The 123,882-nt window shown below is 39.9% G+C and overlaps 2 protein-coding genes across 5 annotated transcripts; both read right to left on the reverse strand.

Annotated features, from left to right (window-relative positions):
- Positions 1 to 1,919: 1,919 nt before the first annotated feature.
- ctsla (cathepsin La) lies at positions 1,920 to 9,425 on the reverse strand. Its single transcript, XM_022195048.2, has 8 exons — positions 9,283 to 9,425; positions 7,583 to 7,720; positions 7,368 to 7,490; positions 6,856 to 7,008; positions 4,738 to 4,962; positions 3,830 to 3,998; positions 2,929 to 3,046; positions 1,920 to 2,337 (listed from the first exon to the last, which is right to left on the reverse strand). The coding sequence occupies exons 2-8, from the start codon at positions 7,703 to 7,705 to the stop codon at positions 2,238 to 2,240; spliced, it is 1,011 nt and encodes a 336-aa protein (XP_022050740.1). The 5' UTR covers positions 7,706 to 7,720; positions 9,283 to 9,425; the 3' UTR covers positions 1,920 to 2,237.
- Positions 9,426 to 16,989: 7,564 nt separating this feature from the next.
- dapk1 (death-associated protein kinase 1) lies at positions 16,990 to 118,699 on the reverse strand. Of its 4 annotated transcripts, none has more exons than XM_022195051.2 (26): positions 118,502 to 118,699; positions 117,666 to 117,862; positions 81,346 to 81,567; positions 73,520 to 73,658; positions 69,448 to 69,577; positions 66,647 to 66,695; positions 66,432 to 66,458; positions 62,440 to 62,592; positions 59,051 to 59,096; positions 58,815 to 58,904; positions 56,179 to 56,271; positions 52,388 to 52,507; positions 50,587 to 50,685; positions 48,192 to 48,290; positions 47,044 to 47,142; positions 46,768 to 46,965; positions 45,595 to 45,792; positions 40,661 to 40,759; positions 33,921 to 33,998; positions 29,896 to 30,112; positions 25,692 to 25,847; positions 25,374 to 25,571; positions 23,586 to 23,724; positions 22,776 to 22,896; positions 22,328 to 22,516; positions 16,990 to 21,844 (listed from the first exon to the last, which is right to left on the reverse strand). In XM_022195051.2, exons 2-26 carry the CDS (start codon positions 117,725 to 117,727, stop codon positions 20,549 to 20,551), a joined length of 4,317 nt encoding a protein of 1,438 aa, XP_022050743.1. In that variant the 5' UTR covers positions 117,728 to 117,862; positions 118,502 to 118,699; the 3' UTR covers positions 16,990 to 20,548. The 4 variants fall into 4 exon arrangements, with proteins under 4 accessions (XP_022050743.1, XP_022050741.1, XP_022050742.1 ...); XM_022195049.2 differs by having other exon boundaries at positions 25,692 to 25,877; positions 118,502 to 118,698; XM_022195050.2 differs by having other exon boundaries at positions 25,692 to 25,877; positions 117,666 to 117,927; positions 118,502 to 118,698.
- Between the last annotated feature and the right edge of the window lie 5,183 nt (positions 118,700 to 123,882).

Raw genomic sequence — 123,882 nt, forward strand, 5'->3', positions numbered from 1 at the left:
TTGAGCTGAACGTGGCCCCTGAACTAAAATGAATTAGACACCCCTGTTCTAAAGTTTCTGCTCTCTCTCTCTCTCTCTCTGATGGACCTTTTTTGCATTTTCTGCCCCCTTTACTTCCACTGAACCCTCCTTTGGCTGCACATTGAGGCAAACTGAACACCTGAGCCTCCAGACCTTTTATCTCCTTAATTTGTCATGAAATAATGAGGAAACAGGCAACACCTGGACATGAAGCAGCGAACCAGTCGCCCATCCAATCACTTTCCAAATAGCTTTAATTCCATCCATCCATCCATTCTCTATACACCACTTTATCCTCACTAGGGTTGCGGGGGGTGCTGGAGTCTATCCCAGCTGACTCGGGTGAAGGCAGGGAGCTTTAATTCCTCACCAGTTAATGCAACATGGTTACAGCTGAAAGTCTGAATGTTAGTTACAGCCAGGGGTGGACTGGCCATCTGGCATACCGGGCACCGTCCCGGTGGGCCGGTGTCTAGTGGTTCCCTCGGACCTGTAATCAGCAAATTGTAATGACATGTTAAATTTCACGGGTCGCTTCTATTATCCCAGCGCAGCTTTTCCAGTGTTTACGTCGTTGGTTATCAGCTCAGAAAACACACAGAATTCAGGCAGTCCCACAGAATAAAGTTTGTCAACAAAAACTAAATCTGCTGCTGGATTCCATTAAAGTCCTAATAAATGATAATAAAGTGTGATACTAAAGGTTTGTGGTGCTAAAAATCTCAACGTAAAGATATCAAGTTTAACATCTGGATGGAGGCTGATAAAAGTTGACCTCCCTTCATTTCTCTGGAGCGACTCCATGGATTTTAGGGATGCTGGTTAAAGACCTGGGGCCTCATTTATAAAACATTGCTACACAGATCTATTGCTCCATATCTCATTTAAAAAGTCTGATGCTGTCCTATGTTTTGATGTTAAGACTTGTATATTGACTAATCAAACAAAATAAATCAATAATTTCATGCATATTGAGCAAAAATGCAGATTACACATTGATTATCTGTAGATTTTAAACATTTTCTTCCATCTTATATACAGTAAATGATGCTTTTTGAATGCAGCTCTATTTAAATCATGTGATAGTTTCTAGTATTTATAGTTCAACTCGTATCTTCAGGACTTCAAGCCTCTGAAGAGACCTTCAGGGTGTTACATACAGATTTATAGAGCCCTAAAGAGGCAACTGTGTCCCAATGAATCAGCACCATTGTTAAACATCAATAATCCTCTGAGATCTCAGTCAGTACCAGATTTCACAGAGCTCAGCTGGTCCTACATGAAGTCATGAGACTCAGTGCCCTACATGTCCAACAAACATGTAGGATTAACTCAGGTATGGAGCCTTGTATGTTAGACTGAGTAACCAATGGTCATTTAGTTGCAAAAGTGACTTCCAGGACAATTAAGTTGAATTTATGGATGTTAAGTGACATTTAAGTGCTTTGTCTTGAAAAGATCCAAGAAAGTCTCATTTTCCTTTAATTATCCAATTTCTTTGAGTCCATTTCCAATATGTAGGTTAACTTTGGCTTCGTTTTGATGGCAAAAAGTGCAATTCTATGTATGAATATCAGTTTAAAGCATGCGTTTGTGAATCTACACTACCCTTAGAAATGTTGAAAAGCTGCTTTTTTCTTCTTGAAGGTAACATCAAGTTAATCAGAAATACAGTCTAGACAGTGTTAATGTGGTAAATAACTGAAGGAATATCCAAATAGGGGTACAGAGGAACATTTCCAGCAACCATCACTCCTGTGTTCTAATGCTACATTGTGTTAGCTAATGGTGCTGAAAGGCTCATTGATGATTAGAAAACTCTGTGAGCGTTGGTCCCACAGAGCTGGAAATCAATCAGGAGACACAACAAAACAATACAAGACTCCAAACACCCAAACTAGTGTTTCACAATTTTAATTGATCACAGTAAAAGTACAAAAAAAACATGTAAGTGTTGCTGTGTCACTTACCAAGTAGCATACACATATTTACAAAGGATAAAACGCTAAGAGTAAAATTTCTCCAGACAAAATAAAGTGGCGTTAAAACCAGCCAAAACAAAATGGCGCCATTTCCCTAAAAATCAGTGTTTCTCCTCGTGAAACATTCGCAGAATCTCCTGCCAACGACCGAAGCCTCGTCCGTCCGTCCGTCCTCTCCAGCCAAACTATTGCAATAAAAACTAACGGTGCCACAGAGTGAAGCCAAAGTGCACTTCAGACCAGAGGGTAGCTGGCCGCCGTCGCGATGCCACAGTGGTTCTTCCTGTCTTTGGCCATCAGGATGTAGCCCTTATCACCCCACTTTTCACTCCAGCTGCAAGAAAACAGACAGGAAAGGACTTTAGTGGACTTGTTTTGCTTGTCTTAATGCAAGAGTTCCACGCTTTACAGACTCTGAAGCCACTGACCCAGTTTCTGCTTTTAATTTAGAGTTCAGCTTAACATCTGTTGAACCACTTTGTCTCATCAGAAAAGTATCTAACAGCCAACGGCACAGTGTTGACTTCAGACTGAAGTTTGTCACGTCTGAGGAGTTTATTAATGCTAACTAGAGCTAAAATAAAGTCTATTTTGATGAGCAGATTTTTGTTAAGTGAATTTTACACATTTAAATCAAAACAATTCTTTATAAATAACCTTTAAACATACATAAAAGAGCAGTGGCAACCGTAGTTCTATGAGCTGGAAATTTAACAAAACAAGCCAGGAAGTTCTGCCTAATTTAAACGGAATTCTGACAACAAACTACCATCTGCTCTGTTCTGTGTTTTGTTCTGAGATGTTCTGTAATGTCCTTTGGGATTATCCATCCATCCATCCATGCATCCATCCATGCATCCATCCATGCATCCATCCATCCTGTGGTTCTGAATGTCAAACAGAGCACCTCTAAGACTCCACTGACCTGTTCTTGACGATCCAGTATTTCTTGCCGTCCACATCTTCTCCCTCGAAGCCGTAGCCGACCACCAGCACGCCGTGGTCCAGCTCCTCACTGCTGCACTCCTTCTCGTAGTAGATTCCTGAAAACGCAGCAAAAAAACCCCAAAACAAAACAAATCAAGTCAGGCACAAGATAGAACAAGGCAGAGCACCTTTAAGATGAATAAAACTGCATTTGGAGTCATTAAATTCCATTTTGCTGCTCTTTTATCTCCAGTTTTGGTCTCTACCAACCCCTTGGAGAAACATTTGACTCGTTTTCTTCTAAATACTTCACTCCGCGTCAACACAGACGAGCATTTTAGCATCATTTCTGAACTAATCTCCATCTATAATATGTAAAGCATGTTAAAATGCAGGATTTAAAGGCCTGACAGCTGTTAGCGTCGACAACAAGGCCAGTAATTCTTTATCTATGTTGAATGAACTGCTGGCAGTCAAAGCTCAGGTCTTGTTTTCTTCCAATTCAGGAGAGATGTGGAATGAGACCAAATCAGAAAACAAGTTTCTGGAGTTTTTAAATGAAAACAGGGTCAGCAACCTTCAATCAGTACTCTAAAGTAGTGAGGACAGCATGTAAGTGAAGCAGAAGTTACGCATTTTAAATTAAAACTCATTAGTGAGGATGTAGCCTGAGAGCTTTAGCATTAAAATCAGTCACCTGCTGCACTGAAACTCAACTGTAAAAGCTCTAAAAGCGAAACAATGAACTGAAACTTTCTACCAAACTCAGTGGGAAGCTGCGGATTGAGGCGATAATTCATCACCATCGATCTGCTTTACTAAACTAAAAAGCAACAGCTGTGAGTTTCTTCTGTTTTCCCCTCCAAGTAAAGTGCATTCTCACAAAATCAAATACTGACCTGACTGGTAGAACTGGAAGGACTCGTGTCCGGCGTCGATAGCGACCGAAACCGGCCCCACGGCGGCGACGGCCTTCATCAGAGCTCGCTCCTTACCGGTGGGGACGTCCACGAACCCGGTGTCGTTGGCCGAGTTGAATTTGGGGTCGTAGTGACACGGCTGGTCATCCTGGAAGACAAGAAGAAGGTTCAGCTCAGAGGCCGCAATATTCTGCTTTTGCTGTTTAAAAAAACTCCACAGAGCAATGAGATCAATGTCGGTCATTTAACCCTCGCGTCGTCCTGAGGGTCAAAAATGACCCGTTTAAAGTTTGGAAACGTGAAAAAAAGAAATGTTAAAAATGTTTAAGAACATTCACATAAAATTCAACCAAAATCCAGCAAAATTTGCTGGATTTTGGTTGAATTTTATGTGAATGTTCTTAAAGAAAATATTAGAAGTTTTACTGATATAAATGTAATCACTTTAGATATTTTTGGAGATTCTTTTGGAAGAGCTTTACTCATTTTTTTGAAAATATTTACAATAATTTTCTTGACAAATTTGGGGGATCTTTTTAAAATAAATCTTTTAAGGGAAACTTAAGGAATTACTGGAATTTCTTCTCGAAGGTTTCGCATTTAAAACAGGGCCTGGAGATGCAAAAAATACAAAATAAATGAATTAAACTTCTTCAGGTGTCATTTAACCGAAATATTCAGCATTTTGGATGTTTCCTGAATGTGTAACCTGGAGATCTGAGCCACTTTTGATCAAAGGTTTCTATTATTTGAACATTTTTAATCAGATTTCAAGCCAGGAAAACAAGTGGCAGACTTATAAACACTCAGTTTCTTACTTAATGAATCCAAAGTTCCCCTAAAACCACCTGTAGGACCATAAACCAGTAGACTGGTGAGCTACGTACCGTTCCCAGGTAGGGGTAGGCGTCCTCAGAGTCCAGGCCCTGGTTGTCCTTGATGTACTGGAAGGCCTGGTCCATCAGGCCGCCGTTGCAGCCCTCGTTGCCTTCGGGTCGGGAGCAGTCCACCAGGTTCTGCTCGCTCAGAGACACCATCTTGCCGGTCTTCCTGAAGTGCTGACCCTCCAGGGCTCCGGTGGTGCTGAAGGCCCAGCAGGAGCCACACTGACCCTGAACAGAGCGGAGGGAGGCGGTGGTTAGGACGGCTGGGACGAGGGGACATCAGCTGGGAACGTTTGTGACAAAGAACAGGGTTTTTTTTCTGGCTGGAGATGAACGAGAGGTGAAGCACTGGATTGGAGGAGTTTCGATTATTTTTGTGCATTTTTTTTTGCCATTTTTGTCTCTTTTTGTGCAGTTTCCAGTCAGAAGACACCTGTTGAATTCACTATAAATCTAAATTAGTTTCTTCTCAAATGTAGTTTAACCCCAAATTATTCATTTTCATGACTAACAGGTTTATTCTTGATGGAGGCGACATAAACAAGAGCTGAAACATGGAATTGAAGGTGTTAATGATGGATTTTGGCTATTTTTATGTATTTATTTGACATTTTTGTCTCTTGTTCATGTCGTTTGCAGCCAGAATAAACCTGCTGGTTGAGGAGAGATTCACTCTGGAACCGGATTTGGTTTGTCTGGTGGTTTCATTTTCACACCAAGTTTCTTCTGACTGGAAGTGACATAAAAAGTGACAAAAGTGTTGAAAGAAATGCAGAAAAATAGTTCAAGCTCATCATTAATTTAATATTTTATCTTGTTTGTGTCATTTCCAGTCAGAAGAAACTTGATAGTCAAATAAAAATTCACTATTTAAAAAAAAAATCTCTGCAACTTTACCAGAATGTTGAGTCAACTTCAATGATTAAACCTTGTAGTTTTTAATCTGCAGTGAATCATTTGTGGGTGTAATCTTATTTTGTGTGATCCAGAAACACTTTAAACAAACTTTCTGATAGTTAACTCTTAAAAAGAAAGGTAATGTTTGCCATTTATTAGTCTTCTGTATCTCAAAACATCATCTGTTATTTAAATAACAGCCCACAATGTGGAAAACTGATCAATTAATAATGAAAATGATTACACTAAAATCACAAAACACTGTATTTAAATCATTAGGAGATGCAGGACATTCTCAGGGTAGATTTGGGTTCTTAAATGCAGATATTTAGAAGTTTCGAGGGCGAGAAAAAGCTTCAGCTGTTTGAGAATCCAGAATAAAACTGATGAAATGTGCTCTGAGCTCCTCCTGTTTTGGTTCACCTTTAAAGAATCTTACATTCAGTATTCTGGAAGCTGCATTTCTCATTTTTTAAATACTTTCCAAATGGAGAGGCATTCTGCTGTCTGTGTAGTAGTATTTAGTTTATTTTTATGCTTAAATACTGATTCTGGTGCCCCGTATTCTTATTTTGCAGAGCAGCTTTTCTTCCAGTAAACAAACTTTTACTGGACTCAATGTACATGACGGCGTTTGCTTCCAGTGAGCCGGTAGGACTGGTTTCAGCTTACGGGGTGTTAATGTATGCCGAGAGGGGCGGAGGGAGCAGCCTGTGGCGTCAGGGTGCAGCAGGCAGATAATCCAAACAACCCCGAGTGGCCATCTTATCTTCCTGCACGAGCAAAACATTTACTTCACCGAGACACGGCCGCCATGTTCTTTAAACAGGCACATCTGTGACGCAAACTACACCACTGTGATTCTGCAGCAGCTGATGTTAGCCTGTGCATTTCCTGTAATGGGATATTAAATTAAAGTGTCTCCATCAGTCGAGGGCCTTTTATCGTAGCAAATAAGCCGCTGAAGTGACTCAGCAAGAACCGCAGGCCGTTAAATAAGCTCACTAATGTTCATTTTTGTAGCTGTAAATGACACCGATTGTGAAATTTAGAAAACAGTTATGCTCATGTAACTATAAGGTATTAGATTATACGACAGACGGGAATGTTTAGTCATCATTTCCGCTTCTCTCCAGCTCTGCCAAACCTCAGCCGCTTCTTAAGAACATGACTACATGGACAACAAGCAGAGCCACACCTCGACGGCCTCGAGCAAATCCTTACCTGGTCCTTAACAGGGGTGACGTAGCCCTTATCCCTCCAGTCCAGAGCGCGGGGAGCCTCCAGGAAGTTGGGCTCCATGAACAGGGATCCCTTCGCCTTCCTCTCAGGTTTGCGCTTGAAGCCGTTCATGAGCTGCCTGAACTCCTCGTGAGTCTGCGGGAAGAAAGACAGAGTGAGAAAATGACGTTTGTGTGCAATTTTTAGCTCATCTAAGCCAATTTTTTAGCTTTTTTCTTGCACTACATGTCACCCCTGGTTGTATTTTATCTTTATTTTTCAGCTTCACATAACCCTACCCTTACAAATGTTATGTTTTTAACATCAAAACACACTCAGATAAATCACCTGTTACTCAATATTGCTTTTCCTTTTCTTAACTGTCACATTTTTTAGGGTACGCCTCTAATCACCGTCATCTTCTTGGTTCTCTGTGGTTTCTCGACCTTTTTAGGAACCCTGATAAGCCGTTCCAGATGAGATACGGTCTGCGGGTGTTGAAATCTCAGCCTTACCATGTCTCCAAAGTGGTTCATGCCCAGGCGGTAGGAGTGTTTGCCCATGGAGTGGTCCAGGTTGTGCAGCTCGATCTTCTTCAGGTTCTTCTCCCAAACCATCCTCCTCCATCCCTCCTCTCTCTGCCAAAAAACAGCAACTTCACAATCAGACTTTCCTGCAGGAGCACAGCAGCTAGATTTAAAGGGAAGATAAGTTAAAAAAAACGCATCACCTCGTGGTATTTTTTACTGTGCCAGCTCTTCCACAGGTCCCAGTGGTCGTCCAGCTGTGGGTCCAGACTGGGGGCCGACAGCGCCGAGCTCAAGCAGACCGCCAACACGACAACAGGCAGCATTGTTGTGGGTTCCTACTGCAGAAGAAACAAGAAGAAGACACGTGAGGGCTCAGATTTCACAGACGGAAGGCGGATAAGTGGCGGAAGAAAGGACGGAACATTATGAATCCACTAAAGGGGAAAAATTAAGGCTCGAAAATAACATGTGAAGCTTAATTTAACATAGAAGAGAGGAAAATGGAGGAAGAAAGCAGTGAGCTTTAAGAATGAACTATGGGGGCAAAATTTAGGCTGTAAAACAACATGTGAGAGTTATAATTCCACAGAAAAAGAGTGGAAAAAGTACAGGAACAAAACTCTAAACACGATTAATCAACAACAGGGGCAAATTTCAGGCTCAAAAACACCAAGTGAGGGTCTGAATTTAACAGAAAAAGAGCTCTAAACATGATTAATCCAATGCAAGGGCAAAATTCAGGCTGTAAAATAACAGGAGGGGCTATAATGTAACAGAAGAAGAGTGGAAAAGAAGAGAACTCTAAACATGATTAATCGACAATGGGGGCAAAGTTCGGCCTCGAAAACAACAAGCCAGGGTTATAAATTCCACAGGAGAACAGTGGAGCATGCAGGAACAAAGCATTGAGCATGATTAATTCACTGTAAGGGCAAAATTCAGGCTTAAAAATAACATTCAGGGCTATAATTTAACAGAATATGGGTTGAAAATGCAGAAAAAGAAGCTCTAAACATGATAAGTCCACTATAGGCTTTCGAAAACAACATGTCAGGGTTTAAATCTCACAGAATAAGCCTGGAAAAATGCAAGAACAGGAGCTCCAAACAGGTTAATCCACTACAGATGCAATATTCAGGTTAGAAACCGTTAATTACATGAATCTGTTTTAGCACACTTTGTTCACTTCCATGTTCTATCCGCATTAAAGCTGCAGCGCATTCCCAACAGTGCAGTCATTTCCCGATACTAAATGGGCCAAAAACACAACATAACCCCCGAAAATCCTCACTTTTAATTCCCCGTTAGCTGTTTGTGACACAATAACGACGCTTTTGGCTATTTTCTGGCCGTTTTCGTGCCGGTTTAAGGAGCGGAAACTTGGCCTGGATCCCAGCAATAAACCGATCCTTGTTTTTGTTCTGGCCTCAGTCACGGGATCCGCTGCTGCTGCTGCTTCGGGATCTCAGCCAAAGGAAAAATCAGGCCGGCATCGAAACTACAACCAGGAAAACGAAAAGAAAACCAAAACTCGAACCGGTAAAGAGGCTGTTTTTCCTCCTCAGCTGATGGAGCTTCGTCCTGTTGGATTTAAACCCAAAACGGGGGGAAAAAAACAAAAATAATGGCTGCTGCTTTAGCAAACAGACGACGACAAAGGCAGCCGAATGAAACAAGATGGCTAAAGACGTCGAATAACAACAAAAAAATATAAAAATACTTGAGTAAAAAGCGCAAAAAGAAGCATTTTCGAAACGAAATCTGGTATGTTGTTTAAGCTAGATACGAAATACACTTAAAAAAAACACAATTAATCCGTATTTTTCGGCTCTATTCGTTGGATTTAGCCTCCAAACTTGATTGTTAAGGCACACAAGTCGAGTAAAATGTCCAAACTTACTGTAAACCTTTTCTTGTTGGAGATGAACGGGCAGAAAACACTGGTCTTCGGCGGAGAAACACAAAGTTTATAAAGGTCTGAATGGCAGCTGAATAACGGCCCACCGAGCGCCCTGATTGGTCCGCCGGTTGTTTGTTGCCGAAGGAGCCCCGCCCAGCCTCTGACGTCACCGCGAAGCATGTGACTTCCAGCCCTCCTATGCAGAGAAGCGCAGTGTGGATTGTTTCGGGTTTAAAGCTTTTTAATCAAAACTGAGCCGTTTGATTTCATCTGATACTGATTAACAATGACCCTCAGTGCTCATGATTAAAGGAGCGGTGAGAAAAAGACGGCTTTTTGGGGAATTAAGCCTTTAGAGGCGCAAACTACAGCCAAAAAAGCACATCTGCACTGCAAAGTGGCAATGAGTAACAGCATTAAGGAAATATGAGTTGGACATTCTTGGAATAGTTCCGGTGGTTTGTTGTTACTGGAAATATGGAGGTGATTTGGCTTCTGCGGTAATGGACTTTGTGGAGAAACAGAAAAGTCCGTTTCTCAGAGTGCAATCCTGGAAGCAGAACTCATATTTTGCTAAAATAATATCACAGAACAGATGTATAATACTCTATTACATTCAGATTAAACATAAAAAGTCAAAATATACCACAAATAGAAGCACTAACGATCCAGAGCAGCCTATTTTCACTGCCGAATAATCTGCTAGTTATTTGACCGATTAATTGATTAGTTCTTTGGTTTACAAAATGTCAGAAAATTGGGGAAAAACAATCAATTAATGCTTAAATGAAGTCCAAAACAAAGTGGTCAGATGTCTTGTTTTGTTCACAACCCAAATATATTCAGTTTACTGACAAAAAGAGGAAAGAAAATGCAAATCCTCACATTTAAGAAGCTGCAAATAGAGGATTTAGACTTTTTCATTGAAAAAATATTGAAAATGCTTATTCAACTATCAAAACAGCTGGCTATTTCAGAATAATGTGTGTTATATTGCTGAATTATAATTACTGATGGGTGGTGAAGCTGATTTTAGTGACTTTATTTGTAGCTGTTTGTAAATTTTCTGTCTGGAAATAGTCAAGTTTTGTTTTAATCCTATAAAAAGGTGTGACTTTCCTACAAAAATCAATACATCATTTATTTATTGATTATACTTTGTATTATCAATCTGATCATGCAAAGTAGCTAAATGTAGTGGAGTAAAATGTACAATATTTGTCTATTTTGTAGTAAAGTCAAAGGATAACGTAGAAGAAATGGAAATTTTGAAGTACAAGTAGCCCAAAGTTGTACTTAAATACGATATTTGAGTAAATGTATTTAGTTACTTTGCATTAATGTAAAAGTGATGGTGAAATTTGAAAAAAATACGTACAAATTAAGTGAATCTTCAGTTCAAACACACACATGAAGGAGCCTCTAGACGTGTAAATAAGCTGATTAAAATCTTACACTCACTGTTTACGTGGAAGCAGATTTCCAGGAGCTGTCAACTGTTTTCTTTGTGTCACCTGGTTTCTGTCTGCATGTAAATGTACCAATTATCTGCACCAACAGCTTAAGTACTGAAAAGTTACACAACAAACAAGATATGCAGGTCGGCCACTTTGAGCTGCTGTTTGTTCCCATTTTCTGTTTTACAGCAGCTTTAACACACAGTAAGAAATAAAGATAAGATGTCTAATGTAATCAGTGATGGAGGGAGCCCATGAATATGCATCACAGCTGGACTTTAAAGAGCAAAAACAGTCTGAGTCAATCAGGATCGATACTCACGTGATTGATAAGACTGAGGAACTCTGATCAGGGCTTGTTGTTGTTCCTGTTATTCCTGTTAATCTGACATCTGAGGGGTAAAATAGACAAATATGAAAACAAAAGACTCCACATAAGTACAATTTCACCTTCTCTATATGTCATTTGTTTTACTTTATTACATTTATTTAACAGCTTTAGATTTTACACACAAATAACAAATAAAACATGATACACTTTTATAACATTTAACCACCTGAAACATTAAAAAAAACAGCTGAAATGAGCCCCTTCTCGACCTGCGGGACCCTTAAGATGTTAATGCATCAGTAATAATAGTCTAATAATGTCAGATATGTAATAAAATAACACTGTAAACTGAGCTTTTTTGGCATTATGATTGAATTTGATCTGAATTTTATATTTATTTTGCAGACTGTCCCTTTATGCGCAGTGCACAGACTAAGTCAGACCTTGACCTCAGTATTTTGACAGTTTTTTACCTCACAGGCCCAGAATGTTCCTATTGCATGAAGCTGAAACCTTATTTCACCTGGTAATAGAAGATTCCTAACTAAGCAGTAGTACATTATTCCTTGCATAAAAAATAACCCAAACCCAAAAAGTTTGATTATTCTAATCTGCAACTTGTCGTTTCTTCTCTTGGTTATTGCACAAATTAAACAAACAAGATGTGACACGTTAGTGAGCCTTAGAGGAGGATTTTGTTGCTATTGTGGGTAGCGAAGCTAGTTTTCCCTTCATTTTCAGTCTTCACGCTATGCCTAAGTTAGCTGGCTGTAGTCTTCGTATTACTTACACAGACAGAATATGATTAATTTTACTGCAATAACCCATTTAGTATCCACCGTATGTGCATTTTTAAAAGCAGGATATGCACTTTATTATTAAACATCGTCATAGCAACAGCAGACACAGTCACCAGTTCATACACCAGACATGATTCATGAAAAGCCATCTGTGTAGTGGCATCATGTTCTGTCACACGCAGGAAGAATGACAGTGCGGTTATGTGACATGGCATCATGCTCGATGTTGGAACTAAAAATATGCATTTCCTTGCATCTGCATCGTCCAGCAGATGTGTGACTGGATGGAGTTGCTCAGAGGAGCGACACATGACAATGATTGACGGGAGCAGCTTCTGTCTGCCGGCCTAAAAATCCATGTCTGGGAGAATCTGAAACAAGATAAGTGCAGTTGATTTGGAGTGAAAATTATCAGCAGGGCTGGTAGAAGTATTTACATAAAAGTTTAGCAGCAAAAATGCACTTAAGTCTTCAGAACAGCCCCCGAAAGAGCGTCATATACCTGTATATGTTGCATTATTAGAGCATTTACTGTTGAAGTTAGAATAGAATCACTTCATTCATCCCCAACGGGAATTCAGTAGAAGTTGTCTATTTAAAACCCAAATTAATAAGCAGTTATATGTGTAAAATTATAATCTGCACATTAATAATGGGAATTATATGAACATAACAGAGTAAAATCAGCAATATTTCGACTGAAATGTGGTGGTGGCATATGCAAATTCGGTTTAGTGCCATTTATTTTATTAGGTCTTTAAATCAACTTTGAAATAAAATTAAGCATGGGATTTACAGTTTGAATGCATGTAGTTCTACTTTAAAATACCCAAGTGATATGAAGTTAACATTAAAATAACACGAATAACAGTCTGTGTTGTCTTAACTTTTAGCTTTTCGTGTACGAAATGACGGCACCAACAGCTAGTTAATTTTAGCAGCAGTGGCTGAAAAAAGAAAGGAAAGTAAACCCACTTGGTTCTTCAATTCAAATGTAGTAAAATCTAATACAAGAAATTCTAACGTTAATGAATCAACATGTTATATTTTGTTAGTTTAAGATGTATAAAAAAATGAAGTGGAGCGGTGACAATCCACCATTTTACAAAGGGTTATATGCTGTAACGTTTCTCAGCTCAGAATTTTCACTTTTACCCTTCAGTTAACAAGCAGAATTTATCAAAATAATTATTGAGTTTCAGAGCAGCTGGAAGGGTCACAAAACTCTCACAATGTTGATAGAATCCCATTAAGGCCATATGCAGCATGTAAAATTAAAACTAAGATGCATTCTTGCAATCAAAGTCACTTCCCCTTCACACTGAGCTGTGCTTTCATGATTCTGTCTTTTATCTTCAGGCTGTTGTTGAAGCCTGCTGGACTACTTTGAGCACCGCAAACACTTCATTTATGAAGTCTCCATTCTTTAGATTATTTTAGGTTATCAGCTGATCAGGTTTTCTCGTCCTGACACGAAGATTAACTGACCTGAAGTGATGAACGTGTCTCCATAAAGGGGTCACTATCACTTCTACCGTGTTGATTTTTTCTTTTTAAATAACTGTGTCAGTTAAGCAGTTTGTTACCAGATAAATCCAGAAGGTATTTGGTTTGATAATGGACTGAAGGTACACAGTAACGTAAACAGTTCAACAAGGCCGTAGTACCCTATTATTTAAGTAAAAGTACAACTATTATGTAAATATCAGTCCTGCAAATTCTACTTGAGTAAAATGTACATAAATATGATCAAGAAAATGCACTTAAAAAGACAAAAAGGCTCTGCCATTACGACAAAAAGCTTGAAAACAGTTATTAAATGGATCTAATGGTGTTTTCTTAACATCTTAAATTCAGTTTGTGAGGCTCAGATACAAATTTATGTTTTAATCTCTACAAGATTAACGGACTTTGGTAGCTGGAGTTAACATAATTTATTTACAACTGCTAATGCTAACACTTGCAACATTAGCACCATGCCCAGCTACAGTAAAACATTAAAATGCTGTGGCAATCTTATATGAAGCTAAGCTAGCTGGCTTGTGCTAGCTATTAGCATGTTAACATTGTGTTTCATACATTAAATATTTACAACCATGGTGTGAACTAAAGTCTAGAATAAGACATTTAGCATCTTAGCATTTAATCATGCTATTGTTAGAATGTAATAATGATAATCTTTCATATGCTAACATGCTAGCTTGCTAAAGTTAGCCTGCTAATATGCTAGCATGCCAGTCTAATAAATTTGCTATTTGTACAGCTTTGTTGCCTTTAAGTAGCAAGAAATGTTTATCTGCACTTTATTACGTGTTTATTTATGAAAGCTAGTATGTTGTTACAGTATTTATCTGAATATATTGACGGTTAACATGTATCATTTAGCATTTGAGCATGTGTTCACCACCGTGTTTGGAAGCTACCTTTTTGTGGAAACATTCATGAAATTTCTTAGCTAGCATGTTAGTATGCCAGTCTGATAAGCTGGTCATTATCATAACAGCTCTGTTGCTAATAAGTAAACAAGTACAGAAGTGTACATTAGCATGCTAACATCATTCTCTCACAAGTAGGATGGTAACATGTGGATGTGACACGCATTATTAGCATTTTAGCATGTAAGCGTGCTACAATGCTAATATCTAACCTGTTAGCAAGCTAAATTTATATTAGCATTCATAAAATGAGTTTGCTAAGATGCTTGTCCAACACTTCTATTTATGTTATGAAGCCTGTATTGTAACAAGGCGATGGAAATTAAGTTTGTTATATGTACTAATTATAGATATTACACTTGAATATGAAACTGAAAATGAGTTGACATATTGCTCACTATAAACATTATTACATTTAAAATAGAGTTCTGAATTTGCTGCTATGATTAACATGGTACATTTAGCATTTTGCTCTGTGATGATTAGAAGTGAAACAGTTAAAAGAACGAAGGTATAATTATATAAAATAATTTGATTAATGTTCAATTTAGAATAAAGAAATGGAGTCTTGTTGACAGAGAAATGTTTCTTAAAGACAGCGATTTCCTGTACTCTGAAGTTGTGTACTTTATGAATAGCTCAATTCTACGTAAAAGGTCAAGTTTACTGGCAAAGAATAGATTGAGACATCGTTTCCTATCACCTCCTGGTATGACAAGTTTCAGCACAGACATGGATGTTGTGTACTTGGAAGTTTCCCATGTAGTTTCTACCACAGCTTATATGAAGCTATGAATCAGATTCATTATTATTAATATTTATGTTCCATTTTACAGATTTGTTGTAACAATCAAGACATAACGTACATTTAAGCAATTCAAATTATGCTCAGAAAGGTAATATGTTCGTTTGTTGCTGCATGTGTGACTAATTCAGACTCATGTAGTCGAACCAACATGCCTTCTGCTCCAATAATCTCCCTCAGTCAGGGACAATATTTCTGGGGGGACACTCAACACCGTCAGCAGTTGGGGGCAAGTAAAGACAAACAGAGGAGCTTGAGGCGGCCGACGGTCATGTGCGTGTGTGGGAGGATGATGACGTTTTGCAGCTGAAGCTCCACAATGAGCCCAGAGGAGTGTAAATAACATCGGGTGCAAACTGGAAGAAAACACGACCCCACAGTCCTGATTTACATCAACTTATCTGGTCTTGGTTTGCTTTCATGAAGGTGTTTTCATCAACAACTTCTGCAGGCACCATGTCACAAACTCTGAGATGTCGTGTCAAATGCAAAGCTAAATCTGCATATAAAAACGTGTTTTAAAAATGGTTTTTTTTTGTGATTTTTGCCCATATTCTATTTAATTTGTGTGTGAACTTTGTTGTAAACGTCATAATTTTGATGAATCTTGGCATGAAAAATAGAAAATATTAAACAAGAAGAAATATTTAAGAATTTGGCCAATTTGTTTGCATTTGAGATAAAAGCCTAAGACATTTTGCAATAATTCCAATATGAAAATACACAAAAAAAATGCAAGAAGTGATTTTATGCGCTTTTTTGATCAGAAATACAGCTTAACAAGTAACTAAATATGAGAACCACAACCTTTGATATTATTTCATACAAATAATTTCGTATTTCTTAAATTAAGTCCAAGCTCAATGTGAATTAAATTACATTTTATGACTTAAATGATCATTTTCCTCTTGTTTTTTTATTGTCAGTTTACCTCTGTGTTGCAATATAGCCGCATTCATTTATACACAGTAATCATATCTAACAGCACATATAGTGTCTTTTACACTTCATACATCAGTGTTTATTGACAACATAACCTTCCACCTGTAAATCCTATTTATTATAATACGGGCATACCTGCTGTGTATTTTTCATATATAACAGACATTCTTGCATTTATACACAATCCTACTGGTCGATTACTTACTCAGAACATTAGTTTATCTCCGCATGTCTCGATATTCTTGTTGTATCGTTGATAAATGACAGCAAAGGAGAATCTAATCTTGACTTCTACTGTAGAGCTGCTTCATGAGCTCGTGTTACAAAAAATCTAAACCACATTTACCCAAATATATTTGATAGCAAAAGCAGGATGTGTTTTCATTTCCTCTCCTCTGTTGCATTCTCATCTAAGAGAAACTTTCAAAAATGAGCAAAAATCTTCCCAAAAAAAAATCCCCAAATATTAAAGTATTACATATTTATCAGTAAAACTTCTAATATTATCTTTAAAAAATATTAACACCCCAACAAAAAAAAATCATGGTTAATTTTTGGTGAATGCTCTTAAAAATATTTTAACATTTCTTTTTTTTCCACCAAGAAAAGTTCAAAAATTTCCCTCAAAATGTTGAAAATGTGGACATCAGAAGTTTCACTGTGAAAATAGATATTTTTTCTCCCACATTTCAAACTTTAAAACAGGTCAAATTTGACCCGCAGGACACACAAGGGTTATACGCAAAAAAGTCATATTGGGAATTTTTTTTAGAACAGATATTGTAAAGACAGTTCAAATTTTAGAGGGACTTGGTCATTTTTTTGGTCAGACAAAAACAAAAACATGCATTTCTGCTGTTCCAACAAGCCCGCGTTCCCTCACATGTGGAAAACTGGAAGTCAGCTGCACATCTTCAATTAGACGGAGACGGTGGCGTTAAGTAAAGAATTTATTATAAAATGTATTACACTATAAAGTGCAGAAGTACTAAGAACATGGCATTCCAAGACATGCTAAAAGAATGGAACATAAATAGCGACAAAAAGACTTGTGCAATGCGGCGAGGGGGAAATTCACTCCAAAGTAAAAACTCCTCGTCTTTACCTCACCTTCAGATCCACCGTTTTGGTTGGACTCTCTTCGGAGGGAAATGGAGACAGAGTTGATAATATTATTCTCAGCTTTTACAAAATAATGTGCCTGAAACAAGAGAAACAGACATGATATTCAGCTCCCTTTGTGACACTTCTCAGCTTGTAATCTGTACAAGGCGATAATAATATGAGAGGAGTGCGTTTTAGGCACACGACATTGGCAATGAGAATACACGACTTCAATGAAAGCAAGAAAAAAACCATTAAATTCAGTTTGGGACGTTTCATTTCATGGTGTTTTTGTACAGCTCTCACCTCCACATACCTTGTTGTGAAATACATTCATTTTGCCTGAACATGTCTGGGCAAAAAAAACCCAAACAAACTGAGCATGAAGTCGTGAAAACAGGCCTCGAGTATTTACATCACAGCTGCAGGTTGCTGTGTCGATTGGCAAGTTCAGGCCGAGACGAAAATAGTGAGAGAAGTACAGCATTGGAAACAGATGGTAACACTGGAGGAAGTGAAGCAGACAGCGAATACTGCACTCTGGCACGGAGCTCATCTTCTGAAAAAAAAAGGCCTTTTGCATCCATAAAATCTAACTTTTATTATATTATGAATCTTCCCAACATCAACACGTAGATGCACTGAAAGGTTTCTCTGGTTCCAAGTGAAGGGCACAAACATTAGAAAACACCAGCGTACACAAAAAGTGAAAATGCTTCTTCTGGGACATTTCTGTCATCAGCAGCCTTTGGCCTTTATTTTTCTCCCATAAATCAGCTAACAATACTAAGTTGATGCCGTCTCTTCCCTGCTTTTCGCTGAGCTGCAGCTTCAGGTTATAAAAAGACAAAGTGAAAGGAGATGTGAAGCCACGCGTGGCCGGCCAACACTGACAGCGATACCGAGAGGAGCTCAGATTTAGCTTGACGGAGGTGGCGTCGATGCCACTGTGCAAAGAATCTGACACTATGGACGGTAAGTTGATTGTTGTCGCCCCCGCGTTGGTTCGCTGTCGAGGAAGCCTTAAAGATGTGCCAGGACGGTTTACTGTAACGAGCTGGGTACATCTCAGCTTAGTGGAAAGGTTAGAAATGAACCCAATTACAAAAATCACCTTTCTAAATATTACTTTTATAGCATTTTGGTGGCATTTTCTGATCAAAGTTGATAGTTTGGGTTCTCAGTTGGACCCTGGAGCTCTGCAGCGTTAAACTCCACCCTGTCTGCCACCATGATTTCTAACATTAGTGCTTTCTGCAGATATTTGTCCCCCACTGCAGCAAAGACTCTTTAATAAGACACTATAGAAAAAAACTCTCCTTCTTCTGTAAAAATGGCTACAGTTCCCTTTGCGTGAATGGAAATAGATGAAGTGAAAACATTTATAGAGACGCATTAGTTTACAGGCCCCACAGTTTCCTCATAATTATATACCAGAACATTTAGAAAGTGTTTAATCTATTGACTGTATATAAAGATGGACGGAATGGCTGTAAACACGTTTCTGTCTGCTGTAAAGTCGGACATTTTAGCGTAAGAGGCCACAACAGAACGGTCCGATTGCACCCGCTATCATCCCACTGTAACACTAAGGCTTATTTTTATGGAAGTCATCGCTGGTGCCCCTTCTTTTGGTGTAACATTTAAAAGCAGCGAGGCGAGCGCTGTCAGTAAAATTCACCTGCTCTGATCTAAAACTTTGTATTTTCAGCATTCAGGTAGCTGCTCAGAGGTTGCTGCAGTTGTTTGAAGGTAATTTTGAATGCAGATAGTGAAAGGGGAGGAGAAATCCACGTGAAATGTCCCAACAGTCAACATCCGATGTGTCAGACGAATGGAGATCGACTCCTATTTAGAATCAGCCTGTTGTAGTGTAGTAAGTTGAGGATGACAGTAAATGTCCGAGCAGACTTATGACTGAGAACTACTAAAACAGTCCTGATTAAATATTGTAATGTAACGCATTATTCCTCTATAAGATGCTTTGATTTTTAAAAGTTTGAGATGTGACAGTAACGGAGGAAAATTTCATTTCATTTGCTAGGAAATCCTCACATATAATGACCAAACTACAGACATTTTTTAAGACATTTGAGCATAAAAATGTCCGTCCAAACTGACGATGCTTGTTTGCTACAAGACAAAGACACTGTAGAGATAACAAATGAGAATTTAGTCTCTTTTTGAGAAAATGAACTGAAAGGTTTAAGACTGTAACAGGCCAGAGAGACATTAGTGAAAATGGAGAAAACCAGAAAACTTTAGGGTCCGACTCGAGACAGAAGCTGGATTAGTTTGACGTTACGGAGTTTGATAAACAGCCAACTTTAAAGGAAATTATAAGGAACTTCTGGGACCTGTAAATTAAGAATTAACCCAAAAATTGATGCACAAAATATTTTAGTTGCTCTGTTATTTGGATGGATGAAGGAATTCAAGATTAGCTTCAAAAACCTTCGAGTGCACCAGTTAAACATGAATGAAATGTTTTCCCTTTGACCTACAGACCTCATCGACTCACAGTCTGTTTTCTAATAAACATGCAGCTCTGTTTGTTTAGGGGAAAGTGAAATACAGTTTTTAAAAATCTTACGACATGAATAAAGAGTTCATTTTTCCTGTGTAAAATGTAAAATGGCCTTTTCCTTTCTCTTGACAGCTGCCTGCTCTTAAACCTGTTTTAAAAATTGATTTTACTATTAGTGTGAACAAGGCACAGGTCTTCAAATGTTTGGAAAGAACTATCGTTTTCATAATAACAAGACTGTTTGTGCTCTTTAGGGAGGTAGAAGGCCACGAAGGCACTCTGAAAAAATGCTGTTAATTTATTAAACGCTAAGCTGAGCGGCCAAATGTGAGTAGAACAGAAGCGAGGAGCGAGATGGAGTTAAATGGAACCGATGGATGGAGCCAGTAAAGACGGCCGCCTCCTACATGTACAGTTACCCACAGAGTCCTCAGTGTGGTAAATGAGGGTGGAGGTCCAAACGTGAGGCTGCCGTCTTCTCAGCCATCCCTTCATGTGCAGATTGTTTAAATTTGCTTTTTCCTAACTGTTAGCTGTAGGTGTGAGTGTTCATTAGAGTCGGAGGGATTATTAATAAGCAGCACAACGAGATTTAGGAGCACAATTAAAACACAGGATTCCTCTTTGGAGCTCAGGACGTTCAGTTCTTTCACAACATTCATAGTGGAGGGAAGGGTGGGCTGTACAGGTGTGGAGAGCACAAACACAACATCTGGTTCATACGCCAACATGATGGAGCGATTAAAGAGCGAGCAGCTGGACTCTGGAACGATTGCACTTCTTTCACACACAAGTTTGTGTCCAGTTTTGAGGGAAAATGTCACATCAGATGAAGTATCTGACGTTTGGCGGGCACAGGGCCTCCTCAGCGGGATACGACGGAGCTGATGGAGTTGTATGATGTGCCGCCGTTGCAGGTGGGCGGGTATCCATTGGCGGCTCCTCCCAGCGCCTCCATGTTGACCCTAAACACAGGAGACGCTTTGAGGAGGAAGTCCGCTGCGTCTCGGCGGCCCAGCTCCCTCAGCTTGGCCATCAGAATGCCGACTGTGCTGTCCGCTCGGCCGCTCCACTCCTGCAGCAGCGCCGCCGTCGGGCTGGGCTGCAGCACGGCCTGCTGGGAGTCCGGGTCCGAGTCCAGCTCAGGGGCGCCGTTTGGAGTCCCGTTGCTGTGTTTGGCCACCAGGTCGGTGAGGCCGAGGTTCATGGCCAGCAGGCACCAGTCTTTCCCCAGAGCGTCGGGGGGGTCCAACATGCGGCAGAGCTTCCTGCGGGCCAGCAGGGGGACATCTGAGATGTGGACGTCCGTTCCCAGAATCCCCTGCTGGTAAACCTCAGCGCAGCCAAAGGACAGGATGCTGCTGAAGCTCTCCCGGTAGCCGCCCATGGTGTTGGTGAGCGAGGTTTCCCGTTGGACTTGAGCTCGAAAGAAATCTTTGGGTTGGTAGATCATGATGGGGGCGTGATGTTCCCGCAGCTGCTGAGGGCTCAGGTAGTATTTGGCGGTGAGCTGTCCGGGCAGCGTGGAGGCCAGCAGGTTCTCTGTTATACTACAGATGGTGTCCAGCAGGGTGTAGCACTTGGCCCGCTCCGAGTCGTGTCCGCGGACCTGGATCTCCACGCCCTGGCCGTGGTTCACCAGCAGGACCATGGCCTCCACTCCTGCCTGGCTCACTTTGGCTCCGTTGGTCCACAGGTGAATGTCTCCATCAACGTCGTCGCTGCCCTCCTCCTCGGGCTTCTGCTGGTGGCTCCAGCGACACAGATTCACCTGAAGCTTGTGGAAGAGGCCACAGGGGAAGGGGGTGAGGTGCTCGGCGGGGACGAGTCGGACGCCTCCGTAGAGCAGCGACTCCTCCTCCTCCTCTTCGGTCCAGGAGCGGTGGAGGCCGTTGGTTTTGATGAGGGCGGGAACGTCCACCATGGAGGGGTTGGTGGCGTCGCGGGCGCAGACGTCCATGGCGTCCAGGATCTGCAGCAGCTCGTCCACGTCGCTTTCAGGAGCCAGAGCCTGAACCTCCTCCAGCCTGTAGCGCCCCCTGTAGTGGTGGATGGCCTTGGGCGTCTCCACAGAGAGCAGCTTGCCGAGGATGTTGCTGCAGAGCCAGCGGGGCTCCAGAAGAACGACGTCCTGAACCGTCTCACTCTGCATGATGTTGATCTGAGGAAGGAAGAAGGAACCGAGGGAAGAGGGAAGGAAAGAAGGAGAATGATGAGGAACAAGTACATAGAGAACAAAGAGGGAGAAAAATTTGCACTGAAAAATAAACGTGAGAAGAAGAATCAGAAATGTGACGTGAAAATAAATCAAACATGTTAAAAAAAAGAGAGAAATAAGATCCCCCTTAAAGGAAACAGTAAGTGGAAGAAAAGACTGTCGGCCAGAGAGACCAATGTGCTTCAAAACTGCAACCAGATAAAGAAACTTTTGGTTCCTCATTGGCTTCCTGAGCTGAGTCTTTGGGTAAACAGAACAACTGCTGCAGAGCTATTTCAAGTAATTATTCACAGATGAGCACGTTTTGTGTATTAATGAACCGACAGTGACCCCTGGTGGAGGTCTGATGAACTGACATTCAGCTGGTAAAGATGAAAATTCAGCAGAGAAACACCAAACGGCTCCTGTTGGTGAACTAACACTCACCTCCCCCATGCTGTGCAGCTGCAGGGCCAGTGATCGGAGGTGATCCTGGCTGACCAGAGGGTTGAGGTGCTCCTGGACGTCGCTGACAAACTGCTGCCATGATGTGAGCTGGTTCGGTCCGCTCAGCTTCCTCCAGGCCGGCAGGGTGGCCAGCAAGCGCTCCGACAGCAGCGTCATTGGACTACACCTCTGCAAAGAGAAGAAATAAGTCGCTGTAAAAATTCTGTGTTGTCCGCATAAAAACAACGGACATCGCAAGCTTTAATAGATTTTAGTGAACATTAGTTCATATTTTACACTTAAACTCTAACCCATGAAACAAATCTAAATGTGATTATTTGCATTTTTTTGGTCTATGACTGGGAGGGGGAAAAAAGTCAGCGCTTTGAAGCAGACAGTAAAACCAGGATGTGACACATTTGGGACCAAAGCAGGTTTCAGAGCTCACAGAGATGATGTTGCTGCGAAGCTCCTGCAGGTGACTCCTCAGCAGCTTCATGTCTTTGGAGTTCGAGGCTCCGGCGTCCATCACAAACAGTTTGTCGCTGATCTGCAGGTCGTTCCCAAACCTGAAATAAGGAAGCGCCCCCTAATTACAATCATCGAGCATCGAGATATATGCACACATGTTTCAGCCACCGAGAAGTTGCTGAAGAATAATGAAGCGCTCCACCTGACTATTTTCATGCAGATGTTTGACGTATAACTAGTAATGAGAAAATGACTTGATTGTTAATATAATCAAATAAATTTTCCATTGATGTCTCTATTGTGGTTTTATGCGTCACACTCTGGACTTTTGCAGTAGTGATTTGGGAAAACGAGTAGCTTTACCTGCTATAAAACCCAAACAGACAAAGCGAAGAGTTCATTACTTGTTTTTTTTTTTTTTAACTACTTGCTAAAATGACAGTTGGAACTACTTTCTCTGTTTCCGGTGTGTTGCAGACAGCCAAGTTGCCACAATGTTAACCTACAAAACCACAGTTCAATGGAGGCCAGAGGGTGTTACGTAGCAGTTTGCCTTTTCATTCATACAGTGTTTGCTCAGTTCAGTCAGCAGCTTGGTGGGAGCACATTAACCTGTTGGAGAAAGCTTCTGATACTCATATCATCTAAGACAATAAAAAATAACCAGGTGAGATGAATGCTTGATAAAAGATGAATTGTTGTTAAAGCCTAATGAGATTCAGAATGGAGGCAGACATCAGAGCTCAGCCCTCATCTCCACCTCTTGTGCTCTGGTTTGAGTCCTGACCTGTTCCTGACTTCTTTGAGCAGAGCCCTCTCCTTGTCGTAGCTGAACTCTCCAGAAAAAGCTCTGGGGACGTCGGCGAGGTCAGCATGCGTCGCCACCAGGACGACCACGAGAGGCTGCTGGATCCGACCTCCAAACGCTGGAGAGATACAAAAAACCCCCGACATATGCAACTGTTAAATGTTTTTATACATTTTGTTGCAACCTAAAAACAATATGACAACAAAAACACAAAATGTAAGAGGTGACTGCTGATTTCTGATGTTTAGCATTTAATCGATTTATTAATTAGTTGTCCAATATTACACTGCTCGACAATTAGCTACGTAATCTGCTAATCCATTTGAGCAATCACAGTGTAAATTCTCCAATTACAGTTTATTAATGTGGATATTTTGTGATTTCGTTCCTCCTCATAGATAGAAAAATTGATTTCTTTGCCTTTGTGAACAAAAAAAAACATTTCAAGACGTCATTGTGGACTTTGGAAAACACTGATAAACGTTTTTCACCATTTTAAATAGACCAAAGAACTAACTGATCAATCCAGTAAATAATCAGCATACTAACAGCAAATCAGTGGAAAAAATCATTAGCTGCAGCCCTACATATCTCTGTTGTTGGGAATGTCCAATAAAGAGAAAGCTGTGGACAGATTCAAAACAAAACTTCATGTCTCGACACACACAAAACAAGTCAAAGTTATTCTTTGGTGAAAATCCTTTGATCTTTACTGATGATAAATGGTAAATGGTTGTATTTATATAGTGCTTTTATCCAAAGCGCTTTACATGATACGTCACATTCACCCATTCACACACACATTCACACACTGATGGCGGGAGCTGCCATGCAAGGCGCTAACCACGACCCATCAGGAGCAATTAGGGGTTAGGTATCTTGCTCAGGGACACCTCGACATGAGCTCAGCGGGCCGGGGATGATCTTATAAAGACTCAGGTGTTATGTCAGTAACACTGCAGTGAAAAACCCTCAAACTATTCAAAAATGTCAGATTCTTACAAACTAAGACAACAGAAACCATCTCAAGCCTATTGACGAGCCATTTTTGACATTAATGTAACGAATCAGCAGGTTTCTCTCCCTAAAGGCCCCTTTTTCCTGTAAATAAATCTGACAATATTCAGAATTAGAAACACTGTAATAAGGTATGCAGGGAAGTTGCTTGTAAACAGCTGCTTAAATATGGGAAAGCTGTAAAAATGTACAAGAAATACTGGAGTCTTGTAGTTGACATCACACACGATTACCAGGATGGAAGGATGTAAACAACAACAGCAAGCGAACAGAAATGCTTCCCAACAGGGCGGCTCTAAATCCTCGTCACCACATATTTTAGGATGACAGAACATATTGCTACACTACTGTTCAAAAGTTTGGGGTCACTTAGAAATGTCATTATTTTAAAAAAAAAAGTTCTTTTCAATGGAGATAACATTAAATGAATCAGAAATCCAGTCCATACATTATTAATGTGGTAAATGACTATTCTAGCTGTAAACAGCTGATTTTTAATGGAACATCTCCATAGGGGTACAGAGGAACATTTCCAGCAACCATCACTCCTGTGTTCTAATGCTACATTGTGTTAGCTAATGGTGTTGGAAGGCTAATTGATGATTAGAAAATTCAATTCAATTCAACTTTATTTATATACATTATGTATATATATAGTTTATGGAAAACATGAAATTGTCTGGATGACCCCAAACTTTTGAACAGTAGTGTAAGTTCATGTCGTTTCAGTAACGACAGGCGTCTCCTCACCGATGTTGTCCTGTGGCAGAGTGAGAGCTTTGAGCAGGTTCAGCCAGTAGGTGATGTGACTCAGCTGGGTCTCATACGGCTCCTCCAGGCTGAACAGAACCAGGTGGATCGCAGTGACATCGTTCGCCGCAAAGTAGTCGTAGGAGCAATAATAGACCGGATTCCCCGAAAACTCCCACACACTGAAATCACCCACACCTACGGAGAGGGAAATACATGAGCGGCATCACAATTTATTTGGAAACTACAAGGCTAACCATGAATGTTCACACTTTAAAATTCTGTTTAACTGCTTAACGTTCAGGTCTAAACTCTCACCGTGGATGTTGGCGTGCTGGATGTCGATGGCCTTGGTGGCCTGTTCGTCGGCGGTGGACAGAGCATTGGTGACCGGAGAGAAAACCTCCAGGACTCCTTTGGTCAGGCTGGGCTCGAACATCATGCTGCGACTCCTCACGCTCACGTTCTCACAGCCTGGATACAGGTTGGAAATGCTCACTGACACTAAACAGATGAAAGGAACAGATGGAACCAGTTAATTACGTCCACAGCTGGATTAGACTTAGTTAACTTTCCATCTATTGTCAAAACAAAAAACAAAAAACTTGCAACGGAAGCAGCGAATCCAATGCATCACGTTTAAAACTCTTTCAGTGAATTGTTTTTTCAATGGATAGATTTTGTGTTTCATTGCCTGAATTCTCTTATCTTCTTACAATATTTCTAATCTGTGAAATAATACCTGGTGGTTTCTATCATAAAAACTATTTTTCTAAAAGCCAAAAGGAGTCTGTGCTTCATTTTCAATCAATTTTCTACTGATCTACTGATATTAAACACTTGGGCAGCACCAACAAAAGACTAATTCAATGTAAGATTAAGATAAATCAGAGTTTAGTAAATATGTGAATCTAGATTAAAAATTAAGTTGTGCTCAAAAACTAATCTAGACTTAGTAAATCCAAGTTTATTTATTTAAAACAACATTATTAAACAGTGTAATCAATATAGAGATGCTTGCTTACACAAATTAAAGGAAATTATTGAGTAAATAAAAATTTAAATTTAGAATAAAAACTTAACTGAGGATTGAAAAGAAATTAAAATTCAACCTGTTTTAATTTTGGGACAGTTTTAAAATGTGGCGCAACATATTTTAAAATTAAACAGCCATTTATTAAGGTTTAAAAATCAATCCTTTGTGGTGAAACCCAGCATTAGAGGATATTCCGCTGGTGATGTGAACAAAAAGCCAACTGAGGCCCAGTCTTCATAATACTCAGTCCAGTTCAGCCTATTCCTCGACAACACGTTTTCACCCACAGTCTTCACCAATAACGTCACACTTTCGAACACATGGGGGCGCTATTTCACTGCAGATAAATCCACTGTGCAGACTTAACATCTGATTTCTTTGACATGCTGCAGGACCACACCTACACTTTGTTTTTGTGGTCTTGAATCACAGTCAAAACTGCCTTTTTTCTCCTCTGGTAGGTCTGAAAAATGTGTTTTGTTCCACATTGCCTCACTGTTGCATAATCAGGGCTGTAACGAACAAAAAGAACACATGAAGTCTGATTCTAATAAAACTGTTTAGTGTGAATGCATCTTGTGACAAAACAGCTACGAATGTATACTGAAGTAAAGTATGCAACATTAATTTTAAATAATCTTCAACAGTGTAACAGCAAAAATGAAACGCTCTGTTCTGCTGTTTAGCTAAAGTAAAATAAAACTAATTTTGTTTAAGTCTTGTGATCTGTGTGAAATCACTGTAAAACATCTGTTTCAAATGACTAGCAGGGCTAATAGTAGGGCCGTTCACTTGTTGCTTGGAAATATCTTATTATTAAACACTCCAGTGCATGAAAAACTGACTTATCGGTCATGTGGGTTTTCTGCTTTTGGGTCAGGCAGCTTTTTTAATAATAACAGCTGCTGCCGGTGCAGACTTGAGGGATGCTAAGCTGCTCGTATGTCTGCGTCAACACCTTTTCTCTCTGTGAAAGGGTGATTTGTAAGTGTGGACAAGTGAAAACTGAGGAACGCCTTTCATGCTGCAGCCTCTCCGGTGTTTCTCTCCGATCACCACAGTGAATAAAAGAACTGAGCCCAGAAAATCAATGCACACAGTTCTTCTTTTAGTTGCCAATTTGTGTCCACCAGCTTGTAAAGTTACTGATGAAGGTAAATATGGACGCAACACTTGGATTAAGTTTTCTTGGATATGTATAAGTAGCCAAACGGGCATCATGGCGACACTTTCTCCCTATCAGTGCCGTTTCTTTGTGTTTCACTGTGGACTCATGTCACGTATCGCTGCAGATATACCACAGAGTCAATACGGACCATTACTGAACTCAGCCAGAATTGAAAGAACAAGAAAAGGCTCTTTCAACGCCCCTTCAGCCCTGACAGAGGCTACAGATTTTCAGACAGCGTAGAGGATGGGATCAGTAACTCTACACGGCTCACGCAGCTGACCATTATCGGAGCGAGTATCGCGTCTGTCTGGGAGGTAATGGCTCCGAGCGCCGCAAAATACATCGGTTAAAGGAGGCACAATGGTACGAGTATGTGTGCAGCAGGGAGGGCAGGTAGAGTGCAAAGTGTGAGAGTGTGTGCGGGTCCGCCTTGTTTACACTACAGCGAACACGTCAGGGAGTCTTACCACAGACCTGTCGCTGTGTGCAGCACTGACCTCATGAAAAGGCTTTTCTGGAGGCCGGGAGCAGCTAAAAACACCGACTGTTTGCGCTTTAAGACCGTAGCCGGGGTCAGCGCAGTAATGGGGTTAATGTTTAGGGTTACTGGGTTAGTTGTCAGAGTGAATACCGGCTGAGCAGCTGAGCAATGTTTACGCTGGTGCTTCTCATTTTGATTGTGTGCAGTGCTTTGAAAGTGTCTCGAGAACACGGGGGTTGTAGAAGAATTAGACAAAGTGGCTGCAAAGAGGTCGCATTCATGAAAAGGTGCTGGTCTGCCACAGTCCGTTATGAGACTCCCACAGAGGGTGACCTGACTGTCCCAATCTGCAGAGACGTCCTGATGTGAACTGCATGTACAAGATGGATTGGGTTACTTTTATCTGCTCTATTATCACTTTTCATCCCTTTCACCCTCATCTGTAACACCCTTTCACCACTTCACCCCCTCTATCCCCCCATCTCTCACCTCTATCCTCCTGTTTGTCACCCCTTTCTCATCCGTCTATCCTCCCCTATCCAAAGAGCAGCACAGCCTCACAGAAACACATCCACCAAATTCAGCTAATTGGCTCTAAATTGTCACAAACCCATTAAAAATATGAAGAATTAAACTTTAAATAAATCAAACTAAACAGAAAACATATTTCTGCATCTGTCTGCCTGTCTGAAATAACATGCTGGTACCATATTATGGCTGCTGCTGCTGTATGAACACTGATGGTTCTCAATTTATCAGGAATAAAGGTCTGTGAAGGTTCTTATAGACACTTTATTGACTGTTTGAGGTAATTAGATATTTGTAAAATGTAATGAAAAACATACACGGTGTGAGTAATACAGAGCGTGCAAAAATGAAAAATAAAGCAATGTAAAGATACACAGTGCAACAAATACACAATAATATAAAGTGTGAAAAATGCTTTATGAGGATGATTATATGTGATTTTTTTTCATGTGACGGTTTCACACATCTGCAGTTCAAAATGTCTATCTGTGATATTCTCCAATGGACTACAGCATGTATGCTCAACAGTTGTGTGCGTATGCAGAATATAGAGATACGACCTCCTCTGTAGTAATGGAAACAGTCCTCTGTGCGGACTAGAAACAGTATAATAACAACAATAAGATTTGCAGTATAATCAAGACTTAAAGGTGCTCACAAACTCCTGAAACTTTGCCTCACAAGTGGTGAAATATTGGACTTTTTACGGTTCTTCGGCATGAGTGTTGGAAAATGAAGGGAAAAATATGCACAATTTTTATTCTTTTTTTATTGTAGCACCTTTTCAAAACTCCTGAAACCAGTTTTACGTGGAATAAGTTACCTAGCAGTAGTATTATTTTTGTCATACACCTTGTCATACCTGCTCGAACAGTCAAATAATCTTATTTTTGTGACCAAGTAACTTCTATTGAAAAGCATTCTATATGTTCGGTTTTGTATTACAGTGACTACTCTTTGCACTTTGACTTCAGGTACTTTTGTAACTTTTCCCACTGCTTCTACCAGGTAAAATAACCCTGTACTTACCAATACACAGCATCTGTTATCTTTTATCAGTTTTAGCTTAGAGTTAAATGTGCGTTTTAACCTAAAGAACTGATGGCTCAACCTATAACCGGGAAACCAAGTTGTTGTCAAACTGGTGTCATTTTCATGCTGGAAAACCTCCTCAAACTGAGAAAACTGCTGCAGGTCATGGTGAACTTGATGAAATCTAAATATCTGAAAACAAACACTCCTACAGTGCACGGAAAATGAATCCTTCTGAGCAGTTTCAGCTGAATAAACAACGCGTGTCACCTACCCGCAGGTTTGGAGTTGATGGGGGAGTTGGGGTGTCGTGCCGTGTTGGTCATACGTGTCCTCCTCCTCCTGAAGAAGCTCCTCAGGATGCCGCACTTCAGAGACTCCAGCAGGCTGCTCTTCCCGGCTCCGGAGTGTCCGAACAGCTTTAGCTTGATCCGGGGCTGGACGGTCTGAGTGGGCCGCAGCTGCTGGATGTAGCTCAGTTTGTGGTTGTCCTGACCCAAAAAAAAAAAGAAATAAAACACACACATAAGAAGATTTATGAAAAAAACACACTAAGAGTTCAGATCACATTGATCTACTGTGCAGCATGGACTCCCACATGCTTTCATTCCAAGGAGCCCTAGAAATCAGAAGACACACTTCAATTCATCAGTTTGCTCCATATACTTCTTTGAGAACTTCCAAACGCACCAGACACAGCAGCGCCAGCAGAACAAATTCTATTTCACGTTTTTGTATATATAGTAGAAATATAAGTTTGCTGAATTTTACTGCTGCATTCTGGAGGGAATCTATGGACCAAAACAAGTCCACAACCCACAGGTCAGGAATCCTCCTACATGATGAAACGAGTGTGGTTGAGTAAAACATGTGGACTGGAATGTTTTTTGTTCATTTTAAAGGTTGTAGCACAATATATTTTTTAAAAACCTTTTGAAGGATTGAGTTCAGACACAGTGGCAGCAGAATAAGCAAGACACACCAGTTAAGCCTCACCCATCCGACATTTCCACCTCTTCCTGGGGGATCCCAAGGTGTTCCCAGGCCAGATAAGATATATAATCCTCCAGAGTTCTGATTCTACCCCAGAGTAACCTGAATGTGCCTAAAAAACCCTCCAGGAGGCATCCTAATCCGTTTTCTACAGATGGCATGGTTCAGTTGAGTTCTATCTATGGTTCACACCACATCACCACTACATGATTCAATACAACAGACAGATCATTTAAACTGCAGTGTGGAGAATACGACCATTTGGGTGAAGATTGTATGTGCTGGACAATAAGGAATAACACAAGAAAGACAGGTGTCACATGCGCTGAGGGGATGCAACTGTTTTAACACTCTAAACCTAAAACTCACTGAAGGCATGTTAGCTTAAAGAAAAATCATTAAAATCACACTGTTTGCCAGAGCTAGAAATGGTAAAACCAGACACAATGGTCAGATTTTCAACTTTCCAGTTCTGTTGAACTTGTCAGGTTTGACATACGGCTTGGTCAGGAGAAACACCCACATCTAAGCTTAAAAGTGTCATAATACAATTAAATAATTGAAGCGTCGCTAAAATGTTGTAAACTTATTCTAAGTGTTTTTTTTAAATCCTTTATAAAACAAATGATCAAAGTAATTCAACTTTTGCTGTTTGTTTTATGACTTGTGGCTCTGTAATCGTGTCATACTGCAAAAGACATTATTGAATTCCCCGTCCTTCTAGTCATGGTTGTGCTGTTTCCATAGAGCTGCAGGACTTTTTATTGCAGTAAAAAATGAACCCACAGTGAGCAAAAAAATAAACCCATTTTGGAGTTCTGAGGGTTCACTGCAGTTTATCTGTTGATGGTGAAACACAGAATTAAATCTCTGTCCACTGAACTAACTCACACACTGCGAGACATAAAACGTGTAACTAACACGTAAAAGAAACACTATTTAAATTACTGTAGCTCCTAATGTTATTTGTTGTGGTTGTTCAATGGCTAAAAGGGGAAACCATAATGCACACTGTGTGTAAATCGTCTTTACTTCATGCAGTTACAGTGATTTTTTTTCTGCCCAATTACTCTGTTTGTGGTCCGTCCTCTTAACGCTTTCGAAATGAATCCACCCACCAACCTGACAGAGTTCATCTGTGTAAAAAACAGTTTACGCACTCACATATTTAAACAACAAAAGCCATTTCCAAAGACAGCTGCCTCCTTCAGCGGATAACATTTGTAAGACAGTTGTTTAACCATCCAGCAGATGAGTCACACATCAGAACACTGAGTGGCTGCGTGGGATGAGAAAGCTCGTCCTACTCCCACCCGGGTTATGTGAAGGCATTCAGTAAATAAAGTTTCTAATTTCGTTAAGTGTGATTCACAGAATACAACTTTAAATTAAACTCATTGTGCTTTGTACTAAAGTTTAAGGAACAATACTGTATGTTTTTTATCTGTTTATTTGTTGGAGTAGTCCTTCAAATGTGGCGCTCATGTGCCAAAGTGTCTTAAATTAGCCTAGCATATGCAGAGGATGACTGTTTTCTCAGTTGCTGCTTTCATGTTTTCACGCTGTGCTCTGAATCCCAGCAGGTTTTCTGGAAAAATGGTTCAGAAGAGAAGTCTGCAACATTTTAGATATTTTGGATATAAAGTCGCTGTGGTTTCTCATGAATGTGACTTAAGTCAGACTGAGAACGCTGGGCGGATCTCACTGGAAACCTCTGGAGGGAAAAACTAAATATCATGAAACTGGACAATTTCAGGTTTGACCCCACTGGCATGTGTTCTGTCAGACTGAAGTGCCTTTGAGCAATGCACTGAGGCCTGCACTCTGTATGTCACTGAAAAAAATGGCTGCCAACATATTTGCAAAAATAATTCTAAATTCTCTTATTGATGATGACTGCAACTGAATGAATAGCACCTTTTCTTGAGAACATATTAAAAACCTGTTACATAAGGTTACATTAGAGCTCAGTTCCAACTCCTTGCTCAAATCAAAATGTTTTGCTTATTATTATTATTGGTTCTCTGTGTTTTCTTAAATGTGAGTGAAGTCAGAGATTTCAGTTTTCACGCGTAAAGAAAGCAGCAGACATCTGTACCATCAGAGCTTTTCAGCACCTTTAACTACAGGTAGCTGAATTCATCACTGAACACATGGATAATCTCACTGTAAAACAAGCAGTGGAGCAGTATGATCACTTCATGGCTTTGAGTTTTAGCTTCTTTAAACTAAAGCTTTCCTTTAAGGTTCTTAGCTTTTCTCTGACACTGCATTTGTTTCATACTTTCAGACCAGTTACAACCTAACGTTTGAAGTTTTACTTGCACTGAAGTCTCAGCTTAGCCTGACCGATGAGCAAGAAGAAATCAAGCTGACATTATTCTGACAGACTGCAATCTCGTTATACACTGTATTATATAATGACAATAAAGAATATTCTATTCTACGTTGCAATATGAGCCACAATTTTAGTGGGAATGGGAATTTTTGCATTTCTTTTCCACTGATACAATTATGAAAAATGATAATCTGTGGTTTTGCTGCAGTTTTTACCAAACAAGCATATTTTTTTACGTACAACGAATACAATTTGTAGCCCACAGGATCTCTGTAGCTTCACTAATAGCTTGAAAATTGCAGCTCCTGCAGTCTGAATTTCCACATATATAGTGATTTTGATTCTATTTTAAGCAATGGTTCAGCCCAAATACTTCTAATGTCAAACATCTCATTGTCCTTGCACAGATCACATCCGTCTGCATGTTTGCACTCACTAAGTGACTCCCAGCAGCACAAAATTGTGATTCATTTCCATTTAGAGTGACACTCGAGTCTTACAAATTCTGATGTGATTGTGCAGACCGATGGTGCACTGCAAAACACTAACCTTTTTCTGATTTTAGAAGAATTTCTGTTCATAGTATTAAGACATCAGCTTTGGTCCACTTTGCCCTGCAGCCTAAAGCAGCTCATACAGTTGTGCACAGAGCAGTTTTATAATCCGTTCTACCTGTATGTGTTGAGCAAAGTGCTTTCACAAAGTCTAAAAACAGCAGACTGCTAAAATCTCACACCTTCCTGCCTTCCTGAAACATCTCTCCTCACCTGTGAGCAGAAATAGATCAAGTGTGGCGACTGTGAAACCTGATGTAACTTTTTAATTTCCCTCACTGGCATAAATAAAACATTATCTTATCCTCTCGTGAAGTCATGTCTTCCTTCTTCTCTTTATAGCATTTGAATAATAATAATGCAATCAGGGATTTAATTAGAGACAAACTTAAGGTTGTGCTGCTTCCTTCTTACCTTTTTAAGCTTGCCCAACAATCCAATTATGTGTTCGTGTTGATCCGTAGAAGCCAAATCTTCTGCTGTTTTTCCATCCTGAGAGAGAAAAAGCAAAAAGAAAGACAAATCATGAGGAAACATATTCGCCTACATTTCTTTTGGCTGTTTAAATGTCTGCTCTGTTATTGCTAATACATATTTTTGTTGACATTTCTTTTAGGAAATAGTTTTTTAGACTGTTAGGAGTAAATTTATATCATCACCTATCATGCTCCCATCTGATTATCTCCTATCTCAACATGCAGGAGGTTTAGTGTTTATTTTTATTAATTCATAATGCCGAAGTTAGATAAAATAACACTGACATTTAACAACGTTGAACAGCAAATGTGCACATGCAGTCTCAACAAAACTAAAATATATCATTTAAGATTTTATTTCTCCGTTCATGCCAGCAGATACAGTTTGTGTATCGCTACGTTTTTGGACATGTGTGGTTGTTAATTACTCTTGCTTAAATTTTCTCTTCGTGTTATGTTAGTCACAGGTTTAATGCGTGATTATGACTAAAATTATAATCACCACTATTTCAGGAACAACATATTGATGGACTCCACATAGGAAATCTTAGTTTTTTTTGCCCTGTTAACATGTTATTGTATGTTTTTATAAGAAAAAAATGAGTTAAATATGCCATTACTGAGGATTTCACCTTTAAAACTGTAGTGAACCATTTAAAATCTCAAAAACACAGAGTCAGACTTCCAGGACTTCATAGGGAACAAATCTAATGAGCTAATCCTGTCACCTTGCAGGGTGGAGGATTTTGTGTAACTCTTCTTCACTGACTGAATTTCTCCAGTATTACAACTTTCCATTGCGCACCTGTGAGTATTTTTGCAATGTTTCAGCAGAATTGTAGGTGAGCTGGCGTGTCTGAGCTGCAGCGAGTTGGGAGGTATGAGTGGAGAGAGTGAGTGCTAAATTACTGTGGTCAGTCAGTAAACATAAAAATTCCATATAAGATGAGTGACGAGGAGTCAGACATCATTAGCCAGCTTCGCTCAATATATTACACCCCAGAGTCCAATAGGTGCATTGATTAGCAATATTACTATCTCCTGGAATTGTTTGGACACTAAACAGATCATTTTCTCAAAACTAAATCAATTTTTTTAGTAATTTAGTAGACAAAAACATCGAAACATGAACTGTGATGCAAAGAGATGAGCTGTGGAGGGTCTAAACAATGACTGGAGAGGAATTTTAAATAAACAAAGCACTGATTTCACTTCCTTGTTGGGCTAAATTCCTGCCAATGTGCAAATGTTTACATCAAAATAAGAATAAAAAAAGGATTCCTATTCCCCTGAATCCAGTGCATCTACTAGTAGCAAAATATCAATAAAATTTGACTGAAAATGGCTCATTTGCTCGACAACTTCAATTTCCAACATGAAACACAGAACAGAGGCCTCTAGTCTTCACTAGGTTACTGCAGTGCAGAAACTCAGAAAGATGTGTGACCAAAATTTACTTTGAAAAGATAGAAATTACATGTTCTAATGTCAGATTTAGCTAAGCTGAAACCAAGTGATTGTGTCTACTTGAGGTGTTTATAATGAGCAAAGATGTGGGAAGCCAACAATTCAATGACAATTAAGATTTGATTCATTGTGGAACTCTGTTATGGAATCACAGGAGTGCCACATCAAAATATAAATAAATAAATAAATGTTGAAATATAAAGAGAAATAAAAAAATAAGTAAATAAATAAATGTGGAAATATAAAGAGAAATAAGTAAATAAATGTGGAAATGTAAAGAGAAATAAATAAATAAAATGTGGAAATATAAAGAGAAATAAATTAATAAATGTGGAAATATAAAGAGAAATAAATAAATAAATAAATAAATGTGGAAATATAAAGAGAAATAAATAAATAAATAAATAAATAAAAGGACAAAAAAACAAACAAAAAGGTAAAAAGCAAAGACAAAATTTTCTTTTTTATTTATTTATTTCTCTTTATATTTCCACATTTATTTATTTCTCTTTATATTTCCACATTTATTTATTTCTCTTTATATTTCTATTTATTTATTTATTTCTCTTTATATTTCCACATTTATTTATTTCTCTTTATATTTCCATTTATTTATTTATTTCTCTTTATATTTCCACATTTATTTATTTATTTCTCTTTATATTTCCATTTATTTATTTATTTATTTATTTCTCTTTATATTTCCATTTATTTATTTCTCTTTATATTTCAATTTATTTATTTATTTCTCTTTATATTTCCACATTTATTTATTTATTTCTCTCTATATTTCCATTTATTTATTTATTTATCTTTATATTTCCACATTTATTTATTTATTCATATTTTGATGTGGCACTCCTGTGACTCCATACTCTGTGTCTTGGTTTTATACAGCTTGGTAATGGAGTCACAATTGTTTTTCATGTCTTTATGTTCCAAATACCATAACAATGTGCTTCATACATAATCCATCCAGTATCAGTAGTTCTGTACATAATACATGACTGGTATTTCTGACGCCCAGCAATTATCCGGTAAATCTCTGCAGTGTGATTCCAGTAGATGAACTGCAGCCGCATGGTCTCCACAGCACACAATCACACGCTTGTGTACTCTCTCCCTCTCTTTCCTTCGGTCCAGCTGCTCTAATTTTACTCTCCATTTTCTCTTAAACACACTGACACAGAAGCGCCACATTCCCGACAAGTTTCACGTCTCTTTCGCTACCCGAGCCATCTGTCACTGTCCGGCTCTGGCTGCTGCTCCGCGGGGAAAACCTGCTCCGACAGCCTCAAATATCCACTGAGTGCTTCCTCCCTCCAGAGACCGCTACAGTGAAGGAGGTTTGTTATGAAGAGCTACCGACTACTTGTTATTTTAGCAAGAAAAATCAATACCGTTTGGAGCTTTGCTAGCATATTTTTAGCTTCACTCTCTGCTCAGTTTTTGCATTTCTGTCTCTGGAGTGCTTCTCTGATAAGGTCACACAAAATGATCAGAGTATGAGAACACTGACCTTTAAGTTGTTTGATTTGGCAGAATATCAAAAATGTAAATGAAGTGAGGCTTGAAACTAAAAAAAATGACCACTTTAATGTGTAAAATCACACAACTCGACTGGCACAGATGGCAGAGTGTCACGATTATCACTACTGATGCTTGGCAGCAGATGACGGACGGACGGCTGGTGTTGTGTTTGCTACAAAACTAGTCAAAAATATTAGATCATCCATGTGATCTCCACTCCAGATTCAACATATATGCTTTAATTATGAAGATAAGTTTCACTATCTGGCTACAAAACAGAGCAAATCTCAGAAATCTGGTAACATCAAGAGGACTCCTCGGCTGCTCCACAACAGTCCACTGACACAGGCCGCCGGACGATGAATTATACATGTCAGTGTGCTTTCCTGATTAAACATGCATAGCACATCAGCTGTCATGCAATATTAACAGCAGGGGAACGCGGAAAGAGAAACCTCAGCGTGGAGCAGCTGGCAGTGAATCCTCTGAAGGAATCGTTCCACTTCTTACAGGTTAGTTACAGGTTTTGTTGCTTGTTTGAAGTGAATGAAATACACCATTTACAGGATTAAATAAATGACTATAATTAAGCAGTTTATAAAACAAAGCAGCACAGAACTAGACTTTGGTCTTTGTGTTTCGAGGCTCAGCTCATATAAAAAAAGGAGTTTTAGTGCCAAAAATACACAACAATGACCGAATGGTGCCCAGGCTTCTCAAGAAGAAATGTTTTTAAGTACAAATACAAAGTGTGACGTCAAGAAAACAAGGGGAAGCCCAGAGTGTTTTCCCAACTAAGCAACATCTGGACGTCCCATCAATAGAGAATAAAAACACAGCAGCTGTGTCTATTCTGGACATTCGGGTTGAATTAAGGAAGAGATTCAGCTTCTTCTGCCTCAGTTTACAAATGATTTTACAGATGAAAAATGACCACTGGAGTCCACTGAGATTTAATGCACATTTGGTTGGATCACCAGTTGAAATATACAATGCCAAGTGACTAAATAAAGAACTTGCATTGTCAAATCATATCAAGTGCTTTTATATAGCGTGTTTTAAAACAACTTGAGCTGACCAAAGTGATGTTCAAGACAGGAAACAGCAAAAGTATGTGTAAAGAAGAAAAACTGGATTGAAACTCGCTAAGTCAGTAAACATAAAATACTAAAAAACAAGACAAAATAGGATAACAAGCTGTAAGATCAAAATATTAAGGCCACTAAATACAACCAAAAGGCATTAAAAGCAAATGTGTCTTTAGATTTTTCTTTCAAGATTGAAAGAGGAAGAGTATGCCAAGGCTTCACAGCTGTAATAATACGATGTACCAACAGGATCAGAGAGCAGTAACCAGCAGGTGGTCTGAGGATCTAAGAGGCATCAGGGTAGAGTACAGGTAGAGAAGTTCATAAATTTATTCAGGTGCCAACCTGTGCAGGTCTTTCTAAACAAAAAAATTCTCTATTTAACAGGTAGGTCCAAGTCCTGTATTTGTAGAAAAGAGCATTAATGTAAAGTTAAGTCATGATTGGTGGGCTATATCTGTAGGAAGAGGTGGAGAATTATCAGCTGACAGACCTGAAGCTTTGAACTCATCTATATCCTCTAATACAGCAAGTGGAGAAAACAGCGCAGTGAAGAAATGTGTTATTTGTTCATCATTTAGAAGTCATTGGACATGAACTCCCATCATTCTCTGAGGTCAAACACTCTCACACTGAGATAAAACTGGTGTCTGACTCCTCATTTCTGACTCGACTCTCTGTTTGATGCTCTGCAGGCTGATAAAAGCTCTCAGCCTGCGGCTGTCGAAGCCTCACCTGCTGTTCAGACATGAACTGTCAGTTTTCCTTCAGGAATCTCAACACTTGTCTGCACTATAATCAACCTTTTATCATGACTGACACCTCATTCAACGCTTTGCTGTAGATTTAATAAATAATGACCTGAGGTTTTGTTTTGATAGCGCATGCAAAAGAAATTCACGCTACATTCACTGACCTGGTACTGAACTCAAAATATTTTAGTTAAGGTTTATTTTACAGGTGAAGAGTTTCATAATCCTCACCTAATAATTTTCTGGTATTAAGTGCAGGAAAGAAAGAAGGCAGTCCTCACACTTGAGATTCAGTCAGTACACAGCCGGACAGCTGAACGAGTAAAATGGAGAATGTTTTCTAAATGCAAACAAAAAAGTCAAATTTGTCTATTTAAACTAAAAGTAGGAGTTTTTTAAGGTTACTTCTAAAGAAATTACAGATCTTTAAAATACAGATTTAGCAAAACTTTAAACACCTCTAAGTCACAGTTTGACAGCCTTAGACTGAGAAAATTGTCTCACCAACATTTTTTTTTTGGAAGACAAATTGTGTCAGAAATTATTAAAGCAATTTTCTTTTGTTTCACATTAATTTAGTATTATGTAGCTACTTTATTGTGCGTCTTAAAGGTCTGAAAACAGTGCTTGCTATCTGCATGCAACACCTCACATGTCCAGGCTTTGCTTCATTACTGATCTACGTCACCATGCAACACATTTGCAAAACGCTCGCCTAGCGTCTGGTTTATTTACTCACTGGAGCCACTTCTGCTGGAGCGACGTCTCTCTGCCTATACTCAGAGATCTGGAGTTACAGTACATAACCAACCTTGCTTCACTTTTGTTGGGCCAAATGATAAAATCTGAGCAGACCAGAGTTTTCCCAAGAGGTGCCTTAAAGTGACAGATGCTAGATTGGATCGTTTCAGACAGACAGTGAGAAAAGGTGCTGCAACAATGTCCAGGATATGATAAATGAAGTGCTTTTTAAACATAAAGCATTGTAAACACATTGTAGCAGAACCACAAAATAAATGTTTGACCCCATACATGTGCATAATATGGGTTCTTTAAATTTGCATATCCATCCTGTCTCTTTCTCTGGAGGATAGATCAATGAAACTCCATGCTTCAGCACAAAAGTTCAAGATCCCAGAGCATTCAGGGAGTGAAGCTGCTAAATAAAGGATTTGAATATATCAGTTTTATAATGAGAGCTTGGAAGAGGTGATCAGAAAGCAGATACAGACTGTACAGTAACTGTTCTACTGTAGAGAAAAGGGGTGCTTCATTAAAACTTTGAAGCTACTTAAAGGGAAGTTTAATGCAGGTATCAGAGGGTTCAAGAGGTTAAATGACTTTCAAGCACATAAAGGGAGAAAAATTAAAAATTTTAAGCTTTAAACTCACAGAAGCAGCTCAGTATCAAGAGGGAAATGCAAATAATGAATTTCTACAGATTAAATCCAGCCTGAGCTCAAAAATTTCCATCAGTTTTTCTACTTTTAGCGAGCAGTTGTGGAAGAATTTGACTTGTTCTGCAGCTGAAGTAGAAAAGTATCCACTCAGATCAACATGCAAATAGCATTTGAACAAGCAGACATATCTGTGTTCAGTTTGAATTGTATATGAAGTGTGTCAATGTCAAATATGTCCCTGTACATCTGCCATCTGTTCCTACAGAGAGCAGTGTATCATTAATCAAAATGTCAAGAAGTTGTATGAGATTTCCCTGTAATGATGAAAAAACCTGCTGCAGTGTAAATGCCTGCAGTGTCAGATAAACTCTGGTCATGATGCAGTATGTGCTGAGCTGCTGCTACTCTAAAGAGAAGAGGGGAAACTGTGTGGTGACTCACGTTGGTGACGGCATCAATGTTTGCTCCGGCAAGGCAGAGATGACGAACGACCTCGAGGCTCCCGTTGTTAGCAGCCAGGTGGAGGGGAGTTCTGCCATACTGGGTAAACACAGACAGAAATGAAAGAGTTCTCAGTCAACATGACAATAAAAGAGCTCATAAAGCACCGGACATGATCTTTAGAGCTGGATCTTAATGTTTTTGATTTGAAGAGCAAAATATTTTACACATTTTTACATCAGTTAAGGGTTATTCTGTCTTAAAACCACCAGGGAGCTTCTGCTCGTTTATCTCCATGTTTGTATTTCGTGCGTTGAAACTTGCGGCTAAAATCTCAGGATCCAAATCCTCGTGCTCAGTGAGGCGAGTTGTTGCTCAGAGGCTTGTTAATGTTTCCTGTGGTGAGAGGGATTTTGAAATCTGTAGCATGCAGAGAATGAATAAAGAAGAGAAAAACATGTGAAATGTGCTTAAAAGGCAGTCTATTAAATATTCTGGCAATCGTCAACCACTGAGTTGACACAAGTGTTCAGCTAAAAGGGAACACCTGGAGATTTGCTTAAATTTGTCATTTCATCATACAGGCTTTAAAACCGGTGAAATAAGAATTAAATCAAATGTCAGTGCATCTTTACACAGCCCTTCATCAGGCAAGTGATCATATGTGCTAACTGCCACATACATTAAATATGGTGTTGCTCCTGCCTCTTGGTGAAGTTGAGAAGCATGTGGTTTTCATCCAACCAATCAGTGAAGATCACACACACCACACTACATCGCAGCATTTGACCAGCGGAGGTATGGAACATATCAAGCTTTCTCTTTTCTCCAAAGTTGGAGACTTGCAGCTCGGTCCTTGTCCATATTTGCGCTCAAAACATCAAAACTAACCATGGCTTGTTGACGAAGCTCACAGTTTTTATGGTTGAGTAGTAGTGCTAATTGAGGATATATACATTTCTTGAAATGTTTTTAGACCACTAATAGGCAAGGAACCATATATGGCAACGTCATTGACCTTGAATTTCAACATGAAAATTTTAAATTTTGAAAAATACCACAAAAGTAAAAAAAAGTCTTCCAATAACACCCTAGGGTTGAAATTTTGAATTTCAAAGTATTTCAATGAGTGCCCTTTACTGCTGTCACTTCTCTTGGTTCTGAAAGGAACAAAACCAGTCATCCATTCAGAATTCCAGTTAGGAAAATCAGGATACCATGCCTGGAAGATGGGGATGCTATTCCAAACACTGTGGGGTTGAAATGGATCAGCTTACACTGTGGAAAAAGACACAATTTGTAGGGCACAAAGGAGATATATTATGTACATATATATATATATATATATATATATATATATATATATATATCCATTCTCTATACACCGCTTTATCCTCACTAGGGTCGCAGGGGATACTGGAGCCTATCCCAGCTGACTCGGGCGAAGGCAGGGGACACCCTGGACAGGTCACCAGTCTGTCACAGGGCTACATATACAGACAAACAATCACACTCACATTCACACCTACAGGCAGTTAAGAGTAACCAATTAACCTCAGCATGTTTTTGGACTGTGGGAGGAAGCCAGAGTACCCGGAGAAAACCCACGCATGCACATGGAGAACATGCAAACTCCATGCAGAAAGATCCCAGGACCACCCGGGATTTGAACCGGGGATGTTCTTGCTGCAAGGCGAAAGTGCTAAACACTACACCACTGTGTAGCGGGGGAGACCGGGGGAGAGCAGCCGGCGGACCCGCACAGTTAAAAATGACAGCTCCAGTGGCTTGGTGCTTTCCGTTTGTTTTTTTTTTGGGCGCGGACCAGTGAGGCGGCAATTTCGGCAAAATTGTACTGAGGCGGTGTCCTATACCAGCGAGGCGGCCTGCCTCGTCGGTCATATAGGAGGGGAAACACTGTATATATTTATTTATTTTTTTAAACACCTTAAGTGTCAATCTTGCAAGTTGTTATCCTGCTTTGTCTCATTGTTTGGTATTTTCTTGCTTCACAAATTGATTTGTAAAATCAATTCAGGTTAACAGTCTCTTGTCTTACTTTGTTGCACGTACACTACTGTCCAAAAGTTTGGAGTCACTTAGAAATGTCCTTATTTTTGAAAGAAAAGCCTTTTTTAATGAAGATAACATTAAATGAATCATAAATTCAGTCCAGACATTGCTAATGAATGACTATTCTATCTGGAAACAGCTGATTTTTAATGGAATATCTCCATAGGGGTACAGAGGAACACTTCCAGCAACCATCACTCCTGTGATGGTTGCTGGAAGTGTTTTAACTATTAACTAACACATTTAGTTATTAACTAACACCATTAACTAACACAATGATTACATTGTGTTAGTTAATGGTGTTGAAAGGCTCATTGATGATTAGAAAACCCTTGTGGAATTATGTTAGCACATGAATAAAAGAGTGAGTTTTCATGGAAAACATGAAATTGTCGGGGTGACCCCAAACTTCTGAACAGTCGTGTATTTTGTTGTTGCCTTGTGTAACATGCACAGCACCTTGTTCAACTCCTGTTGTTCTAAAAGCTGCTATATGAACAGCACCCTTTAATTCATGCCAAGAAAAATAAAACTGGAGGTTAGAACAGGAGCCACTGTGCCCTCTGCAAACAACAATAATTACCATAATGACTGAATAATTACCATCACCATTTTCCACTGCAGTGTGTAGTAAACATGAAATACTGGCGCGCTCCTAGAACAGCTTTTCTGTGCAAACATACAAAAAATAATCCCTGACGTTAAAGCACTGGAAAATATCAATAGCCACTACAAAATAAAATCTCACAAAAAGCAGCATTTCAATCAATTCCCCTTTGTCACAACTTGAAAAAACAAGAAGCATCCATCCTTTTCTATTATGCTGTAAACAGAACAGCAGACACTTTCAATTCCAGCCCTTTTATTTGTCTCCCCGGTGTCTAAAGCTGACAGTGAACACAAATCCAGGCACAGAGTCAGCAGTGTGTGATACGGCGCTTCGGATGGGCTCAAAAGAAGCACACGCAAACTGAAAATAATGCATAAATCACAACGTCTCTGGCTGTGCTGTGTGCTCCTGATGCACATCACTTCCCTGAACTAAGCTGGAAAAAATGTTTCTGCGTGCAAAAAAAAGCAGAGAGAAGACTGGCAGTGTCTGAGAACAGCAATGCTATCGCGGAATATATTAACATGGATGGTGTCAAAATAGAAAGCGAAATCACTGAAGGCAGAAACTTGTGTGGGAAGATGTGCGAGATGGAATCTTCACTCAAATATAAACCAGGTACTTGAGAGCTCCCTTAAAGGACCACTTTACCAGAATAAGAAAAGAGTAACTTTAAAACTAAACCGAGACAAGCAGAATATTGTAAATTATTAAAAAAAATAGACCGAATGCCTGATTTTGGTGCCCAGCCTTAATAAGATTAGATCGCACTGCAAACACCCTCAAACAGAACGCATTTACACTTGCAGAAAATCCCCCTTTAATCCCTGTAATACATCCACTTTCTGTGTTTATTTATCCCTCTGTTTGACCTGTAATCAGACTTTGTTTGGCTTGGATTAAACGGCCGCAATAAGTAGTCAGAAATACGTGGACACACCTGGTTACTGCAGCCATATAAGACTGTTTAAACATTTCTATGCCGTAAGCATTAATCTACAGCCATAACAGGCTCCTCGCAAGATTGTGGAGTCTGATACCAGCTCCTATTCTGAGCAGTAGCGAGGTTCATGGTGATTGACGAGGTCTGGCTCACAATCAACGTTCCACTTCAACCCAGAGGTGCTGGACGGGGCTCTGTGCAGTTTTTCCGCATCAAACTGAGAAAACCATTCCTGCATGGACCTCGGTTTGAACAACGAAAGCAACGAAGACGAGAAGCACTTTGGTTGCACAGCGATGCCTGATTTGGACGCTTTTGGAGAATACAAACATGTTTGACTCATCGAGGTGGTGAAACAGAGCTGGAAAACAATAGCTGTGTTTGGTTATTATGTAAGATGAGTGTCAAAACTGCTCTCAGTGCAAACACGTACAAGATACAGCCATGTGGACTGTAGAGTTGTCCAAGAACAACATTTGGAATGAAAAGCAGCCCTTACAGAAACATTCCTAGATGGTGAGCATGTCTGAGGTTTATCAGCCAGTCTTTCCACAGTTGTACAGCTTGTGAATATGAAGCCAGAAAGTCAAATAATTTTACTTTTCGTTAAAGCCTGTGTAGATTCTCAGACATCCGGGTCATCTTGAGCCAAAGCGCTTCATAATTGATATAATTGTTGGTTCTTTTAGATGTTTTTCCCCATAATCAAAACAAAGTGACTGATGAGGAAACCCAGGTATTTATTTAGTGTCTGTATCTGTGGATCATTACTAAACTGGAACTGAATGGTTCATCAACAACCAGAGGCTGCATGAAACACGGTGTGTATGACCATAAAGGATCTCAGGACTGCATTATAAGTAACAGATAAGTGCCTCTGTTTAGAGATGGCTGGTCCAGTTTAGCATAAGTCCTCACTCAATCTGTCTGTCTTCTCTGTCCAGGATGTGCACATTACTGTCCTCAAACGGAGTGTCCTTTATCTTTTAGATGCACTTGTCATGTTTTCAGAATTTTGGCATCGGCTTGGTACTGAATCTTAAGTTTTCCTGATTTTCCCCTTTGAAATTTTCACTCCTGATTTTACGATAATATGCCGCTTTCTAAACTTGGCGAACTGAACCTTTAACTATGCTGCTGAGCAAATGATGCACCAAAAGAAGCACGTAGAATTAGGACCCAACCCACAGCTGCTCAGAGCAACACTCATCATTCCAGTACTTGTTTTTGTAACGGCATATTCGTCTTTTAGAAGCTCCATGGTTGCCGTTTCAAAAAAAGAGATGGGGCGAGGGTGGCTATACTCACCTTGTTGGGCAGGTCGAGGCTGGCCTTAGCACTGCAGATCGCCATGACGATGGGCAGATTTCCGTCCTTACAGGCGATGTGCAGCGGCGTGTTGCCATGGCGATCCTGCTGGTCTAGGTGACAGCGGTGTCTGAGGAGGCAGCGGACGACGTCAACCTGACACCTACGTACGGCCAGGTGGAGAGCTGTGTGGCCGTCCTGGAAACACAGAGCACAATTTAAAAACATGAGTTCTACAAAATGTCACAGTGTGCTTCCTCAGCATAGCAGACTCAACACTTTTACCTGCAGCAGCTGCAGAGATGCAGGTGTTCTATCAGACCGAACACGACAGGTAAATGATAGTTTGGGCTTTTTATTCGACCTGTTTTAGGTACATCAGGTGTGTATTCTATCTGAGAATGAATCTGTAATATTTTTTTTTCTTGTCAGCTTTTGACAAAGCAAGCTCCCTGAAAGGATTATAAGCAACTTTACAACGGAGGAACTCTGGACAGGTGTGAGATGGCAACAACATTTACAGAAAATGTCCCCTAATCATCCACTGAGAGTGTGCCAAAACAAAGACAGATAACACTTAGCGGTCGTAATCCCAGTTCAGCGAGCTGGTAGAAAATAAAACAATGAAGGGTTTATTATGTTAGCCTATGTGGTGAATTCTACCGTGCTGATGCAAATGTCAAAGAGAAGAAGAATGCAACTCGATGAGAATGTCAAGAGGGCAGAAGAACGGTGGTTGGAGTACAACAGAAAAGCATTGCAATCTGCACAGGAGTATTTCAAGGCTGCTCAGAGTACTAGAGAAATTATTATGGTCTGCACACGCTCAAAGGTTTGGGCCACCTCAAGTTTTTGCAGTGGAAAACGACCTTATGTCAAAGTTATTGTGTGCTTCATTGTTTCTGTGTAACCCGTCTGACTTATTTGTTATCATTTGCTTTTTGTGGTACATTATTGAACAAACTAGTTTTCTTGGAGAATCATAGAGGTGTATTGGGAACAAACAAATGACAAGAGACCATTAAACAAGACAGACGTGTCTGGAAAATGAACGTAAGCTCCTCCTTCTTTTTCTCAGTAAAAACCATCAACAATATCACATGCAGTACTGAAAAGTTCCAATCATGCGACGGGTATATTTAGCCACAATAAATCTAAGTGAAGAGTAATCACCTTGTCAGTTGTTTCTAGATCGGCCCCGTGCTCCACCAGACACTCCACGATGTCCACGAAGCCTCGAGCAGAGGCCGTCAGCAGCGAACTCTCGCCCTCGCGGTTCTTTGCGTCCACGTGGCAGCCGGCCTGGCAGAGAGCTCGGGCTACGGGAGAGTAGCCGTGCCAGGCAGCACAATGCAGCGGCGTCTCCTGCTCCTGGACATGGAAACACGGGATGTAGAATGAGAATAAAACCTGCGTCTCTGTAATAACCATCATGCTGCATTCACTCACCCTGTCTGCCAGGTCTGGGTTGGCCCGGATGCTGCACAGGTAGCTCACCACATCCACGTTGCCATAGCGAGCCGCCACATGGAGAGCGGTTTCCCCAGACTGGAGGGCACAGTAAATCAGCAATTAAAATATACAGTGAGGCATTACAACCTGAAGTAACAGCATGTCATGGCTTCTCCAGAATAGCTACTTTCATGTAAGAACACATTTCAAAGCACGGACACCCTAAGGTATTCACTCTGAGTCTGCAACTTTCCAAAACTTCCACTCAAACGAGACATTTAGATTTTACTTTTTTGCTTTGGGACTCGTTAGAAATCGATCCATCAGCTTCAGCGTTTTGGCTGGCAGTCAGAGGAGCAGCTCGTTAGCAGAGAAGCTGCCTGTGAGAAACAAAACGGCACCCAAGACGACGTGTTGTAGGTGGGAAAGTGAGCCGCTTCAAACATCCAATTCATGTTGGAAAACGGGCTTTAAAGATCGATTTAATCAGGGGAATTACAGGGAAAAAAAACAGCAGATTCACCTTGTTAAAAAGGTTTCACAGATCTTCTGGCTTTGCCTTTCTCATAAGATAATTATGTAGTTACGCACAGACACCTCAGCCTGTGATTTGAGGGTTGTAGTGTAATAAAGTACGATGAAACATTAATGATCCTTGGTTGGGAACTAGATAATAATCAGAAAAGTGCCTGGAGTGCAGATTAGCTCAGGTCTGGTGGAGGAGGCCTCTGCTCTGCCTCAGCGTTCACAGACAGAAGAGGCAGAAGACACCACCGGCGGATAGGATGATTGAGGAGATTGCAAAAATGCTTTTGGGATTTCGTGTGCCCGAGCAAGCTCTATGATCGAGGCCACACCAGCATCAAAAGCAAACGCACACACACAACCCATCTTCCTCTGCAAGACCTGTTTCTATAGCAACAGCAAATAAGCTGATAAAATGCCAGAGTGACTGGTTCTCTCCCCAGGTGTGTAAATTGTAGAGAGGGAACGTGTAAATCTGAGTTGCGGGGCATTTTCAAAATAATGCTGCCCATGAGGTTTGGTGGGTGGGAGGTAGTGAGTAATTTCTGATAGATAACCGAGTAGTAGTGAGCATGTGTGTGTCTGTGAGACATGCAGAGAAAGGAACAGTCTTGTTTCACCTTATCTTGGACATCCAGAGGGCACTTCTTTTCATGGAGGAATTTCAGTGTCTCGACGTGGCCGTGTCTCGCTGCGTAGTAGATAGCGTTGGCTCCACTCTGAAGGTTCCAGAGAGAACAACATTCCAGGATTTATTCCTGACCTTTACCATAAAAATCAGGCTCTCTGGGACTGTGTCTGCTGCCAGATGATATTCCTCTTAAAATACTGCACAGGACATTTCTAACAAACAACCTGGGAATATTTTTAGGACTTGGAGCCATGGCAGCTGTTTATAACTGAACCTGCTACAAACCTCGTGACTCTGTGGCTTTAATTTGCACATCTGTTGATTTAAATAAGTAATTTCAACAAATCGCTGCACTGTTTTTGGCTGTTATACAGTAGGTTTAACTTCCTGTTTTGCCACCTCTTGGAGACAGAGAAGCGACCTTTAAATCAGAGTATCTGTTATTATCCAGTACTGATCCTGTGCCAAAGTTCTTTTCCTCCCAAACATAGAATCTGTATCATTTGTAGTGCTAAAAACTCCCTGAAATCTTTTTACTATAACGTAACAAGGGAACGGAGATGATGTGGCACTAAAAACTGACTTACTAATCAGCAATGACAGAATTAATATAATGGTGGATCTACCATGTTATGTTATTCATGTGTTACAGCCAAACAGCATACCAGATTAGTGCATCCAGCTATGTAGCACTACATAAAACATGAACACACAGTATATGTGGACTGTTCAAGCAGCAGATGTGCCAAGATATGCATGTAGCAGAGGTACAGGTGGTAATGTGTGCTTTTATTTTGGGATTGTAGCGGCTTTCTATCCAGCACTGCACTGCGAATTTAATTTGCTTCACAGGGTTTGTGTAATAAGGTTACATTAACATTTACTGACTACAGTAGATTCTGTGAGTGATTAAGTGACTAAGCAAACATCAGCTGATAGCGGCAGAATGAATGTTGACAGGGTGATCGAGTTAAAAACAACACATAAACACTAGCATTTCAGTATAAAAGGGCCACAACACAGATTCCATAAAAAAAAATATAAACAAAACACTGGTCTGTTTATGTGGTATGAATCTCTGTGAAGCATATGCACCTCTTCCACACCGCTCTCTTTCCTTGTGCAGCCAATCTCACTGATTACAGTGGAAGCATCGCGCTGCAGCAGCTGCTCCACAAATGTGTTCATATATCCATGACATGAACTAAACTCATTCAGGTGAACAGTCTCTTTTTAAACAAATTCGCATGTCCTGCCACTTAAAAGCACAAAACTGCATCAAACAACAGCAACAAATAGAGAATGGAAACATTTAGCTGATTTCTGTAAACATTAAAAGTAACAAAAGTAATAATCAGGTAATGGTTTGGGTCTTTTTAAATTTAAATTAATTTAAATTCTGTGGTTCAAATTCAAATGAGAATATTTATTTTTCTGTTTTCTATGAACGGAAACTGAAAGATTTGGTATTTATATTGTCTAACAAATAGACACAAACAAGACACTTAAAAATGTCACTCTATTAGACAGGATAATTGACTGATTATTTGACTGTCATATCATGGGAACTGATAGTTTCAGCTGTGCTTCCAATATGTAGGAAACCACTCAATGAACATATTTTGGTATTTTGGAATTCCAAACTGGAATTGAATTAATAACTGCCTTTATTTGTCAAAAATACATTACAGCACTGTGAAATGTTGTTTTTGCATCTCCCACTCAGGGTCAGCCATAGTTCAGCAGGAAGGAGCAGGAAGGGTTAAGGGCCTTGCTCAAGGGCCCACAGTGGCCGCATCGGGGTTTGAACCACTAACCTTCTGATCAGTAGTTCAGAGACTTAACCGTTGCACCACCACTGCTCAAAAATGATAAAGCTATTGACTGAATTAACAGAACGATTCAACTGAAAGCAGAATAACACTAAAATACATCACTGCCCAGATGCAATTTTTACATCACGCTCTTCAGTTAAATCCAAAAAAGGTGACATTAATACTCAAGAAATATTCTGTTTTTTGTATGTATTTATAAAAGAAGAGCATTTTGCTGATTCGGAGACTGTCCCATTACCAACAGATGGATCAATTAATGACAGGATCATCTTTGACCTGTTTCTACATCTTATTAGGGCTATATAAAACTATATCAGTGCAGTATTTGCTATTTTCTACAGCAAATTGTGCAGCACAGCTGAGAGCAACGAGAGCAATGAGCTCGTGGGTACGTTTATTTATAGTGTAGATGGCCCCCATCATAATCCAAATGACAGTCTGTCATTTCAGCCTTCATTACTGCAGCTCCGACGCCTCTAATGCCCGTCTATTAAACTCCACAGCTGCTGTTAGAGACGCCATGATTACAGCAAACAGACGAGGCTTTACCTTGTCGTGGGCCTGGATCTCTGCACCTTTTCTCATCAGCACCTCGATGATCTGAATGTTGCCGCAGCCGGCTGCGATCAGGAGGGGAGGTGTCCCGTGCTGCAACATACACACATATTATAGAGTGAGTTTTTTTAGCGACAATGGTGCGTTTGTGTGTCCTAAAGCTGAATCTGAGGCGATGGACCTCAATCTCACTAAAGATATGGAGAAAGAGGCTGAAAGAGGCTGGAAAGGGGTTCAGAAAATTAATTCTCAGGTCTTTTTCTATCCTTCTCTTAAAGAAAGGAAGATGATGGCAGAAAATGACCAGATAACCTTCTCTGAAACAGTTCAATCTGACAGTTACCACCAGTCACTCACATTCTCTCCTACATTTTCTGTCTATAAGTGTGATGTTGTTTTCCTCCTCTTCTCCATATTATGTTTTCATTCCTCATCTCCTCCTTTCCTTCCCACGTCTCTTTTGCTCTCTACACCTCACTGAGTTTAATAACCTCAGATCCCCCCCGTTGCCCATCACCTGTCAGGAAACTGGTTCTCCTTCCCCATCGAGGCAGCATGAAGATGAGTCTAGAAACGTACCTGACCATCAGGCCTTTGGTGCAAAAACGAGTCTGGAGTTTGGCTTGTTTAAGCACTAAAATATATGTATCTTTCATGCTTTTAAAGTTTTCTTTCACTGGTGTAATTATCTTTTCTTTTTATATTTTGGAAGCTGTAATTTGTGGTGCTGTTGAATTGTTTTGTGTCTTATATAGAGGTGTTTCTGTTATTTACTCTATCCTTACTGGTATAAATGAGGTGGACAAAACAGCAAAAGGACAAAAAGACAGTTCAACAGCAGCAAAAATCACATCCTCCAAAATAACTACAAAGTTGAACACCTTTGACAAACAACTGTAGCCACAATAAACTAAGCGGAATTTTCTTACTTTAGCCATGTCCTCTATGTTTTATGGACTTTTTTAAAAGGAGAAAGATGTTTACTGGGGAAACAGTTTTTTTGTTTTGGCTATTTATTTGCTTTATTGCTACCTATTAACATAAACCTTAAAAATATGCAAATGTGTCTCTTCAGCTGTGCAAACTGAGGCTGAACACTGGAAACACTACTGCTGCAAAAATTACAGAACCAATCCTAAAGAATGAATTTAATAAGATTGAGAAACCAACTTTAAGTCTCATGGACTGCAGCTACTGTGAAAATAGACGTTTTGCTATTTATGAATGTAACTGGAATGTCAGTATGTAAAATGTTCAACTGGAATAGTTTCTCTTTTTTGTTGTGCTGGGATGAACTAATGTCTGGTAAGAGTTCTCCAACACATCTGCTACTGACTGTTATCGACTGATATTTATTCCAAATAATTTAATGAAACGATGACGCAAAACTTGGGATATATTTTCTCTAAATGGCTTCACTGATATGGTGGCCCTTGACTCCATCTCCACCTAAAGTTTCACACACAAGACAGCAACAAATCTCTGACTCCAGCAGCACAGAACTGACATTTTCCTTGTGTGCAGTATTTCTTATTTAACACTAAAACACTGACTTGCAAAATCACAAGATGCACAAAATTAAATTTGATCTTGTGATCATAAACTTCCTTTCAGTCTATAAAAGAGGCAGCTTTGCTTTCCACTGGGCAGAACATGTGAACAAGTGATTGATATTGCGGTGTCTTTCTGAAGGTTTCGAGTGAATGATTAGATTTATTAAATAAATAGATGAAACTGACACTTTTACAATGTGACATCATGACCTAAAAAAGAGAGGGATTTTTATGTCAGTCACCCTGTTGGGCTGGTTGACGTCGTAGCTGTTCAACGAGCCGAGCAGATGCTGCAGACCGGGCACGTTGTCGTCGTTTATGGCGTGGATGATGGCCTTCATCACAAAGGAGTCTTCCTCATCCTGTACAGGTGGAAAACACAGGTAATCTGAGTCATCATCTTCTTCTCAGGCATAAATACATAGAAACAAACAAACAAACAAACAAACAAGCAGAATAACAACAGGTTTTGTGTTGCATCTGCAAGACTGTTTGTGTCAGTGGCCCAGTAACCTTCAGTACAGAATCAGCTGTGACGCTCTGCTGCACAAAGAGACAGAGAGAGGAGAGGCAGGGAGGTGAGGAGGATGGAGGCATTTGTTCAGCCAAGCCTGACACTCCAGCTGCATTCCTCAGTGTAACCTCCCTGCTGGGGAGCCATGACTAAAGCACCTCAGAGTGCCACAAACTACCACAGATCTGTACAAGCCTCGTGGGAATTCACTGTCAACACAGTTTTTATCTCCTAAAAACAGTAATTCAAGACACAGGATGGAGAGGCATTATCCAGCTATTGTATTGTGTCTTTGATGTACACTATTTCCAGTAGTTTGCCTCTGATAACAGTCATCTGGTAAATGTCCACTTTAAAACCTCTCCACATAAGAATAAAATATCTACAAAAACAATAAATGCTGATCTATCTGGTTCTCACCAATGGTGAAATACCCAAAATACAAGGAAGTAATTTCATATCTGAAAATGAATTTGTTGGCCTCCTACCTTGGGACGTGACAGAAACTATTTCTCCGTAAGTTTCCCTGTGTTGCAAGGATTGTTCTCGCCAGCGCATTTCAGCGTAACGGGCCGTTACGCTGTCGTAATGGGCCGTTACGCTGTCAGTTTAAAAGATTACGCTGTGACTAGGGCCGCTACGCTGTTATTTTGACAGATAACGCCATGTGCGTTTGTTTTCATCGAATGGGTGCCTATCTGGGTTAATTTATGTCTCCCCACCTCAGCCGTACTTTCCTGTCGATTGACCCGTTCCCGTCTAAAATTAAGAGTCGCTTCCAATCTCGGGGTTACAATTAGCATGTCTGGGTTGTTTCCGTGATGCCATGTATGGTGAATAGTGACCTAAATCACGAGCATTTAGAGCATCTGCATGATGCTTATTGGCTGACATCTGGGCCGGCTGCTCGCGAGATTTAATGAAGGCTATTGCGCATGCGGGAGGACCTGCTGTTACGCTGTAAAAAAAATCCTGGTGAGAACCCAATGGAAAAAATTATATCAGAAGTGATTTAAAAAGCAACAAGGCTGAAGAAACTAAGACGACGTGCTGATTAGATGAGAGATGAACTCTAATCAAACTAAATTCACATTGGTTGAAGAATCATCGGTGCTACTTTCCTAAGGAGAAGAACAAGTAGCTTTCTACACCATTTTTGGCAATGGAAGGAACAGACTACCTGTGAACACACCTCATGTTTTCATAACTTTAAACTTTCCCAACATAATGAAAGCTGCCAGGTCTGATTTATTTAACGTTTACTCTTAACAGCAGCTAGCTTGTCTGTGTTATTTTCCTTGGTAGTACATCTGATTGAATCAACAGTTCAGAATTAATCATTTTAATCGTTAAATCATTTTCAGAAATCATGAATATGAGCACCTGGTCTCCTCTGAGTCTGCTCTGATTCAGGACAAAATAACCAGGTTAAAATTGTGCAGTACTAGCTTTTAATGCATAATGATAATGTATAATCTAGTAGGTAGAATGCAGTCAGTGCACTGTGGTCTGTGTGACCAACTGAAGAGCAGGGACAGTTTTAATCACTCAATATTTTCTTGTTGACTACAGCACAAGAAAGCAAAAATGCCTAAAACATCACTTTTTTTCAGGCTTTCATTTTCTGACAGTCAGTTCAAGCACATCCAACATTTTTCGGGTATAATCAGCAGAAAAGAACCGCAATTCAAATATCCTTGATAAAAAGTAAAAGCACATGCACAAGAAAACCCCTACTACTACCACAAAGATAAAGTTAGAGAACAAACACCTAAAGATTCCATGAAAATTGTTTTTTTTAACCCAGTTATCATGTTTATATGCAGTGTTTTATGTATGCTAGAAGATATCACGAGCCAAATATGCAGCAAATACCGCAGTTGAGCATTTCTACCTTGAAACTGCAGCTTAGGTGGCAGTCTTACAAACACAGATAGAGACTTGTGCTAACGCCAATCCTGTTAGCTTACAGGGAGGGACTCTATATCATTGCTGTTCAGAACTGGGTTCCAGCATAAATATGTATGGCTGAGTTATTTCAGTTATATAGCTTGCCAAGTGTAGCATGGAGTAGTTTTATAGAGTTTGAGCAGAGTCATGGGTGAGCTGGTGAGCTTGGGCTGCAGCAAATAGTGAAGATATAAATACATAAAAAGGTTCAGACGTCATAGATCTGAACATTCTGCAGGAAGCAACAGTGTAGAGTTACTTTTAAGTCAGTTTAAGGCAGGACAACAAAAACTCTCACGGTCATTTTGACATATTTTTAGGGGTTTAATGAATGACCAGAGTGGAAAGTTAAAATGTGTGACAAGTTGAGGTGACAGGATATGCTTGCAGATATCATATAGGATCTACTACCTTTTTAAAACGTTTTTTATGCGATCCAGGAGGCGTGAGTTCAACACTGAAGAACACATTAAGGAAAAAGCCAGCTCCTCACACTGTGCACCACTATTGTGGCACAATAATTCAATCCATAAGTCCACTTTCTTCTTCTACTAATACTTTGTGCTCCTGATGTGTACACTTTCTTCTACCCTCTGACACAGAGCCTCTAAAACCGAACACAAACAATGTCTCAGTTGAACATTGACAGAGGGGGAGCTGTGGTAAAACCCATGTCTGTGTACAGTCTTTAAGTAAACCACTTAACCCTGAAACTGCTCAGCCAGTTAAGACAATCATTTAGAAAGCCTGCACTGTAAACTGTAAACACCGGCTCCTGCTGCAGTTCAGGTTGTGGACTAAAGGGGGCGCTTCCTCAACATGCGTCGCTCTACCTGCCTTCTCACCTGCGACACAAGGAAGCTGCCGTGGGGAAACGGGCCTGGCCTCGGCCTGCTTTGTAAATGATTAAGCTTCTCACAGAGACTGAAGTGTTTACATCTCAGGCTGCTCGGTATCAACTCACAGACACTCTAATAGCAGAAAAGCTTTTGTGTATCGCTGTCTGTGTGCAAACTGACTCACTCATTTGCAAGAGATATTAAGGGTTTTCCTTCCGTGGAGTCATGTTCCTCCAAGCTAAACCTGGTTTTGAAGCTGCACACAATGAAATTCCAACAGTTCTACAAACACATGACCTGTTGCACTTCGGGGGAAACGAGGAACAGATCAATTACATGCAGTAGCTCCAGATTCTGAGAGAGATTGTCAACCTGGAAATACCAGAGCTGTAACTGAGAACTCGGGGTCCTAATGAGCAAATGCCCTGCAATGAAAGCAAAATGAAACTCATTAACCCACCGGTCTCCTGTCAGTTGCTTTCATTTGTCTGTATTAAAGAGCACACAGGCTGGTGGAGATAACAGCAGTGGTGCTCTTGTTGAGATGCAAATGTCTCACTCAAGAGCAATCCAAGGCCTTGATGGGGATACAAGCAGTGAACTCAATCAACTTAATGAATTTGGCTCGAGGTCTTCCTGCCTCTCCTGCGTTTTTAATGGTTTCTACCTTCTTTTGAATGTCCGGTATGTTCGTTCATGCAAACCACAGGAGCAGATCTGCAGGTCTTACCAGCGTGTCGTCGCTGCGCGCCACACTTATGTTGCTTCTGGACAGGAAAGAGCGGGACAGCCGGTTGCATAAGGAGATAAGTCGGACGGATTGCTGGAAAAAAGAGAGAGAAGAACGGTGGTTTCATGAATGAGCAGAACTGGAACAAGGTAATGTCATGTGAAGAGCGCCGTCAACGGGCAGGCAAGTGCGGATGGAACACAATTTTCTGCTCCATTTAAATTCAGTTACTTCGCTCGTCGTGGTTCATTCCCGATAACCCGCTGACCCTCATATTGTTAAACGACATGCCTGTAGACTTTATCCTGCTGTGTGTCAGCAAGCTGGATGCTGATGTGTGAGCAGGAACACAAGCATCTACAAACTCTACAAAAGCTCTTCGCATATTTCAGCTCTTTTTCAACTCAAAATCTTCTATTCATCCCTCAAGGATCGACTTGAGTAAAGCGAGTTTGCAAACACTAAAAACACTCATGTCATCTAGAAACACATAATATAAGGACGCAACTAACTGTGAGTGTTTATAGAAGTGGATGATTTGAAGCACATTTGAACAGTTGAAACTACATCATCTCTAAAAGTGCAAGTCAAACAGCATCTGGATTAAAACCAACCTTACTTAACTTACATAACAAGGAGGGTTTTTTTTTACTATGAAGAGGTGCAAAGGATGACTTCATAGCTGAGGTTAACAATACCTTGCATCAAGCTATTTCTGCAAAAATGACACAATTATATGCATTTGTACATGTAAAAAGAAAAACAAGGCCTTTAGGTTTTATAGAGTATGTCTGATGGTGTCCACAGAATCTAATCTCCACGCTTCTCATTCATTTTTTTCTACGTGAGATGCATTCTGGCAGCGCTGCATTACATTTGGAAAGACGAGGTGTCATGTCGGCTGCGCCTCATTTGGGTAAAGTTGAGGTTTTGGCAATTTAATGCAAATCGAGGCCGTCCGATGCAACTTGCTGTGTCTGGAGACTCTTGAAGAACTTTTAAATTTACTGCTGCCAGTCTAAAATGAAGACATATTCAGCAGCTTTATCGTTTTCATCTCACCTCAAATGCTTTCAGAACAACATTCTGTGAGTTTCCAAACAAGCTGCCAATGCTGATCCAGTATGAAATGCTTTCCGATAGGGTGTGGCCTGTATTGTTTTCCCACCAAGCGTCCAAATGCTGGGAAGCAGCACAACCTCTGGCTTCCAAAAACAACCTTGTGCACACGCACTGCAAAAACTCAAAATCTTACCAAGTCTGTTTGTCTTTTTTTTTAGTCAAAATGTCTCATCCCACTTGATTTAAGATAAATTTACTTAACAAATGACATTTCAGCAAGATAGAGGGACTTGTTTTAAGACAATGCATCTTAAATATCTTGTTAAGTCAAACAATCTTGAAATGATCTTGTTTTAACCCTCGTGTCGTCCTGCTGGTCAAATCGACCCGTTTCAAAGTTTGAAAGTGGGGGAAAAAAATATGTATTTTCACAGTGAAAACTTCCACATTTTCAAAATTTTGGGGAATTTTTTGAAGATTTTTTGGTGTAAAACAAGAAATGTTAAAAAAAAAATGTTTCTTTGAGAACATTCAGAAAATAAATTCTGAAAAATAAATTGATTTTTTCTGAATTTTCTTAAAGAAAATACTAGAATTTACACCGATACATTTGGAATCACTTTAGATATTTAGGATTTTAAGATTTTTTTTGAAGATTTTAATACATGTTTTTGAAAATATTTACAATTTTAAGATTTTTTTTATTTTTTAAACTTTTATTTCTAGACAAATTTAGTTTTGTTTCTTTTTAAATTAAACTTTTAAGGAATTTTCTTCCTGAAGGTTTTGCAAATTTTTATAAATTTGTGGAGTTTTTTGCTGAATTTTTGGATTTTTTTCAGACAAGGAAACAATATTTTTTGGTGCCGTAAATGAGGACAACAGGAGGGTTAAAACACCCAAGCTTGACAATCCGGGTAAAATAAAGCTTAAAATAAGTTTTCACAGCTAATTTTAAGATCTCGCTATTCTAAATATCACATATTATTTCAAGAAATCTTACCAGTCTGGCTCCGGTAAGAGCTGGATTTCATTTGCTCTTGTCATTTTTTAAAAGTATTTCATAAACCTGAAAATACCACTTCTACAAACCACTTGAAGTCTCTGGTTTGTCAGGTTTTGGGGCATTTTTTTATCGTGTAACTCAAAGTGAAATCGAGCTTTCAGCAAAGCCAGAAGCTGCCAGCGTGCCCGAGCAGAAGACAGAAACGTGGCATGACAGCGCTGCCGAACCAACACACATGAGCGACCCCAGCGTTCCTTGCAGGCTGGGAGCATTGCTGGGTCAGCTGTGACGAACCAAAACCGACAAGTAGACGAGCGCCACAGCAGCGGTGGTAGCGGCTCTGACGGTTACGGTGAGCCAGCAGCAGCAATCGCTGGTGACATCAAAGTCCGCCTGCAGAGACTCTCTAGCAAGAAGCTTTCAAAGTGCAGCGTGGTGGGGATGTGATGAGTCAGTGGGTAAGATTGCACTCGGTTTTATTGTATTGTACTGCAATTTGTCTTTTCTGAAGCTTCGGTGTGCGTGTACAAAAATCAGAGAGCGTACCAGAGAAAAAAAAAGCACTTACTTTCCACTTTCTTCGAGCTGCAAACTTCTTGAACTTTTCCATGTTGACAGCCGACTCCTTCCTGCTCAGTGCTTGCTGAGTGTCTTTTGGCTGGCAAAGCAGGAAAAAAGCAAACGGAATAAATTTGGTACAGAATCAGCTGAAACTTGGAAACATCAAACATCAAATGCTGCAACAAAATAAAAACTTTGGAAATTTACACAGAGACAAAAATCAGTCATCTGAAGAAAACCAACCTTGATCCACGGGTGCTGCAGGCTGTCCTGAATCGTCATTCTCTTTCTGTGAACAGAAAAATTAAAGAGAAACATTTGCCTTTGATGGTTACCAGTCTTGTTCAGTGCTTTCACAAATTTTATTTTATTTGAAAGCCTAAAAACATATACTCATCCATGGGTGGTATGTAGCATAAAAAATCCAATTCTAGGAGCTTAATTTAGGGGTTACAGACAAATAAAAGCCATAGTAAACAGGAATGTGTGCATTATAAAAACGCACCAAAATGTATTGCATTATTAGAGTGACACACAGTCATGAGATTATAAAAGAAACCAGAATTGGGTTCTTATGTCACATCCAAAACACATTTCTTTTTCCCTCTAACCAGTGATTCTGTGACACAGCAGAAACACTACAGTCTGTTCAGTGTATAAATGATAATCATGTCTGCAAAAACAGAAGCATTTAATGAATAAACGCAGCCGTCTTCCTGTTCATACTCGGATACGCTGATTTCTACAATTTCAACAATCCATGAAAGCTATGGACAAGTTTAACGAGGTATTACCAAACACAGACAGCAAGGAAGGAAGGAAACATCACTGAGTCCTATTTGACTGTCAAGAAATTACTGCTCTTCAGGAAAACTTTAGGCGACATCTGTCGGTCTTTGTCGATCTTTATTTACACTCAGTGGTTGACAGAACAGACTTTGGTAAAAATATATAAATAAATGATGTTAAAAATAAAACTGTGAGCTGGATTGTATTTATTACCTCCGCCATGGAGGTTATGTGACACCCGGCGTTTGTGTGTCTGTCTGTCTGTCTGTCTGTTAGCAAGATAACTCAAAAACGCCTGGGCAGATTCAGATGAAATTTTGAGGGGATGTAGACTATGGTAAGAGGAAGAGCCGATTTAATTTTGGTGGCAATCCGGAAAGGATCCTGGATTCTGGATCACTTTGAATTTTTTAGTATGTGGTTCAAAATATGACAAAAACATCATAGGTTAGTATGTCCAACAAATTGGAACAAGGTGTCCAGATAGCTCAACTGGTTAAGAAGGTGATTCGTAAACAGAACTGTGTCAGAGACGCAGGTTTGATTCCAGCTCATGATCCTTTACTGCATGGGATTACTGTTTTCCTCTCTATCCTTGGCGGAGGTCTGCACTCTGAGTGCAGACCTCCGCCAGCAATCTCCCCACTGAGTTTAATTTGAATTTAATTGTTTGCTGCTTTAATATTTTTAATGACCGCTAACGTTGTGTTTCAGACAGTTGGCTGTAAAAAAAACAAACACATTTGACTAAACACCCAAACTCTGAACCCTTGTGATGAGCATTGTTACTCATTTCTGACCAAACAATTAACTGAAAAGAATAACTAATCAATTAGTCAGTACTGACAATAATTTATCTAGGGCTCCAGAGTGTGACCAAACATGTTTACTGTCGCTGCTTCATGTGACATTTAGCAGGTTTGTCTGTTTGCGTCTCTGAGCAACGGGTTCATTGTAAGTATGTTAGAAGGCTAGCTAATCGAGAGCTACGCTTTAATGACTAAGTTACAGATCATTCTACTGAAAAAGAATGGATTAAATGTAATGACAGCTTTATCTGCACCTTTATTTCTGTTGACTTAAGGTTTTTAAAAAAAATGACCAGTATATACCGGTATGTATTTATGTATTATTCAGTGCCAAAAAGCTTAGTAAAACATTTTAATCCTCCTACAGTATGTGCGGGTGCATCTAAATGAAAAAGTGTAGCGCATCAGTGGAACCAATTTAAAGGTCAGTCTGGATGCCTGTTAGTTGTTTCAGGCTTTCTAAATTTTTCTTTATTGACCATTGTCAATGTAAAATATCTTATTTCCTTCTTGAAACTTGACCGACTTCTCTTATCAACACCTGTGAAAAGGCATTGCAGAAACCTATTGTGAACATTTGAGCAAACAGAACACATTTAAAGACCAATTTGTGTCCTACTTCCCAACATGGACGATAATTTAGAGGAAATGTTTCAGAACATAAGCACTCCATTGACGCCTGAATCATAATAAACTAAGATTATTAACTGAGCAGTGCTTAGGAAATCAACTGTGTTTTTAGTTAGCATTTAATAAAGCCAAGGCTTAAGGAAACCAGTGTGGCTGAAAGTAAACCCTCCACTTCCCTTATTTCTCACTGCCACATCCCTTATTACAACTTTTAATGAACAACTAGAACAACTAGACATTGTTCAGATAAAGTTTCGGTGTGCCCAACAAAAGCTAACACTGGAGAAGCTGGTGTGATCGGGTCAACACCGTGCTTCCTCCTATCTACATCTGTTTACTACCACATCCCTGTTTCGAACTAAGGCTACTCTGTTCACAAACCTGAGTCAGAGATAACCCACAAACCTGCCTGAGGTAAAAGCAAACATAAGGGCTTTCCACATGTCATTTGTGGAAATGAACCGTACTGCATTGAACAAAGGCTATGCTTGTTCCTTTTTCCACCAGTGTTATCGTGAACATTATCACACTGTAATATGTGTCTCTCTTCTTTGAGGTAATCTTCATTAATCTTGCTGCCAGCTGAGTGGATCCATGATGCAGATCAATTAAAAGCCATTCCATTCTGATGTACTCGGTCGGGGATTTCTAAAAGGCCCATTAGGTGGAGTGTGTAAAGTCAGTCTTTCTCCTACTGTCTGTTTAAAGCCACCGGTGGCCGCCCTGTACTGTCTCTATTCTTACTGCAGCCTATCCAAATGAAATTATCTCCACACCTACAATTATTCACCTCTGTTAGTCCCCTCGCTCTCACTCTATTGTTCTGAGGGAACAGGAGTAATTACGAGCGAGAAAAAGTGTTTTTAATGTGTTCAAATGCAGCTGCAGCCTTTCAGTCGTTGCTGGAGCGACTGAGAAATGAGGCAGAGTCACAGTCTGAACGCTTTCAGGCACCACAGCCAGTAGTGACAGGGCAGTCACTGCTGGAAGATCTGCAGAAAGCACTTACTCAATTTTCCTGTCAGCTTTTCAGAATTTAAAAAAAAAAACATTAAGAGACTAATGAATGATCCAGCTGTGAGGCTGCTGTACTAGATTACAAGGAAAAAGGCTTTTCCTGGGTCAGAATGGCCTTGGGGGGTGACTTCACATGACAGCATGATGGGCCTGCCTGTCTAACTGAAACCCAATTAATAGAAATGCTTTCAAAAAATGTATATATGCATTGTTTTTCTCAATTCCTACGCATTTGCAGCAAGTAATTCTCCTTTGGCACTGGCTAAAACCGAGTTTCCAAACGACAAAATAAAGGACGGCTTCAATGTCTCTACCTAAATTTTCAAAAAACCTTTCTATCAAAAATATCATCTAATGAAAGCAGTTTGAAAGACGGATCACACATACTTTGGATCTTTAACAAGGAGCCTCGCGATGAAGTCTTTGGCCAGAATGCTGGTGCTGTTGAAGAACTCCTCGTCGAACGTATAGTCCACGGCCGACACGTTGGCCAGCGTCTCCTGCTTGTTGTCGCCCAAGAAAGGAGATGCACCGCTCAGACTGAAAGACAGGGAAGAGGTAAACAATAAATTTGTTCAGCAATGAATCAACAAAGACATTACATTCAAAGAAATAACAAAAGCATCACAAAACTCCTGTGTATCACAAGCACTGCAAGTTAGAATACAGCCTATGTTTTAAAACAGTCACATTTCTGATGATCTTTCACATGGTGATGCTCCATCTAACACTCCAAATCTATTACATGGTGAACACTGAACCAAAGCTTGACCTTAAAAACCCTAGACCACAAATCGAACTGCAATATCTCTCAGAAAAATCACAATTCCATATTTTCCCTAAATTGTTCAGCCCTACTCCAAATGTAATGAGGGATTCTTTTTGAATACATGATCAACTCCAATGCTTCTAACAACAAAAGCGTTTTCTCATCATCTAACTTGCCCCAGTAGGTTTTGTAATCAAAGGAAAAACAAGAATTCTTTGGATTTTGGTCCAAATACTAATTCACCAGGGCTTTGGCCCTCGAAACCGAAACCAAGACCTTCACTACTCTGACGAGGGAATGTGATTAAGGAGCCGCGTAGCAGCTAATGGAGACTCATTAGTCAGGCTTTGCTATCAATCTGAGGTATTTGGTGCGTGTTAAGTCAGACTCTATCGCAGGAAAGCCAGCTGGTCTGCTCTCTGTTTGAGTGCAGGAATTTTAATGCATTTTCACACCTCTCTACTGAATGCACACATAAAGAAAGTAAGCCAATGCGGTGAGGGGATAAAGTGCACACCAGCGCAAAACAAAAGCATGTTTAGAAAAAGGACAAACTAAGACAGCAGAGCATGAACAGGGCTGAGCAGTCATGCATGCTGATGAGGACTCCAGTCTCCTGGAGCTCAGGCAGTTAAACCAAACATCAGTCCCTGACAAACCCCGGCCTTCCCTGCTGAAGCTCGTCAGCACCAGCCGCTAATTAACATGCCAGCTGGGAGAGACAGGGAGGTGGTGCAGGTCAAGCTCAAGTTGAGTGGAAATGTATGAATTTATCGACTGTATAAGGTGCAGCTGCTCACAACACACAAGTTATTAAGTCACTTTTTCATGAGGCCAGCCAGTAAAATCAGCAGGAAAGTGTTCAGTCAGGAGTCTTTGGCAACATTTTAGCCACTGTTTTCCCAAAATGCTTTACAAATGAGAGTTAAAAGAGACACCATGTGCCATTTAATGCTGAAATAAGCCCAACTTAACAACCTAAAACCCAAGTTAGAGCTCTAGCACTACAAGCTGATTAACCGCATTTACTCAAACCATTATCTAAAATATTTCAGCCAAATGGAACTTTTATTATTTTGTGGCAACTGGGTCATTACTTGTGCAAAACACTGCCATTAAAAGTGAGGAGATGCTCCTAAGAGTAAAAAGAAGCCGTTTTTTTCTCTTCACGTTGCATTTAACGGTGAAAGATGAACAGCCGGTGCACCTCACGGTTGCTCTGCTGTGATAATAGGCAGCAAACAATCTATTTTCTACCTTGCCAGGCAGAGCTGTGACAGCCATGTGGGTGGACAGCATGAACAAAGAAGGCGTGTGAGCGTGTGTGTGTGTGTGTGTGTGTGTGTGTGTGTGTGTGTGTGTGTGTGTGTGTGTGTGTGTGTGTGTGTGTGTGTGTGTGTGTGTGTGCAGCATGCATGTGAGCATGGGTGCATTTGTGCATTGTGTAACGTAGACTAACTAAACAATGCATCATGTTCAAAACACCTACACGTTATTCTTTAAACATGAAGCATGTAGCGATCGCAGCTAATGATCACATAACACTTTTAGCTTGGTATTCACCTTTACTCTGCTGCTGTTTTTGTGTGGGCATATGCATCTAACGTACAGTTTTGGGAGCACATTTTGCATTTGACTGTGTAGGTGAAGGATCAAGGTGTGCAGGAGCTTAAAAAAGGCTTTGTACACAGAGAGAGGGAGAGCGTCATGAAGAGCTATCAGCAGCTGATCTGTGGGCCGTTGAGGGCATGAACTTTTCCGTTACCGCTGAATTAAACTGTGCTGACATGTCTGCAAACGGCTGCTTCAGAAGCACGCACTGCTCCGCTGAAAGCCCTCGGATGAAGAGGACAGCGTAGGCTGCGCTAAAGATCAATTGCTTAACTGAATTTTTAAAAAAATCAGAATCCCCAAAATGTATTCAGTTTGAGACTTTGGCAAAACTTCCTCTAAAGCAGCCTGGCTAATGAAGACTGCATCAATCAGAGAGCTGTGGCGACAAATGGTGATTTATTAAATCCTACCGGGGGGACATCAAATCAGGATGTCTCTCTGAGATCTTAGGCCACTTCATTAACTGTGTAACACGATGACAAGATCATACAAGGAGTACAAGATCAGCAATAAAGTCAAGAGTCAGTCACAGCAGCCCAGCCTCTAGCAGCGGAAACACGGCACTTTTAGAGCTCCTTATTGTAGTTTTTATTTAAATAAAATCACGGATTTCTCAGCTGTTTGTTTTGAATAGTAAAAACAGGCTAAAATCAGATTTTAAAATAAATATGCCAAAAAATCCAGGCTTAGTCAGGATTTTAAAAATCCCATTTGTAGCTCAAGTGCTTTATGATTTAATCTTGTGTGTTTTGAAGTCAGTGTGACGGGCAGTAGCTCATTGACATTTCATCATCTGTAATTTTGTGTTTATCCTCAGTTAGAGGAAGCTTTTTATGAGCTACAGACACCGCGGTTTAAGTACACTCTGAAAAAATCTTTGATTCCAGCGTCTCAAATGTGAACATTTTTCGGTGTCTTAACTCCTCTTTGCCAGTAAACTGAATGTCTTTGGGTTGCAGATGAAAAAAGACATCACCTTGAGCTTTGAGAAACACTGACATTGGTATTTTATAAACCAAAAAAGTAGTCAAGGAATCAAGAAAGTATTTGACTCATCAACAAAGAAAATGATGGTTAGCTGTCGCACTATTAACTCGTACTATCCATCTTTTTTGTAGGAGAAAATTCAACAACTTTGGGTGTGTAGAGGTACAAAACTCTGTAACTTTAGGTGTGAATCGGTAAAAATATCCTAAAATGAAATTAAAAAAAGTAAGCCTTATAGCACAATAAATGCTATACTACAAACTTTTCAGGCAGGAGATAATTGGAATATCACATAAAAGCATGTGTGACTGTTGAAGGAAAATGCTTTAGGGATTTGACAGCATTTTTTTTTCCTGAGTGAGATGACAGCAACTCCTCCTGCAAATTAAAGTAAGACAAGCAGAATAAAGTAGGGAACTAAATGACAAAGTCCTTCATAGAAAATATAAAATTAAGTCCTAAATTGGTCCCTGAGTGAAAACAACAAAGATTTAAGGCAATAACGGCAGCCACGAACGGCAATTAAAGAAAAACTATTAGAACAAAGACTGCAAAAAATAGGAGAAAAACAAAATCATAATTGCAGGTTTTGCTGTTTGGTTTGATTGATTTCTGGAAGGAGGCTGTGTAACGTGGTCAACAATGACTCACTGATATTGGCTAGTTAATAAAATGCCAATCAAAACACAATCTCTTGGAATGAATGGAAACGTACAGCGGCTGGGAGGCTGTCACACTCAAATATACCCAAAAAGGCAGTTTTAATATGCTCCATGGTTCCTGCTGCAGGCCTTTACATTATTCATGACAAACAGTGCTGTGACTGCCGTTTGGCCCAACAACAGAGAGGTCAAAGAGCAGCCATTAACCTCTTCATGTCCAGACAAACCTCCAGACTGACAGCCATGCTGAGTGAATGAGTGCAAAAACCCTGCAGTGACGCGCGTTTCCAATTAATACATGTTTCGCACCATTAGCCGCCATCAGTGGTGGGATTTCAGATACTTACAGGATGTAGGTTATCACACCGACACTCCTGGACAGAAACAGGGAGGACAACAGACAAAGAAGAGATTTTTAACATCAAACAATCTCGTCTTCAAACAGCAGCACATCATGGAAAACATAACTTTTCTTCAGAGCAGATGTTCTCCATAAATGAGAGCGATTTGGAACGGCATATGTCTATAATGCTCATAGTGGAGCAGATTGTTTTTTACTCACCACATGTCTGCCTCCAGGCCCAGAGGTTCATAGTTGACTACTTCTGGAGCTGCAAATCAAAGCCACAAAACAAAACAACATTATTACTTCTCAGGTTAACACGCAAATCACGCTCCCATCCTAACTTGTTTATTTCTTTTCTCAGATAACTCATTTCTGTATATTTATGTGCCGGTTCCTTTATTGTCTGCTATGAGTTTTATTCAAGCATTTTATCACTTTCGGCTGGGTAACAGATTTTTTTTGGTTGTTGTTTCTTCAGAGGTGTTATTTTACGAGCCACTTTTTTTTAATCACACCCACTAGACTTGTGATTATTGCTCCTCTTCTTTTCTCTTATCACATATCCTCAGATGTGTGAATAATGAAAGGTGAACCGGTAAATTAATTCCAGGTCAAATTTAAACAAAACAGGGTTGATTTTTGCGATAGACATTTAGTGAGAGACAGGATTTAGACTAAGACATTAAATATCAAGTTAATATTATTCAGCCAAAGGATAAAAAACACTGAGAGGAGAAGTAAAGAACACTGATTATCTTGTTACGACGGCGCCTGCTAAGGGGTGGAACATATTAGGCAGCAGGTGAACAATCAGCTATAGAGGTTGAAGGAGAAATGGGCAGTGTGAGGATGTGAGGGAATTTGACAAACTGAGACAGGAGGAATGGAGGGCCCAAAAAAGAACAACTGGTAAACTGGTGAAGGGCATCCAAAAGCCACTGATGTGTAGGTGGACTGAAGACTGGCCTGTGTGGAGAGCTACTGCAGCACAAACTGCTGAAAACCTTAAATCGGCTATGATAGAAAGGCGTCAGAACACACAGTGCATTGTAGCTTGCTGTGTAGGGAGATTGTGTAGCTGCAGACTGGTCAGAATGCACGAGCCGACTTCTGTCCGCTGCCAAAAGCAGCTACAAAGGGCATCAGAGCTACAGCATGGGGCAGTGGAAGAAGGTGGTGGCAGCAGGGTGCCTGATCAAAAGAGGGTCATAAGCTGGTGGAGGCAGTGTGATGTTCTGCTGGGAAGCCTGCCATTCACGTGGTTGTTACTTTGACACCTACCACCTACCCAAACACTGCTGCAGATAACGGACACCCACCCGTCATGGCAGCACTATTCCCTGACGGCACTGGCCTCTTAGAGCAGAATATAACGCTCCCTGTCTGTCTGATTGTTCAGGAATGGTTTGAGGAACATGACCAAGACTTCAAGGTGGCGACTCGGCCTCCAAATTCCCCAGATCTCAATCCTATCAGACATTCTGAGATGTGCTGAAGGTTTACGTCCAATCCATGGAGTTTCCACCTTGCATCTTACAAAATTTAAAGCATCTGCTGCTGAGGTCTTGTTGCCTGAAAACACAGGACACTTTTAGAGGTCTGCAGAGTCCCAGAGCTGATTTCACAGCATAAGTGTGACCTACACAATAAAAGGCAGCTGGTTTGAATGTTGATGTATATAAATATTATACAATAGCAATGTTTTCCTGTCTGCCTTAATGCATTGCCATATTTTTCGCCTGCATTCAATTACATTTTCACCATTTAACCATTAAAGGTTTGGTGAATTAGCTACTAGTTGATCCTTTTTGCAACATACCTAACAACTGGATTACGTCAATGCTAAAAAAAAAATCCTAAAATGGCTTCTTCTAAGCAGATTTCTAGATGTTTATTCAGGGCGAACAAGATTTCCTCGGGGGCTTAATGCCACACTCTGAAAAATGTGTGTATTATTCCTGTATTTGACTGAGTTGTGACTCACAGAAGGACTATGGTTTTGACACAAATTGCAGCAATTAGGTGTAAAGAGATCCAAAGCACCTTCATTTCTCTGGTGAGCTGTGCGTCACAGCTTTCCCTGTAAAAGCTGACTGTGCTGGTAAACGCACCAAATCTGTCAGCTGAACTACAATAACTAACTTCCTGCTGCTGTTACAACACCAGCATGTAACCGTCCTTTTCAGACAAGCCTCCTTCAACTCTCCCAGCAGCACAAGGACCTAAACTGTTGTGTGCGTCTACAAAACAACAAGCTGGAGATGCAAATTCAATATACCTATAATTTCCTAAATATTTTCATTGTTCCTACCTGTTGCTACCCAACTCTTTGCTTTAGCTTTCTGCTACTTGATTGCTATTAATACCATTTGACTGCTGACATCCTGCTGAACTGGCAACAAGCTCTGGTCTTGGCCTGGATGATGCTGGTAGTCGGCACTGGCTTCATACGGGGCACTCTGGGAGGATTGGCGGCTGATCCAGGCAATAGGCTAGATGAGGGCAGATGGCACTGATGTAGCTATGTGTGTGCGCTTTGGCAAGAAGGGGCAGTTCTGATAATCCCCGGTCTATTATCAGGTCTCTCTCACTTAGTCCCTATGGTACAGTTGGCAATATGCAGCCCCTGGGATAACGCCAGCGGATCTGGGTGGTGCAGTGAGTGAGTTTACAGCAGGAAAACAACAGAAAGTACAGTACCAGTCAAAAGACTGGACATACCTTCTCATTCAGTGCTTTTTAAAATTTGTATTATTTTCTGCATTGTAGACGAATACTGAAGATTAACACTTTGTTTGTTTAGAACATAATTCCATATGTATTATTTTATTCTTTTGATGCCTTCAGTATTAATCTACAATACATAAAATAATTCAATAAAAACCATTGAATAAGAAGGTATGTCCAAACTTTTGACTGGTAGTGCACATTTGTTCAACCTCATCGGAACAATAAAAAAAGAAACGTGAATGACAGCACACCAAAACAATATACACACAAATGTGGGCGATACTGACCTACAAACTCTGGCGTTCCAAAAATGTTTTTAAAATCATTGCCAAAATCTATCTTGTGGGCCAGTCCAAAGTCAATGAGCTTGATGCGCGGGTGAGGCACTGAGCGGTTCAGCAGCATGATGTTCTCTGGCTGGAAGGAAAGACAGGGGGAAAAAAAACAGGCGTGTTAAAGGATGAGAAAGTGGACATTCAGAGAACAGGGCACCAATCTGGACCAAAATCTTTATTGAACACCTCCTTTAAGTCTTTACTGACATGTAGCCACCAGAGTAGCATGATTTCAATGAGGAACGGTTATGTTTACAGAGAAATGTTGAGGCTTTGTCCCTTAAATAGGGATGGGTACTGAAATCTGGTATGAAATGGACCCTCACGGTTAAATTATTAAAGACTATTAGCTCAGCAGAGTGAGGTGCGGCAAGTCTTATGCATATAAGAGCAGAAACATGATCAAGCTGTCTCTAGCAGCCTAGAGCTCACATGTGGAGTTAACTAAATAATGCGAACAGTGGTGATGAAAAGTAGCCATTAGCTAGCGAGTTGTTCAGCTACAAGTGTGTTAACGTTAGTCTGAAATGGTGACAGCGTCATCTGAACTGTCTGTCAGAAAGCCATAGTTTCACATTTGAAGTTCTCAGAGCGGGGACAATTTATTCCTCTTCTAATTTCTCAGTATGTGCATCCTTCTCCTCTCTTTATGTCTTTGTCCAACATGTGCAACTGCTCCACCATCTACCCATTGTTTTGTTATACCTCAGCTGTACTTTATGATCCGTGCCAGTGCTCATGACACCTTACAGTAAATGTTTACTTTTAATTCAATTCACTATAATGGGACAAGAATTTATGACTGTCATATATTCTTATTTAACACACACGTGTGCCATGCAGTATAAAAGAGGCGTGACACACAGAACACTACAGGACAAACAAAGACAAACTGAGTGATCTATATTAGGCTGCATACACACATTTGCCAGTCCTGCTCCCAACATGCTTTGTATATTCCATCTGTGTGTCACGCCTCTTTTATGCAGAAAAGACTTAATGGAGGATACACCTGTGCATCCTGACACAGAGCTCCTCCAGCTAGCCTTCACAACACTCTCATTACAGGAACTGAGACTTCCTTCATGATGCTGCGCCAACATCCATTTCTGGGTTACAGGCAGAAAGGACAAAGGATTTAAAGAGGCTCAAAGTAGTGACAGGATAGTGCTCATTTTCCTGCTTTTATTGCAACCCTTAGTCTAACTGAATCTTAGTGTGGGCAGAGGTAGAAGAAGTACTCAAAACTTCAAGTAAACATAAGTGAAACTATCAATACTGCACAGTAAATTCACTGTCAAAGAAAAGTTGTGCATTCAGGTTTATAAAAGTCAAGAAAAAGTAAGAAAAGACGAAATTAAGCACCATTTTGACATACAGTATCTCAGTGGTAACCTGTCCTTATCCATAAATGATCAGTGCTGGACACAAACTAAGTGTAAAGAAGGGAGCAGGCAGCAGTCGGACACAACACCAGGAACAGTCTGGCAGGAAGGAGGCTCATCAGGCATGGAAATCCCATGCAAAACACGAGTGAAAACCTCTCGAGGAAGTGGGAGAAAGGAAAGAACAGCGAAGATGTGCTTTGAGCAAAGCCAAACGACAGAAGCTGGACATTCCAAAGGACACAATGCCTCTTTTAGACGAGGCCATCTTCCCTTCAGACCAGCCTGATTATGAGCCTAACTTGAGGATTTAGTCTGGGAAGAACAGATTGGCTGTGGGCAGCAGCGGCAACTGGAGCCAATGAGAAAACACAAACTCCTGCTCGGCTCAGATGGTTTTGTTCTCTGCTCTACAAACATTTAAATGCGTATGTTAATGCTGGAATGAAGGGCGATGAAATCAAATGTAGGTTACAAGCTGTTCTAGCTCTCCATCTGCATAATTTGAACACCTTAAATAATGAGCGACATGAGAATTTTAGATTTTCTCCACAGATCTGTCAGTGACATGATGAAAACTACAAGGACATTAATTGTAGAATTAGCAAACAACAATACAGTAGAAGCATCAAAGTTAGAGAATTTTTACAACCTCAGTTATTTCAAGTATTTCCCATGAAAAGAACAGCTGACTGTAAATCATTTTGGTCCATTATTTCATTTACAAATTGCATATGAGATGAGTGGTGATGAGTCAGATATCATTAGTCTGCCCTGTATATTAGGCTCCTGAGTGCAATGAGTGCATTGACTGGCAATATTACTCTCTGTGGGAATTGATTTGACGCTTAAAAAGAAATTATTTTCTCAAAAAATGACTTTTAAAATGCCGTTAATTCTGACCCTGAATCTTTACAACTACTGCTGCTCAGAATTCTAATTAAAAAGCAATAAAAATGATCTAAAATTGACCTATAGTCTTTTAAATGGTCTCAAACACAAACAAAAAAAAAGATCTGACAAGAATCTGAGCCGCTGCTAGACAGTAAATAACAGAAGCTAAAGTTCAAAGTGGAGGTTGTAGTGGTCACTAAAAGCTCCTGCATTGATCAGAAGAGGCTGGGATGGACACAGAGGTCATTATTTTCTGTCCTAAACTCTAATGTATGATTTCTAAGAATTGTTCTGTAAGTGGAGGAGTCAGTCTGGACTATTTCGTCAAAAGGCGCCATATCTGCAGCTGTAAGTGGACAGCTGATCGATGATATTGACCAAGATACAGATAAAGAACAATAACAACATGGCTTCAAAAATACACCAAACAAACAGAGGTAGTGTGATGTGCTGTATGATGTAAACATGTTGCTCTGCTGTGAGCACTCTATGACCTTTGGAGCTTCTCCCTCAGGAGCTCAAAGTACTGACACTCTATAATAAAATGCAGAGACTCCAGAGAACAGATTAGTCATGGTAATGAGCTTCACAGGAATTAGCTAAACAAAAATACAAGATAAAAAGAGAACGTGAGATAAAAGGAGAGGACAAAAAGAGGCCATCTGATGCATAATTCGCTATATTCACATATTTCTCCGAAATTGTTCTCTGCTGAGAACAGTTTTGGAAAATGGATATGAACTCTGACCTACAACAGGGGTGTCAAAACTTTAGCGTGACCTCGATAAAGATGATAAATTTGGGTGTTTGTTCGCTGTGTATCTGTGAGAGGAATCTTTTCAAACACTGTGTTGACCGAACTGTGTCGACCTTGAGGAAGTGGCTGCCATCATCCTCTGACTAAAGTGTTGCTATGAGACTCTTACAATCACCAGAGGAGTGGATCTATCATTCTTTTACTTTACTGTCATTATTTTGGGGCATTCTTATTGCCAGTATCCGATCGTGGCACGAAAGGGAGACAGGAAATGGGGGAAAGAAACAAGGGGAGTGAGCATGTTGATATCAGGGGATGCTGTATAAACACCACACCACTTTTAAGAACATTTTGCTTGCCATGTCTATGAATTATAAGCTTTTAGCATGTCTTTCATCCCCATTTTTCCCTATATACTTCCACTGCAAAGAGATGGCATGACATTTTACAACATTTTACCAGCCACACAAAAAGCATCCATCAGTTATGGATTACCAGAGTAAGATAACGGTAGTGCTGCAAAAACATCATGACTGCAAATCTTTCCTGTGAAACATTAACATTAGAAGGCTAATATCTTGAGTTTATCTGGTTGTATGATGTTCACAAGCCATAAATTACCAGCAAAGACATGAGTAATATGACATATTATTAGCATCAGGCTGGAATGACATGCAGCTAATTGTCCAGCTAGCTGGGAAGCCAATCAGTGACTCTGTGCTCTGGGAATCATGCCTCAGCTGTGGAGTCGCCCTGACTGTGACTTTCTGTTTCCAAACTTGCACACATCTTTACTGGTTTTCTTTTCGAAATTACTAAGTGATTAACATGACAGCTGCAGATTAATCTTCTTTCTGTTGTCTAATGATTTTATTGATTAATTGTTTCAGCAGTGACTTCACTTATTCTGACTCTTTTCTTGCTTGCAACGCACGGCTGACAAAGGGAATCAGACAGTGGATTTGAGAGTCATTTCTTGTGGCAGTACCTTGAGGTCGAAGTGAGCGATCTGCTTGGAGTGCAGGTAGAAGACTCCATCCAGGATCTGCTTGAGGAACTGCGTGGCCTCCTCCTCGCTCAGCGACTCCTTCTCTGCCAAGAAGTCGAACAGCTCACCGCCGGCCACGCTGGACAGAGAGAATTAAAAAGTGAGATCTCTGCGGTCAGAGGCAGCTGCAAATCCCTGATTAACAGAGCTGAGCTGATGTAATCTAATCATCCTGCTACATTAGAGCCTGACCAATTTACACATCCAGAGTGCATTTTAACCAGTGCTCTTCACAATAAACTGCTGCATGTTAACTCATTTAAACATTATGCTGCCTTGAAATTATAAAAAGAACTGCAAGAATGAGAATCCAGGTGAAGACATAATCAAATACCCCAATCAGAAACAGCATTCAAATCCAATATATTTATCAAATATAATCACAAAATAAGTGAAATCTTGGGCTTAAATACCATTCTGAATGCTGAATACTTTGAGCTCAATCACGTAAAAGACTAAAATTATTCTCTGAGTCGTTTATTCCAGAGGTTTCATTTAATATCTTAAAAAGTTCATATTTAACACTGTTCATATCAGCACCAGTGGTTGTTAATCACTAGACATGACCCTAAATTCAATCTATCCAGAACCTTTAAAGATCTGATTGGATCCATTTCACATCAGAACCGAAGATCATTTAATGAAACTAAAGTGAGATGATTCAGGACTAATTATTAAAACTTGTTGAGATAAAAAGCAGCAATGAGAGATGAGAGAATCTGATGGAAAAGAAAGGAAGAGGGAAATGAGGAGAGCAGAGGATTTATAATGTTCACGGCATGATAATGTAAGTGAAAGCCTGCAGCGTGGGAAACTGTGATGGAGAAAGCAGAAGAAAGAGAAAAACAGTGCACATCACTGTAATTACAGCCGTGCTTATCCAGCATTTGAGCATTCACTCAGCCTTACATACTAACAAATATCTGTTTTTCTTACAGTTAACAGTATGTAAGGAATCAAACTGACCCTTAAGTCATTTTAAATTGGAAAAAACATCTTAAAGTTGTCATTGTACATTAATTCAACCATTGCTGCTGCTGTTCTGTTTTGCGTTATATAACCTGCAACTTTAATTTCTTCTGTTAATGTCGCTGCACAGAAATCATCACCAATTAATGTCGTCACAGATTGTTTTGCAGGAACTGAAACCTACAGACACACTCTCACACAACTCCACCCCTGCAAAGCGGAAGCACCAGCAGCTGCACAGCTGGGACCTCCACCTCCTCCTCCTGCAGGTCGCTCTTTATTTCATCATCTGCTTCAGTGCTTGACAGGGTGTAAACACACATTCACACACAGCAAAGAAGGTTCCTGCCGAACCCATCGCCTCGGTCTCTTTTTGTACAAGCTGGTCAGTGTTTAAGGTCAAAGGACAGCAGCTGTCATGGCCTTGTATAGCCAGAAAGCAGCATGAGGTGGAGAGGATGTGGAGGACAAAGGGGAATAACATGAAGCCAAATATTTTTAGCAGACAAATGTTACGTCTTCCTTAACCTGCCAAGGGTTGAATAAACACTGCGAAAAACACAGCATTATGTCACCTCACCAACTCTGAGTGCTAACAGTTATTCATGTGGGACTAGGAAAGGTTCACTTGAGGTAAAGTTACACTCTATTCACTTTTTACTGCGCATCATCCAGGAGTTTAACTGTGAGAATTCCAAAACTTGCAGGTTTTGAAAAGGCATGTTGCTTTTTGAAAAACTGCAAAAATTAAATAATTTCTCAGAGCAAGAAAGCACTAAAATATAAGTACATGGCTCATCGCCACAGTACAAGTGTGATGATTCAGACAGACGATGTAAGAGTTTTTGTTTGTCACGGCGTCATACAGTACGTGCAGTAAAGTGACTGTTCCTCAAAGCTTTGCAAAAAAATTAAGACATTATAAAAGAGGATAAAAAAGATAGAAGTAAGGCACAACGTCATAAATGATAAAGGGGAAGAGCTTTTTGATCGACTGTTTCATTGGGGAAAAACAGCCAAATATAAGCCTAAAATTGTTACATTTCATCCAAATCATATTCTCTTACATGCCATATTCAAAAAATTTGCAAGAAGTAAACCTATTGCACCAGATCCTGTGAAATCTACAAATGCTGCACTCCTCAGCACAACTAAGAAGCAATGAGTGATGTAGCTTTAAACAATAGTCACATGACAAAAGAGATGTAGAGCAAAATAACAATACTTGAATGGTATTATTATTATTATTAAATGCTGTATGGCTAAAAAAACAGTGTAGAACGAGTTGTCAGCAAGTTGTTGGAAGATACATTCAACACGGTGAAATATCCTTTTAAAGCTGATGTGCACAGTACAGAAAACACCTGGTTTGTAGAGGGTGTAAAAATGTAAATAAGCCTAGTCAAAAAGCTAGTCCATGCATGTATAGCCCTAATTATTTCCTGTATTGGGATTACCCATAGTCTCTCGTGGAAAAACATTCTACATATTAACTGCAGTGCTTTTCAAGTTCTTCAAAATAAAGAAATGAAACTTTCAGTTTTGTATTTTTATGATACGTGGCATTATAAATGAGTCATGTTGTCTACAAGACATACTTCCCTCTACTTCTGGTCATGGTTGTGCTGTTTCCATAGAAGTTCAGGACTTTATATTGCAGTAAAAATGGTACCTACGGTGAGCAAAATGTGACAGGAGAAAAAAAAAAAAAAAACACCACAAAGTCTGCTTGGGGTTCAGAGGGTTAACTGTTACGATCTCAAAAAGTCTCATCCAGCAGATGAATTCTACCGAATAAAAACTCAGACAAATTCTTCTGGAGTTCGGCACTTTGTAAATTGCAGTGTAAGACCCCATCACGGCTGTCAGTCAATTCTATTACATAAGGCAGAATAAAAAGTTAATGAATGTCTCAACACTGTCTTCTTTTTAGAGAACTGGCAGCAGCTATACAGAATTAATGGTACAAGCTTGGCATTAAAATTGAGTCATCGCCTGCCTGCTCAATTTAATTGATAGAATCTCTCCCTAAACCCTGATTTTAAGCCACGGATTCAGATTTAGAGTTTTGATTAGTGATGAGTGAAAATTAGCGGCTCCGTTACACGTCAACAGATTAAATGCACTGTAGAAAAACGGCATCGCTCTGCTTCAACAGGCGATGGCACATTAGCTGTGTGAGAAAACACCCATACTCCATCAAACAAATTATAGCACAGCTTCTATCATTTCCATTTATTGTTTACCTGAAGAGAGGACAATTACAGCTGCTGTGACAATTTACAGAATCATACAATCAAACAACCGAGTCCAGGAAGGAAAAACTGCTGTGTGGTGTCTTGGCACCCCACAGCAACGAACCCACACACACAAACACAGTCTGACTGACATAACAATGGTTGGCATAACTGAATGGTTGACATAACAACCTCATCGCTGTCAGTAGCTCCGAGTCCATCTTTCTGGGAGTGCTTAAGATAAATAAGTTTGAGAATCAATGTGCCAAATCATCCATGACAAATGAGTAGGGAAAATGAATAGCCATGCCGCAGACAGTGGAGCACGAGTCATGCTTTTAAGGTAATTAAAGTATTATAAATGATGGAGAAACCATGATTTTCTAAAGTCTCCCAATGCCAGAAAGAGCCTAAAACCAAGCTAAGAAGACAGAAAGTATGAAATATTTTTAGGCCTGATTCCTCCTGTAACAAAAAAGGAGGTCCTGCAAGAGGTTAATTACACCTAATTACGTACTGAAATTAAACCTGACACAGTTAAACAATGCAGCGTGGAAATGAGCAACATAATCAGAGAGAGCAAAGCCTGAATGTGTGAGATGCAGTATGTGCTGTGGGGGTGTTACATGGAGAAAAACAACACACAGGACGGATGCCATCTGGAACAGAGGGAGAGATAAAGGACCGGCTTTCAGAGTGGTTGGAGGGTTCAGGCTGATCGGCTGAGAGACATCGTGGACAAATGAGATGTTTCAACACCCCAACTTCAAACCCCAACCTCCTTAACAGAAGCCAGTCCACTCAGAGCTACCCTCCTGTTACAAGCATTAGCAGCTATCTAGCTTCCATATTCTTCAGAAAAGGTGGAACTGTGGCACTCATGGGCACTTGTATCTGAGGGATGAAATTTATGGACAATGTACAGTGGCGTCATCCCTTTTGGCCTGCTCTGTTGTCTTCATTTACAGACACCAAAAAATATTGTTTCCTTGTCTGAAAAAAATCCAAAAATTCAGCAAAAAAATTCCCCAAATTTCTGAAAATTTGCGAAACCTTCATGAAGAAAATTCCAATAATTCCTTAACCGTTTAAACTTCAGTGTACCGCCGGCGGTACACCTACTAATTTGCATAGGAATTTAAAGAATGTCCGAAGGCTGCAACCCGATTATACAAACACTATACGCCGATGGAAAGCTTAGATTCTCATGAATCCGCCGGTATAAACCACTTTCAGATGCGATTACCACAGCGGGTAATATAAACACATTTGTCCGACAAACAACGAATATCCATCTATCCGTTCTCTATACACGGCTTTAACGTACACAGCGGGACTCACATTTCCGGGTTCATTATTACACACAGATGAAAATATTCCACAAAAAACGGCCATAATCCAACCTTGGACATCCAGACGAAACAAGCCAGTAACATATTTTGTCCAAAACTTGTCCTGAAGTCGGTATATACTCCATGAATAGGTCGTTTTCAAGGAAATGCACCTCGCGATGCGCGTCCAATATTCCCTGTATTTCTCGTCATATTTTTTATTTACAAATAGAATATTAGTGATTTTTTGTACTGAAAATGGCTGGAATTGACTGCAGCTTAAAGGGTTAAAAGTTTCCCTTAAAAAATCCCCTAAATTTGGCAAGAAAATTCTTGTAAATATTTTCCAAAAATTAGTAAAAATCTTCCAAAAAATGAGTAAAAATATCTAAATTGATTACATATATATCAGTAAAACTTCTAAGATTTTCTTAGGAACAATAACAAAAAAAATGTTTATCTTTTTTGTCAATGTTCTTAAGAAACATTTTTAACATTTCTTTTTTCCAATCAAAAAATGTTCAAAAATTTCCCAAAAATGTTGAAAATGTGGACATCAGAAGTTTCATTGTGAAAATATATATTTTTTCCCCACATTTTCAAACTTTAAAACGGGTCAATTTGACCTGCAGGATGACACGAGGGTTAAAGAAAACTATAATCCATTTTAACCTGATGTATTTCCATTAATAGGCCATGCTGAATTTTCTCTGTTCATCTCTATTGTAAAGGTTCAGGGGAATTAAATACTAGTTAAACACAGGAATTATATTTTTCTAACTGCACTGATCTCCGTCCAAGGATACTTGCCTTATCACCGACATCTTCCGGTTAGTTTACATGTATAAGGCTGACCTTTAGTGTGGGGATGGAGGCAGAAAGACAACAGGGTGTCCTGAAAGACACTGTACTGATGCTTAATGCTCAGTGATCTGCTGCCGAATGAGGGAGGAAACTGTTGCCAACTTGGAAAATTTAATTTATTCATGGACGAGAGTAGTATCAGTGATGGACCTACAGCTGAATAAACTGCGGACTTGATAAACGCTGCCATCCTGGAGAAGAAAAGGCAAGCACTGGCCAGTTCTAACACTCAGCTCTCCATATGGTCAGCAAAAGCTAATACAGTTATAAAAATGTCGGTTGCAGGCGGCTAATTTCTGTGCTTACTTTCAGTGAGACTGTTTAAAATAATTCTAGTAAAAATCAGCTTTCTTTGGAAAGCTGCAGGGAGCTCAGGTTAATTGATATCTTTACAATGGAGGCTAAGAGGGCAGTTAGCATGACGCATAGAGCCACAATACCCATATCTAAGGGAAATATGCAAGCTTGGAATAAATTGGAAATCTCTAAGTTTTAAAGCCATCCAGTGCTGCACAACTCCACAAAACCAAAACATTTATCCTTTTATATCGTCAGTAACTGGAGAATGTTGAACATTATTGCTGAGTAGATGTGCTGTATAGCTGGACTGATATATCTGAAGTAGTATTACAGAAATTTTTGAGCTCAGTTTTGAAAAGATATTGACCATTCAGATTAAATATGATAAATATGGAATGGCAATGGAAAAATATCAGATATTTGCACAGGACAATGTAATCCCAGAGATCAATGTGCAAGAAAAGAGCATATTCATACAGCAAATGTATTCAGAAAATTGATAGTGAGGGGTATTAAATGGAAATGACCCAGTTTTTTAAATGTTTTCACTGTTTGAAATTGTAATTTCACAACCCATAAAGTTGTGCGTGAGTCCAGTGAGAAGCACGAAGGGTTCATGTGAAGGTCTCGCTTTAGGTTGCAGGAACGAAGAAACATTTTAGCACTTGAACACATATTTGAGAAGTCCAAAATGACAAGTTCCACATTTTCAGTCCTGACAGCCTGCAGCGACTGTTCAAAGTTCACTGCGTCTGCACGATACAGCAGTTCAGCATAATTACTTCTCACTCTTAATTTGGTTTCTTTGTTGTCTAAAGTATTGTCAGAAACAGCTTGTAAAATTAAAGAAGAACATTTTTGCCCTGGAATGTGATCAGCTAATGGAATTCAGCGTTAAGTATCCGCCTTAAAAGATGTGAGATTCAGAAATATAAGATAAGGAGACGAGTTATAGCCATGGCAACCTGCTCTACAAATTTACTACACTGAGCTGGAGATGAACCATGGACTTATTAATCTCACACACACACACACACACACACACACACACACTGTGCTGTAGGCCTGGACAGGTTTAGTGTTTGTTATTCCTTCCTCTGATGTGGTCATCGGTCAGGAATGTTGTCAGGCAGTTGTGGCTTTGAACAATACGTTCATCGCTGCTGGTAGCAAAGTGACCTCGTAATTGAGGTGTGTTGTATTCCGCTCGTAGGCTTATTTGCTGTAAATAAGTGTGTCAGTTGGATACTTACACAAACATAACTGATCTTACAGTGCTTGGAGTCACATGTAGGCTGGTAGAACTGGTCTGACGGGAGTTTAGTTAAAAAAAGAAAAAAACTAAGAAAAAGAAAAAGAGGCATTGTGCCACAGAGGACCTAATAGGTTTTACCGACTGTCACGGCTTCTGAGCAATTTACCCTGAATACGGATGGCAAGCTTTTGTAAACAACATCTGAAAATGATTTTATGCTTTTAGAAACTATTCCAAAACAAGTGAGCTTTTAGATTTGATTTCTATGGCACCATTCGACACAGTTTATTCACCATGGGAAGTGCTACTTGGCCTGGGAAACGGTTCAATAAACTTTTCAGGTTGTGGAGGGAGCTTTCTAAAGTTTGTTAATGTCATCTGGGTTATACTGGACTGAGCTTCAGATTTCTTTCCATGATGTCCAACAGTTTTTTAAAAGTCTAGTGCTTGTAAAATACAAAACCTCTCGATTACCCATTTTATTTAAACCCTCTGAGCTCCCAGCAGTTTCTGCTCCCGTCACATTTCTACTCACTGTGTACTCATTTTTCACTGCAGTTTAAAGTCCTACACTTGTATGGAAACTGCACAGCCATGGCTAGAAGTAAAGACAACTCACAAATGTCTCCTGTGCAGTATGGTACAGTGACCAAATTTTGCCATCATATATTTCTTTTAAATCTTAAAATATACATGCTTTTAAGTGGAATTCTTGCATAACCATTTTTAAAGCTTCATTTGATGTGTTGTGCAATAATAGAACTTCTAATTCTGCAGTAAAATAAAAATCTGATGGTGAAATCCACTCACAGCTCCAGGATCAGGATGACCTCAGCCTTGTTTTCAAACACTTCGTGCAGCGTGATGATGTTCGGGTGCTGGATCTCCTTCAGGATGTTCACCTCGCGCTCTATGTCCTCCCTCGTCACCCCTCGTCGACTCGACTTGCTGCGCCGCTTCTTGATGAATTTGGCGGCGTATTCCACTCCTGTGTTCCTGTGCCGGCATCTTCTGACCACAGCAAACTGACCACTGTAAAACAGAGGAGAAGACAGTGTCAGTGCTCCAACATCCACCAAAAATCACCTCTGAAACTCACAGATTGGCAAGTTGTATCTCATTTGTACCATGCAGATAAAACAGAAAAAGCAAAGATATTTTCTTATTTTTCAAAAGAGCCAAGCTAGCAGTTTCACTCAGTTTCCAGTATTTATGCTAAGCTAAGCTAGCTAGGTGTTGGCTATAGCTTCATGTTTACAATATTAATAGGAGACAGGTGTATATTTAGTCACCTAACTCCTAGCGAGAAAGTGAAAAAACGCATTTCCCAAAATGATGACATCATGACCAGCATTCTTCTCCACTGTATAAACTAATCAAACTTACATGTTTGCGTAGAACTCTATAAAAAAATACTTAAAAACTAACATGAAACACATTTGGAAGCTGCAATTTGATCACAAATAACAGAGAAGGATAGCAGGAAAGACAAAGTGACAAAACAACAGACAATACAAATGTTGAACAGAAATAGATGTATAACTAATACGGTAGATAACTGATCAATCAGCTGTTAGAACACTCTGTCCAATTCCACAGGATTCACTAATATTCAACAATAGTTTAATAAACAGACTTTCGGCTGTATATGTATCAGTTTCAATGTGGTAAACACAGTCATCTGAGCCAAAACGAGTGGGCGGGATTTAAACTGTTGATCATAAACAGCTTTAATTAATAACTGGCGGATGAATCATGGCCAGCGCCGCCTGGAAACAGAAATAGCAACGAAAGCCGAACAAAGACACCAGCGTGTATTCAGATCCAAATCAGTGCAGCATCAGGTCAACCTAAAGAGGCGTTTCAGGCATATAACAACATTCACATTTTATATCTCGTCCCTTTGCTCCTCTTTTGATGCTTAAATATGTCTCTAATGTACAGAGAGAGGTCAGTCAAGTGAGACTCTTTCTGCAGTAAAAAAAAAGAATTATTGAATCTCTACGAAGTTTAAACTTGAATTACAGCCTTGCATTTGAATGCCTCCGCCAACCAGTCAGCAGTCACTTGACCTTTTGAATATAAAACGTCATTACTTTTGTCATCAATATGGCTGATCAGACAGTTGTATGAAATAATAATTAGAGAATTAAATCTTGAGGTCTGGCCAGATGCTCAGTTCATCCAAGCAGACATTTGTGCTGGATGTAATGAAATTCCCTGCAGGTGTTCTTGATTTATCGTGCTCACAAAAGGGGACGAACAGAAGGTCACAGAGAACTTGACCTCTGACCGCCAAGTTCTAATCATGTCATCCTGAACTGAACGTTTGTGCTAAATTTTAGGAAATTCCCTCAATGCGTTCGTGATTTATTGTGATAACCAGAAAAGGATGGACAGAGAGCAAACACAAAAACATAATGTCTCTGGCCCAAGAGAAACAAAAACCCGCCTGCCTTTGCCATCACCGAGTCCCCGTAATCAATGTGACAATGGTGTGTAAATTATAGCCAAGCAGCACAGCCCTCAGTGTCAGCGGCACAGTGATAGAAATCACAGCTCTGCACAACATTAACACAGCTGACAAACATCCAAGCAACAATTCTACAGCCCAAACACTCCACTATGCTCTTTCAAATAGCAGCATGGAGCTTTTAACTTCTATTATTTCCAATGATAAAGTTATGATTGAGTTAAGTTACGAAACAACTGACACAGACCAAAATACCATGTTTGTTGAAAAGCTGATTTTTAGATTGATCAACCATAGCTGCTACTTAATGTTTATGTAACGTATTGGCTACAAATGTACCTAAATTTACACTCTTATTATTTCATGTTATTTGAAAATTTTAGCAGACTTACTATAAACTATTAGTGAAATATTCCCAATTAATTTAATAGATAAAATCACACTGTATTTACCAATAATCCCTTAGAAATGGCCATAGGCATTGTTCATATTTTACACTAGGAACTATTGATTCATTCCAATTAATCAAACACGCAAAATATTAAATAAATGAGACAAATGAGAAAATGTTTTATGCAATTATATATTTTTTAAAACAAAATTAACAAAAATTTTGAACTTGGTCTTTTGGAAACTGAGAGGAGATGCCCCATGTAATGCGCCATCACGTTTTAAATCTGTTGTACGGTGAATATTGAGCTGACGTTTAGACTTCCCCCCATATCCTTCAGCTCTAATAAACTCTAACCTGCTCAGGTGTGGGATCCCTACAGGTCCTCGTTTATCCTACGAGTAACAGCCTGCAGCAAAAACGGTCTGCGTTAAAAGGAAAAGACACTGTGTACAGTCTGATTTCTGAAGAGCACACATAAGCACTTTCATTGTTTAAGCAATCCTAATGTGACAAGCCTGCGTGACATTATAGCGTGACAAAATAGTGTGTGTACGAACAACACAGGGGCTGTTATGGAAATTCTGCCACCATGTTGCCATGCAGAATTGTCGTTGAATGCGGCTATCTGGATAACGCTGACTCCACTGTCACTCGACCAAAACGCTGCCAGAAAAACCACTTGGGGAAGCAAGGACACTTGGCTGAGGGCTGTTGACGCCTCCGCCGACTGTGCCTCCTCACGGCCCTAGCAATCATGAAGCACTTAGTGTACCAAACACCCACAGAGGGAGGCAGAGAACGAGGGAGTAGGGGGTGAGAGAAAGACGGGTGAGAGAAAATGAGAGAGAGCGAGAGAGAGAGGGAAACATTCCGTCTCATTTTTGATATTTCCACTGCAAGATTTTCACCACAGAGGAGCTATCTGGCAAAAGCTTCGTCTGCCTTCGCCAAAAAAAATGGCCACAATAAAGCGAGAGCCCTGCGCCGTCATCTGACTCCCACAGTACTGCCAAGACCAGAGTGCACAGTTGTCAGGAAGCAGTTTAGTAATTCAGCTTCATGTCTCCGTCCTTAATTCTTGCTCTACACTGTCTCCTACTATTTGATGATAAATGGAGGACGTAGACTCCAGCGCTGCCAGCTGTAGAGGAGCTTTCAAGGAAAAAAAAGACATCAGCAAATTCCCCTTAGGAAGTGTCAGTGACAAAAACACCACCCCGTTCTGACCCATAACTGCTCTGCTTCTAAAAGGCCAACAAGTGGTGCCTGAAGCAGAGTGGAAAAAGAGGACAGGATTCAGATTTAGTCAGTTAAGATTCTGGAAATCTGCTTCTTATACTGAAAACAGCTAAAATATGGTTGAATCTCTCCTCCTGCTCTTTAATTTTGTTTCATATACAGTAAGCACTGAGGAAAACCAGTTGGACATCCCTGCAAACACTATTAGCTGGTGCTGATGCAGTGAGTACTTGTGGATCATGCACTGATTGCCACTGACTGTTGCTTAATTTGTCTGCAGTAATATAGAAAAGCTTATTTGCTCATTCAGTGACTGAAGTTGACCAGAATGATCTTCATGCAAAATCACTGCACAAATATCCTCTACTTCCAGTACTGAATCAACCATTCTATTGAACACAATGATTTATAATCAGAAAATGTACTTTTATAAACCATGCTTTTGTGAGTTGAAAGCAAAATAAAGCTCAATTCTGTTCCTCTGAGTGTCTCTATAACATCTGCCATTGATAAATCATGAATGCTATGTGCTAGGCAGGACTACAAGTAATTTCTGGATTGTTAGCATGTTTGCACTGTTGCTTAAATTTCTGCTTTATACATGTGAAGTTCACAACATTGTGCAACTTGTTATGTTGAAGCATTGCACTAACAAACATAAGTGATGACATCCACACTGAAAATGCAAATGTAAGAAATACTTTTCTTCTGTATCACTCAGTAATTGGTGCATCATGCTGCGTGTTTGGCTCCAATCATTGGTTGGCTCAGCCCAACTTGGTTTAGTGCGAAAGTTTCCAAAGAGCCAAGGCTTCAAAATTATGGAAGTACGCAAATTATCACGAAACAAAAAGATGGTTTGGGCACTGTGCAAAAGTTTGATGGCATACCACAACAACAACATGTACAAGCAACTGTAGAGGAAACACACAAGCACCATTCCAGAAGAACAGCCACAAAATCACTGTTAATGTTTTTGCTTTTTCCCATCATTTTTCCTTTCAGCTGCTAAATATAACCCTAAAGCCATAAGATCATCTGCCTGCTAGCTTAGAATTTGCGCTGAATATGGTGTTGAGAAAATGCTTAACCCTCGTGTCGTCCTGTGGGTTAAAATTGACTCGGTTTAAAGTGTGAACACATGGGGGGGATTCACAGTGCAACTTCTGATGTTCACATTTTCAACATTTTTGGGAAATCTTTGAACATTTTTTGGTGGAAAAAAGAAATGTTAAAATTGTTCCTTAAGAACATTCACAAAAAATCAACCAAAATCCAGCGAAATTCGCTGGATTTTGGTTGATTTTTTGTGAATGTTCTTAAAGAAAATATTAGATATTTTACTGATATATACGTAATCACTTTACATATTTTTAGGATTTTTTTTGGAAGGTTTTTTACTAATTTTTGAAAATGTTTACAAGACTATTCTTGCCAAATTTGGGGGATTTTTAAAAAATAAAACTTTTAAGGGAAAGTTTGGAGGAATTATTGGAATTTTCTTCTTGAAGGTTTCGCAAATTTTCAGAAATTTGGGGATTTCTTTTGCTGAATTTTTTTTTCAGACAAGGAAACTATATTCTTTGGTGCCTGCAAATGAAGTCAACAGGAAGGTTAAAGTAGAATCTGGGCTTATTCCACTTTGACCGATGGTGCAAGTATACGTGTATGCTTGTGTGTCTTAGGGTAGTGGGAACATGCGCTGTCAACTAACTCGTAAAATTACACATTTTCAAATTCGGTGGCATTATTGTGTGAATGAACACCAAATCTCACCAATGAAGAAGAGACAAACTGGACAACCAGCCAACAAACAATCATTAAACAAGAGCTAATCTGATTCTGAGCAACAGAAATCTGTTTGCTGAGAAGCCTTCTCTTTACGAAGTGACTTGTCCTGCGACTGAGCCAAAGACACAAAGCCGACAATGTGAAGAGGAAGACATGTAAGGAAGAGGTCTTTCTCATGCTAATAACACGTCCAACCCCCATCCAGTCTGGCCTCGCCTATTGTTGCTGCCACCTCTGTCACTCAGGCCTCCAAGCAGACAGGAGGTACAGACATCAGGGTTTGATCTTCTTCTTTCAGAGAAACAGACAGAACAGATTAGAGGGCTGTTGTTCACAACGTAATAGAATACATGGACATGCACACACACACCTGCCCAGTCTGATGACTTAACACCTGTTACACACATGACCGGCTGAGTGAAGCTGCAATAAGCTGCTGACTGGTTTCTGAATGTTATCATACTTTAAAGCAAGAATGTAAAGCAATTACAACACATTTTTTGAAAGAGAACATTGATCTCAGAGACTAACTACTGTAGATCAGCAGCTGAACGTGTAACTTTGTGAAAAATAGAAAAGTCACAATATGCTGGCATCTGACGAAATGTAAACGGCATCCGCAACAACAAGTGGCCATCGCTATTCGCTACATCTTTCTCAAACTTTCCACAGCTCAAAGTCCATACAGAGGAGAGCATAATCTGTGAAGTCGTGGGAACTGGTGTGAAAATCTTGTCGAGGATGAAAAAGGAGAACACAGCTGATTTCCTGTTCTTCATTATACACCATCTGTGCAGTTCTGCAGCGACTCTTCTGAAGTTACGGTTATTTTCTTCACATCTTCTCCAGTCGGTGCAGCTTTCTTATATTCCTGCAATCATTTTATGGTTTTACACAAAACACACATGTGCATCTGGATTGAGAGGATTTTTAAGGGGATTGAGCACAAATAAAAAACATTCAGCACACTGAAAGGTTCACTGCAGAACAATACAAATCATTTCAGACACTTGGAAATATTCTGTGTGATATTTCATAAGTGCTCTTATGCTGCCTGACACTGAAATGGGTCAGTCAAAGCCTTGTGCATACACATTTAAGCGAGTTCAAACCAGTAACAAATTCAATGGTGCAAATCTGTCTAAATCTTAAGATTAGTGCAGAATAATTACTAGTGAAGTAATTATTGAAATATCAAAAGTCATGTCATGAATGTAATGACAACACCCACATGTAACCCAATCAGCCCCAGGCTATTTTCAGGATAATTTTACTGCCTTTACTTTCATGCTATTATTTTGGTTATTATAAGAGCTACTGCATTTTTTTGGAATAATCTTGATATGATAATACTTAAATGAAAAATATATTAAAATTAACAGATTAAAATATTAACATATCAATGCAATTACACATTCATGAGAACTTCTAACCAAAGTAACTTGTGTTGTGATCAACCCAAAGCTGTATGCAGGTTGTAACTGAATAAATCTGATGTAAATTCAAGACAGTTTTTCATCCCTGACACTTGGCTGCACAGACAAGCTCATAGCATTGCTGGAAAGGTCAGGCTGTGCAGTTTCATTTGTTATGCTCTATACAATTCACCCAAGAAAAGGAGTAATGAAATAATTCAATAAATTTGGACACAAAGTGTATCTGTCATATTCTGAATACCATAATTTATTTTACATTAATACTTTCTGAATTTTATACTAGAGCAGGACCAAATAACTTAGACAGCACCAAAAAATTACTGCAACCAAAGAGCAAAAACAAGCCATGTAATGATTACAGAAAGTTCTAGGACTTTATTACATGTACTATTACGCTAAAGCACTGTCAGGTGTCAGGCTGAGCTTTAACAAAGACCTGCAGTAAAGCTGGACAGTGATTCTGGAGAATTGCTTCATGATGGGAGGAGGTGGAATAGTGGCAACATCTCCTCTTTGGTTGGGTAACAGACAGGGCAGATCCAGACACAGAAGCCCAAATTTAGCAACAGTAATTACGTTATTATCTTTAAAGAATGGTGGAGGTGGGGAATCTTTGGACTGAAATCTGTAGGTGTAGGAAAAAATAAGTCCTTCTCCCTCCACCGCCAACATGAAAATGTCCAGGAGTAAGGCAAGTTTTCTGAGATGCATGTGTGTAAAACTGCATGAAGCAATGCAGCAAAGACAAAAAATATCACTTAGTAATCGATTTTCAAAGGTGAAAAGCACATTTTTTTAATCCTGTGAGGGTACACAGTAAGACAGATGAGCGTTAAAGATCTGACAGTACTTTCTGCATTATTGTGTAAATGTTTGCAATGCAGATTCTTATCTTGACTGAGCGACGCAGAGAGTGGAAAATCAAATTAAGTTATGATGCCAAACAAAACACCATTAAACACAGAATGCTGGAGGAGTCTGCATCAACAATGTAGTTCACAAGCTAGCATACAGAGTTACTACTGCAGATTAATTATTCATAACTCATAATAATCCTCAGTATAGCCGAAAACCAACATTATTCCACAACAATAGACCTTTTTATGTCATTTTCCTGTTACCACTATCACATTACTTATGCTAAAAGAAAAAAAAAACAGAACTCTGCCTCGCCTGTGGGAATTAAACCCAAATTCTACACTTGTGCTTTTTCCAAAGCTCTCCCACTGTACGCACATAAAGAGAAGGGAAAGTGAGCCCACCCTTCGTTAACAACACCAGCTGCACACACATACAAACAAGGGGAAAATGGCAGCCATTCAACTGAGCTCTCTTCCCTTGGTGAGGTAGTGGAGGGAAACCAAAACCCAAATGCTGCCTTGAAAATCAAACACGCTTTCCCTGCTAGAGTTTCTCTTTCTCAGAGCTGAGACTTAGCCCTCGAAAATAGCTTACGGCTAAGCTAACAGGAGTTAAAGAGGCAGATTCCCCCCTGTACGACAGAATCCTTATGCGCCTACTAACAGGGGCTAGCTGGGAAATCCCTCTCATCCTCCAGGGATGTGCAGGAAGAGCTCTGACTTGTATGAATGCTGCTGAATAAGCGCAGAGATGGGACAGAAATAATGAGCAGGCACAGAAGAAAAACCCTTTCCTGGGAATCACTGACAAACAGAGGCAGGGAGGCTGTTTTTCAAGAGCTGCTCCCCCCTCCTCAACCCTGTGCAGAGCGAAAACCTCAGATAGTCTGCAGGATCAAATTGCTGAGTTCCCTTTGTTGTGCTTGAAGCAGCAGACAAGGCTTCCCACTTTTGGCCTACTTGTTTCTCTGAAGCGAACTGGAGAGGAGGGGAGGGGATGGCAGGGAAGGAGCCGGTTGGGGAAGCAGAGCAAAAGTTTGTTTGTGTTGATCAGAGCTGCCTGGGTGTGACGATGCCCCGCAGAGCCGTGCGTTACTTAACACTGCTGGCTGGAGAGTGTTTATCTGTGGAAAGATACTGTGGCGGCTAACAGATGAGTTGGCGTGTGCTTCTCTTAACTCTTGACACAGCAGGTTCACATGACAGAGGCAGTTCAGTCCTCCAAATCCACCAGCTGATATCTCAGGTTTAATATATGCAGCATTGACTGTTTAAAGTACACACATCTAGGCACAGCTGCATCCACAAAGCACAAAGAAACCGCTGATCTTCAAAACTGACCTGCTCTCAGTCAATTTACATGCAAACAACAGGAGTCCAGGTTCAGAACATCAGTTCAGCCAGTGCGAACGCAGCAAATCAGATTTCATGTCACTGCAGAGAGACACAGTTTACTATACTGCACTGCTGCTGGAAACACCTTTAGACAATTCTTCATGCTGCAGATATCAAATCTAATAAGCTATTCTTACCAATTACCAGACGCTGTCGACAATGGCAGCTGCTAAATGAATGTAATGTGGCGGTGAAACAAGAAATGATTAGATAATTAACACCCCCCAAAAAAACTACAATTTTAATAATCAATAATCTTACAAGCACAAATATCAAACACTATTGAGGATCTGTTGTTTATATTTTCCATAATAGGAAGTAAACTGAATAATTGGGAGTTTAGATCTACTGGTTGAACAACAAAAGTCATGTGATAATGTAGCCATGAGATTAAAGAAACTGTAATGCACATTTGGAATGTTTTTGAACATATTACAGACCAAACAGCTACATCCCTAAGATGTCAAATTGGAATACCTACTGTTTCCTGAGGTAAAGAGCTCAGGTCCCACATCTCGCAAAAAGGAGCAAGTTGACGGTTTAGAACAAGTAAGAAATAAGGCAGCTTCAAGCCAGAGTTGTGGTAGTACAGAGTTTGTGCCCACTGTAAGAAGACTGACTGCTGGACACTAGTGAGCTGTCAAATCAGTGCAGCCTTGCCTGGATGGCCAGCTGATAGTTAGAGGTTGCTGCTCAGACTGAGAGTCTGGCCTTGTCAAGAAGAGGCAGCACTGGACTGAACAATGTTCAGTGGTAATGAGCAGCAGCAGCAGAAAGGCCTTGTAAACAAAAATCAGTGAAGTGGGAGTGGGCAGGCGATGCATTTTATGATAACAAGCACACAGCGCAGCACAATGCATCCCAGAGCACAGCCTGAGCACAGGATTCAGAGGAAGCAGCCCTGTCTGGGTATAACAAGCACATGGAGATGCTTTCTATATTGCTGTGCTACCTCTACGTTTATATTCTTTTACCATTGAAGCTGCCATGGGAAAAGCAGCCGCATCCAGAAGGAGAAGCAGCTGCAGCTCCTTTACAGCATGTGAAATAACTGCTAATGTATGATTTCAACATGAATGAACATGACTGAGAAAAGGAACAGAACATTGGAGTTTACTTGCCAACTGATGAGGCATTCAGAAAGAAGATACGGCAGCACAAACAAAACAGAAGCAACGAGATTCACTGCACAAACAGTGAACTGTGAAGTACTGTGATGCGCAGATTAAGGGTTCGGTGTCAACAAAACTCAAGTGACATCGCTTACATAATCTTGGTTTCGCCTTGAGGACAAAATTTATAACAGAAGGCCTTTATTACAAACTAGGACGACTGTAATCCTTTGTTAAGTTCAACTGGGGACTAAAGGTCAGGAAATATCAGCTTATACAGTACTGATGGTTGCCATGTTTTCTTGTTTTTGTCAAGTCCTCTGACTTTATTAGTTCTATACTTGGACACTAATCACTGAGTAATCTCTCACAACAGAGGAACGAATGCAATTAAACAGGCAAAGAAAAGTTTAAGAAAGCATCTCTGTTTGTGTCTTCAGATTTTTTTTCTCCAAGTCAAGTTTCATAGCGGCTTATCATCTCCTTAAAGCCTCAGCAAGTACTGACGAGTCATTAGTGCTACTTTATTGATTCTAACACCTTCAAGTAAACAAGAGCAACTAATCAATGACACTTTCCGGGCTATTCTTGGTTAAAATCAAATCCTGCAAATGCTGGACACTGTAACATGAATGCACAACCTACAGACACAGTGATGGGATAAACACACAACATACTGATGGCACCACATGAAAACACTAGTGATGCAATGCAGAGCTGCACGATATTCGGGGGATGAGAGACATTGCATGCTCAAGTAAACAATTTGAAAAACTATGTGGAAAGAATGAATCATCTAGACTGACTGGGGTGATTTGATAGGGTAGTCCATTTGTATTATAAAGTATAAAATAATTTCAAAGAAGCCTTTAAAAGCTGTGTGGATTCTTTTCATATGCTGTGACACTGGAAAAGGCATCCAAAAAAGCTTTGGTCAATACCATCCTCCTTGTGGATGAAATGTCTCCATGGGTTTCTCTTTACTACTTTTTATCGTTCCTTGCTCATTTCACTGTGTACGCACTCAACCTGCTTGTCAAAAAAAAACTCCACGTCTCGTCGATATAGTACAAAAAAAGAGCAAAAAAAGTGAATTTAGGAACCCTTAAATTTGAGTTCTCTGTTCTATCAGACAGGTTTCTCTCATGGATTAGTTATGGAAAATGCAAACCATGCAAGTTTTCTTTAATATCAAGTTGGAAAATTAGTAGTACCGTGATGTATTTGACTAAATCTGCTTTATTTCACATCTTGATTCTGAGTGCACATCTCAGTGTCAGTCCTGAAACGATGTATTGTGCAGCCCCTAATCACTTCCTTTAACACCCTACAAGTATTGGTGAATTGTTACTACTGCTACACTGATCACAACACCTTCAAGCAGACAGAAGGAACTAATCAATGATACCTCCTGGGCTGTTCTTGGTCAGAAACAAATCCTGCAAATACCGGACACTGTGACATGACCACCCAACCTGCAGAACACAGTGACGAGCAAGAAACACAACACACTCGTACTGTTAAATTAAAATACTATTAAATGCAACGGCAGCTAAGCCAAGACAAAAAGACTCGTATTTACAAAGAAGCCCAGCCGCCACTACAGTTCTCTACTTGACAATATTTAATCCAATGAACTGTGCAACATATGCATTCCTTATTTAAACGTGACATAAGATTTTTTTAGGTTTCATAAATAGACAGCGTTGCGTTGAAAAGGCAGCTTCCTCAGTGAGAATGAGGTGATAACAAGCTCAGTCTGAAGTTCAAGTCGTCAACGCAGGGTGTCTGGCACAGCTTGGCTTGACAGCAGCTGAAGATGACACACATACATTTAGTTTTCACACACACACACACACACACACACACACACACACACACACACACACACACACACACACACACACACACACACACACACACACACACACACACACACACACACACACACACACACACACACACACACACACACACACACACACACACACACACACACACACGTCTGGAAAATCTGTATTTTCCCTGCTGGAGAGGTGATTTTAACACATGATCCAGCTGGCTTTTGGATCTCAGAGGCAGGAAGAGACCTTCTTGACATCTTTATGCATTGAAATGCACTGATATAGAAATGCAGAAAATAAATCTTTTGTTTTATCAGTCAGACAGTACATGAACCAGCCTTGTCCGAGACTAGAATTATGCTTGTCTGGACAGCATTAGATACAGCAGAATAATGTAATATGTAAGTAATAACTCGGAAAACTGGGCTTCAAAAGCAAAGTACGATACCCAGCCTCCTAATCTTGACCTCAATCTGGCCATAATCCCTCTATATAGTAAAGCCTACTCTCGTGGGAGTGTAATGCAATGTATATCATGACATTTTAAGATAACCGCCCCCAACATATCCTGAAAACATACACTTTGCCTCATAATGTATGAGTAAAACATCAAAGCCCTTCCTGCAGCAGATCACCTGTTTGAGGATGCTGCTTTCTAGCCATCCAGACGGTATGAGAAGAGCTGAAAATAGTGATATTTTCTACTTGCAGTCTGGTTTTCATATAGTGTTTTAGAATATTTTGTATTTATACATATTTTATGTCATCAATATTATTTATTATACTCCGCTTTATTTTGTTACCATTTTACAGTTCTATTATTACAATGTTTATGTAATATTGTAGCTTTAATATCTATCTTTTATTTACTCGGATATTTTACCATTGTAACTAACTGTTTTGGTGTGCATTATTCTCTAAATCCGTACCAGCCATCACTATCCTGTGTTATGTTGGTCACTTGTGAAGCAGTGACTGACAAAATGGCTTTTCATTGGTTTGGAAAGTGCTATATAAATAAAGTCTGACTGATTGATTGATTTGACAGAGCAACACATTGAACACTGCACTGCATAAATGGCATTAAACACATCCTTTCTCTTGCAGGATTTTAGCAAAAAACACAAAGTCTGAGCTTTCAGCAGCCTCGAGTACAGTTACAGTAGCTGCCAGAACCATCACATCCAGGATTTTTCAGAGAAATAAAGAAATAACCGTGCTGGCACCAACATCACCATGCAGCTGTCACTCATCGATTACATTTTACTGCTGGCTCAGAGTTCAATACAACAACATCGTGTGATGGGCTGCTGACAGCCAATCCTGCCTAAAAGTTCATCATCATCAAGTTTTCTGTCTTCACTTAAGAATCAATAGCTTTGTCGAGTCTAGGAGGCAGAACCACTCAACTAGAACTTCACATCTTCAAAGAATTGATTTTAATTTAAGTTGCTTCCAAACAAAGAGCTTCTAAAACAACTTGACAAAATACAGAAAAGCTAGCTAGGGAAGAAGGACACTAATTTCAGATCATTCTGCAAAAATAAAATCTGATTTTGAGGACTAAAACACGGTAGAGAGAGATAATATTTGAATCTGGTTTGAAGCTACTAAGTTTATTGACATCAGCAATTCATGCAAATCACTACACAGCATGTACGCAATCTACTGCATGCTTTTCTTATCTGTCTATACACATCATGAGACCAAAAGAGCGAAAGATTCCAACCTTTCAATGTCACATGGCTGGTTTTGTCTAACCAGCGGTGTGAAATTTTAAAATATTGAATTTCTAATCATATAAAACCCACTAAAGCAGAAAATTCCATACATTTTTGAAGCTAGAATCAAAAAATATTTTGCATTTCTGCTCAATAAATAACATAAAAATGCATCACTACGCTCGGCAACACCTTACACATTGATCCATTTATTGTTTTAGCACTAATATCCCCAGACGCTGACAAGGTCACTGCTTTGGTGATATAACACATCGCTGTTTCTGGTCTCTATGCAGATTCCTACCCTGAGCATTACTTTCCTTGTGCTACTGTGGCCAATACTACATGTGGATTATCTTCCTTCCACCATTCTGAGCCAGCTATTGATTGGCTCCGTGTACTACGACAGTGAAATAGGAGAGGGTGCTGAAAAGCTGAAAAGTGTTAAGTACAATAGCAGGCAGGCTTGCAGGGATCCAGGAAGGCGCAAACCGCGCACACACAAAGCTTCTCTGTCAAGTCCGATGCGGATGCACATGGACTGATGGAGGATGACACAGAAGTGGGAACACAATGAGTGTGATCTCACCTACAGTTCCTCTGCTGCAAACCCAAGAGTGAGTTTCGGTTTGTTGCATTTTTCTGGATGTTGTTCATTTTGGTGTATGTTGCCCAGTTACAAGCAAAACACACAGCAAGTCACATGGCACACAGCATTGTTTGAAAATGCTATATTTGTTGTGTTGGGCCATGAGGTCCGAAACAAGCTTTGAACACGAGACTGACATTTGGTACAACATGCAGAAAATGCCTATTTACACATCCAGCAGCCACAAAACAACATAATCAATAATTTTAAGACAAATTTCTAGCCAGTTAGCATGTTTTAGCTCTGATTTTGGTTTCTACCAACTACTGGGGGAAACATATGACTGTGGGTGGTAACTGCGGCACTACATTCACCTGCTGTTGGTTGCTGAGTACACAGTCTAAAGTGGGTTTACATTACGTTTCCAAATAAGAACATAAAGAAAGGTACAGATAATATAAAATGCTAAATATCTGACCAAACAATTGGCCAGGTTGATAATCAGTTAGTCCTAATCATTCATCTAAACATCAATTTGGAGTCAAATTTCTTTTTATCTGGCAAATACAGGACAGCAGTTATTTTCTTTGAGTTCTGATTTTGGTCTTTTGCAGCTGCTGAGGAAAATATCTTCTTCTTTACCAGATAAATGGTGCATTACACTTACCACAGCTATGTTCTTACTGCTGCTGAGTGCTGATTCAGCAGTGCAGAGTGGATTTCCATGATTTTTCAAGTGAATCAAAACAGTAAATATTGAGCTGAAACCCACTATGAAGCTCTGTCAGTGTGAAGGGAGCTCAGATTCACCTTGTCCCATTACTTTCATATTCTCATCGGATGCATTATTACAATAGAAAAATATTGATTATAGTCAAAAAAACAGTAAAGCACAAGAATAAAAGGTAGAAGAGCAAACTAAACAAACCAAAAATACAGTGTTCTATGTAAATTTCACGTTTTCTTCCAAAACACTACCACTACTGGTAATAAAACAGCATTGCACAGAAATAATGCAACATTGATTTATTAGCATTTGCTCAATTGCCTTTACCTGCCAGTGCCATTTTCTGGCGCCCCAGTGTGCCCTGTGTTTATCAAATGGATATCACTGTCATAATCCCAGAAAATACCTAATCTGCCCTGCTGCCTCACATCTGCCTATTAAATTCACTCCGTGTGACATAATTTCTGGATGTGGTTTACTGACCAGGATTTGATGTCAGTAAATACATTTCACGTCAGATAATGCAGCCACCAGATAAAAGCGAGGCTCTGTAATCTGGTACGAGTCTCGTTCCGTGGCAGCTTTGTGACAAAGCAGCTTTAATTCTGCACAGTGATTGGCTGATGAGCTCAGTCATCACCATGCCGGTCTGGCAGAACAGAGGTGAAGAGCAGGATGCTCGTTGTAGGTCACTGGAAAACCAAATTATCTCAGAGTAATAAAAGGGAAATACGGTTTAATGATGTCACCTCTTTTTTAATTGCATGCAGGAGTTTAGTGAACAGGTTGAAATCTTGAATGCGTCCACTCACATGAAATCTGCAGAAGTCAATAACAGCATATCTCAGCAAATCAATATGTTTGTTCAAAGAAAAAGAAAATTAGCAACCTCAGTCCTGCTTGCTGGAATAGACTGTTTTATTATGTGAAGGACAGAAAGCTTTAAATGTTCTAATACGAAGCATTATTTTAAAGTATTTGCTCACTAGCAAGGTGAAGCATTAATGTAAGAATGTAGAGCATCATATTGACTACAGCTTTAACAAATGAGTGCACAAAATGTAGCTTTAAGTGAGACAGTAGTGTGTAACATCCATAAATAATCTAAAACACACTGCTCTGTCCTTTAATTAGCACTTAGAAACTGAGGCCAGCAGGCCATTAGTTGTGCATTACTTTAGTTGCCTTTCACCTTGCAGGGAATAACCTTGACTCATTTTAATACTTATTGTCCAATCTCCATACTCATAAAGCCTGGATGTGCAACGGCACATTTTGCTTTTAAAAATCTGAGATGAATATTTCATGGGGATAAAAACTCACTGCATCAGTGCCAAATTGATGGGCACTTAAGAGAACAAAAACTTGAGACAAAGTGAGAGCAAGGACAGGAAACAGCTCAGCTTAACTGTACATCACATTCTACTAGTTATTCATGGTTGGTCCCAAAAAAAGTCTCTGCAGTTGCTAGAAGCAATTACAAAATGACAAGACTTTTTCCCCCTGACAAAATATCATTGTGAGAATTTGGGTCACACTTAGTTTCCATCTGAATCTCATATAAAAAGAAGGGAACTAATAGTCTTTGGCTTTGTGTGATGTGTCCCTTTAAATGTGCCTGGTCACTGCAATTACAGTCCAGCTTCTCTACTTAATTAAATTGTCTTTGGCTCACGGGGGATGAATAAAGTCCCAGTGCACTGCACACCATCCATTGTCAGTGTCCAATTTCACCAGATCAGGCTATTCCTGCTGAGCTGGAGCTGGTACAACTCTGAGCACTTCCTCTATATTTGACACTTGTTGGGTGTTTATGTGCTGCAGCAAATGTTAAGTAGAGATGACAGAGCAGATAAAGGCAGAACAGAAACCACATTACTGCTGACAATATGTAATCTGAAATTGCACCCCCAGTCTGTGCTCTGAAAGCAGGAGTTCGAGTGCATTTCTGTTACTATCATCAACTGATCATTTCAATAAAACTGGAGCGGAAACTATAATTCATTGGGAGTAATAATTATTAGAAAACTACAAATTTATTCCTACAAAGGATGTCAAATATTCATTAGCTCAAGCCTTTAAATCCTCTATGTAATAGAAAATTGAACGTATTTGGGTCTTGGACTGTTGCAATCTTTCCAAATGAGAATTTAGAAAACATCCTTTCAACTCCTGAACCAAAAGCACAAAGTAACAACAATCAACACTTTTAAAACGACTGTCTTCTCCTACTCTTTAGATGGTTCAGGTAAAGCCAAAACATGGGATCAAACAATCTAGTCAGAGGCCTTAATTGTGATTCCATGTTGACAGTAAGACAGATTTCATTGGCTTCATGCACTTTTCATGCCTGGTTTGTTGGGTCTCACCAGGTGCAAGACAATAAATCAACCTGTACCTGCCACTACCAGAGCAGTTCAATCAATGACACAGAAGTCAAAAAGACGGAGCCGTGCAGCAGGGCAGCAACTGCGGCTTTCTGCTGTCGATATGATTCGCGTGAAAACTCCTGGCGAGGCAGCTTTTCATTAGCATGGAGCGAAGTGTGGGAGGGCGGCTTGGAGTGCTCCTGCCCACTCAGCGGTAGTGTGGGCCACAAACTGGCACCGGCAGAAAACATTATGCAACCACCATGGCATTGTGTACAGCGGAAGATAACCACGGCAACAGGATTCAGAGACTGAGCAAAGGAACCAGCGCTGGTTGTAGGAAGGAAGAGTGTGGGTAGATAATCCTGGGTGGGTGTAAGCAGTGCGTGTGCAAGTGTGTTTGTCAGGATGTCCTGATGGAGTTTTATGACTCCTGTTCAACTTACTGAATATTAATAATGCCATGGCCACAGACTAACTCTGACTGCATGGAGAAACAAGTTTCCAAACTATTTCTATCACACTATACACCAATCAGTCACAACATTATGACCACTGACAAGTGAAGTGAATACACCGATTACTTGTTATAATGCAATGTTCTGCTGTGAAACTTCCTGACATTCATGAGGATGTTGACATATACCAAACCCTAACCCTAGCCCTAAGCATTGCAGATCAAGCAACCCTCCAACACCAAAGTGCAACAGCAGTCCTTGATGCCATTTACCACCCAGTAGGACAAAACACCTCGATATGCCGTAAAAATTCTCAGGAGTGACCCAGGGAACACAACAAAGCTAAGGTGTTCACCTGGGTTCCACACTCCCCAGATCCAAATCTTATTGAGCATCCATGGGATGTTCCAGGATAAGACTGATCTAGGTCGGTCCCACCCTGCAACCCACAGGACCTACAGAATTCACTGCCACTACCCCAGTGCCACAGGACATTCCAAGAAGTCCCACTGGGTCAGAGGAGTTTCAGCAACATAAAGGAGCTAGGAATTCAAGCTCAACTTTTAGAGTCAAAGAACTCTCTAAAACCTCAGGATTTATATTAGTTGAGTTAAGATTTGGTAGACTTTATTCTTGTGTTTTGTGTTTAACAAAAACAGTTTTCATTCCATACAGTTCTAGGTAAATCGCATTTTGAAACTTCTAAAACATTATTAACTTTGTGCCATCTTGCCGAGTCACAGGTTGAGATATGCTGGTTTCAAAGTATACTGGTATCAATGTTTTTTATTACACAGTTGAAAGTCAGCCAGATTTGACCTGGGACATCAGCATCCTAAAATCCTTGGCTGCAAGAATACCATCAGGATAAAGGATTTTACACTGCAGATAACCTTTCATGTTGAGTTATCAGTTAACTCTCACTGACGGCTTTTGCATAAACTTGAGCATCTTGGTTTTGATCAGGATACTGATGTAACATCACAGACACCTGGATGAGCCTTTATCCCGGTTTCCCCCAGCTGGAGTACTCCAAAAGATACTATTGCATGTATGACTTCTGCTGACGACCTGCACAAGCACAGCTTTATCCAAAAGCAAGCAAAAATTCCCATAACTGCCCAGTTTGTACAATATCGTCACTCCTATTGAGAACAGAACTGATGCTTGTCCTGTTGTTTCCTCTGGTAAACCGTGAAAACTATGCCACACAGCAGGAAAAAGATGTCCTGCTCACACACAAATCTCTTCACTCCTGATCACTGAACTCCATCAAAATGACTCCTTTCCACCAGTCACGGCTGTGTATCTTCATCCACCGCTCTCTCATCAAGCCCAGTGGAATTGACAGTGACAGACATGATTCCAGTTTGGCACTGGCTAATTCCTTAAGTTGGATAAGCCAAATCCATAACCAGATGTTGTCGTTTCATCATGCGGAGCCCACTTTAAGCCTCAATAGCCACAGTCAAATTAATTTAATGTTAGTGCTAACAGTTTACAGGAATGTTAGATTCAATTTCCAATTTGTGTTATAAACATCACAGGTAACAGCGAAAGCAGCATTCAGTAACCAGAACACGAGCATTTATCATGTAAACAGTGAAGTGAAAAACAGATTTCTCTGTGCTCCACGTAAACACCATATCCTGAAATGATCTAACTGGGATAAGCCTCATAACTGGGAATCTGGTGTCCGTGGAAACACAATGGCAGATGAGCAAGCAGCCAAGAAACACCGAACAAACTGACGAGCTGTATCAGTGATGAAATAATCAGTCTACAGATTTAAAAAAACATTTTGAATGGCTGAGACAGTACTTTAAAAATATTAACTTTCTAACTTTGCTGATCACACGGGAGTATTCTACAGGTGTGTAGACTTTTTCCATTCAGGGCCGTTTCAGTCTCACAGCCAGATGAGATTCATGTGGGAGGAGTCTCATACAAACACGGTTACAGTTTCAAAAAAACAAAACTATAAGTGACAGCACTGACAGACAGATTACTGACAGGAGGCTAAATGAGAGGCAGGCAGTGTTTGTCCTTGTCTAGTAGCCCCAGTGAAAAGCCATTCAACGTGTCAGAGGAATGTCATTCACCTCCCCAGCTCTGAGGTTTTAAGGCAGCACAGACAATGGAAACATTGTGCTTAAAGGTAAAGAGGGGCAAAAGGTTTCTTTTACCATCTTCAGACCTGTTATGATCTACAGCCAGTTTCACTGTCAGGAGCTCCTCAGGGCAAAGAACATTGTTGTTACAATCCCTGTGGGTATGCTTTGCTCTAATTCATTACAGAACACATGTGTAGCACAGAAGACCAGTTCTTGGACAAACATAATCATCCTGTATGAATGTATGAATATCTGGGCTTGCTCTGGACACATGTGCAGAGACAATTAGCCTGATTAAAAACATTAAATGTGAAACAGCAGAACAGGATGATATACTGAGAAGCTCTTAATTAGCCTCCAATTAACTAAACCTGAATGTTACAATAAATAGTGATCAGAAAGTACCAGGATTTATTAATTGCCTCAAAACCATCTTCAGCAGCAGAGGACATCAAATCTTGATTGAGATCCATATTACTGTTTTTTTGGGATTGATTGGAATCATTTTAGACAGAGTGACGCACACATCACTGCACATTTCACACACTGCTGACAACAACTACTGGGTCAAATCATTCCCTCATATCTGCACAGTGACCAGTCGATGTCCAGGTCATTGTCATTCTCACTGAGCACTGGTACTGTTTGACAATTTTCACTACTACCAAACCATATGATGTAGCTATTTCTCCATGAATACCAAAATAATACTCCTTGTACTAAGGCACAGCAATCTATGCTAAAAAGTTCACAATGACAAAGCTAATATGATGATGTTTAGCAGGTACAATGCTTGCCTTTTTCATTTAGAATTCTGTCAATGCGGACTAAAACAAAAAGTACACTCCTAATAGGGATGTCATTAGTTTTGCAGTTATTGATCATAAGCCAAAGCGGGACGTTAATTACATTTTTGGCTGGATCAGGGCGCCAAATTAAAGTCAGAGGACAACCACAGCTGTTAAAACTCATGCCTTGGAGGACAGTCTCAAATTTCAGTTAATGGGTGATTAGCCATGTGAGTTGGGGGTGACTCTAAATATCTTAAACTCTCTGTAACTGTCCAGGGGACAGTAATTTAATTATGGTCTCATTTATTGTTTTGTTATTGTTTTTATAAATAATACGCAAAATTATAAAAATTGATTTAAAGGTTAAAATAAATAAGGTTTATATGGTTAATGTTAAAATGCAACACTGTTTTTAAATGTTTATTTGATAGATATAAATAAGTCACATGACCACGGTTTAGTTGGGGTTCAACGTGAAGGATTGTGGGAAATGCAACATGGCTGCAGAGTAATACGCCATTACAACGTGCTACAGAGAAGAAGACAAACTAACAAGCGAACTATTCCGATGGTCTGAGAGGCACACACAGTAACCGTGACTTATTTATTTCATGTTATTCATATTTGTTTCATGTTTTTTGTAAAAGTCCTTTGTGTAAACAGTTTTTATCGCAAGTGTATGTGATGAGATCATTTTCATGTGAGTTTGTGTAATTTAAAGGTTTCTGTGTCTTTTATTTTGTAGTTTTCATGGTGTCTGCTGACTGGAGAGAGATAATAAAACGTTAAAAGACATCTGTATGATTCGTGGCCTTCATAACATCAGACCTGAGTAGTTATACTCTCAATTAAAACAGATAAAACAGTGGATTCTCTTGGATGAAAAATACAGTACATTACAGAACCAAAAAGACAGGACCACTCGCTTTTTAGTGAATCCCATAGGATATGGGGATCCACAGCCAACATTGAAAAGTTTGACTGAAAACCAAAGATGACAACCCAATAATGGCACTGCTCCAATACTCTCCAGAAGCAAGGCAGCAGGCCTGCTACAGCCTGCAGCAAAAATTACATCATCATGTTCAGAGATTTTCTGCTACAAAACAGAAACGTGAAAATTCCCACTAAGATCGGAACTCAAATCAAAATCACAAAATCTGTCACTATTTTGAATACTGTTCAATCTTAATCAAGGTGAAACTTTTGATATTCAATATCCCAGCAATGAGTTCCAATATCTCACATCAACTCTAATATTTAGATTTTAAAGCAAATAAACACATCTTGGATCCTCTGAATTGTGCACTACCAAATGTCAGCATCATTCTTTTTCATTTTAATTTAATCTTATGTTTCACATGTAGGTTGCAAAAATGTCAGATGGCCCCTAAAACAAGGGAGGTTTAAGGTTCACCATTTGTCTATGATGCTAATGTGCTCGGTTTATTAAAAAAAGGAGGGCAAAAAGAACATATATAAGCTGTGCATGCAAATTAAGAGAGGTGCAATATCGTCGTTCTGACAACCGAGGCGATGGAAGCAGGAGGTGAGGAGGGAGGCTGCTGGTGCCTCAGCTGGTCCATCTATCGTCTCCTGCTTTATTTGAGCTTGTTTTTCAAAACAGGGCCTCTACACGTCTGCTGAAACTGACATCAGCAGGTTTCGAGGCTGTTAACGCTGCCATGACTCAGGGAAAGTCTGCAGGCGCTCAGACTGGTTCTGTAGGTTTTTTCAAAGACGGTACGCGCTGATGTGACCCTGCTGTTACGACACAATCTCGAAAATGAAAAGCTGGCAGCAGAGGACATTCAAATACTAAATGATGACTGGATTTTATTATTTGTGCTAATGCCTGTGAGTTTAACAGAGCTGAATTTCCTAACCTCCAGTCCAACCTTGTTGACATTACTTGAAAGTGAATAGAGTTCTTCAATCCCTTTCTTTCTTGTCACAGGCGACACAAAGGTTGACCGTCAAGGACAGGACTGTCAAGGAAACCAAGCATGACTGACTGTGTAAGCGTGAATATAGCCAAGGCAACTCAGAACGTCATCAAGAAACCACCTAGAAACAAGCAACAGAAAATATCTGACATCAAATTCTACAAGGATTACAAAGGACCACAAGCACCAGTTTAAATTTTTTCTAATAGCCGTATATTTATTTTATGTCCGTTTTCATTTATACAACATATGGGAATTATAATTCAGTGACAGTAAGAGCAACAGAAAAGCAAAAAAGAATGCGGAAAAATGAAAGCGGAAGAAGAGAAAATCCTGTTTAACAGCCAATAAACTCTCTTCAGTCACTAAGGTGTACGACACACCTGCTTAGACCAACTGACATACCTGCAGGCACAAGCCTCGTCCCTGCAAGCACACAAATGCTGGCACTTCAAGCAACATTCATTTCACATGTTGGGCTGAGTGTTGCAGTTCTATGTGCTGTAGCATGAAATAACTAGAGAGAGCTGACAGCTTCTTTCTGGACTCATTTTGGCTCAAAACGACCACAGCTGAGCATTTTGTCAAAGGGCTAGCCAAACATCTTTGTATGCACATTTCTGACACTTCATCAGTTCTTCATTCACACAAGAATGTCATGGAAATTCATATGTTATGACCATGTGGAGACCTTTGAGGACTGAGGACTGTTACCTCCTATGGTGCGTAGTAGTACACATGGACTAGGTTTACCAGAGATTTAGTCATCTGTGCCAGCCGGGTCATGCATAATTTGCTTGTGTACCAGCATTGACTATGCTTGTTGCCTTAAAGCTCTCTAATTCCACCGAAAGTCAAGGCTGACCTAAAAACCACTTCTTTAGGCACAGCACGCTCTGAAATGGGGATGGGAGAGATAAGTTACATTTGGGATTGAAAGCTTACTTGATAATTAAATAGAAACTTCTGACATTGACAGAAACTCCTTCAACCTTTTTTGACGTTCGTTTAGAAGAGACGGTCAGGGCAAGTGATGTATTCAGTCAACAATGCTGGAAACGGGAATTACAAGAAAAGAAGGCTGCATCCAGACCGGCATGTTCTAAAACAGAAACAACCCTTACTATAAACTGAAATTTCACTGGGCATGCAGGTGCTGCTGTAAACAGAAAACAGGTTTGTTGATAAGATAATACAGCGGGGAAAGAATGACAACAGCAAAAAGTCCTGAGATTTCTTTGCTTAAAATGACAGTAAAGAGGAACTGCTACTGAAAGTACGTAATACAGGCTGACGTCTTTGTTTTTTATTCTCGTAAGTCACTAATGCGTCACCAATCATGGAACGGACATCTGACCCAATCAGAAAGCATATGTGGGAGCCCATGTCAGTACTGTGGATGCTTGGCAAAAGTTAGGCGTTTAAAAGCAAAGAAAGCATGAATGTGGACACAGATAAAGTTAATTACCTGAGTAACCAGTGAGGATCTCAGAGAAACATTTCATCAACTTACTGTCATATGAGAATGCACCACATTGGCAGGGAGCAATTCAAATTGTAATCCTAATCCTGTTTGAAACCCTGAAAACTGCTGCTTCCCCCCCTGCTCTTTTATTTTTTAAACATCTCTACTTACATTGTCCAAATGTTGCTCCCATAATAAGACAAAAACAGCATTTGCTATTTAATGACTATTTCTAAATGAAAGTATTTTGGGCAAAAAGACAGTTTTGTAATGACAGAACCAGCACAGTCATGCAGTCCAGTGTCTTCAGTGCAACAGCAATGTGTAACAAATGAAAAGCCTCCCAAGCAAAAAGCAAATAACATCAGTCTGTTCAGTCCTCCAGTCTGCACCGCTCCAGTCAGAAAAGCCTGAGCCAGAATGAGGCTTCAGTTAATATATTCATGTTTACAGTGGTTATACTTTAAGCAATCCATACATCTTTCAACAATGATATTTAATCCCCCTGAGGATTAATGATGTTTTGCTCATGGTATTTCAAATTATCTTAAGTGCAAACACATGCAAAAAAACATTTCATCCATCAGAAATCGCAAAGGGTGCAAAAAATCCTCTCTAAGAGTGAAGACATAGACACTTTTTTATGAAACGTGCACAAGTAATACTGCACTTATAACAAGGAAATGGTCAGTGTGTCAAAATTACAATTCATTCTTTGTCATTAATAATCAACAAAGACAAGAAACAGGAAACATGAAGTGAGGCAGCAGATGGATGCAGCTTTTTAGAATTAGATCAGCATTATGTCCAGACTCTCTGCATGCACTCACTGGCAGAAGTGAATTTGCTTGCAGAACTAACACTGCTGACAGATAAGTAATTCTTTGATATTTTCTCTTGAACATCCCAAAACACACCCACATGGATTTTACGATGCGTGCATACAAACAAACAAGCATACACTACGCACCCATCATCCAACAGACACAGCTCTGGTCCGCTACACGTTTCCAAATCTATTCAACACGAGCATCACCTCCAGGGATTTTTTTTTTAGAGAAAGCCAGGTAATGATAAACAAAAAAAGATACTAAGAAACCCTCTGAACCCCAAAACCTGCCAGCGGGTTTGAAAGGCATGCTATACTTTGAAAAAACTGACAATTTTCTGAGCCAGAAACTGTGAAACAGAAAGAATCATCAAACTGTTCATGAATTAAAACTGTGCGACCTCCACTTCCATCAGAAAAATTACCCAAATATAAGCTCAAAATTGTAATATAACTACATTAGAAACACTTTGCTCATGTTTCATTTGTAAAACTCATTAAAAATAGGTCATTTGCACTGGATTCTTTAAAAAACTAAAAATTCTGATCTCCTCTGTATCTGCGAAGCCACAGCTAACACAGCCGTGACCAGCAGTCATATGACAAAAAAACTGGGACTTTTCAGCCGAACTGCAGCAACAGAGCAGAGAGAAGACAAGAATGGAAACAAATGTAAGTAGTAAAATAGTAGTCAAATACTATTTACATACATACTGCAATACTCTTTTCTCTGGGTGGAAGTGGCTTAGGTGGCAGAGCGTATAGTCCTCTAATCGCAAGGTTTGGCAGGTCAATCAATCAATTAATTATGGCATTTTGACTTTATTATAATGGACAAATGATATAAGTGGTAGTGCTGTTTCCATAGAGGAGCAGGACTTTATACTGCAGTAAAAAAATGAGCCCACAATAAGTAAAAATGTGACAGGAGTAAAAAACACCCATAAACTGCTCAGGTTAAACAACAGAAACCAACAAATGCACCGTAATTTATTGGTTGCTGTTTGTAAATTTTCAGCTATGAGTTCAGTTAAGTCATGAAATCGGGTTTAATGCTGCTACACAACTGAAACTGCTTCACGTTTGCTTAGTAAATATAGCCTCATGGTGAGTGCTGCTTCCTCCCAGGGAAATGTCTTGGATGTAAGTGGGCGAGCATGTGCGATAAGAGAACAGATATTCCAAAAAATATCACATCGGAAGGAGCGCTACATTACAAAACATCTCAACAATCCCTTTCAAACTAAATCATTCTGGGCTGCAAAGGCTGCATGTAAACCTACAGCTGACTGGAGTGTAGCTATCACTTTCATTACTGTTAATAGCAGGAGAACAGAGCCAATGACAGGGTACTAGCCAGAGTGAAATAGTAACACAATGAGGATGATAGACAGAGAAGTGGAAAGTTGTCTTTCTCTGACGTTTATAGCCCCTCGGTCTCCATGCTTGACTGCCTGCAGATCTCTCCTAATTGACCACAAAGGACTGCATTCCCCCCCTCGACCACCAACACAACCTCCAACATACACGTGTTTGTGCACACTCACACAAACACTCGCACACCGTGTCGAGCCCCTGGCATTCACCCGCTAACACAGTTGGCAGGAATCCAATTATCCTCCATTGACTGCAGAGATTAATTGAAAATAACTCATTACGCTCCTCGAGGACATTCCAAATGAGTCAGATTTCAATTTGACTTGTAAGCTGACCGCAATTTGAAGAGTCAGACTCGAACTATCACAGAGCTTAAGTCATCTGTGCAAGAGTGGCCTTCAAGACAGAGGAAGAGGGCGATGGCAAGAGAGGAAGTCTAAGTACCAACCTAGACCCTGCAGGAAAACAGACTTTCAAGCAACGCCACCGTTCTCAGCTTTTACTTTTCTCGTTTTTCTTTCTCCAGCATGTCTCTTTTTCATGATGATCTCAAGGTCACAGGAATCTTATCATGCCACTGTGACTCATAAACTCCCTACTACTGCTAGATTAAGCTGGCAACAAACAGACTGAAGCTCAGTGGGCTGTTGCTCTCAGTGTAGTCAGTGCTGCAGATAAGTGTGTCAGCGAAATGAACAAAATGTAAATACGTGCAGGAGGATGAAAACCAAGGAAACATATCCTGTGATGTTATCTTTCCATGAGCATGATGACTGGCATCCTCCTATATAAACAGTTCTGTGTGACCTCTTGACCCCTGCTATGAAGGCTTTTTTTTTATTTTTCCAGTTTGCTATCAGTAACTGGGAGGACTTAGACTATTATGCATCCAACAGCTGGTGATTTTAATATAAGAAAATACTGGTGTTTACACATTAGACGGCTTGACCTCTTGCAGCAAATAAAGCACAAAAGAGCTTTCAGAGTAACAAGAAAAATTAGGATGACATGCAAATAACCTCATTGTACGAGGCCGCAACTCATCTGATGCCAAGAATAAGCAGTGGGCAGACATTTTGACGCAACGGATCACAAAGCTCACTGTTCCGATCTTCTCACAGCTTTTGAGTCACAGATCATAACATAAAACTGTCACTGTGAACTGCTTTTAGCATGTGCTGTTTAGGCGAACACCACAGATACAAACTGATTAGCTGTCAGCTATTATAATAAGCAGTTTGAATGATTTTTAAGAGAAAAAATGTTGCATTTGAGTATTTTGCAGCTTCTTTACTCCTCTGGAACAGTAAACTGAACGTCTGTGAGCACAAGACCTTTGAGGACGGCACCTTGGAGGTTAGGAAACACTGATGAACATTTTCCACTATTTTCTGACATTTTACAAACAAAAGAACTAACCGCGTCATCAAGGAAATAATTTAAAGATAAATAAACAATGGAAATAATCATTAGTGCAGCTCTAGTGAACACAGAAATGCTGTGTATGTTGTCACTGCACAAAGGGATTTAGGGAAATATTTCTCACTGTGGCAGAGATATGGTTTCAGTGCAACTATGCATAAAGGATCCAGTGAAATTCCACTAACTGGGTGAAGAGGTGGAGCATCGCCACGTAGATTTTGGTGCAGATTCTGATCTGTCTGTTTAAAATAGATGGTAAGCCACTAGCAACGACGGATCACGGTGCTTTCGTAGTACTACTTTCAAAAGTGGCATCAGCAGCGAAATTGTACTTCTGACTGTAATGATTAAACTTTGCTCTTAATCCGTGGTTCACATGCATGCCCAAGCATAGGCTGGGAACCTGCACGATCACAGATCAACCATGCTCCGATAAACGCCTAATCTGTGATTCTAAGTGATAAATGTTGGGTTGTTTTTGCACTGCATCCTCCACAGATCACGTCTCCATCAGCTGTCTGGTTCCTCAGCCATATCTTTGTTTATACAGAATGAGCTTCTATAGATGATGATCTTGTCTCTGACTTTCCATTCACCCACACTATGGGACTATCACCACTCATACTATTCATTTCAAATACATCACAGTGGAAATTAAAAAGCCTCCTGTGTGCTCCAGGATTGTGCCTAATAGACATTTTTCATTAAGTGGATAAATCACTACCATCTCCGCTGCTCTCAGGCAAAACAGGCATCAGCTTATAAGAAGATGACAACCCTCACAGATTACAGCCATTTAATTCAAAGCAGGAACTAATGTGGCATAATTCAGTAATGCTGCGTAAACTCTGCATTTTCTCCTTTTCCAACGTCATCATATTAAATTAAATCAAATCAAACTCATCGTATTACACTAAAAGTAGCCCAAGAACGATCCTAGTAATAATGTACTCAACGGAAAATCCTTGAAATCAGGGCTGGTGATGGAAAAATAAACGTGTAGTTGCATTTCTGCGACAATGCTGCCACTCCCAGGGGTCGAGGGGGTGGAGTGGGCTGGGGTGGATGAGTGGCAGGTCTCATCAAGGCCACTCCTGCTACCCAGCCTGCCCCTCCACCCAATAATGTAACCAAGTGTAGGGGGGGCAAATCTAGGTCAGTAGCCGGGGCACTGTCTGCATGCGAGGCATTGCTGGTGCTGGTGTGTTGCAAAAAAAAAAAAAAAAAAAAAAAAAAATACCAACAGAATGTCAGTTTGCTGCAGTGAATTTTCTGTCGGTTTATTTTTAAGTAGCTCTATGAAGACCACCGGTTTCATGAGGGGAAAAAGGAATTCTAAATGATACCGCCGTTTAATACAGGAACCCATGTGGATGTCTTGCATATAATCCTATTTTGTATTCATAGGAATTTGTCTTTGGGGTGATTTTTCAGCAGAATAACCCAAATGCAGTCTCAGCTTAATGCTTTTTATGTTCATTTGCATTGCAGAAATCTTTGTAAAAAACACACCCACCCCTCCTCCTCTACGAATGGCAACACACAGACACACACACACACACACACACACACACACACACACACACACACACACACACACACACACACACACACACACACACACACACACACACACACACACACACACACACACAAAAAGGAGGGCCGACTGGTAGGGAGCCACACAGCGGTCAGATTAATGCAGACTAATGACAGAGGCAGTGCACTGCGAAAATATGCAAAGTGTAAACCTGCCCCGTGGACCAGATGAAAGGCTCACTCCAAATGGATTCCACAGTTGGCTAATGTCATTTTACTCAGGCAGAAAGTGGCTGAGTCAGCTGGACTCTTCATAAATGACAACATGCAAACAGAATTTTCTTCATGCAGGCTTCAATCCTGCTTTTTAACCCAGATGAGCTAATCCTAAATTCATTCTGAAAGATCAGATATCAGGCAGTGAGTGTCAGCTACAACATGATGTAGGCTTCTCCTGTGTTAACAGCAGTACAAAAAAAGCACCATAAAACCTGCAATTACACTTTATTTTCTTTGCACATCATCATTTTATGACACGTTATGAAAATTAGCTCTTGACTGTAAAGCTGTATCGTGTTTTTTCACGTTCCCCACACAACAAGAGGAAAGCCAACCAAGAGCTGCTCGGCCAAATTACAGTTCAATTAGTATGGGCTTCAGTTTGAAAGTTTTCAGTCAAATTCTGGTTCAGTAGATGTATTAAAAGCACATTGAAATGTAATTCTAAGGGAAACAATTCATATCTCTGGCAAAAACACACATAGAAAAGGTATACACATATGTCTTTAGAAATAAGTATTATTGCCAATAATCAATGAATTTGTTTAGTCAATTAAATGTTAAAATTACAAAAAAAAGATAATTTCCCACAGCGAAGGATGAATCTTCTGCATCCTATTTTTCTACGTCCAACCAAAGGAAAAAAAAAAAACAAGACAAATGTCACTTTCCAATGCTGTACAACAGAGAAACCTGCATGTACACAGCTCAAAACAGGTTACTTCAGCTCAAACATATTCAGTTACACATAATCACTTCTTTGAATCATTATTTCTTAGTCTAAACATATAACAAATCTTTTTAATCACTTTCCATAAAAATCAACAGTTTTAGAGTATTTATTTCAGCAAGCATAATCATATGGTTCACTTACACTGTTTCTTTATTAGATCTCTATCCATCTGCTTACAACCTTTTGTTACCTTAAGGCATGATTGCTTCTGGGACCTCAACAACTGGACCCCACTTGACAAGATCAAATAAATAAATCTACTGTCTGATGCTCGATTGCAGCGCTATAATACAATAAATACACAAACAGCTGAACCACACAAACTATAAGGTCTAGGAGCCCCGTGGGGAAAAAAGAAAAACTGCAAGCCACAGAAGCCCGAAGGTAAGAGTGTTTTTATCCCTGCAGCCTGACAGCCACACACTTTATCACCACTATCAAACCTTTAAACACTCCAATGATGCTTCACCCTTCACTTAGCCATCATTTTGAGTCGGCATCAAACAGACGACCCTTTCAGATGCCAGTAGCTGTAATGTCTTCAGTAATTCCCTGCTGATCTGAGCCATGAAGTGAGAACTTTCTGCCAATCTGTGAGGCAATTAGAGAGGTCTTCTGAGCACAGATGTGGTCAGTGCTTGACTTTTTAAAGGAAGGGGTTTGGAGGAGATCAGCAGCAGTGGCTATTTCAGCCAGGAGAGCCGAGACACAGACTAACTGTCACCTTTTTGGACACAATTCAAAAGGGAGAATTTGACCACTGGTGCATTTGCCTTTGGGATTATCACACTTTCTCCAAGGCAGCTCTGCAAATAACAACTTGATGCCTCCTCTGGAGGCTCAACAGCTAACCCGCTGTGACACCAGCAATTCTCTGCATGACACTTCATTTTGCACTTCCAATAATGCCAGTCCTTTGAGTTGCCTTCTGTAAGGCTTGAAAAAATTGGCCAAGTTATCACACATAAACACACTGTTCAGAGAAGGCTGAGAAAGACTGACTGAGATCGTGAGGTGATTAAATCAAGATCAACCAATCATTCTGAAAAATGTGAAGACTTGAAAGGCTTTCACAGTGTTTCCAGTGGCCGCAGAGACACTTTGAGGCAGGATTATATAAGATCAGAGCATAAATGTGGCCCAAAAACACACTCCCTTTGCTCAGTTCTACAGCTATGTGGTCTCTTCTACAGCCTCCTCTTCATTATGCTGCTTACATGCTCACTGTGGCTAGATACTAATGAAGGTTAGATGCTTGGTTTCACTAGGCATCAGTCCTGCCAAGCATGAACTCCTAAGCAGGCAGTGTCAGTGTCAGTGAAAGGATAAAGTCACTGCTTGGTTGATTTCCAATTTTCCCATTTTGCCAAACCAAACAGGCCTCAATCCAAGTGGAGCCAGCGTCAGGCCTGAAGTACAGTCAGATCAAAAGGCTCTCTGTCTTTAAGCATGTGAGGCTCTGTAGCACAGGTCATGCTCCCAGTGAATAGACAGACTCACAAGCTTTCATCATTAACTAACACTGGCTTATCCCAAAGGTCATCAGAGTTTAAGTATGCAAAAGAACACATGAGGAAAAAATTGTAAACACAGCATGATCATAGTAAACACTGTATTCTTTGCTTGTGAGGCGTGCAGTAAGTCTGACTCAGCAAAGTCTCTTCACTGTATGCAGAGGTGCTCATTTGTCAGTTCTGATGACAACCAAAATCAGTGGCTCCAACTATGCAAGCACAATAACTGAATATTAATCATGATTACAATTCTGACGTCTTTTTTGGCTTTGAACATGATTCAGTGCAATACTGACATTTAAAATACTTCACTCATAGGAAACAGCTCGTGCAGACAAACTCACGTCCGCTTGGTTAAATCTGACAGTAGAACAACGTTTCTGAGTCTTTTAACCTGTCTGAGTTGCTGCGTTGTAGTAACTAAGTGGAGACTAGAGGCTTCTCTGTGTGCTGCTGATGGCTAGCTTGTGAGGCATTTAGAGAAGTCTAGTAAATTGCAGTGTCTGTATTTGGCAATGCTCAACAAGTGAGTCATTTCTAGTACATTTTTTTTATTTTTTTTAAAAAAATCTTGGAGATGCACTGAATTCAGGTGAAAATCATCCATCCATCCATTCTCTATACACCGCTTTATCTTCACTAGGGTCGTGGGGGATGCTGGAGCCTATCCCAGCTGACTCGGGCGAAGGCAGGGGACACCCTGGACAGGTCACCAGTCTGTCGCAGGGCTACATATACAGACACACAATCACACTCACATTCACACCTACGGGCGATTTAAAGTAATCAATTAACCTCAGCATATTTTTGGACTTTGGGAGGAAGCCGGAGAAAACCCACGCATGCACAGGGAGAACATGCAAACTCCATGCAGAAAGATCCCAGGCCCACCCCAGGATTCGAACCGGGGATCTTCTTGCTGCGAGATGAAAGTGCTAACCACTAGACCACCGTGCAGCCCGGTGAAAATCATCTTAAATCATATTTTGATTCAAAGATGAGTACATCAACAGGAATGCAGCACAACTGTACCACAATAAAAAGATTTCATCCTTCATTATTGTGATAAATAATCATGATCTTAATATTGATCAAAATTATTACAATGTTGGCCATAATTGTCCAGCTCTACAACTCACTGTTACATAAGATTACTGGTTTATGTGCAAAAAGTTGCTTAAAAGTCAAAGCAAGAGTGCTGATTTAAAAAAAAATAGAAAACAGTTGTGAACTTTATAGAATTAGAATATAGTGTAAGAGCTATAACAAAGAAAGAAGAGAAAATTCACTCAGTCACTTCAAGAACATTTACATCACATCTACACACAACTGCTGTACAGATGTGCTGCAAAACAAGGTGTATGTCTTTTATAACCACTGACATATCAGTCTATTGTGTTCTTCAGTAGATATTACAGGATGCATTTTCAAACTCTGGCTAATGCTATATATTCAACAGGCCTTGAGCTTCCTCCAAGTCATGCATAATTCTTCTCTCTCATAAAGAAATCAAATCCTTCCAAAGGCGACTTGTGCAATACTCTGTCTGGGCTGTGCTCCACTGGAACACTCTCAAAATAGAAGCGTGTATGGACGCTTTTATTACAGAACTGAGACGTTTATTAAAATACTTACAATATTTCAACACTCCAAATGTTGGAACATTCTAGATTATCCCACCACAACGGCGGACACCTTGGTTGAAACACTCCATTCTCCTACTCAAACCACAGCAGAGAACAACAGATCCTGATGCTGGAGCGATCGCTCTCACGTAGCCGTCTCTTTACCTCCAGACAGAAATTCAATCCTATTACACAAAGCTCCCAATCGTCTCTGTTACCAAAGTATGACACTGAAGCAGTCTGCTCTGACCCACAGAGCAGGAAGGTGAGCACTAGAAGCAGAGATGCCATAAAAACCCCAGAGACCAGAAAACAACTGGTTGATTATTCCCTGTGTCACTTTGATAACCACAAAGATCTATTTCATGTTTCTGACTGGCAGAGAAGAAGCGATCCAGTGTTATGACAAATATACCCTCGCCTGTGTTGTTTCTACATTTGCTATTATGTCAGCATGAAACAAGACGGCCACCTGTTTTGACACTGGGGTTTCATATTTAACAGGACAGCACCACAAATCAAGGATATCGTTCACTCTGCTCTGTCATTTGAGCAGTTTTCCAAACAACCTGAATATCCTGCAAACAGACTCAAGCACACATTTGTCAGACTGTTGCATCTATACTCAACTCCTTAACTCACACTGTCAGCATCCACCTTTGACCAAACATAAATTGAATGAAGTGAAGCCAGGATGTAAATCCTCTGCCTGTAAGGAACCACGATGATATCATCAATGCCCTCCTACAATAAATCTCCCTGAAGAGGCAGCTACAGTAACAAACGCTAACCGTTTCATCACTGCCAACGATGCATTATGGACTGCATTAATCAAAGCCCATCAGATACACTCACTGAGGGGGATGCATGTCCTGGCGGTCACACACAGGAACAGAGCGTGTGCATAGATGCATGCCTGTTTGAGTGAGAGCCTGCATGGACATAGATTATGACTGACCATTTGGAGAGACACTGGCCTTCCTCCCTCAGGAAATTTGCTCCATTAAACACTTAATTTCCTGCATTCTGGTGAATGTTTCTGCAGTAATTTGTGCCTTCAATGGAACAATTCATCGTGGACATGTCTTCATGTGAAGGAAAACAGTGAGTAAGTGTTGAAGGTTTTTCAAATGAATGTGTTCTAAATATTGACGAGGATGAAACCTACACCTATGACTGAGACTACGGGCTCAGACTGCCTGCATGCAGTGTTGTGGGAGCAACATGGCACCTTATGAACACTTGCTAGACTACACTAGTTGGGTTAAATTTAAGGCTGCATGATATAAAATTGCGCCATCAAGATCACGGTTGCAGAAAGTACAAAGTGAACTAAGTTGATACAAAAATGAGAACTTGCACAGTTCTCACTTTTCATGACTAATCAACCAGAGTCTTTCTGATATACCATAATTTACTCTGATTTGAGTTGATTTGAGTCTGAATTTCCAAGGCAAAGAGTTTGCTGACATGCAGGCTAAATATGTACGCAGCAAACTGAGCAACGAACAGGAGAACAACAGGGAACGGGAAGATGTGGTTGCATAACGATCACAGAAATATTTTGGCTACAGAAAGCATGATGGTGACCAAAAACAGGCAGTTTGTCGACAGCGTTTTCCAACTGTTGCCACTGCACAAGGTAACACAACTAAATCAACACCACAAAGCTCTGTACGACGATTTCAAAGGCAAATGTGAATGTTATGCAAGCAAATATAAGTATTTGGGATGCTTTGGTCAATGTTAAAAAACAGGAGGTTCCAAAAAGCATGAACCCACAAAAAAATCCTAATACAGTTACTCAATCTACCTGGTAAAACGTCTAGCATTGTTTCATCATATCCTGATATACATCACAGAAAAGCAAAGTATCTCAACATCATTTTTTTTACCCATATCGTACAACTCTACTTATCTTTTCAGCTTTTCTATGTGTTAAACAAAATAGATCCAACTTCCTAAGTCATTTTCTTATTAACTATTAATACTGGAACGCCAAACGCAACTTCAACACTTTGCAAACAGGGTTATTCAAGTCATATTACAATAAATATTACAGAAAATTGGTGCTTATTGGTGGATTTTCTAATTCAGTATTAATGCTGTAAATTTGTAAATTTTGTAAAACTGTAAATTTTCCAGTGTGCAAACATACTTCTTCATGTCACCTGGTGACATTTCTCTGCATTTCCTTATTAAATTGCAATATATATCGCTGAAAACAAAACATAGCAATGTAGGTTTTCTACCGTATCGTGCAACCGTAATTGTAGCTCCTCATATCTTTTCAGCTTTTGTATGTATTAGATGCATGAGATACAACTTGCCTGACAATTTTCTTGTTCAATATCAATCCTGCAATCCTAAATGCAACTTGGACGCTTTGCAAACAGAATTATATCGCAATATATATTGCAGAAAAACTAAATATAGCAATGCTAGCTTTGTCCAATATCATGAAACCCTACTTCCAGCTAGACCTTCTTTTCAAATTTTGACATTTAGATGTGCTTATTGGTCGATTTTCATATTTCTAATTAACACTGGAAGCCTAAATGCAGCTTTGACACTTCACAAATACAGTTATTGAAGCCACATTGTAATCAATATTGCAGAAATATAAATATCAGTCTGTTTTTTCCGGTATGGTGCAGCCTTCCTATCCAGCTCCTGTTTTCTCTTTGTTGCATGTGTTAGACAAATGAGCTATAACTTGCTAAGTAGTAAGCCTCATGTGCTTATTGGTGTATTTTCTTTTTCACCATTAATGTGTCAACTCTAAATGCAACTTCGCACACTTTCCTAAGAGATTTATTCAAGTTATCCAGTGCAAATTCCAGCATCATTTCATATCACAATATATATATATATCAGGACAACTAATAGCACAATGTCAGTCCTCCCCAGAATTTGTTAAACTGCTTCATGCAAACTGAGTATATATGATCTAAATTATCCCAGAAAAATCCCCAGATTCCTCCTTCCTTCCTCCTAACACCTCAGCCATGAAAAAGGGGGAAGTTCATGCGCACTAGAAATAAGACACACACAGACATCAGGAAAAATACATTTTAAAAAAACTTACCTCCCCAGCTCGTCTCCGATTTCATAAAATTCCTCAACATTTTCCGGGTTGAAAACAGTCATGATGTCCAGGCACTTTCCACCTCCAGACCTCAGGCTCCGAAAACACGGCACACCGGCTCTTCACAGCTCCACCATCCCTACCAGCAGCCTCCGGTCTGGGCAGGGTTGCAGCCGTGGATCCTCCTCATGCTCGAGCTTCCAGGATCAACAGGGGAGGAGACAGAAGACAGGGAAAAACACAATAAAGTAGGAGAGGTTTGCTGTGTGGATAAAAGAGAAAAAAGGTGGGCGTTTGGTCAACAAAAGGAGCGGAGCGGTGAACCTGCAACCTCCGGGGCGCCGTCACGACTCCCGGAGCTTTTTCCTCCCAGTCCCCCCCTACTCTCTCCTCTTCTCCCGGGCAGGTGTTTGAATTATTATTGGGGCTGCTAGCTTTAAGGGATAAAACAAGCATAGGTATGTGGATAGGAATGCAAATAACCCCCGGTGAAAGCTCGGTGTAGCCATGGGAAACACGCTAACCTCCCCCTTTGGGTCCCAGCAGGGAAAATGACTGCTGAGTGAAGTCACATCGGCGGCTATCTTCCGAGGAACCGCCGCGGACAGGTGTAACGACAAAAAAGTCACCTTTCCCTTTTAGAAAAAAATATTCAACATTCAATTTATTACATTCTGCAGCTTTTCCCGTTTAAAACCCTCACACTAGCCGGCGTATTTCCCCCCCTGCAGTCTTGAAATCAACATTAGCTTAGTATGTTTCTGCGACCGTTACTGGCTCTTTCTTGAAGCGACAAACTGACAGAAATTGGATAGATGTACCGTAAAGTAGCTTACAGTTTTCTGATGTGTATCCCGCCGCCAAACGTAGCCCAGAATTCACGCGTTGTTTTTTCTCTTTCTAATTTGTGGGGATAGCCCGTGACCCGGGTCTGGCTCACGGAAGACAAAATGCTGGCGTGAAACGGGAGAAATCAACGTTAACAATGTAAGGCAGTCTGGTCCTGGCGCTGCGTTTGATGTCTGTGGGAAATGAGTGGGGGAGTAGCCGCTGGATCTGCTAGAAAGAGGCTGCGCGATTAGTTTCCGCTTTGCTGTTAGCCAAACTACGATAGCACAAAACAATTATCGGTAAAACATAAATAAATAGCTATGTTCTTCTAAAATTAACGCATTTTATCTGCAGTTTGTGTGCCTACCGAAATGCTATGAAAATTGCGTTTTACCACGAGGAAGATAGAATTACCAAGTTTTTACGTGCCCCAAACGCAGCACCAGTGTATCAGTTCACTCGGTCGCAGGAGGGCAGCAAACCTTTCACTTTTTTAAATCACTCTAAAAGTGAGAACTTCTGGCTTAAATATACATGTTTTGTCATTAAAATGTTTATTAACTTACCCTTTTCTATGTTATGTTAGAAAATCTCACGTCGTCACAGCAAATTATACGCTTTAAGTGTGTTTTTTCACCTTTATAATGAAAGTTCTAGTTATATAGTAAATTTATTGCCATTTTTAGAGTTCATTGTTTATATTTTCCGCCACCTTTTCTGACTTTAGACTGGAAAAATTGTTTTTTATTATATTTTAGAAAATATAACTATATCGATGCAAAACAACAAAATCCAGTTGCATTTCTTATCTTATGAAATAAAATGAAAGTCTGTGACATTTATTGTTATAATGTCAATCTAATAATATTGTTGGTCCTCACTTCTTCTGTCTTTTGACTGTTCAGTTGAGGCTCATTTTTATGACTGATATTTTGCACACTTCTCTGTCTTTTTCTGTATTTTAGAAATGAAACTAAATGAAAATATGCACTATTTACAGCTGTAATGTAAATCTAATAGCATTTTTATGACCACAAATCCAGTATTAGACATGTAGAACAGTGACTAGGTAGCTGTTTGCTTGTTTTTCCTCACTTCTCTTGTCTTTTAACTGTTTAAAGCAGTGATGAAATGAATCTTATTTTATAAAATGGCATATTCTCAAAGCAAAACTACAAAATCCAAGCATGTTTTTTTCACTTTTGAGTCGAATTAAAATGAATTTATGCAACATTTATAGTTACAATATAGCTGTAATGTAAATTTTAGGATTACAAGCCTGCTATTGGACCTGGAGAAAAGTGGAGAGTTCATTGTTTTATTTTTTGCTTCATTTCCCTGTCTTTTGACTGCTAAAGCAGTTTAGGTAAATTTTACTACTGACATTATGTTCACTTCCATCTATTATCTATACACCGCTTTATCCTCTGTCCTCTGCTAGTTCCGTCACATTACACTCATATTCACATCTATGGACGATTTAGAATCACCAGTTAACCTCAGCATGTTTTTAAACTGTTGGAGGAATCCGATATGTGCGGGGAAAACATGGAAACTCCACTCAGAAAGACCACAGGCCAGGAATTGAACCCAGACCCTCTTAGCTGTGAGGCTAACCACCTCACTGCTTTGCAGTTTATTGTGGTGTTAAGCGGTTTAGAGATGCTCCTCGATGCACTGATAAACAACTTTCTTTTCAAAGAACTTTTTCCTGATTGGAGCCTTGTGTCCTTTATTTAGTAAATACTGTATCAGTGATGAAACTGATTTTCTATCTCTCAGGGAGCAAAGTGTGATGTATCGATCCTCTAATGGCCACGCGCTGCTCCTTGAAAAACCTTGAGTGCAGACATGATTTGATGCTGAGAAAGGGCCTCTTTTTTGGAGAACAACAATCTGACTTCTGGCACTACCGCAGTGCTTCTTGGTGAGTGATGTTCTGCTGACAAATGAACTGTATTTCCAACAGGTGAACAACAGCTGCAGGTTGATTTAGTTTAACAAGCCTCTGAAGAATCATTTCTGCAAGGGAGTTAATATCATCAATATGCTATACTGTAGTTCTATTGTACAGCTACAAATTCTGCAGAATCTGAAGTATTTCTTCTTTGCCTGACATGTCAGGAGGTTTCAAAATCCTCAGACTTCAAGATTATTTTCAGGCTTACATGAAAATATGACAGATTTTCAGTGCAGTTTTAGACTTTTGGATCTTTCTTTATTGAGATTTTTAAGCAGCTTTATGTGACTGTAACGGAGACTAACCCAAACAGACTTTATCTGTACTGAAAAAAGAGATTTGCTGAACCAATTTAAATGAATTGCTGCCATTGGTAATGCACACATCAGTTAAGTTTATCCAAATAAACCAACAATAAAGCCACTGATTTAGGTCAGATGTACTGAAAACATTGTACAAAATGGGAGAAAGTGTAATTTTAATGTTGATAGAATCCACAAAAGTAAGCTGCCAGTAGAAAAGGTAATGAGTTCTTTAATTAAACTTCAGCTCAAATACATTTTTGCACAGTGAAGCTGAAAGGGCTGCTGTTTTCCCAGACACAAAGTTAATGAGAAACCATCATTAACTTACAGTAACTTTTACATTTCTTCACTTTGTTCTGTCTTGTTCACAGGACAAAATCTTTAATGAAAAATGTACTAAAAGTCACATTTAACTGTCTGTCTGTGAAAAACAAACACTTGTATTCATAAATCTAGACATTATGTGAGTTTCGTGGGAATAAACTCGTGTAAGAATACATGATTTCCACTCCATCGAGTTATTTTCTGAACAACCATTCCCCTCATTCCTTAGCAGGGGTCTGGAGCCCATCCCAGCATGCAGTGGGAAACTGACAGGTTACACCCTGGTTCATTTACTGAAAGACAAACTTTACAAATTAGAGCAGGAGGCCCCCGTTAACCTTTCGCTCTCTGGGACTCATTATGACTTTGATTCGTATTGTTCACGCTCAGTCAAGGCGAAGCGTTGCAGCGCCGATCTGCTCTGGTCTCCTTCACATGTCTCACTGTAAAAACAGCACAGGCAGAGTTATTATTCTGATTATTGATTCATCCATTGCTTATTTTTGAAGATGTGAGGCCTTTTTTAAAGCTGGAAAGCGTCAAAAAATGGTGAGAAATAGTCATCGTGAGTTGCCAGATCTTGTCAGTAAAACTAATAAAATTGGAATGTAGCATTTTCCAACATTCTGAATGAAAGCTGTAGCTTAAAAAGCACAAAAGATCATGTACTATTTGCAAAATCTACTTTGTGAAGTGCACTGGTGTGAAACATACAGATATATTGTCTTCTGGCATCCCAAAAACCCTAGCAAACAATGCAATCAAGACTTAAAAACAAAGAGAAAACACAATGACGAAATCAGAATAATCAAAAAACCCAAGGGATCATCTTTACTTGAAAGCCATTTTATGATAAAAATGAGTTTTTATGAGGTATCTTGAATTATTCTACAGCTATGGAGCCTCTAAGGGAAATATCCCCCCACTTTTACCCCAACAACACCTTCCTGCACCAAATCTTCTTTCATTTTAATTGTCTTCATGGTCTCAAATGTTCTCTTCAGCCGGTCAGAGGAAGCTTTCCGGTCATATATGACGCCTATTTGCAGCAACAGCGTCATTCAGTAAACTACCCTCTGTGCACGAGACTGCCAGCACGCCTCATAAATCATATTTTATTACATCCTGTTCATACTGCTGCTTGTGCATGCAAATAATAAACGGAACGTGTACTGTTGAAGGGTTAATATGTGTGTCCTCTGCAGCTCCGGCATAATCAGATTTTTTGGGTATTATGCGATAATTGGAAACACGAGACAGTTGTTGCAGAGATATGAAAGAGTGTGACACCATCTGCTGGCGATGAGCTACGGTACTTCATCTCCAGGAAAAAAGGCTAATGTTGTGTTATTTACCTCCACCAACATGCAACAGCGTCCCTGTGAAAGGACGCATGAAAGACCGCATCTTACATGCAACTACTCATCTTTGTGCATGCTTTAAAGCAGCGGTTTGCAGCTTAATCACAGCTGTAAAGTCACAGATTGTGTGTAAATAGCAAGTAACAACGATTCACGGTGGTTTATTAAAAAGATGCAAAACAGAAGCTTGTAGGCAAGTTTCAAGGCTGGTTGGCGAGTGAAACCGCAGAGCAAACAGAGGTCATAAATCTAGGAGAAAATTTAGAACAACAAGGCTGAACATGCAAAGATGATATGAGAAAGAGTTCATGTGGAGAGCTGGTGTAGGTGATGACAGAGGAAACAGGTGAGCTGACTGGGGAGAGTGGAAACAGGTGAGGTGGGCGTGGTTAGCAGGAGTCAGTTGACAGACTGAGGACATCTAGTGGCTGGAAAGAGTAAAGCAAGGGCGACAAACCTGGACTCACAGCTGGAATGTGAAAGGTAGGAGATCCAGTTTTTGCTGAAAAGTGAATCTTAATGTTATTTTATGGCAGATCTATCAGGGATTTTTTTTATATGACACATTAAAACAAAATAAATCGGGACTTGGCGGACTACATCACCACCCTAGAGGTCCCTACACCAGGTCCAAGCTGTTATTATTATTATTCAAAGCCCACTAAGCTCAGTGGACTCAGCGAAGAGGCTTCCTGTTATTATCATGATTAGACTGATCACCTGTTGTGCTTTAATAGCATCAGTGTTTCCTGACTCATTTTTATTTACTCTCTGATTCACAGTCCTGACTGTGAGGTAAGAAAAATGGGGAAAAAAATGCTGGAAATTGTGAAATCTAACTGTGGCCTGTTACAAATAATCTAAATTTCCCAAGCTGTCAGTTGAGAGAGTCTGAAATTGCTCATTTTGGCCTCAATTGCTGAACTTGGGGGTGTTGTTTGGGTTAAAATGTAAAAACACACTGATTTTTAACTGTAATTTTAAAAATAATTTACCGTTATTTTCTTATCATTCCCGTTTTGCTAATTTATAGATAACAAATAAAATCACAGAAAATAAGTATTGATTTACATGTCAACCATAAAAACAAACAAAAACAAACATAAAATGGGTCAAAACTGTAAATCATGTCAACATTACAATTCTGTATAAATAGCGATGACAATGATTGTAAAATTACACAATTTTTTCTGTGATTTAAATTAGTTTTAAAAGAACACTATTTTAAAATATTTTTCTTCCTTTTTTTTTTTTTTTACTTCTTCGGTGTTTAAGGGTTTCAGCCATCTGTGGATGAAAAACACTCTGAATACACATTAATAACATAGCATTTTCAAGTCCAGCTGTGGTGGAACACTGTGGAAACTCCAGTTTTGTTGTCCCTTTAAAGTACTAGACAAACTCAGATATGCTACAAGACCTGCTACTCTCTACAG

This window comes from Acanthochromis polyacanthus, chromosome 7 (genome assembly GCF_021347895.1).
Source record: "Acanthochromis polyacanthus isolate Apoly-LR-REF ecotype Palm Island chromosome 7, KAUST_Apoly_ChrSc, whole genome shotgun sequence".
Lineage (NCBI taxonomy): Eukaryota > Metazoa > Chordata > Actinopteri > Pomacentridae > Acanthochromis > Acanthochromis polyacanthus.

What these genes read in the sequence shown, in the direction of transcription:
- ctsla (XM_022195048.2), bottom strand. Translation starts at nt 7,705, where the DNA reads ATGCTGCCTGTTGTCGTGTTGGCGGTCTGCTTGAGCTCGGCGCTGTCG. An exon ending in TCACCCCTGTTAAGGACCAG is followed by an intron (nt 4,963 to 6,855) that starts GTAAGGATTTGC and finishes CGCTCTGTTCAG; the next exon opens with GGTCAGTGTGGCTCCTGCTG. An exon ending in TACTGGATCGTCAAGAACAG is followed by an intron (nt 2,338 to 2,928) that starts GTCAGTGGAGTC and finishes GTTTTCTTGCAG; the next exon opens with CTGGAGTGAAAAGTGGGGTG.
- dapk1 (XM_022195049.2), bottom strand. Translation starts at nt 117,727, where the DNA reads ATGACTGTTTTCAACCCGGAAAATGTTGAGGAATTTTATGAAATCGGA. An exon ending in AGATCCAGGCCCACGACAAG is followed by an intron (nt 48,291 to 50,586) that starts GTAAAGCCTCGT and finishes TGGAACCTTCAG; the next exon opens with AGTGGAGCCAACGCTATCTA. An exon ending in TTCGCAGCAACATCATCTCT is followed by an intron (nt 22,517 to 22,775) that starts GTGAGCTCTGAA and finishes TTCTCTTTGCAG; the next exon opens with AGGTGTAGTCCAATGACGCT.